Genomic DNA, 144,179 nt, shown 5'->3' with positions numbered 1-144,179 from the left:
TGTGTTCGCATCGTTACTGAACACCAAATGTCATATCTGCCCACGGGGGAAACAATTACCGCACAGATACAGCAATATCAATCAGTATGTCCATAGATCGCTACAGAAGTCAGAGATTTCGCGTATTGTGTGCTATTATAAGCATATAGAAAGTTGGACGTTAATATTTCTTAGGAAACTTGGCCACTGATTCTGTTTGGTGTGCACAAGCGAACTCTGAATCTGACATATTAGTATCACGAGTAGCGAACAGGTACTGCAAGTACTCGTAGTTGGTAGTAGTCGGACGCAGTCTGCCGTGAAGAGAAGCCGCACGACAGATGTCACTGAGACCATGCTAATAGCGCCGGAGGAGACTGGTGTTAACTGAGGATTTTTGGTAATTTGCCTTTTTGGTGCATGTAGTTGTTGCTTGCTTGTACACTGGAGGGATTTTGTCACATCTGTGTACGCAAACACTGAGAGTAATATTTGTAGCTCTGTTGTGAGCAGGTATGTGATAACCGGTTGTAAACACTGTGGAAAAAATAAAGTTTTTGCCAATCAATTTTTCAAAGAGAAGGAAAGAGCTGTGTAAAGTTTGTCAACGTTTAACTCTTTAATTTTCTGAAACAGTAAATTATAAGCTATTATTGTTTTTTTTTTCATTTTTTTACCCCGCTTAAGCCTAGTTCGCCAAACCCTTACTAACCATTCAATTTCTGTATAAAAAAGCACAGTAGTTGTAGTTGTGACCATGCATTGCACTCTGCATGGACCGCAGTATTTCTTTTGAATTAGTTTAGCATGTTGTTGGATGCAGAGTATTCACGCAGTTGCAGTGGCAAGACGAGGTAAGTTGTCTGTTGCATGCAAGAGCACTGTTGGTTGGTTGCTTGGTTTATTTTGGGGTGAAGGACCTAACCGCTAGGACATCGGTCCTATCAGGTTAGGGAACGATTCGAAAGGAAGTTAGCCGTGCCCTTTAAAAGGAACCATCTCTGTATTTGCCTGAAGCGATTTAGGGAAATCCTGGAAAACCTAAATAAGGATAGCTGGATGCGGGTTTGAACCGTCGTCCTGTCGAAACGAGTCCTGTGTGCCAATGACTGCGCCACCTCGCTCAGTGGAGAATTATTCTGTCAGGTTTTAGAAGATGTTAGAAAATATTTTTATAATCGTAGTAAGATACAAGAGAATTTTATTTTTCATAACCAATAAAAAAGTAATAAGTGTATGAATTTCTTTTGTTCTCAGTCAGAATACACATATTGTCAGAGATGGAGCTTTACACATTTCTGTACGTCTTTCCCCAGAACAATAATAATTACAAATACTCAAATAAACCATTTTCAGTATATGAAAAGGTCGACATTGTGCCAAGGCATCAAATGCGTCCGCAGGGTGTGCTGAAATCTAGGAAAGCAGGGAGAAAGAAGTCTTTATTAAATTTGGAACGAAAAGAACTTATGAATACCCTCTGTCAGAAGGTACATCGTTGGAAATATAACCTGTGATAACATAACTACACATGTATAACAAATAACGTTTACTGTAGCTAGAAAGTGACATTCATGACTGGCGATAGCTTACATTCGGAGTCAGAACAGTTATGTGATACATGGCACACTAGATGACGTACAAAATATTTTTTAAAGAAGAAAATACAAACGTAAAGAAATGTTTAAAAAAGTGACAAGAGTGTTGGCTGTAGCATAAGAATGAGAAGTTGAAAAGAAAAAAGAAAAAATAACGAGTTTACAATTTAGCATCATGACCTAAGGTCATCTTACGTAAAAGGGGCTACTTGCAAGAACAGAGACAGCAAAAATTAATTCCAGGGCAAGACACGTGACAGTAAAACGCGTAACCTGTGAGAATGGTACTTTACTCTCGTATTGTGGTTTAGGAACATCTTATATAAAGTGTTACTAGCGGTAAAAACAGCGAGAGGGAGTGATAGAGGTTAGTGGTAAATCTATTAAAAAGCATAGCAAGCAAAATCGTAAGGTTATAGACATTTCAATAGTAAATAAAATATGTTTGATGCAGCAGACGATCTGACATGAAAGTACAATGATACAATACACAATAAAACGACTAATACTTGAATTATAATCATTGTCTAATGTGAACTGTCCTATCAGTGTCAAAGCAAAAAGAGGACAGATACTCAGTCATCTTATAGTGCAAGTCAAAATGTAACATACTGGTGACATTATTAAATATACGAAAACATAACGATACCTTATTTAGCACATCGACATCGAACAATTTATGATATATAGAGCTAAGGAGCAGTAAAAAGCAAACACAGCCTAAGAGATCTCTGGAAATCTATATGTAAGTCACAAATACGATTTTCATCAGTTACAAGACGGCAGATCATGACAGGAGACATCCAACGCCCAGTCTCTGAACTGTTACTGCAATAAATGGCTTTGCCAGACGGCAGCCGAGTAACGAAGAGCAAACATAAAACTGTAGTATGAAAAGTGAAAAGAGAAGTTTGCTGTAGCAAACGAACGACATGCTGAAGAATACAATATAGCATAAGGTCGTGATCAGTTTATAATTTAGCACCATAGACCTAAGGGCAGCTTAAATAGAAGGTGGTGCTGGCAGAAAAAAATATGGCAAACCGTCCATCAAGTAAAATAAATATAACAGCCTAAAATGTAATTATATAAAATGTGAACTGGGGTAGGTTGGAACAGCAAAAATGTGTCACTAGGTGTGATGCTCAAGTAATGGTAAAATATACACTCCTGGAAACGGAAAAAAGAACACATTGACACCGGTGTGTCAGACCCACCATACTTGCTCCGGACACTGCGAGAGGGCTGTACAAGCAATGATCACACGCACGGCACAGCGGACACACCAGCAACCGCGGTGTTGGCCGTCGAATGGCGCTAGCTGCGCAGCATTTGTGCACCGCCGCCGTCAGTGTCAGCCAGTTTGCCGTGGCATACGGAGCTCCATCGCAGTCTTTAACACTGGTAGCATGCCGCGACAGCGTGGACGTGAACCGTATGTGCAGTTGACGGACTTTGAGCGAGGGCGTATAGTGGGCATGCGGGAGGCCGGGTGGACGTACCGCCGAATTGCTCAACACGTGGGGCGTGAGGTCTCCACAGTACATCGATGTTGTCGCCAGTGGTCGGCGGAAGGTGCACGTGCCCGTCGACCTGGGACCGGACCGCAGCGACGCACGGATGCACGCCAAGACCGTAGGATCCTACGCAGTGCCGTAGGGGACCGCACCGCCACTTCCCAGCAAATTAGGGACACTGTTGCTCCTGGGGTATCGGCGAGGACCATTCGCAACCGTCTCCATGAAGCTGGGCTACGGTCCCGCACACCGTTAGGCCGTCTTCCGCTCACGCCCCAACATCGTGCAGCCCGCCTCCAGTGGTGTCGCGACAGGCGTGAATGGAGGGACGAATGGAGACGTGTCGTCTTCAGCGATGAGAGTCGCTTCTGCCTTGGTGCCAATGATGGTCGTATGCGTGTTTGGCGCCGTGCAGGTGAGCGCCACAATCAGGACTGCATACGACCGAGGCACACAGGGCCAACACCCGGCATCATGGTGTGGGGAGCGATCTCCTACACTGGCCGTACACCACTGGTGATCGTCGAGGGGACACTGAATAGTGCACGGTACATCCAAACCGTCATCGAACCCATCGTTCTACCATTCCTAGACCGGCAAGGGAACTTGCTGTTCCAACAGGACAATGCACGTCCGCATGTATCCCGTGCCACCCAACGTGCTCTAGAAGGTGAATGTCAACTACCCTGGCCAGCAAGATCTCCGGATCTGTCCCCCATTGAGCATGTTTGGAACTGGATGAAGCGTCGTCTCACGCGGTCTGCACGTCCAGCACGAACGCTGGTCCAACTGAGGCGCCAGGTGGAAATGGCATGGCAAACCGTTCCACAGGACTACATCCAGCATCTCTACGATCGTCTCCATGGGAGAATAGCAGCCTGCATTGCTGCGAAAGGTGGATATACACTGTACTAGTGCCGACATTGTGGATGCTCTGTTGCCTGTGTCTATGTGCCTGTGGTTCTGTCAGTGTGATCATGTGATGTATCTGACTCTAGGAATGTGTCAATAAAGTTTCCCCTTCCTGAGACAATGAATTCACGGTGTTCTTATTTCAATTTCCAGGAGTGTATAATATATAACATTCCTGCATATATGACATATATAACATGACACTTATTCTCGTACTATGATTTGAGAAAATGTTACAAAAATTGCTTGATGTGAGCAAAAAGAGAGCACTGAGACAACGGTTAAAAGGTGTAACAGGCTAAGACATAGGGTTGGAATAAAGTAAAATGTTTGAAGCGTTTAAGAAAAGTGAACAATAATTGTTTGCTGCAGCAAAGGTAAGAATTAGGTGTGAGTCGCATAGCGTTAGAATACACAAAGTGTGTGCCAGTGACATTGAAGAAAGAGAATGAGGGACTAAGTAATGTTATAATCCCAGTATGAAGGGTAACATACAAGTGATGTTGTAAAATACTAAAAGTATAAAGATACATTATTTAACTTATAAACATAATAATATCTTAATGAACAAACTCATAAACGTTAAAAGCCACACATAGCATAACGGATCACTGAAAATTAGACTATCGCTAACATCTTTGAAAGTGGGCTAATTAAGATAGTAAGACAAGCATCGATTTATTAAGAGCATAGGTCTATAAAGCTGATGTTAAATATAAGATGTAAATGAATGTAATAACCAAAGAGGTAACAAGGGGAGGGAGCAGAGACTAAGAAACAAGTATATGTGTGAAAATAAGCTGAGGTCTTGCCGAAGTGTAATGATTGGTGCATGAGTACCTGGGGGTTCGCTTAACCTTATATTAATGAGACTGTGAATTACATTTCAATTTAACATTAATCTTTGTCAGATATGGCTGAAGTTACCCAATTTTTTGTTGTTGTTTCATAGATCAGTCTGTTCACTAATTATGTGTTCTTGTTGTGTTTAAAAGTGATTTCATATTTCAATTTCCTCTATTAAATTCTATTTCTTCACTTTCTTTCCACAGTTTAGAATTTTTAAAGAGTTGTGTGTACCTGAAACGGTATGTTTATTATTCCTGAGGTGAGAAACGAAACTACATTAATTGTTCTCATTAAGTTTTGCATGTTCGTTGAACCAAGTCCGAAAGTTCCTCCCTGTCCACCCTGTATACACATCTTCATAATGGTCATGATTTACGTAGCCTTGATCTTGTTAGTGGGTCTGTCCTGTTGGTATTCTTAAAAGTTTACCTGTCTGAAATCCTATCATGACTTTGGTATTTTTGAACAGGTGCACTATTTTGTTAGTGTATCTAGGTTTTTCTTTAATTAATTTCATTTTTGGTAATGTTTCGTTGGTCTTCAGATTGTGTTTATGTATGTGGATTACAGTGTCAGGATTCTAAGCGTCCACTGGGGCTAAATGGTGTAAAGTCGCGAGTTATTTATAAATTTCACCTTTGTCATCTTTAATAAACTAGGAAATCATGAAAATGATTGTTTAAGGGGGTTAGGCTGGCGAGATTCATCGTATATTAATGAGTCTGTAGTAGTTCGCTTCCAGTAGATGCCATATTTGTGCTTGTAATTATTGTTCATGAATGTAATATCTAAGCCGACCAGAGTGGCCAAGCGGTTCTAGGCGCTACAGTCTGGAACCGCGCGACCGCTATGGTTGCAGGTTCAACTCCTGCCTCGGGCGTGGATGTGTGTGAGGTCCTTAGGTTGGTTAGGTTTAAGTAGTTCTAAGTTCTAGGGGACTGATGACCCACATTATTCAGAGCCATTTTTTTGTAATATCTAAACATACTACACTGCTTTCAACCTCTAATTCACTAATGAAATTTGTGTTTGGGTGCAGAGAATTAAACTATGACTGCAGGAAGCCATTTAGTAGGACCAATCTGTCATCAACATTCTGCTTGTAGATGGTAACCTTGACTGAATTTTTTTACACTGCTTGAAAAATTCCCCTTCCAACTGACTTATGAATTTGTCTCGTGGTTCCCTGAAGGATCGCCAAATTCTAATGCTGTTTGTATATCTCACCATGAAAACGGCAAAAGTTGTATGACAAAGTTACCTGCAGAAACTCGACAAATTCGCTTATTTCACCAAAGCAAGCCTTTTTATGTCTAATTAGATTTTCTTTTATAATTTCACTGGTGTTGGTTACTGGTATATTGGTATATAGATCAGTAATATCAAGGTAACCAAATTTGCCCTCCTCTTGGATATGGATGTTTCTGCTTTGATCTACTAGTTTTCCTGAGTTATGAACTGTGAATTTTCCTTCATAAGTGTAACACTCACTTTTCACATATTCAACTTTTTCTTTAGTACAGATGCTGAACTATCCATACCGTTAACAATAGGATGAACAAGAATATCGTTCATGTGACATTTTGGTTGTAATCTAAGTGTATGGGTCCTAGGCTTCAAAACCATACATGCTATAGTCCCTTTCTCAGTGAAAATGAAGGTACACTTCATAAGTCTTTTGTTAATTTGGGTGTTAAATTTGTTAGTTGGATCGTAATTTAGTTTGGTAATGTTGTTACTGCTAAAACGCATGAATGTTCTGTTCATAGTTACTAATTGGAATAATAACTAGGGCGTTGGCCATCTTCCCTTACGATACTATGGCTGGGTTGGTTTTCAATTTATAGTTAATGTTACATAGAATACAACCATCATTCATTTAGTCTCTAACAGCTACAGTATCGCGCTTAATCTGCTCAGGAACCATTCTGGCGATTTTAGCTCTGAGTTCCTTTTGTTGTAATATACTGCATTACTGTCTTAGAATCGATGTATCTTAAACAAATGTATAGAAAAGTGGCACATATGATAGAGATTACTGGTGCTGCTAAAGTGAAAATTATTTGTAACACTTACATGGTTATGTCAACGACAGATAGTCGACCGATATACTGGGATTTGGAAACCCGTTAATACATCAGTGCATTTCGTTGGATATCTACTAAGTCACCAGAAGTTAATCTGTACCTAACAAACAGGCTCCATATTACATCACACTATGCATGCGACGGTAATGAGCATAGACACAGTTCATCAACATGTTTTCATCTTATCGAACGAACGTAGAGAGTTAAATGAATTCTGAAAGGGTTTGATGGCTGAAGCTCATAAGTTTGAACTTCCCGTCAGTCAGATATCTCCGTAACTGCAAGTGTTGAGAGCAGCTGTTGTAGTGACATTATTGTGAAGAGATATTCTGAGAGAAGCACTATCCCAAGCTATGTCCGAGATACTTTTGTATCAGTCTTTAAGCACGTGAATAACCCAATCAACAATTATCGTTTCGCATTTAGTACATTCGTAAATGCCAGTTCTTAGAATACATAAAGAGACCACAGCCGGTTGGAATTTAGTTCCATTTTTTATATTAAGAGAATCGCTTCAAACAAAATGCTTAATATAAAATGGCTTACCACAATTTTACATAACAAAAATTATAAAAATTATTCAAAAACCAAAATTGCCCAAAATATTTTTTTACTCAAGACAAGCGGTTTCAAAAGTCTGAGCTGTCATCTTGTGGTCGTAAACACTTTTTGTGGTAAAAGACGTTCATTTTACGCCGAACCTCGTGCACGAGATGCCAAGCGGATAAAATTTGGCACACTAAAAACGTTTGTCGTCGCTAAAATATTTAAAAAATTTAAAAACACGCAAAGCCTTGCCCAAAATGTTATGTCCATAATAAATATTGCACACACACTCTTGTTACATGATTCAACTATGGTATGTAACAGCACATCTGTTTACATATGCTGGACACATACTAAACAATGCATTCCACTATTCCAGTGGATTTGCAATTAAAGGAGTTCCTTCAACTGAATGACGGAAAGGCACTATATAAATCTTCAGAATAAAGCATATAAATAGCCAAAGACGCTAGCACACCTGCCTAATATCGTTAGGGCCTCCGCGAGAACGCAGAAGTGCCGCAATACGATGTGGCGTGGACTTTGCTAATATCTGAAGTAGTGCTGGAGGGAATTGCCGCCATGAATTCTGCAGGGTTGTCCACAAATCCGTAAGAAAACGAGATGGCGGAAATCTCTTGTGAACAGCACGTTGCAAGGCAACCAGATATACTCAATAATCTTCATGTCTGAGGAATTTGGTGGCCAGAGGAAGTGTTTAAACAGAGAAAAATTGTTTCTGGAGCTAGTATGTAGCAATTCTGGACGTGTGGGGTGTCGCATTGTCCTGCTGGAATTGCCCAAGTCCGTCGGAATGCACAATGTACATGAGTGGATGCAGGTGATCAGACTGTACCCTTACGTACCTGTCACCTGTCAGAGGCGTACCTAGATGTAACAGGGGTCCCATATCACTCCAACTGCACACGCCCCACACTTTTACAGAACCTCCAACAGCTTGAACAGTGCCCTGTTGACATGTAGGGCCGAAGGATTCGTGAGAGTGTCTCCATAACCGTACGCATCCATCCGATTGATACAATTTGAAACGATATTCGTCCGACAAGGCAACGTTTTTCGAGTCATGGACAGTTCAATAACGGTGATGACGGGCCCAGGCGAAGCGTAAAGCTTTTTGTCGGGCAGTTATCTAGGGTACACGAGTGGACCTTCGGATCCGAAAGCCCAAATCGATGATGTTTCGTTGAACGATTCGCACGCTGACACTTGTTGGTGGCACAGCATTGCAATATGCAGCAGTTTGCGGAAGGATTCACATCTGTCACGTTGAACATTTCTCTTCAGTCATCGTTCGACCTGTTCTTGCAAGATCTTTTTCCTGCCGCAGCGGTGTTTGATGTGTGATGTGTTACCGGATTCCTGATATTGACGGTACACTAGTGAAACTGTCGTACGGGAAAATCCCCACTTCATTGCTACCTCTGAGGTACCGTGTCCTATCGCTCGTGCGTCGACCAGAACACCTGGCACTGTAGCAGTAGTAACCGATATAACAAATGCGCCAGACACTTGTTGTCTATATAGGGGTTGCCGACTGCAGCGCCGTGTTTTGCCTGTTTACATATCCCTGTATTTGAATGCTCATGCCTATACCAGTTTCTTTGGCGCTTCAGTGTAGAAGGCGAAGACAACGAAGTGTTTGCAATTAATGGAAGACGCCAAGTCTGTGGATTTACTTCAACTGTATGAGAAAAGGCACTATGTAAGTCTTCAGAAAAACTCATACAGTTCCCATTCATTAGACATTTTGTTCTAGTAAATCTTTAGTATGGCGTTTAATTGTGTAGACGGAAAGCTTCTATTAGCAGGCATGGTTTGATGAAAATTCACTTACACATAGTGGCAAATTTACCCTACAGTACAGGATAATAAATATCACTCTAATGCTTGAATGATACTCGTTTATAGGCATACGTTTTCAACTTTTTTTTTTCTTTTGGAGAAAAGATGTTTGCGTCTGGGAATTCCTCCATTTTGGCCTTCCTCTTTCAGCCGGTAATTTCCTGCATCCTGTTTTACTGTTGCAGACAAAAAAAATTAAGTCCCAATTCCGCTTCCTCGCGGTCCCCGGAAGACTGCTTCAAAAAATTTCCACATGCCAAGAATCATCTTCGTTCTCTTCCAAAAATGTTATTTGTCGAAAATTGCCGTCTATGTTGAGGGAATAATCAGTAAACCTCACTATCTGAATAAGGACTATTTAGTAATGAACTTCCAACGTTATGAAACAGTATATAAAAGAGGTAAGACAACCACCCAGAAGCGTTACTTCCCGGGACAACTTCATGACTAGACTGCTGTTGAGTGTCTCTGTATCTTAGCATTTTACGTTTAAGTCCTTGCAGGACGCTCTTAGAAAAGTTACGTTGTGTGTAACGATTCTACTACGTTTAGTAAACCTGTTTTCTACTTCCCTGCGTCTGTTGCAAAGTTTGGCGTTATACAATCTGTGTGTAATCCCTATAGTCCGGATTGGTACCATATTTACAAAGGACTCATAACTGAAAAACAGGAACCTTACCAGTATTTGATTCATATATTCGGTTGTCAGTGACCGGAGAGGTGCAGAGTACACTGACAATAGTGAAGGAGGGATCGAAAAGAATTTTTAGTGTTTAATGTTGAATAGACTTCTGTGATCATGCATGTGAAACAGAATCGACTTTCAATTGAAGTAACAGAGATAGTAGTTGTTCGCAAGAGTTTTTTGGAAGCTCTATGTGTATCAAGCATACTAGGCCTGTACTGTGAAAATCACTGTAATATGTGGGAAATGGATACATTGTGTGATGACACTTATTGATGATCTTTTCCCTCCAATTCACAGAAGAGCCTGCGAAATTGTAAATTTCTTACATAGGCAGTATGAAAGCGATTCATACGAACTTAGTTCCTGAAATTGTGTAGGTACTTTTTGAATGAAATTAGATGCCGTTTTTTGTATGCTGTTAAAAGTGTTTTGGTTTTTATGTAACAGGCGCAAGCCAGTCAAACCAACATCCGTTCCAGTAGATGATTCTAATTTTAGGATTGACATATCACACATTTTAGCAGTTTTTTCAGTAAAAGTGGTGATTAATTATCACGTTCTTAGATAATCCGCGTTTCACAATGAAAGTTGATTGTTTTTACTTAATTTTTTAAACATAAGTATTAACATATTTATTCTTTAAGGGATAAGCTTTAAAGTTATTAACCTAAAATTTGCTTGTTTTGGAATATAATAGTATGCTTTAAACGAGCTATCTTTACAATTACATTTTGTTTCGTATTTTATATTTTGATTTTATAGTTATTTTAGGTTTTGTATTAAAAGTCTTGATTTAATTTAATAATCTTTGTAATAATGATAGAATTAGTATATTTATTTGTATAAAAATTTACCTTGTTAACTTATTATAAGGAACCAGGCAAATTGATTTGCGCCTGTTTATAAAATGAGAATTGAAAATGTTTTAAGGTCTGGCCTGCTCACTGAGTGAATTTTTAAAGAGTCCCATTATTTTGAACTTGCAGAGGTAGCACAATCTTTAGTCTCTTAATTAGTGCCTGAAATGAATGGCTTGATGAGAAATCAACCATCTCTTAATAAATTTTTGAATTTTGCTTTTAAGTCAAAAGGCTTAAATTTTTCTTTAGAACTAGAAGACCCTATAGCGCTTAACAGTTTACTTTCATATAGTGTGTTGTAGATCTTTCTATATTTAATGATAATATTTTGTTGGTTTGATATGAAGAATAAATAAACTGTTCATTATTATATCATTGATACGTTTTGTTGTTTTGATCCATAATTTATGATCACAAGATTAAGTTACCTTAGGGATAACAAAGTATTTGTATTCAAGAGCTCATATCGACAAAACAGATTGCGACCTCGATGTTGGATTAAGAAAAGTATTATGTGCAGGAGCCTAATAATTAGGTCTGTTTGACCATTAAATTCTTACATGATCTGAGTTAAGAGCAGCGTGAGTCAGGTCGGTTTCCATCCTAAGATTATTTACCTATATTAGTATGAAAGGACCATATGGTTAAAATATTTTTATATTATAATTTACATTAATTAGTTATTATATCAACAGACTAATCTGTTGAATTTAGAATTCATTTATGTAGATTTTTCTACAAATAGTATTGATACTTAATGAGTTATTTATGTTTGTTTTGCATTTTCTTTTATTGGTTATTTGTGTTTTATTTTGTGTGGCTTTTTTAACGTTATTTTAGCAAAAGGTTTTACATTATATTCAAATTCTTAAAGGTCCAAGTAAGGTAGGGTTTGGTGGGTTTCCTCAACCTTTTAGTAATGCTATTAGATTGATTTGTAAGGATGAGTCTACTCCTATTATATCTAATTATTTACTTTATCATTTTTTAATTTAATAACTTCTTTGGCTGTTTGAGTGATCTTTTCTTATTTAACTCACAGGTGTTCCTTTTCTTATGGTTTTCTGTATTTTTATGTTGTATTTGGTTAGGTGTCTATACTGTAATAATTGCTGGTTGTTTGTCTAAGTCAAATTCTTTTTTGTTAGGGTTTGCTCAAGCAATTGTGCTCATGAACAGGACTACACTTCCGTTTTTATTATTATCTGATTGTTTGAATTTATTTTCTTTAAATATCCGTATTTCTTCCTATCTTTTGAGATATTTAATTGTTTACACTTTATTATTTTTTCCCAGAAGCTTTATTCCTTCTTATTTATTCACTTTTTCTTTGTATTATATGCAAGTCTTGTTGAACTAAATGTTCTTTTTGCAGTAATTTTATTTAATTATCAAGTGATCTTGGACTTAGCAGTTGATTTAGTATCACCATAACTAGTGCCAGCAGCCAAGGTTATACGATTGATACAAGTGAATATTATTGGTTAAAACAATTATTTATATTATTTGGAATAAGATATAAACTTGTAACGTGATTTTTAAAAATTGATTTATAGCTCTTTTATGAATCTGTGTAATTTAAATAATAAACTAGGATTAGATACACTATTATTTTAATATTAATTATACTTCCCCTAGGGAAGTGTTAGTTAAGGTCTATAAACGAAAAGAATTTGGCGTTATCTCACTCCATTCTGAGGAACCTACCCCGTGATTGATAATACATGATTTACTTTATGTACATTACTTTTTTGTGTATCTCCATTGCCAGAGAATCTTTTTAGAGTTATAATTCTCAGGATTTATAATTATAATATATTTCAGGTCAAGGTGTAGCTTATAATTAAGAGGAGGTGGGTTACAATAGATTTTTGTTTACAGTGGCTTTGATGGTGAAATATTGTTGATTAAAGTGGATTTTACAGTAATTTAATTTATTTAATTTAACTGACATTGTGTCTGAGGTGCATACATGTCACCTGTCACTCTCATTATTGATTATTCGAGAGAAATTATTTTAAGGTAGCTTCACTTAAGATCAGAAGTTGTAACATATTAGATGCATTGGAAGGTGTGTCTAGGAAGAAGTTCAAGATATAACTTACTAGTAAAGTATTTCACTTACAGTGAAATTTTTCTGTGCAAATCAGGATGTCTTGATTATTAAGTATATTTTATTGGTTTTTTGTTTATTTAATTGTTTAATATTAATAATATTCCTACTCCTGTTTCCATATGTTTGCTTGGCATCGAGGACTCCAGTTCAAAGTCGTGAACCCTGTATTCAACCAACTTACATTAATGATTTATTACATTCTCTGTGTTTGAACTCGTCTTTGGTGTAACGTTAATGCCTAATAATATTTTCTTATTTTTTTGTATCGAAGGAATTACCAGCCATTACACCATGTAATACAAAGGAAACATATAGCTGCATGTTAATTAATTTTTAGTAAGTATTACTTTCTCATTAATAATGGTGCTTCTGTGGGAAGTCTCAGGTGTAGTTCATTAAACAGGTAATAAAAAACAGTAGTTTTATCATACTTATGTATGGAACACCGCGAAATCATTACCATGTGCCTAACTGTTCATTCATTCCTGTAGTAGTTGGCGTCTGTGCTGCACCTTTTTTTTTTATTGCGGTCAACTGCTAGGTATACCTGCTTGAAGGAGGTCCCTCTAGCTAATGAATGACCTTCAGAGGACGTATTGTTTCAAATTAGAGAACGAATTATCATATTTCATCAAAATATAAGAGATGTTAGAGGTAAAATTAGTGAACTGCTTATAGATATTGACTGTGAGATTATTGGTATATCGGAGCACCACTTAAATAATTCGACTATTCAGACGCTTCCTTTACCAGGATACAGATCAGCTGGCTGTTTTCCAGGGAGTTCCCTGTGGGTTGGGGGAGTGGCCATGAAAGTAAAAGACAGTATTACATTTTAGTCCATTAACGTATCACAGCACTGCATTCAAAAGATATTTGAATGTTGTGCAGGGGAAGTAGAAGTCAGTGAAACTAAACTTCTAATTTTGGTTGTTTATAGGTCCCCTAACTCTGACTTCAGAGCACTTCTGCTCAAGGTAGAGAGGGTTCTTGGTTCACTTTATGGGATGTACCAGAAATTAATTACATGTGGTGACTTCAATATTAATTTTGTATTTCATTGTGCAAGATAAAGGATGTTGGTAGATGTTCTAAATTCATATGATCTGATGCAGACTTTGTTTTTTCCAACTAGGGTGCACAGCCATAGACAAAATTTTTATTCATTCTTCATTACTAGAAGATCATTCTGTTAGCAAAAGTGCGAATGGTCTTTCACACCATGATGCACAAATTTTAACAATAAAAGGGTTATGTATTCAAACAAATCTCACATATAATTACAAACTATGTAGCAAAGTTAATCCAACAGCAATAGAGAGTTCTTAAAGCTCGTCAAGGAACAAGTGTGGGAGCATGTTATAGTGCCGATAACATAGATGACAAATATAATGCTTTCCATAACACATTTCTGATGCTCTTTGAGAGTTGCTTTCCATTAGAATGCTCTAAACGGGGTATTATCAGTGAAAGGCAGCCTGGGTGGATGACTGGTGGAACAAGGGTATCATGTTGAACAAACTGGGAATTATACCAAAATGTTAGGAATCACGATCAAGCTACAGTCCCCTATTACAAACGGTATTGTAAGGTGCTTGAACGCATTATTAGGAAGGCAAAGAGTATGTGGTATGCAAATAGAACAGCTAATTCACAGGATAAAATTAAAACTATATGGTCAGTTGGGAAAGAAGTTACTTGTTAGCAGCTCAAGGTCTACGATATGAAGTTAGTTTGTATTAAAAAATTTCTGTTAGTGATAAATCAGATATATGTACATTATTTAAGAATAGTTTTCTGAGCATTGCTGGTGAATTAATAAAAAATTTAATTTCTGCAGGGAATTATATAATTTTTTTGAAAATGCCTTTCTGTGAGCCGGCCGGAGTGGCCAAGCAGTTCTAGGCACTTCAGTCTGGAACCGTACAATTGCTATGGTTGCGGATTCGAATCGTGCCCTGGATGTGTGTGATGTCCTTAGATTAGTTAGGTTTAAATAGTTCTAAGTTCTAGGGGATTGATGACCTCAGATGTTAAGTCCCATAGTGCTCAGCGCCATTTGAACGATTTTGAATGTTTCTGTGATTGATGTCTGAAATACTCTTCTATGATACAGACAAGGGGGAGATTGAGTCAATAATTAAATAACTGAAGACTAAGGATTCTCATCGATATGATTGAGTGCCTAGCAGAGTATTAAAGTACTGTGCTGCACATGTTAGCCCTGTACTTAACCATATCTACAATTTCTTCTTTAAAAAGATCAGTTTCTTGAACGATTAACGTTCTCAGTAGTAAAGCCACTTTTCAAAAAAGGAGAAAGGGATAATGTAGACAATTTTAGACCTATTTCTATGCCATCAGATTTTGCTAAAGTTATTGAAAAGTCTGTGTACATAAGGATAATTGATCATTTTCTATCACATAATTTGCTATCAAATGTACAGTTCAGCTTTCAAAGTCGTTATATTCTCTTTTCTCTTTGAGGTACTGCATGGGTTAAACAAAAGGTTTCGAACGCTAGGCATATTTTTTGATTTAACGAAGTTGTTGTGTTGATCACAAAATATTGTTCCAGAAGATGGACCATTACAGAATACAGGGAGTAGCTCACAACTGGTTCACCTCATACTTCAACAACACACAGCAAAAGGTCATTATTCACAGTGTTGAGAATGGCTCTGAGGTGGGGTCTGAGTGGAGTACATTCAAATGAGGGGGCGGGGTGTTCCAGGGATCAGTGTTGGGGCCACGCCTGTTCCTTATTTATATAAATGATACGCCCTTTAGTATTACAGATGACCCTAAAATATTTCTGTTTGCTGATGACACTAACTTGGTAGTAAGGGATGTTGTGTGCAACATTGTCTTTGTTTCAAATAGTGCAGTTCATGACATAAGTTCATGGCATGTAGAAAATGAACTAACGTTAAATCACAGTAAGACTCAGGTTTTATAGTTTCTAATACACAATTCAACAAAACCCTACGTTTCAATTTCACAGAATGGGCATATGACTGGTGAAACTGAACAGTTCAAATAGATAGTTAACTGTTGTGGAAAGCCCATGTTCAGGATCATGTTCAAAGACTTAATGCTGCCATTTTTATTATTCGGACGGTATCTAAAGTAAGTGATTGTTCGACATGAAAATTAGTCTACTTTGCTTATTTTCATTAACTTATGTCGTATGGTATTATATTTTAGGGTCGTCTTCCCATTCTAAACAGATATTTTTCCGAGCGAGGTGGCACAGTGGTTAGACACTGGACTCGCATTCGGGAGGACGACGGTTCAATCCCGCGTCAGGCCATCATGATTTAGGTTTTCTGTGATTTCCCTAAATCCTCCAGGCAAATGCCGGGATGGTTCCTTTGAAAGGGCACGGCCGACTTCCTTCCCCATCCTTCCCTAATCTGATGAGACGGATGACCTCGCTGTCTGGTTTCTCCTTCCCCCAACAAACCAACCAACCAACAGATATTTTTGGCTCACAAACAAGAGGTTTGGGCAATAAGTGGTGTTAATTTGCGAACCTCTTGTCGACCCCTGTTCACTAGTCTGAGTATTTTGACATTGGCCTCTCAATTAATATATTCTTCATTGTCGTTTCTTGCTAACAATATCAGCATATTCCCAAGGATCAACATATTCCCAGTCAGAAATCCAACCTGCATTTGTATCGGGCTTCGTTAACCCTTATGCAGAAACATCTGCAGTATACTGCTGCATCCACTTTCAGTAAGCTACCACAAGAATTAAAAAACCTTAAAAGTAATCCACACGTTTTCAAATCGAAACTGAAGAGTTTTCTCGTGGGTCACTCCTCCTACTGTGTTCCTTGAAAAATTAAGCTAATTCTTATGTTATATTGTTGACTGTGTGTACTTACACTTACGGCTTGACTTTTTTGGTTTCATAAACATTTTATTTTTATCTGTTATTTCTTTTATGTTGTAATTTCATGTATTGATGTGTTCCATTACCTTGGAGATTTGGTCCTCAATTTAGTACTATGGAATTTGATACATGAAAAAATAAAGGAATAAATCATAACTTACTGCAATATGTCTTTTCGAATTCCCGCAGATCAGTGGTAAATTTGCTGACAATGTCCATAGCAGCGTATAATACTGGTAAGATTGGGTCTGACACTCATGTGGGAGTTTCCTGAAATACATAAATCCGAAAGCCTAGTGTTTTCATCTACAACGACAATAAGTACTTGAATTTTTTTCTTTTTGAGAGAGCTGAAGGGCGCTCTGGTTATTCGATAGCCAAGATAGCATAAAATATTCTTTTATTTAAGACAGCCGGTTTCAACAGACTACGCTGTCATCTTCAGGTCTTAAAATCTTTTTGTTGTAAGACTTTTTCATTTTACGCTGACATCACACACAAAAATTGTATAAAAACAGCACATTATAAAAGATTTGTCATGGCTAAAATACTTAAAAACATAAAGCACCTTATGTAACAGGCTATATACATATACAAATTTCTCACAGTTGCTTGTTGCATCACAAAAACACAGAACACTAAAACACAACTGTTACTGCTGCTGGACATATTCTAAACAGTGCAGATCCTCTTTAAATGGTGCATAAGGTACCTTACAGACCATTTAAAGTGGGCTGCTCTGTTTAGAATATGTCCAGCATATGTAGACAGTGTGATAAGGTACCTTATACACAATTTAAAGTTGGTTTGAACTGTTTACAATATGTCTAGCATATGCAAGCAGTTGTGATTTTAAGATCTCAAGATAACAGCATAGTCTGCTGAAATTCATTGTTTTGAATAAAAGAAAATATTTAATGCAATCTTGGCTGTTGAATGGTTTTCACGTAATAAATGCATCATGTTCGAACGGTTAGCTGGTATAATTCATGAAGGATACAGAAACAGAAAATAAAGGTAACACTGAAGATAAAAAACCTGAAAATGTTTTTTCCGTATGCTGTTTATCTGTGTTGGGAAATGACACTGGAGACAGTTTCAACAAGAAAAACATAGAAACGTTTAGAGTGATCCACAACAAGCGTGTTAATAATGACTGTTGCTTTCTCTTCTTTGACGAGGGTTACAGTGGATGGAAGATAATTTTCGACTAACGACGTTGAGTCCTATATCAAGATTAGGAAGAAGGTCCAACCATACTTTAGTGCCTCATATAAATATCGAGAATGTATACTTTGCTTACATTTGATAAGCGAAACCGGCTTTAGATTAAATGCACTAACGTAATTTCACTATACGCTAAGCCTTCATTCTTGAGAAGCAGAAAGACAGCTTTCCTACCACTAGAGCAGAGGTACACAAACTTTTCCCCTGACAGAACACTATGAGAATCCTGGTAGTTCGATGGAAAAGCTTATTTATTTTGAAAGTTAATAAAAATGAACAAAATTTTAAAACATCAGAAAACTTGTTTTTCATAGCCATTATTTCAATTTTAAATCATAACTAACAACATAGAAATCATCATAATATTTTTAAAAACTAATTATTTATTTCAAACTGCTAACTCCAAGTCGATAAATTAACCCCCACTCTATTGCAGCCGAAATATCTCTGATGCATCGTGAAACAGTATAGTTAGATATTTGTAACACTTCTATTTTTTGACAATCTGCTCATCAATAGCCCATGCCATTATATCTTTTACACATGGCTTAATAAGTTTTTATACATTTGAGTTAGCTTCACCATTAAGCGCAATATGGTAACTTACATGTTAAAATGCTTCGGTTACATATTCATTTTGAGTTTTTGTAGAAGTAGTTATCTGATGTTCAGATTTTTCTATTGAGTCCTGCTATCATTTAAAATAGTATCGTTTCATTTGTGATCAGCATGCATTGTTTCTTAAGTGGCTGGGGTAGAAGAACTGCGAGTTTTGTTTGACACAAAACACACTGCAGCAGAAGCATCTGATTCGGCAGTGCACATAAACCGAAATTTTAAATCGTACTCTCTTTTACGTCTATTTGTATGTGACACGTCTTCGTTAACGCTTCATTTTGAACAAATCGCTCTTGCCGTATCTTCTCTTCTTCAATAGTAGATGTAACAGCTGAATTACAACCTCTATCCATCAAAGTTACCTTTAGAAATATGAATACAGGGATGTAATTAATTTTAATCGCCGAAACAACAAGCATTTACTTGTGAATCAGTTATTACTCCCACAGATAATTTTCCTCCAGAATGTGGACGTATGTGTGCTAAACATTGAACAAGAAATTTACTGATTTATTTTAATGGAACAATATTTCGGTAATACTGTCAACAGTAGGACCTACTTATGCTGCCACGTGCCACACTAATTAGCTCTTTGCCATGTGTAACGCTGGCAACAGAAGAGAGAAAACCAAAGCGATTGTAATAAATTGTAGAGTGGATTGGACGTGCGGTGAATTGACTTTCCCCGATCTTCATCCTATGCCAACACAATCGCGCCGTACAGATCACCTGGATCCCGTGAAAGTGCATCACAGGTACGTTCTTGTTGAAATATGGTGCATATTTGTGGTAATTATTGTAAAATTAATTATATGGAGGCTGTTGTAACTGAATGATCCAACAAGTGAAAGAGGAACACATTTTGAACATCTATTCAACATGCAGACAGACAGGTAGGCAGAGCAAACGACTATGGTTACAATATTAGAATGCATAGTTTGGCAGTTACTTTCAGGAAGGATTAAACTTAAAGAAATATCTAATGTTACAAGAATATAATGTGTCAGCAGCGCTCAACTATGAAATTTACATCCGCAGTATATATATATATATATATATATATATATATATATATATATATATATATCCAGGTGATCATTTGCAAAAATGGACTTGACCTTGGTTTGAACTTCATGACCCATATATATATATATATATATGGTTTGAACTTCATGACCCATATATATATATATATATATATATATATATATATATATATGTATATATGGGTCATGAAGTTCAAACCAAGGTCAAATCCATTTTTGCAAATGATGACCTCTATTCTTTATTCCATAATCATATTCTACGTTAAAAAATACGCACTGTTTGTAGTAGAACATTTTTTTCGAAAAACCAATTGCTTATCTCCAGGGGCGCTTCATTGTAACTTTCCCAGGTTACCAGTATCTCGAGAACGAAGCGAGAGCGGGATAAATTTTCAGTGAAAACTTGTATGGTTTCTAAACTTTTTCCACTGGTGAAATTTTCGTTACTTTGAAATGGCCTTGAAATTCTTCAATAGTGACTGACCAGGAAGCAAATATCATCGGAATTAGCGGAACACAGTGAGCACCATGTGGAGGTTGCCCAGCAGACTTCGTACACTGTTAGGCCTGGAAAGGGCTGATTAACATGGTTTTCACTGGACATTTAGGATCTCAGATGCTCGATCATCTGCCCATTTTGCCTAATGCACATTTGCACTCTCTGTCGGAAACTGGTCTCGACATCATTCAGTGTTTGATGTGTGATTGCCTGCAAAACCGCCAAAATCATTTCTCTCGTATCTTCTTCTTCTGGCGTCGTCCGGGGAGTGGAGTACACCTTCTGCTCCAAAGCTCCCCATAACAAGAAGTCGAATGGTATTAAGTCTGGCGATCTTGGCGGGAATTCATGAAATGCGCTACCGATACCAATCCATCGATTCGGGTAAGTTGCATTGAAGTACCTTCTGACAGGTAAGGCCTGATGTGCAGGGGCGCAGTCACATTGAAACCACATACGTGCTCGTATGACTAGGAAGATATTAGTAAAGAAAGCACCAGATTTCGGAGCATATGAAAATGGCGCAAGCCGTTCAACGGTACACCATAAAAAACAGGACGTATCACGTAGTCTCCAACAATGACCTCCCAGACAGTGATTGATCACAGCCTCTGTGGAAGGTGATCTCGTATCTAGCGAGGAATTGCTTCCTCCCAGTAGTGTGCATTATGGAGATTGTCTCCTCTCATATTGTCGAAGTTCGCCTCGTCTATAAAGAGAATGGGTGCGAAGAGAAGGGGATCACAACGTATTTGCTTATCGACCCATCTACAAAATGCCAGGCGTCTCTCAGGATCCCCATGCTCAACTGCTTGCGTGATATGTTGGTGAAATTCGAAGTAACTTAAAACACGAGATACCGTCGATCGAGGCACGCCATGCATTCTCTGAATCTGACGAGTCGAAAGCTATCGATCTTCAGCGACGATAGCACGAACTCCCAGCGCAATCGACTCTCTTGGGCCCGTCTTCCGTCCGTGCCTTTTCAAAGTCTCTCGTTCAACTCGTCTTACCTAATTGTAACCTTCGTGGAATGACGGGCATCGGGATACCTTTCGGCATATAATCTTTGCGAGGTTGCATAATAATCGCGACACTCGCCAACAATTTTTATCATTCTCACTATTTGTTCAAATGGTTCAAATGGCTCTGAGCACTATGGGACTAAACTTCTGAGATCATCAGTTCCCTAGAACTCAGAACTACTTAAACCTAACTAACCTAAGGACATCACACACAGCCATGCCCGAAGCAGGATTCGAACCTGCGACCGCAGCGGTCGCGCGGTTCCAGACTGTAGCGCCCAGAACCGCTCGGCCCCCCTGCCGGCTAACTATTTATAACGGCGTGTAATCAGCCATTTCGGGCAGATTATAGTCGGAAAATGAATTACACTGCTCACTTTTACTATTATTGGTTTTCTTAGGTTTTTCCTTAAACGAAACATCCAGCATACTTGTTGCAGGACAACTGACTTATTACAGTGGACGCGACCCATTTGTTTACACATGCTCGCTGTTGTTTACGCCACAACGTGAAGCCAAAACATACAGTATTCAAGTCCGCTCTTTCAGAAAATGTGTCTTTCAAGAGGGCAAATTTACATATCTCGATACAGACGTTAAAAATAAAATAATGAAATACCTCACCTTAATCCGTCCTTTTCAAATATGGAGAGAAGCAGAAACGAAAGACGGTCCGAAAAGTTGGTTGCGAGACAAGGTGACTCAGATAAATTTTTCTCTTGTGGAGTCCAAATGTTCGTTGAGAATAATTTTGCTTGTACGAATTTGGAAAAATTTCACTTCGCAGGAACTCATTAATGCCTCGAGAGACGAGATTGTTGTGAGTCCCACGAGACGAAATTCATCAGAGTTTGAAGAGGTGGAATTTTTCTAAATCCCTTAGCACAAAGTCCATAAGAGAAAAATTTATGAGCCAAGCCAGTCAAGAATCGTTCTAAGTGAGCACAGCCGAGAAATTTTCAGTGTCTGCAAAGGTAAAATTTCTCTGAACCGCAGTCATGATGCCAAATTCCCCGACGGTGACACTTATTAATTATCCTCAAAGCTCCACCCGTCTCTTCTCTGATTGCGTCGGCAAAAGCACAATGCTGGTCCTAATTCTGAACCCTCCCAGCAGTGCACATTGGGTTCTGTTAATGCCTATGGTATTTGCTTTAGGTTAACTCCTACTGAAGAATTTCAAGGCCATTCCTAGTCCACGAGAATTTCACCAGTGGACGGATTTCATAAACCGTACGAGACTTTCACTGGAAGTTTTTCCCGATCTCACTTCACTCCCGAGATAATGGTAAGCTGCGAAAGTTACAATGAAGTGCCCCCTGGCGAAAAACCAGTGGTTTTTCGGAAAAAATGTTCCCTACAAACAATGCGTTTTTTTTTTTCAACTGAAAACTGAAGTTTCGTGCCCCGTTTCGTTAGATGTAATTTATACATGAATGTACTAAAAGTCAACTCTAAGACAATGTAAGTTCTGGGCTGAGATACAAGTTTGGACCTTCCTTTTTGGTCGGCAACCCTGAGTAAGCTAAGGTATAGCATTTGGGCACCTCTCACAGCTAGAATTAACGTACCTACGTACCTATACTTTGACAGTACTTGTCTGCTATCCAAACGCTTTAGGCGAGGCCTTCTTGGATACCTAAGCTAGCGTGGGGGTTCTCATAGAGATCAGTTCATTTTATAATCTGTCTGGAAGCTCCAGATTGTGTACTCAATCCTATCGAGGGAAACATTTCTATTGTGAACCTTAATTTAATTCGAAAATAAGGAACACTTTTCCTTTAAACATTATAGTCAGTATTAAAGTTCCTCTTCCACTATCCGTTTCCGAAACTGAATATCTATAATAGATCCTAGCACTGCAGTGGTAGACCCAAGTACTTGTGTACTGTGTATTGTGGACGTCGGACTGAGGCTGACAATGTAAGTAATGGAAGCCGAACACCAAAGACGTATTTTCAATGTATTTATTATTCGGACGACTATTTTCGACGCTGCATTTGCGTTGTCTTCAGGTCCTGTTTATCAAACTTGTACTTATATAGGTACAACACCTGCGTATAATAATTTAATTGATGTAAAATGTACGATACCACACTACTTCAAAATCACCCTATGAATGTACACATCAATACATGAAAGGTTTCAAAACATATAATTTTTTACAGAACCTTGAATCATAAAATGGATAAAAGTGCATAAACATAAAAACACGCAGTAGGAAAGTGTTTCACAATAATCATACGTATGGTAGTTACCTTGTGTGAAAAAGCTAGAATCTTATAAGGCAATTACTGGCTTATTTTAAACCCGTGACAGTGTAAAACAACAGTCTCAAACATATGTAAATTTTGAAAAGGGGGAAGTATCAGACAGGATGCAACTGAACATATGCAGTGCTGTACAACAAACATGATATATAAAACATATCTAAACGGTGTAATATAAGTAAAAAGGCAGCAAGGAACCCACATGGTGTAGGTCGCCCGCAAGTTAAATAAAAAGTAATAACATCTGTAAATACGGGGATACCTCCAAGGATCAGAAGTAGCTAACTACTTGACTACTGTAAAAGACCTGTAAATAGCTGTGAATGCCATCTCATCTATATATAATAAATGAAACATAATAATAAATAAAGATAATAAATAAAAGAAAAGTAAAATAAAAATAAACGTAGAAAAACCATCCATTTTTATCTAATCCAAATTTAATGAAACTCGTCCTAAGTAAAATGGGTTAAATAATGCCATTGTCAATTTACTTGCAGTAATACTAGAACAGAGTGTTACCATTATATCCGGCTGCCCATAGTCAACGTCGCATCAAAAGTAGATATCAAGTGTGGAACATTTGTCTGGTAGCACACTATACTCCTATCGTATAAGGTATACATATGATGTCATATGTATAACAGCATGTTGTCCAAGAAAGGTGTAAATGACAGTAAAAATTATAAGAATTTAGGAAGTACTGATGATGGAACAGACTGTCGTCTTTTCCGAAATGCGGCAGATATATGAGTAAATGTGCCGCTCCTGTGAACCATTTTTCTGGATTCGCATCTAAATTTCGCTGCAGGGGCGTTTCTATTGGAGTCATGTGTCGCTGTTGACAATGATCGGAGTTTGGATGGAGGTGCTAGTTCGGTAGCCTTCTTGTCGCCTAATCGTTAATTGTTTGAGCACCAAATTTAGTCCCTATCCATCAAAACGACACCGCCTTATACTATCCGAGATACAATTAACGGTTACACATAAAAATACAACACTCATGCAAAGATAGAGAATGATGTTAATGTACAGTTTGTCAAAGTAAAATCGTGGCCGGGTTAAACAGTAAAAAATTATACACACATCAACAAAAGTTTAGCATCACCCCGGATCCCAGAAATCCTGACGACGGACGCAGTCCCTTTGACAGTTCAGAGATGTCACTAAATCCACCCAAAGATGTAAACATTAATGCATGCGCAGTGCCTAGTAGACGGAGGGCGTCAGTCAGCCTATTAGTTCCAGTCATTCCACCAGGAAGGAGGTACACAACTCGTGTTGTCTGTAGTTCAACCATGTCTAGACGGTCAATACCGTTCGATCGAGTCCGCGTTGTTACTTTGTACCAGGAAGGGCTCTCAATAAGGGAAATGTCCAGGCGTCTGGGAGTGGACCAAAGGGAAGTTGTTCGGACACAGAGGAGATACAGAGAGACAGGAACTGTCGATCACATGCGTCGCTCAGGCCGCCCAAGGGCTACTATGGATTATGGCTCGGAGGAACCCGGACAGCAACGCCACCATGTTGAATAATGCTTTTCGTGCAGCCACAGGACGTCGTGTTACGACTCAAAGTGTGCACAATAGGCTGTATGATGCGCTACTTCATTCCCGACGTCCATGGCGAGGTCCATCTTTGCAACCACGACACCATGTAGCGCGGTACAAATGGGCCCAACAACATGCCGAATGGACCGCTCAGGATTGGCATCACATTCTCTTCACCGATGAGTGTCGCATATATCTTCAACCAGACAATCGTCGGAAACGTGTTTTCAGGCAACCCGGTCAGGCTGATCGCCTTAGACATACTGACCAGCGAATGCAGCAAGGTGGAGGCTCCCTGCTGCTTTGGGGTGGCATTATGTGGGGCCGACGTGCGCCCCTGGTGGTCATGGAAGGCGCCGTAACGGCTGTACGATGAGTGAATGCCATCCTCCGACCTATAGTGCAACAATATCGGCAGCAATTGGCGAGGCATTCGTCTTCATGGACTACAATTCGCGGCCCCATTGTGCACATCTTGCGAATGACTTCCTTCAGGATAACGACATCGCTCGACTAGAGTGGCCAGCATGTTCTCCAGACATGAATCCTATCGAACATGCCTGGGATAGACTGAAGAGGGCTGTTTATGTACGACGTGACTCACCAACCACTCTGAGGGATCTATGCCGAATCGCTTTTGAGGAGTGGGACAATGTGGACCAACAGTGCCTTGATGAACTTGTGGATAGTATGCAACGACGAATACAGCCATGCATCAATGCAAGAGGACGTGCTGCTGGGTACTAGAGGTACCGGTGTGTACAGCAGTCTGGACAGCCACCTCTGAAGGTCTCGCTGTTTGGTGGTACAACATGCAATGTGTGGTTTTCATGAGCAATAAAAATGATGTTTATGTTGGCCTCTGTTCAAATTTTCTGTACAGGTTCCAGAACTCTTGGAACCGAGGGATGAAAAACTTTTTTTGATGTGTATGTTTGACAACAAAATAAATTTTATAAATCTTGTACATACTTTATATAATCAAGTGTAGCGTCAATAATTGTTTGGAATCTCTGAGACATGCTCGAAACCAAGTTTTCCGCTTATTCACCTGAAAGAGACCTCCAAAGCGTCGAATCTGTGTTGACAGCGTTTTCAAAGTGAGTTTTGCTTTCACATGACGGAATGTTACGAATGGGTTGCCCAAAAAAAATTAAAATCTTTTTTCCGTATTTGGATTCACTTCACTGACTGAGCCACGTTTTAAACCAATTTATAGCGCGTTACCCTCTTTTTCAAAAATGAATTGGATTTCCCGGTACATTTAAACGTCGTGTTGTTACTCATTATCGGATGTTTGGCGTGACAACCCCAAAATGCTACGAGTATGCTGAACTCATATCTATTCGTGTGCCTCAGCCAAGAATTCAAAGTAACCTAATGCCTCTATGGATATCAAAGACAATAGTTCCCTCAATTTGGCTGGGAAAGAACTAAGGCCATATCTTTTTCCATCTGTGTGTAGTGCGGACCACGCTCATACTTAACAGACTGTAAAAAAAGAACGAAAATGTGTCTGCATACGCGGCGGATTTAATCTCTTGCGATCTCCATTCAATATATCCATATGTTATTTTTTGCCTTGTCCATAATGGAGATGATGTTTTGAATGTGTAACACCATTCACTTTCCCTAACTGATTGAGCCCCGTCACAAACTTCACACAATACTTGTACAACTGGAATTTTAATACCATCTGCTCTAGTTGATGTAGCCAAATTAAATATTTCATTTATAATTTATCCACACGTAATGTGTTAGAGGCGATGTTTTATCTTCCAGATCATAAATTTCAGTGTCCGCTAGCCTCAAGGAATTGGCTCACAATAGCGCATACCGGACGCGTCAGTGTCAATGGCTGCTTTTCCAGGAGACAATGAAACTCTTCTTTGACACCTGCTGCCTCCCGAAACCACGATGGCCAGGAAATTCCCGTTGAAGACGCGAAAACAGTCTTCCCCGTATAGTGTTTGGAAAACTAATATTTACTTAACAGCCACCAAGGTTACGATACTGTATATAAGCCACGTTCGGCTGCCAATCGCCACACGGTGCTGCCAGCTGCAGACCACGCCATGGCTAAACTGCTGGTGAGTGCCTCCATGTCTTCGCCAATCATATTCGAATAAGCTTCCGTTGCCGTGACTGTCAACACTTCATCTGGAGTTCCTTATTGACCATAGTGTACAGGTGCTAGTGGAGACGAATCTAGTATGGCTTTCCTCCTCGAGAGATGAAATTGTCACCATCTGACCATTTCAAGAGCGTTAAAACTATCGTTTCATTATGATGAACCCATTTTTAGATATGGTTTGTAGCTATTGATCATCAACTCAAAATAGTTAGTTCTAAACCACATCATATCTTACAACAAGAAAGATTTATCCTCTTAATACACTGAAAAAATTTCTACTTGCAAGAAGACAAATCATATTCTGTAACCAGTAGCTCACTGTTATAGGGTACATAAAGCCAAATCTGACATACGTTATACCTGTCGCGAGTAATTGGGTATTTCGTATATTTGCAACCGGAGGAATTTGATAAATTAAACGCTAACAGCATTCCATTGGTAAAAAGAAATTATTTAACATTTTTAATATACAGTGATACGATTTACATGATTAAAAATTATGATACAAGCTGGCATTTCAAATTATTGTATATTAAAAAAACATAACCGTATTCGTCGAATTCTTGGAATCAGTTTATTCTCTTGTTTAGACACAGACGAACCTTAGTTATACTTCCTGCATACGAATATTGTCTGTCCTTTACAATTTGGTCTTGTGGTGCTAATGTGAGGCCAATGATGTACTGCACTAGTTTGTACGGAACCGGTCTTGTTGGGCGCTGATGCTTCTCGCGTAGTAGTTCTGCTTCTGTACTGCTGAATGTGTCATGTCTTATCTCTACTTGTGAAGTGGCACTGCTATTCCGAATTTTAATTATAGCAGACAACTGTTTTTATTACGGTTAATTTTGGAACTCTTACAGTCCCTCTCCGTATGTGGCACTTAGCTTTAAAATTTCCATTTCGTGGAGCATATAATCTGGGGATCCGTCGCTACAAAAATTAAATTTTCAGAGTAATAGCCGTTCATTAGAATTTGCAACTCGCATAAAAAATGAAAATAATCAGTCAAAAGAGTGGTGAGGTTGCATGTTCATACCAGTTATTGGAAACTTGTAATAAATTGAAGTATGTGGTGCTACGAATAAACCAAGATATTTGATTGCACTTCTCATGATTTCATCTCTTTCACGCGCCGACGGAGGCACATAAACGCCCAGTGGTGCATGTTTTAAACAAACAGTTTTTCCTATCTACTTGCACGTGCAACTAGTTTGTTACATCAAAATGTGATTTACGTCTTGTCACAAACGCTTTTCAGAAATGAACTTACCTTTTTATCCAGCTGCAATTGCCCGAATAATGGCGATAACATATTTGTGTGTGTGTGTGTGTGTGTGTGTGTGTGTGTGTGTGTGTACGTGTGTGTGTGTGTGTGTGTGTGTGTGTGTGTGTGTAGCGAACAATGGTGCGAACAGCAAGTCGCTCTACGAGAATCCAAAACAAGCGGGAGAGGGTAACATGTATCACAGGCATTAGTAGCATCGTGTAGAATCCGTACCTACCGCCACTGGCACTCAAATACAATTAACCTTCCGTTCATTAGAGTAGCTTGGTCCGCAGCTCGTGGTCTAGTGGCTAGCGTTGCAGCCTCTGGATCACGGAGTCCCTGGTTCGATTCCCGGCCTGGTTGGTGATTTTTCTCTGCACGGGGACAGGGTCTTTGTGTTGTCGACATCATTTCATCATCATCATCATCATTCATGACAGTGGCAATTTTGGACTGTGTAAAAATAGAACTGTGTCAAAATTGGGAGTTTTTACGGGAGCTAATGACCACGCAGTTGAGTGCCCCACAAACTAAATATCATCATTATCGTTAGAATAGCTTTGGTATGACGCTGATTCGCGACGCATGGCATTTGGGTGTAAAGTATCATCAGCTACCGAAAAATGTAAGTGCACTAAAATGTATCTCCACATCAGTGAAAGTATTACTAATGACAAAAACCATAATTTGCGGAGAATAAGAAAGACATTTTGTCAATGCTTAGGATCGAAATATTTTGTGGCATTACGGAAAAAAATGCTGTTGCAGAGCTGAGAAAGACAGTTAACAGCTTAGAGTTTTGTTAGCTTTTTCTGGATGTTTGTTTGGAACAGATAGTGAATACATTTTGAGATATGGCTTTTACGCATTGGTGTATCAATGGGAAGAACTTCGATTGTCTCAGTAGTCTGATAATGGACTACTACAGCTTTGCTATGAAGTACAAGCGTGTGTGTGTGTGTGTGTGTGTGTGTGTGTGTGTCAGAATGTGTAGTAGACAGGGAGAAACAGAGAGAGAGAGAGAGAGAGAGAGAGAGAGAGAGAGAGAGAGAGAGGGGGTGGGAGTGGATAGAGTGCATGATATTTTGTAGCACCTTCATACCTCATTATTGGCTTGGTGAATAAAAGTCTGGAACCACAAATGCAGAGTGCGTAGAATATGTTTGATTATTTTTACGGTCAGTGGTCTTGGATGTTGTCTTTAATATTGCAGGCAACCTATATCTTGACTTCAGCACCACCCGGCAACCTGAAGATGTTCGGAGAAACGAAACGAATCACAAGACGTTTCGAGCGAGGTTGCGGAATGGTTAGCACATTGCACTCGCATGTGGAAAGAGTACGTTCAAGCCTGTGTCCAGTCATCCAGATTTAGGTTTTCCTTGATTTCTCTTATTCGCTCCAGGCAAATGCCGAGATGGATCTTTTGAAAGGGCACAGCCAATTTCATTCTGCTCCTTGATTCAATCCAACCATGCTTGTGCTCCGTCTCTAATGACCTCGATGTCGACGGGACGTTAAATACAATCTTCCTTCTTTATTTCCTTTGGTCATGACACAATAAGTGTGTTAAAATACAGCTGATATGGTTTTCCTTAGTCATTAACAAAATGTTTCGGATAAGGCGTTTTTCTCTGCAACTTACAAAATACTAAATGAAAGGAATATTTATTTAGATAGATAAAGGTTAAATGATTACTCAATCTGCAGAGTTAAAACGTAGTTTGTATAGTTATTTTCTATGGAGCTACAGCAATGAGCTCTAATTTTTTTTAAAAATAGAACATTACTATATTCCAAACTGCAGTTGGTGTTTTGAAAACGCATACACATTAACTTATTCCAATTTCTATCGATGTAAGTTATCGAGCAGGAAACGTTCAAAGTTTTAAGAGTGGATGCAATATGCTGTACGTAATTGCTGTTCAGAAGTATGCTCTGATGTTGAAATTTTCGTTTAACTGAGATGTCCACACGATTGCCTATTTTCCTTAATGTATAACTCACTACTCCTTCTAAATAACCGACGGACGAGATGCAAAACTGCTTGTGTCAGGAGCGACAAGTTTCCTCGATGTGCTTTCCGCAGTAAACTGGGGTTGATTATTCCACGTGGCTGACAGGACCTTGTTTATGCATGCCTTCCGACTTGTCCTACGTACATTAGTGTAAGGATACATTCTACAATCTAACCAACTTGAAACAGCTAATCGAGCTTATTATTTTGTAAGCTACACAGGAAAACACCTTGTCTGAAACTTGTTGGAGACATCGCGCACAACAAGAATTTCAGCCGGAGACCAGTGGCGCACTTAGCGATCTGTCACGGGATTATTACATGATGTAAGATACTTCCTGCTTTTGTTCACTGAAATCTTTCCCGATAATTCTAACAGAATGTCGTCCACTCCATGAGACTTTTTATGACTTTGGCCTCTCAGCGCTCTTTCAAATCCTTCTCCCACTACCACACCTCCCGCCTCATTTTCACTATTTCCTCTACCCTATCCATAATAGTGCCTTCATCTTCATTTCATATGTACAATCCTTCTACATACTCTTTCCACCTTTCAGTCTTACGTTATCTACTTGATACTGGGGTGCCATCTGAACTCCTTAATACCGGCGATGGTACAGCTGCTTCTCCTTCCTCTAAATGGCTCTGAGCACTATGGGACTTAACATCTGTGGTCATCAGTCCCCTAGAACTTAGAACTACTTAAACCTAACTAACCTAAGGACATCACACACATCCATGCCCGAGGCAGGATGCGAACCTGCGACCGTAGCGGTCACGCGGTTCCAGACTGAAGCGCCTAGAACCGCACGGCCACACCGGTCGGCCCTTCCTCTAAAGATATCTTGTATTTTCCTGTAGGCTCCATCCACCTTTCGCAAAGACATGCACTTTCTTCTACCCATTCCTGCTGTACAGCTTTGCAATTCCAGTCTCACATTTAAACGTTTGCATTCCCTTTTGCCAGCTTTACTTGATAGGTTTTTACATTTCCTTCTTTCGTCAATTAAATTAATTGTCTTGTGTGTTATCACAGGATTTCTGCTGGATCTTGTCTCTCTATAAAGTTGATTCTCTACTCTCTTCACTACCCATAGCTCAAAGCTACTCATTCGTCGTCCCCTGTATTCCTTTCCAAAGTTGCAGTCAGTTGTTTCCTAATACTTTCTTTGGAAATGTCAGTAGCACCTGGTTGTTTTGACGTACACGGCCCCTCTCCTTAACTTCCTATTCAATAATTTCTTCAGTTTCAAAGTTCATTTCGCAACCTGTAAAGCATGGTCAGATGTTTTGCAGTTTGAAATGTGGTTTCGAAATCTCTGTCTTACCGTTATACAGGGAGATATCTTGACCATGCTACGAACTTCCAGCTATTTCCATTCTGAAAACATCCCCAGGCTGTGACTAAGCCATGTCTCCGCAATATACCTTCTTCCATGGGTGCTAGTTCCGTAAGGTTCGCCGGAGAGCTTCTGTGAAGTTTGGAAGGTAGAAGACGTATTGACGGAATTGAAGCTGTGAGGACGGGTCCTGAGTCGTGCTTGGGTAGCTCAGTTGGTAGAGCCCTTGCCTGTGAAAGGTAAAGGTATCGCGTTCGACTCTCGGTCTGGCCCACAGCTTTAATCTGCTAGTTAGTTCCATATCAGCACACACTCCGTTACAGAGCGCAAATTTCATTCTGTGAACGACAAGTGAGTCTGCCGTCTGCTGAGTAGCTTTTGTTTAAGTTTGGTAATACACCATGTATCTGTTTGCTTCGAAATTATAGACTTCATATTCAGTGCACCGTCATAAGGGCTGAATTTCCTGTGTTGGAATAAACACTTCCAGAAATTCGCGATTGATATGCTCTGTGTCGCTTCACGTGGTGCCACTAGGAAAACTGCATTACAACTGGCATGTTCATAGTTGGTAAACAGTGTTTAACTACGTGCGTTTTGAAAAGAGTATATAACTGAAAATCAGTCAGTCCTGAAGCCAGTTTCAGTTACTTGCATAGCATCGTTTAGGTTGGGGCCCTTACCTGTTTACAGTATGGAGTCAGTTCGATATACATACCCGAATGTAGTGTGTCTGCAGGAGAACACCCTGCACGCTGCCAGTGCTCACACAAGCAAGGAACGTTGAAGCCGGCAGATGGTTTTGGTTCGATGTCTTCAGAAAGTCAAGAATAAAAGCCAATGGTGAACTGGGATGTTTACGCCAACGAATTATTTATTACGGCTTTCATTCGTTTCATTCAACACTAATAGCAGCCAATAAGAATTTGGTGAGAGATATGTAACTGCGACTACAGTTTGCAAATTGCAGCCGGCCGAAGTGGCCGTGCGGTTAAAGGCGCTGCAGTCTGGAACCGCAAGACCGCTACGGTCGCAGGTTCGAATCCTGCCTCGGGCATGGATGTTTGTGATGTCCTTAGGTTAGTTAGGTTTAACTAGTTCTAAGTTCTAGGGGACTAATGACCTCAGCAGTTGAGTCCCATAGTGCTCAGAGCCATTTTGCAAATTGCATGAACGAGCAAGAGACTGTATTACAGAAGAGATAATTTTCCGATGACTATTTTTATGTTAATGGTATAGCAATGAAATACCGCGCCCCATTCTGCACGGAGTACATCCGACACGAAAGAGATGAGCCAACCTAACGTAAGAATTTAGGTCGCGATGTTACATAATGGATTGTCTGGTCACTTTTCTGCAACGCAACTGTAACCACAATACAGAACTTTACCATATATATCTCCAAACCAGTAATGGTTTTACTCATTTGTGCACCAGCTGTTGCACTTAGTCGTGATCTTGGTTTAACGTCATGAAACTGGCCACATCTAAGCTATTTACCAATGTGAGAATTTACAGTGGGGTTTCGTCCAAGTAAGGTGGGGTGTACATCTCAGGATCACAGTTGTGTTATGATGTGAAACTACTGAAGACTGTTTCTGCGGTATCGTCAAAAATTGACAGGTGCTCCTAGAAGAAGTTAAGACAAAAATCCAAATATTTCTTTGTTGTAGTGATTTCTGCAGCTGTGGTCTTGAGTCCGAAGACTTGTTTGATGCAGCTCTCCACGCTAGTCTATCTATTCAATGCTAGTTATCTCTGTGTAACTACAGTCTGTACATTCTAATCTGTTAATTTTATTCGAGCCTTGTGGTCCTCCAAAGCCTACGTCCCCAAAACCTCCTCATATTACCAACATGAGTATTCCCTGACGCTTCAGGATCCGAACCACTCGTGTTAATAAAATTGTTGCATAATCTTAATTTTCCCCTATTTTGATTCGGTACCTCACCTTTACATGTTCGATCTACCTACCCAATCTTCATCATTCTTGTTAGGGCCTCATTACAAAATCTTGCAAATAGCTATTTGCTTGGAATTGTTGATGGAGTCCTAGGATGTCATCCTGACACATGTCGTGCCAAATTCTGTCCACTTGGCTCAGTGGGACTTCAGAATTCAGAGCTGATTGGCGGAACCTGCCCATAATGCTCCAAAAGTTTTCAGTCGGGGATAGATCCGCGGCGACCTCGCTGACAAAGTTGGGGTTTTCTAAGCACAAAAACAAGCAGTAGAGACTCTCACGTCGTGCAGGAGGACATTACCATGCTGAAACGTAAGCCCAGGATGGATTGCCATGAAGGGCAAGAAAACGGGATGTAGAATGTCACTGACATACTGTTGTGATGTTAGGGTGCAGTGGTGATGTTAGGGTGCAGTGGTGATGTTAGGGTGCAGTGGTGATGTTAGGGTGCAGTGGTGATTACCAAAAGGATTCCACCCCTGTCTGTGGCGTCTCCTGAAGACAACTATACTCCAATGGACGAGACTGGTAGCCGAGGAGGTGTCTGGAGACGCTCGGGACAACGGTAAGATACCAACCTGACCGTCGCTTGCCATACAGCCCAACAGCTAGGAGAGATGTCCTGAGGAGCCATTTTTTTCATAACAGGACAGTTTTGGTTATTATTCAAGGCATCCTTAAAGCACAGCGATACGTCGGCGATATTCTATGCCGAGTTTTTTTGCCCTTCATGGCAAACCTTATTAGGCTTACATTTCAGCAAGTTAATGGTGGTTCGCACAGGACGAGAGTTTCTACTGCGAGTCTTCACGTTTGTGAAACCCTAACTTAGCCATCAGGTTCGTAAGATCTCCCCCAACTGAGAAAATTTAAAGCATTATGGGCAGGGCTCTCCAATCGTATCAGGATTTTGATGATTTAACTCGATAACTGCAATCTTGTACGATATCCCTTGGGACGACTTCCAAGAACTCTATCAATCAATACCACACTGAATAACCAAGGGCCAGAGATGGACCACAGTCACCACTGTGTTACTGACTTGCACCATTTGTGGAGCTTTTCCTCTGGAATAAATGATGAAATTTTTCTGAAAGTTAATCGCTTGTTTGTCTGTACACCTAGATAACCTCTGCTGATTTCCATCCCATTGGGATATTTCCATCATGGTATGTAATGTTTTTTTGCCTTTGAGTGTCAAGTCACACATAAGTGCACGTTAGTATTATGTCATTATTACCACTACTGAAAACCGGATCTTGGAGCACCAGACCTGAAGATGATCGAAATCAGTAATCATTAATAAAAAGAGTAATCCAGACTATGTTTTTGATTCGTTTTGTCACAGTAGTCGATCGAATATACTTGATACGATGACGTTACTATTTCTCTGTCGGCAGACGCTGTTCACGCTGCTGCTGTGCGTTGCCGCCTTGGCGCATGCGCAGTTTGGCCAGGGCGGTTTCGGCCGTCCTGGGGGCGGTTTTGGCGGCCCTGGTTCCGGGAGGCCCGGCGCAGGCGGCGGCTTCGGCCCTGGAGGAGGCGGCGGCTTTCGCCCTGGAGGAGGTCGTCCTGGATTTGGCGGTGGCGGCTTCGGACCCGGAGGTGGCCGCGGCTTTGGCGGCTGAACGAAGTTTCCATCACAGAGCTCCTGCACCAGCGACAACTGTCCACAAACTACTTCACTTCTTGGTTTTAATTGACTTGTGCGCACTTTAACTGTGAATAAAGCGTAATAATCGTCATTGTATTAACGACGTTTCCAAATTTCATTAAAGCAATTGTTAACTGAGGACTGATCGATCCTAATTGATGGATCTGCAAGATGAGAATGGTAAGCCATTACACGTGACTTATTGTAGCCGAGTCTGTGACCAGAGATTCTACGTATCTGTCGAGCCAACGCCCAACGGCATTTCAAGAACTTTGGAGTGGTCTCTTCACTCCAGCACCGCCACAGAAACGCGAGAGAGACAGCAAAAGGGCTTTCTTCTCCCATAGTTGGTCAAGGCGTCGTTACAAACTTCAAATATCCTCCCTGCAGAGCAGTAGTACGAAAGTGTTGAGGTTTCAGTCCCCACTTGTCGATGTATTGAGATTTGGCTTTCGGTGCGGGATCGATATCTGTAGAAACTTTCAGAACATCACCTGACTAAGGAAAGAGATATGACCGGTACAGTCGTAATGTGCAGACGGCGAATATGTCAACTGCAACGCGTTACGTGCAAAACAAAACACCTAGAATGCGTCCTAGGGAACAATGTGTACTCCAGCAGGTATATGAAATGTGTCATGAAATCTAACACCGGACGAAGTGAGACGTCATACAGTCTTTCACTTAATTGCCATGCTGTGATTCCACACGAATTCTGATCTTACGTATTTTTGTCCATATTCAAAAGCAAGCCACAAATAAAAAAAGGCAGTTTTAAGTATATTCAATAGCTGTTATGGTCAGGAATGGCCATTAGAGCTTATTATAATTTAATCATTGCTACTGCTGTTCCATCTACTGCAGATAATTGATACAGTTGGTACCTCTTCAAGGATCAGGTCGTTGTCCCTTAGAGTCCCTCGGATTATGTGATTGTAAATGTGTTCTAATTTTTTTACTGATATTAGAACCAGGATTGCAACCTCAAATTTCTGTCACATAAACATTTTTTTCTCTGCCTTCGATAAATGATAATGTGTGTGAAATCTTATGATACTTAACTGCTAAGGTTATCAGTCCCTAAGCTTACACACTACTTAACCTTAATTATCCTAGGACAAACACACACACCCATGCCCTAGGGAGGACTCGAACCTCCACCGGAACCAGCCGCACAGTCCATAACTGCAGCGACTTAGACCGCTCGGCTAACCCCGCATGGCTCTGCCTTCGAATCTGTGTCTCTGCCGATGCAGATTCAATCTGTGCTAGGTTTGCTGCACCCTAAGAAAATGCTGCAGCAAAACAGTGACTGATAAATTACTGATATATTAGAAATTCTGCGGATGGAACTAGCAGTCAGTTAATGAAACAACCAGTGGTACAGCGACAATTCGAAAATGTGGGTCGAATAGCATCCAAGAATGGCAGTGCTCTATGGGGAAGTCACAGCTGTGTCCAAGAGTCATACAACAATGCAGCATGCAGCAATGCTCGACGACGTGCATTTTGAAGTCCTGGGGGAGACGTGGGACGACTATTACTTGCAAATCTTGTTAGAAGAAAATTTTTGAGGCGACTGTGTTTTGAAGCATGTGGAATGAGGACGTGAATAGTATCGGAAGTTGTTAATAAATAATTTGATTGGCAGAACTAGAAACCTAAGCTATCCAGTGAAAAGCAAGGACACAGAGTGTGAAATTTTGATGTACGTCAGTTGTGACAGGAGACGTCTGTATCTTGGTGTAATGCCTGAGATGAGACTCGTCTCTTTACTGTACGGTCGCTCAACATATTGGATATGAGTGTAAACGATGAGTACCAGAATCACTGCTGTTGGACGCTTGAGCCAGTCTGCCACGACTGTAAGCCACATGTAAGCAACAGCAGATACTGCTGCCTCGACTCCAGAATGCCACACATCCCTAAATGGTATCGCGAAGTACGCCCTGGTAGTGGTAAACAATAAGAAACGCCTGTAAGAATCCACTTGACAGTCAAGTAACGTTCAAGAAAGTGACATTGTGATTATCATCAACAGAAAGGCCGTCTTACTGTTTTTAAATCGTGACTTTAGGCGGAAAATTTTTGGTTGTTGCGGTTTAAGCACTTCAGAATGAGGGGTCATGTAACTCTGAAAAGGCTAACTGCAATCATTACAGTCGATGTCAAAACTGAATAATTCATGTAGTAACAAAAGCAATATGACCCATTTTAGTAATTAATCACTTTAGTGCATTACTTTAATTAGTCTCGATGGCAACAGTGTGCTACACTTTAAGTGCGCTACTTTTCAATTATTCGTCACCACATAAGAGGTTAGCCCATAGCCCTCAAGCAACGTCAACTGTTATAGAACTGGGATCTGAGAGTAGTAGGGTTCTGAACTATAATAAAATAATATTAGAAGTAAAATTATTATTTATCCCAGAGGAGGATTTTTTAATTATAACGAATGATACCAGTTCGCCAAAGAGACTAAGTCTGAAAACAAATATTTATGTTAGGAGAAACCAAAGTGAAGTGACAAAGGAAATAATATATATACATCTGTAAAGCAGACAAGATACATAATAGAGTAGCATGATTAAATGCCAAAAGATTTAAAAATTTTTACATATAGTTGATAAGACAAAGAGAAAGAAAGTATCATGTAACTAGTTTGGACAATCAGGGAAAGCAGAAATTTCAGTTAATGGACACGTTAGTAAAGAAGTCTCGTACACCAAGTAAAATCAGTCCTCAGATAGGAAAACCAGTATTAAAATTATAAATCTTTATTTACTCGACAGGGAAACTGCAAAAGGAATCCTATTTCGTTGATAAGCATATAAAATAATGTACATTTCTGTGAAGCAGACTTTAACACCACTAAACAGAATGTTTAAAAAATTCACACAAAAATTCGGCTGTTTTGAAAATCCGCCTTTTGCAAACACAATTACTTCATTTTTATGTATAAAAAATAAACTAATTGTGTTTGCATAATCGGATTTTGCAAAGAACCCAATTTTTAAATCGCAAACACGGAAGAACACCAAAAGACGCTTCAAATCTTGGGTAAAATGAGTAATTCATACAAAACTTATAATGCCATATTCACAGCAGCGAAACAGCCGTAGGGAAACATCTGTTTCACCAATAAGCATAATCATAGCAGCCAGAGAATTTTAACTAAGGTATATCTCTGCGAAGAAGGCTTTTGCCTTCCGACTTCATACACAGGGCTGTGAAAAAAAAGAAAAGGATGGGGACCCTCCACGCCCGCACCAACGTGGTGACCAAACCAAAAGTTCTACTGTCACCTCCGTATAACATGTTAGTTTTTTTAAATCAGGAGTCACAGGATGTGGGCTGTGATGTTATCCATGCGTCTGGGTAAGATTACTCATTAACATGGTCCATCAGGAGATAGAAAGTGGACGAAAGCGATCGAAGGGTAGCGGTTGTAAGTGCAGAGGAAAAAAAGTGCCAAGGCAAGTGCCAAGGGTAAAAAAACCTCTGCGACAGTAGGACGGGTAGTATGGGCAGTAGCAGCTTGCTATCTGCGACAGTGCATGCAAGGTGTGGTTATGTTAGTGCGAGGTATCGTCCATCGTTACCTTTGTCGTTGCTGGAGCTCGTTGCGGGGCTTGCTGCAGTTGCTGCGTCCCTGCAACAGTTCAAGGTCGTTGTACATTAGTGGGCGGTCGGTCATAGATCGGCTCACAGTGTAGGTGGTGTGTGTGGTAAATTTGCGTGCTGTGTACAGTACGGTTTCCCTGCGGTTGCCTGTTTTTCGGCTGGTCGAACATCTGGGGTTACCAGTAGTAGCTGTGTTGCAGGGGCTCGCCAGTACTGTCGTGTTAGCGTGCTATGGACCATAGATGTTAAGTTCCTAGCCAGTAGTGTCTTTGGTCTGTTATGCTTCCATCTATGGTTGTGGTCGTAGTTACCCAGAGAAAGGATAAACGGGTTGCGCGAGTGTCTCGTGTTATTGTACAGTCGTGTGGAGCAACTATTTTACTAATATACGAAATCATAGCAAGTGAAAAATTTAACATGTACTCATCTGTGAAGCAGACTGAGGGGTTGACGAAGTCCTTTTATGAGCAGGAATGTGGTGGTATAACGGTGGAGGACCAACATGTCGGACAGACGTGCTAACTGCATCCGTGGTCTAGGTATAGCGTGTTTGATTCACAATCAAAAGGTTCTTGGTCCTGGATTCGAACTCTGCCAGTGTTTAAAACTTTCTTAATAATCAGCAATGGCAGCCAAAAATTTCTGGCATAGGAAGTCACCCTCATTATGGCAACCGTATTGTCAAAGATCGCACAGGGGCAGGCGGAGGTTCAGGGCACTCTCTTGTCCTTGGGGTGGGAAACTGCCCTAATGGTGGAAGAATCAGCAATGATCAACGGCATGAGAATGCAGAAGGCAATGGAAACCACTGCATTAAAGACACATAACGTGTATCACAGAACATGTGGCCTGTAATTGAAAAAGTATTATGATGATCTCTCCATTGTCAAAAGAATTAGGAATAGACCCCCATTCTGATCTCCCAGAGTGTCTGTGAAGTGGGAGGTGAGCATGAGAAGAAGACTGAATAATAAACTAGAGGATAACGTTCTACGAGTCGGAGTGTGGAATGTCAGAAGTTTGAATGTGGTGGGGAAGCTAGAAAACCTGAAAAGAGAAATTCAAAGATTGAATATACATAGAGCATGGGTCAGCGAAGTGAAATTGGCAGAAGACAAGCATTTCTGGTAAAATAGTGTAATATCAACAGCAGAAGAAAATCGTATAACGGGAATAATATTTGTTATGAACAGTAGAGTGGAGAGTACGTTACTATGAACAGTTTAGTGATAGGGTTGATCTTATCAGAATTGACTGAAGACCAGCACTGACAACGATGCTTCAAGTATATATCCTGATGTTGCATGCTGAAGGTGAAGAGACAATGAAAGTATAGGAGGATACTGAAACAATGCACAGTACATAAAGGAACATAAAAATGTAATAGTCGTGGGAGACTGGAATGCAGTTGTATAGGAAGGAGAACAAGATAAGGTTACAGGAGAATGTGGGCTTCGGTCAAGGAACAAGAGAGGAGAAAGACTAATTGCGTTCTGTAACAAATTTCAGCTACTAATTGGAAATAATCTGTTCAAGAAACACAAGAGCAGGAGGTTTACTTGGAAAAGGCCAGGAGATGTGGGATTATTTCAGTTAGACTACATCATAGACAGACAGAGATCCCGAAATCAGATTCTGGATTTTAAGGCGTACCTAGGAGCAGATGTAGACTCTGATCGCAATGTAGTAGTAATGAAGAGTAGGCGGAAGTTTAAGAAAAATGTCAGGAAGAAGTAATACACAAAGAAGTGAGATACATAAAAATAAAGTGTGAAGAGATAGGCTTGAAATTCCCTAAGGCTGTAGATACAGCAACAAGGGATTCAGTTGAAGAGCAATGGACATGTCTAAAAGGGGCAGTCATAGAAGTTGGAAAGGAAGATATAAAGATGGTGACTCGAAGAAACCATGGGTAACAGAAGAAATACATCAATTGATTGATGAAAGAAGGAAGTACAAAAATGTTCAGGGGCATTCAGGAACACAAATATACAAGTCGCTGAGGAGTGAAATAAATAGGAAGCGCAGGGATGCTAAAACGAAATGGCTACATGAAAAATATGAAGAAATCGAAAACGAAATGATTGTCAGAAGGACTGAATCAACATGTAGGACAGTCAAACTATCCTTCGTTGAAATTAAAAGCAACAGTGGCAATATTAAGAGTACAATGGGGATTCTATTGTTAAATGCAGAGAAGAGAGCGATTAGGTGGAAGGGGTACACTGAAAGCAAAGGCGTTATTGTGGGGAGGGTGGGGGGAAAGTTGTGATGATGTGACAGAAGATGTGGCGAAGATGTGATAGAAGAAACAGAAGTCGATTTAGAAGAGATAGTGCACCCAGTATTAGAATCAGAATTTAAGAGAACTTTGGAGGACTTAATATCAAATAAAGCAGAAGGGATACATAACATTCCGTCAGGATTTCTACAATCATTGGGGGGAAGTGGCAACAAAACGTCATCAGTCCACTGACTGGTTTGGTGTGACCTACCACAAATTCCTCTCATGTGCCAACCTCTTCAACTCAGAGTAGCACTTGCAACCTTCGCCCTCAATTATTTGCTGGATGTATTCCAATCTCTGTCTTCTTCTATAGTTTTTGCCTTCTACAGCTCCATCTAGTAGCAAGGAAGTCATTCCCTGATATTCTGGCACTCTGACCCTTTTCCTTGTAGGTGTTTTCCATACTCCTTTCCTCTCCAATTCTGCTCAAAACCTCCTCATTCCTTACCTTATCAGTCCACCTAATTTTCAACATTCGCCTGTAGCACAACATCTCAAATGCTCCGATTCTCTTCTGTTCCGTTTTTCCCACAGACCATGTTTCATACTAACACTAAAAGGGCCTTCCTGGCGAAGAGGAGTCTAGCAGTATCAAACATATGCCATAATTTGACGTAGATATTTCTGAGAATTTGGAGCACAGCATTGTGTGGCAGTGAAACAACGACTATTGGAAAACCAGAATAGAAGAGAATCGAAGCATTTGAGATGTGGTGCTACAGACGAAAGTGGAAAAATAGGAGGACTGATAAATTAAGGATTGAGGAGGTTCCGTGCAGAATTGGAGAGGAAAGAAATATGTGGAAGACACAGACAAGAAGACTGGACATATTTATAGGATATATGTTAAGGCATCAGGCATTGACTGCTAGAAGGAGTTGTATAGGGAAAAAACTGAAGAGGAAGACAGAGTTTGGAATACATCCAGCAGATAATTGAGGACGTAGGTTGAAAGTATTACTCTGAGATGGAGAGTTTGACACAGGAAAGGGATTTGTGAGAGGACTGATGACTTAAAAAAAGGAGAGAGATGGAGTAGAGCAGGCTATTGGTAAAGGTGCGAAGGAAAATAAATGCAGATGGGGCGAAAGGGAGGCAAGGGAATGTGAGGAGGGGAGGGAGAGGAAGTTCGGATGTGGTAGAAGGAGTCAGGTGGAACTAGAGGTGGTAGGATGGGTAAATGTCGGGGCAGAATTCATGATCTGGGATGAGCAGATGGCTGAAGTCCCTTTGGGAGAGGATGCAGAGGGTGTGTAGTTTTTAGCGTTAGTGGGATGTGTTGGTAAAGTTGCAGCAGCATATGAAGATTGGAAAGTAGATTGGAAACTATTGGGTTGTTGGAGTCAAGTTTGCAGATGGTATTGATTGTTCAGGGGTGTACAGTGTGAGTGAAGAAACACGGGTATTTGATGAGTTGATAAAGCATCCTTTTGGGGGAAGTGAAGCATAATGTGTGGCATTCCAGAGTCTGGAGGGAGTTATAGGAATTGGGTGAGGTAAGGTTCATGCAATGCTCACGTAACAAAGGATGGTTCGAATCAACGTTTTGTGGGTGTGGAGGACAGTGGAGGGGTGCAGTCCCCAGGTCTGACCATTTAGTAGATTTACTACTGGTCTGAGATTTCTGTTGGATGGTTAGTAGGTGAGGTTTCCACGTTAGTTGCTGGGCGATGGTTAGTCCAACATACTTTAGTATGTTAGTTAGTGGGTAGTACAGCTGTAAATGGTAAGGCAGAAGTCATGGAGATGGAAGGTGTTGGTGGTGTGTCCTATAATTATTGCCTGTGTTCTGGAAGTGTTAATTTCGATGTGCTTTCGCTTACACCAGGAGGTAAACTAACCGTATTGGATGGAGAGGAATCGTTGAGATTCCTGGAGTGTAGTACAGAGAGTGAGGAAAGCAGTGTCATCAGCTTACTGGAGGAGGTGGACTGGTGAAGGTCATTTGGGTACGTCACCCTTGTAGAGGAGACAAAAAAGAGGAGAGAGAACAGATTCTTGCGACAAGCATGCAGTAGAATGGAAGATGTTGGAATTGATGTTGTTAATGGCGCCAAAGGATGGGAGAGTAGAGAGGAAGGACAGAATAAGGTGGACATAATTAATTGGAAGTGGGTAATTCTGGAGTCAGAAAATGAGACTGGAATGCCATACATGCACATAGGCTTTCTTTAGCAGATTTATGGATGTTGATCTGGTGGGATTGGATATGAGCATTATGCATGAACTAGTCATTGGACGAGAAGCAGGGACATATGCCACACTGGTTAGTCGAAAGGAGGTGGTGTTGGGTCAGGTTTTGATGGATGCGTTGGGAGAGGATGGATTAAGAGACCTTCATAAACGCTGATGTGAAACATATAGGACGGCAGGTGGAAGTTTTGGTAGGAAGTCTGTGCGATTTAAGGAAAAGTGGTATTCTGAAGGTTTTCCACAGTTTATGGTAGTAACCTGCAGAAAGTACATTGGTATAAATGCTTGCAAAGGTGACTAGAAAGGAGATGGGGCTTCCTTTAAGGTGTCAATACATAATGCAGTGAAGAGTAGGCGATGTAGTTCGTTTCCTGTGAAGCACTTGTTCTATATTTGGTGCTGTAATTGGGAGTTTGAATTTTGTTTGTATTGCATTGTCCAAATACTAGAAGCTGGGAGCCAAGGATGGGACAGTGGTGTCTGTGCATATATGGGTTGCAAGAAACAGAGAGTAATCAAAATGGGGGTCATCAGGGATGGATAAGAGGTTAGACAGATAGGATGCAGAATAGTCAGCTGAGCTCAGGTTGTCAGGAAAGCGTTGACTGTAAAGAAAGAGCAAGTAGTGAGGGGTGGAATGATAGCCAATGGGATGGTGGAATGCCTTCCAGTACTTTAAAGAGTTAAAGGGGAGCATAGAGTTTGTCTCCAGAATGAGATATTCACTCTGCAGCGGAGTGTGCGCTGATATGAAACGTCCTGGCAGATTAAAACTGTGTGCAGGACCGAGACCCGAACTCGGGACTTTTGCCTTTCGCGGGCAAGTTCTCTACCACTGAGCTACCCAATCACGACTCACGCCCCGTTCTCACAGCTTTACTTCCGCCAGTACCTCGTCTCCTGCCTTCCAAACTTTACAGAAGCTCTCCGGCGAACCAATCAGGACTAACACTCCTGAAAGGAAGGATCTTGCGGAGACATTGCTTCGGCACAGCTTAGGGGATGATTCGAGAATGAGATTTTCACTCTGCAGCGGAGTGTGCGCTGATATGAAACTTCCTGGCAGATTAAAACTGTGTGCCGGACCAAGACTCGAACTCTGGATCTTTGACATGTCTCCGCAATATCCTTTCTTTCAGGACTGTTAGTCCTGCTTGGTTCGCAGGAGAGCTTCTGTATAGTTTGGAAGGTAGGAGACAAGGTACTGGCGGAAGTAAAGTTGTGAGTACGGGGTGTGAGTCGTGTTGGGTAGCTCAGTGGTAGAGCACTTGCCCGCGAAAGGCAAAGGTCCCGAGATCGAGCCTCTGTCCGGCACACAGTTTTAATGTGCCAGGAAGTTTCATAGAGTTTGTCTGATACCAGCTGTATTTGTCAGTGACAAATGAGTGCATCCTAGTCACAAGTCCTTGGGAACGAGCTATACAAGCAATAGGATTCTTCAAGGGGGCCTTGTGGATGGAGAGTAGGTGATGGAACTATATGGCCTTGGTAGGGATTTGGGCGGATATTCCACCTGGCGAAGTCTTCTGCATGAAGGTCACAGTATGGGAGATATTGTCAGTTTGTTGGAAGGTTAAGGGTGGTTTCCAGTCTAGGTATCTTTGGTTTCCTGGTAGGTATGCCAGTTAGCAAAGGAGTATTTGTGCATAGTTTTTGGATGGAGACTGGGATGGGTTGTATGGATATGACGTTGTGTGTAGCAGATGGTGAGGAGAACAGGTAGTTAGTCACTTCAAATAATATCGAGGACTGCTGCAGTGTGGCGTCCAAGGTGTTTAGGAGATGCTCAGACGATCTCTGGAGTGGTGTAGCTTCCAGGACATGTGTGCTGTGGGATGGGGGCATTGTCACCCCTGGGAGAGAGTCTGCAGGCTGATGCCACCACCAGAGTTCCAGAGTTCCGCTGGGGATGTAATATGGATGCTAAGCTCAGTGGGAGTAGTATTGGTGGAAAAGGTACAGTCAGTGTGGTTGAGGAAATCATAGGAGATAGGACTATCAGGCAGGATGTAGATAGAAGGAAAGGTAACATTTAGGATTTTGAAGAAGAGGTTAGGGAGAAGACGTTCACTGGGATTACTGAGTAAGGATTGTGGCTCAGCAGGGATGTTCTTGTGGTGGCTGAATGCAACTCTGGCCAGTGGAAGAGGATTATCTCTGCAGTGGAGGATAAAGGGAGAAATGTGAAGCATGCGCTATGTTTCGAGCAATGTTTCATGAAAACTGAAAGCAACGACATTGTGGTGGGACAGGGTATGTTTGAAAATGGGCCTGTTGTTGGATAGGAAGCGGATGCAGTATAGAATTGCTCTCACACCATGATAGGATTGTGGGAATTGGTTGTGTAGATAAGAGGGGCGGAGAGGTTTTAAAAGAGGGCATTAAGACATATGAAAACGAAGCAGACGTCGTTTCAGAATATGTGACTTGATTATTGAGGTGGAAAATGGAGTGAAGGCAAGAGAAATTTGTTGTAGAATATGCAGTCACTGGAAACAATTGATATTTTGGTGTATGATGGAGAGGAAGCTGATGGTGCCTTCAGCTGTGGGAGGTTGGCAGACTGAGTCATTGGTATGAATAAGATGAGCAATGGGACAGACAGGGATAGTTAATTCTGACTTGATGGCTGGGGGTTTGGGTTTACATATGGCAAAGTAGGTCAGGCGGATATCATTGCAGGTGTTGCTGGTAGGAGGAGAGATGAGGCTTGGATGTTGGTTGAGGTAGTGGGAGACCTTACAGTCAGGTTAGGTGGATGGAGTTTTACTATTAAGAATGACATGGTCATTAAAAACAAGATATTTTTGTCAATGTTAGGATTGGGGGAGGGATTTGCGGTTTGAGTTCACCACAGCAGCTGTAAATCAGGGATCGCTTTACAAACAGGTGACTGAAGGAGGGAGCACTCTGTGAAGGTGGGACCTGAGTCATGGTAGATATGGCAGGGTGTGCAGGTCCATCTCATCTGTCATGATCTGAGCACCAGCCTTCATTATGATGGCAGGACACTAGGGTTAATTCTATTGGGGGGCCAGTGTTGAAGACAGTGAGGGAGGCAAGATGGTCAAAATTTATGTGACGGATTTTTAGGACGAGAACTGAGTTGAAGTTGAGATTTGAGGATTTGATAGAGATAGAATCGTTGTGGGGTTGGATTTGGGTGTTGGGAGTGTGAGGGATGTATTTGTGATTTCAGTAGTGAGGGAGTTGGCATTCAGGAACTTGGGGTCAGGGTGGGATAGGATGAAGGTGTGAACAATTGAGAGAAAAGGTGCAGAGCTGTGAGCAGTGTCCATATGCTAGGTGAGGTGCAGATTTGATTGGAATTTTTTAATTACAGTGCTGGGTATGGGATCTGTATTAGACCATGTTGTACATTTTTCTGGGGACAGTAGGCTGGAGGGAGGTTGAGGAATTGGGGAAGGTGGGAAATGTAACGGACCAGGTCCTTCTAGTAGGACTGAGTAGATGCAGTTACATGATGGTTGTAATGCAGTTTTAGGCATTCCAATGGAAGTCGCTGTTTAGGCTGGACTTGCAGGGGAGATTCTTGGTGTGGGGAACGCTGGAAGTGGGGTAAAGGACGTTGTAGAATACATGGAAAAGATTGTGAAAATGGCAGGGTGGCGACTGAAGATGGGGATAAAATTTAGGAAAATGGGGGTAAGCATACAGTGGTGGACCAGAGGATGTGATCTGTGTAGTGAGAGCTGCAGCAGGGAAAAGGGTGGTAGAAATTTATGTATGTCTGCATTGGGGGGGGGGGGGGGGGGGGAGGGATAGTCAGCAGCTAAATAATCATTAAAATTCAAGGTGAAACCTTCAGCTGTAATTTATTTTGCACAATTCACTCCTAGTTTCGGCCCATGACCATTATCATGCTTAGCTGGCTGGTATAATTTCCCTGCCATTTACGATAGCTAAGCTTGATAACGGTCTTTGACAGTAACTATAGCACATTGTGTAAAATAAATGACAGCTGAAGGTTTCACCATAAGTTTTATCAAGGTTGTATTAATGAAAGAGATGGTGGGAAGATTCATTCTGGCACAAGACGCAAGGGTCATGAGTTGATGCTTATCAGCGACGAAGATGGTAGAGGATGATGGCAGCGACTTGTGGTGTGATGTGGTGACGGCAGCTGAGGATAGCAGCAGCGGCAGTGAAGACAGAGGCAGGGAATAGACCGCGATGGTGGTAGTGGCAATAAGGCTAAAGCCACAGCAACGAAGAGGGCGATGACAGCAGGGGAGGCGGAGGCTGTGACGGCGGGAAGATGACTAAAGTGGCGGTAGCAGCGGTGGCGGTGGCGGCGGTTGTGCTACCAGGGTGCGGCCGCAACAGTGAACGATGATACGCAAAGAGACAATGTGGAACTCACATGCATACACAAACCAGGTTGGTAGGTACTCAGAGAGTGCACAGAATAAGGTTATGATTGTGGATGGGGCTGTAAACAATTACTGTGTTGCACAATCAAATGCACAACTTTATTTTTCTAAGAACCATTCATTTACACATTGCTTTATAAGATTACAGCTAAACAATACAGATGATGGCCTAGTTAAAGAACTTGAGATGCTTTCTGAGCTGAAGGCCCAAAACCCCACCAAAAACTAGAACGTCTGAAGACCTGGCTTAGAAATCAAAAGCATTTAAAAATATAAGGTAATTTTTTTCCTTAAAAAAAGATGTAATTGAAAACAATTAGCGGCGGAAGGCCTACAATACATGTCTGAAGAACGACTATAATTGAAACATATTAATAAACAATTTTTCCAATCTATAAATTTCTTTTTAAACTTACCACAGTACAGCTGAAAACCTAATTAAAGAAATATTAACTTATTGCACTGCTGAAGGCCACAATCAAATTTGAAACAACGGCTGAAGGTCTGAACAACAAGTCAGACAAACAATTTAGAACAAACCCCCTTCCTTCATATAAAAAAATTTTCCTTTAAAGAATACACATGGCTGAAGGCCTTATTAAAAGGGGTTCACGTTAATACTCGGCTGAAGGCCACACATAACGCATAGAACAACTAATGGCTTAGGGCCTGGATTAAAAATAATTTCAGATAGAATCAGTTTTAAGCAAAAAGTACTTTTTTCTGTTTTTAAAAAAATTAAATCAATGATCAAAATTTTAATTTAACACAGCTGAAGGCCTTTATGTAAAATTTCAAAGAACTGAATTAAAACACGGCTGAAGGCCTCACAAAATACTTCTAACTAAAATGAAAATCACAATCTAGAACAAACAGAACAAGTGGTTCTCAGAAGTGTTCCTAGGGTCAGTCTGAGAAGGTAGCTCCAACGTAAAGTAAGGTGAGACAGGCAGCCTAGAGTTGAAGTTAAACAATCGGATGGCAACCCAAACTAGGGACAGCCTAGGGACCGACCAATAATTTAACCAGTTCCCTTCAATCTGACCAATGGCACAACGATGGAAAATGTCGGCCAAAGACGAGAATACGAACAGCACTGTGTCTTCAGAAATTGGCGATTAGTAACAGCCAAGGGAACATAACCCCTCTACAGCAATCTGAATCAATATGTCTATAGATCGATACTGGAGTCAGAGATGTAACACATTGTGTGCTACTATAAGTATATTGAAAATTGGACATTAATATATCTTGGGAAAGTTGGCCACTGATTCTGTTTGGTGTGCATACATGAACCCTGAGTCTGAGATATTAGTATTGTGAGTAGTAGCGAGCGAACAGGGATTGCAAGTAGTTGGTGGTAGTCGGACACAGCCGGCCATGGGGAGAAGCATTGTGACACATGAGGTCGCAGCCCACTGTGACCATGCTAAGAGCGCTGGAGGGGACTTTGGTATTAACTGAGTATTACTGGTAATTAGCCCTTTTTATGCATGTAGTTGTTGCTTGCTTGCACACTGACGAGATTTTGTCAGATGTGTGTATGGATACGAGCTATACAAGCAATAGGATTCTTCGAGGGGGCCTTGCGGGTGTAGAGTAGGTGATGGAACTATCTGGCTTTGGCAGGGATTTGGGCGGTTATTCCACCTGACGAGGCCTTTTGCGTGAAGTTCACAGTATGGGAGATATTATCAGTTTGTTGGAAGGTTAAGGGTGGCTTCCAGCCTAGGTATCTATGGATTCTTGGTAGGTATGCCAGTTGGAAAGGGAGTAGTTGTGCATAGTTTCTAGTTGGAGACTGTGAGTAATATTCGTATCGTGGTTGTGACCAGATATGTGATTATTTATAGCAGACGCTGCGGAATAACTGAAGCTATAGCTAATCGATCGGTCGAAGAAAAGGAAGAGTTTGTGTAAAGTTTGTCAGTGTTTAAATCGTCAGCTACCTGAAACAGTAAATTAAAAATTTTTATCGGTTTCTTTCATTTTTTACAATGCTTAAGGCTAGTTGAACAAACCCCTACTGGTCATTCAGTCTCTGTATAGAAAAGCCCAGAAATTGTATCAGTAGTTGTGACCATGCATTGCACTCTGCATGGACCGCAGTATTTCTTTTGAATTAGTTTAGCATGTTGTTGGATGCAGAGTATTCACATGCAAGAGTATGCAACAAATAATTTGGTTGGTTGGCTGGTTCGCTGATTTTGGGGGCATAGTACCAAACTGTGAGGTCATTGGTGCAATCAGATCAGAGAATAATGGGGAAGGAAGTTAGCTGTGCCCTATAAAAGGGAACCATCCTTGTATTTGCCTGAAGCGATTTAGAAAAATCGTGGAAAACCTATAACATGATAGCTGGATGCGGGTTGCAACTGTCGTCCTGCTGAATATGAGTCCAGTGCGCTAATCTCTGTGCCACCTCGATCAGTGGAGCATTATTGTATCAGTTTTTAGGAGAAGTTAGAAAATATCTTTATAATCGTCATCAAAAACAAGCGCATTTGATTTTTCATAACTGATAGAAAAACTAACAAATTTATGTCTTTCTTTTGTACTCAGTCAGAATACTAAAATTGTCAGAGATTGAGCTTTAAACATGTCTGCACTTCTTTCACCAGAACAATAATAACTACAAATACTCAAATGAACAATTTTCAGTTATAAAAAACTCGAAATTGTGCCAAGGCATCAAATGCGTTATCAGGTTGCGATGAAATCCAGGAAAACAGGAGGACAGAGGTATTTATTAAATACCCTCTGCCAGATGATACAGCATTGGAAATATAACATGTGATGACATAACTATACATAAATAACAAATAATATTTACTTTAGCTAGAAAGTGACATTCATGACTGACGATAGCTTACATGCAGAGTCACAATAGTTATCGTAATATATGTCTGGCTAGATGACGTACAAAAGATTTTCTACGTAAGACAACACCAGAAGTAAGCAAAATGTTAAGAAAAAGTGACAAGAGTGTTTGCTGTAGCATAACAATGAGAAATTGAAAAAAAGAGAAAAATAACAAGTTTATAATTTAGCATCATACCCTAAGGTCATCATATGTAACAGGAGCTACTACCAGAAACAGAGGCAGCAAAAATTAATTCCACTGTATGACACGTGACAGTAATATGCATCACCTATAGGAAAGATATCTTACTCCCATATTGTGGGCCAGGAACATCTTATGTTAAATAAAGTGTTGCTAGCGGCAAAAACAACGAGAGGGAGTAATAGACGATAGTGGTAAATCCATCGCAAAGCATAGCAAGCAAATTCGTAAGGTTGTAAATAAAATAAAATCATATCATAAGTAAATAAAAAATGTTTGACGCAGCAGACGATGTGACCTCATAGCATAGTGATACAGTACACAATAAAGCAACTGATACTTGATCTATAATCATTGTCTAATGTGAACTGTTCCATCAATGTCAAACCAAAAAGAGGAGAGATACACAGTCATCTTATAATGCAAGTGAAAATGTAGCATACTGGAAATATTATTAATGTAAAAAATATAACGATACGTTATTTAGCGTATGGACATGGAACAGTTTTTGATATATAGCGCTAATGAGCAGTAAAAAGCAAGCATTACCTAATAGATCTCTGGAAATCAACAAGTAAGTCACAAATAATATTTGTATCAGCTAGAAGGCAGCAGTTCACGACTGGAGAAAGCCAACGCCCAGAATCTGAACAGTTAGTGCTATAAATCTCTTGGCCAGATGATAACCATTTAACGAAGGACAAACATAAAAATATATTATGAAAAGTGAAGAGAGATGATAGCTCTACAATAGGAATGGCACGCTGCAAACAAAGAATACAATATAAGGCCATAATCAGTTTATAATTCAGCACCATAGACCTAAGGGAAACTTACATGGAAGGTGGTGCTGGCAACGAAAATGTGGCAAATACTCCAGCAAGTAAATTATATGTAATAGCCTAAAATATAAGTTGTTAACATTTTAAATGTGAACTGGGTTAGGTAGGAACGGCAAAGATGAGTAACTGGGTGTGATGCTCACGTGATGGTAAAATATATAATATATAAGACTCCTGCATATCTGACAAACATAACATAACGTTTATTCTCGTACTATGATTTGAGAAAGTGTCACATAAAGTGTTTCAGGTGAGTAAAAACTGATCAATGAGGCACTGGTTAAAAATTCTAAAAGGCTAAGACACAGGATTGAAAGAAATTAAAATTTTCGAAGTGGTTAAGAATAGTAAACAAAAACTATTTGCTACAGCAAAGGTAAGCGCTTACGTGTGACTCACATAGCATTAGAATACACAATAAAACGATGCACAGTTACTCTTGCATCATAGTCTGGCGTAGTCTAACGTAAAAATGCGCCAGTGACAACCAAGAAAGGGGGGGGGGGAACTAAATGATCTTATAATGGCAAGATGAAGGGTAACAAACAAGTGATGTTATAAAATATTAAAAGTATAAGGTACATTATCCAACTTATTAACATAGTACTATTTTCATGGGCAAAGTTATAAACATTAATAGCCACAGATACCATAATGGGTCTCTGAAATTTAGCTATCGGTAACAGCCTTAAAAGAGGGCTAGTTAAAGTAGTAAGACCAGCATCGGTTATAAAGATGATATTAAAACGGGCGTAGGTCAATAAAGTTGATGTTAAACATAACATGTAAGTGAATCTAATACCGAATGTGGTAGCAAGGAGGAGGGGACAGAGATTAAGAAACATGGTATCTGTGAAAACAAGTTCAGTGCCTTCCTGGAGTGTAATGGCTGGTGCATGAGTACCTGGAGGTTCGCTTAGCGTTATGAGAATGACTTTGTAAATTATGTTTCAATTTAACTTTAATGTTTGTCAGACTTGGCTGAAGCTACCCAGCTTTTTATAGATCACTATGTTAATTAATTATGTGTTCTTGTTGTTGTTTGAAATGATTTCATATCTCAATTACTTCTAGTATATTCGATTTCTACCCTTTCTTTCGACAGTTAAGAATTTTTGAAGATTTATGAGCATATCAACCGGTATGTTTATTATTCCTGAAGTGATAAACGAAAGAAAATGGATTGTTTTCTTTAGGTTTTGCATCTTCATTGAAACAAGTCTGAAAGTTCCTCCCTGTCTACCCTATATACACATATTCACAACGGTCGAGATTTATATAGCCTTGATCTCCTTTGTTGGTCTGTCCTGTTGGTAATCTGTATGAAATCATATCCTGACTTTTAAAAAGCACCCTATTTCGTTAGGAAGATTCCCAGTGGACTGGAGAGCAGTGGATCTAAGCTTTTTTTAAAAATAATTTCGTTTTTGGTAATGTTTCGTTGTTCTTTCGGTTTGTAATAATGTATGTGGATTACAATGTCAGGATTCTAACCATCCACTGGGGCTAAATGGTGTAAAGTCACGAGTTCTTTATAAATTTAACCTTTGTCAAGTTCAATAAGCTGGGAAGTCTTGAAAATATGATTTCTTAAAGGGGTTATGTTGGCAAGATTCATTGTGTATTATTGAGTTTGTAGTAGTTCCAGTAAATGCCAAATTTGTGCTTGCAGTAATTGTTTATTAATGTAATGTCTAAACAAATGACGCTTCTTTTAACCTCTAATTCACCAATGAAATTTGTGTTTGGGTGCATAGAATTAAGCTATGACTGCGGGGATATATAGGACAAGTATGTCATCAACATTCTGGGTGTAGATGGTAACTTTGTTTGAAATTTGTTCACATCGCTTGAAATATTTGCTTTCCAGATGATTTGTGAATATGTCTGGTGGTCTCCTGCAGGACTGTTACCTGTCACTAAACCTTATGCTGTTTATATATCTCGCTGTGGAAACATCAATAGTTGTACGACAAAGTTACCTGTGAAAGTTCGACAAGTTCGCTTATTTCACCTAACCAGGACGTTTTTTATTTAATTAGATTTTATTTCATAATTTCAATGGATTTGGTTACTGGTATATTGGTATACAGACTGGTAATATAAAAGGAGACAAATTTACCTTCCTCTTGGAAATGGATATTTCTCGTTTGATCTACAAGTTTTTGTCAGTTATGAACTGTAAATTTTTCCTAATAAATGTAACACTATTTATCAAATGATTCAACTTTTTACTTAATACATATGCTGAACTATCCATACTGTTAACAATAGGATGAACCAGAATACGATTTTTGTGAGACATACACTCTCTAGTTTCTTTCTTAGCGAAAATTAAAGTGCACTACATAAGTCTTTAGTTGATTTGGGCATTAAAATTGTTAGTTGTATTGTAACTCAGTTATATTGTTACTGTTAAAAAAACTTATGAATTTCCTATTCCTAGTCACTAACTGGTATAATAACTAGGGTACTGGACATTTCCACTTTAATTCCTATGGCTGGGTTGGTTTTCAGTTTATAGTTAATGTCACAAAGAATACAAACATCATTCATTTAGTCTCTAACAGCTACAATATGGCGCTTAAACCTCTCGGCATCCATTACTGTCTTAGAGTCGATGTATGTTAAACAAATGCTTAGAAAACTGGCGCTGATGGTAGACAACATTGGTGCTGCTAGAGTAAACATTATTTGTTGCACATACATGGTAATGATAGCGACAGCCGGTCGAACGATATACTGATCTCTGGAAACCCATTAAAACATTAGTGCAGTTTCGTTGGATTCGTACCAAGTGACCAGAAGTTATACCTGATAAACAGGCTCTGTATTACATCACACAATGCATACGACGATAATTAGCATAGACGTAGTTCATCAACATCTTTTCATCTTATCGAACGAACGGAGAGAATTACGTGAATTCCGAAAGCGTTTGATAGTCGAAGCTCATAATTTTGAACATTCCGTCAGACAGATATCTCAATAGTTGCAGGTGTTCAGAATAGCTGTTATAGTGACGTTATCGTGAAGAGATATTCTCAGAGAAGCACTATCGCAAGCCATATCCCTGATTTTGCATCAGTCTTTAAGCATGTGAATAACCCAGTCGACAATTATCGTTTCTCATTTAGGAGTAGATTCGTAAATGCCAGTTCTTGGAAGACATAAACAGACCACAGCCATTTAGAGTTTAGTTCCATTTTTTATATTACGAGAATCGCTTCAAACAAAATGCTTAATATAAAATTGCTTACCACTATTTTGGATCAGACATTTTTTTAAAACCATTCAAAAGCCAAGATGGCAGAAAATATTTTTTTATGCAACACAAACGGTTTCAACAGTGTTAGCTGTCATCTTCCGGTCGTAAAAACATTTTGTGGTAAAACACGTTCATTTTCCGCTGAACCTCATGCACAAGATGTCAAGTGATCAAATTCAACATATTATAAACGTTTGTCATCACTAAAATAATTAAACAATTTAGAAACATGCAGTACCTTGCCCAAAAATTCATGTCCACTTACATATTGTTCAGAGATACTTATTACATGATACAAATACGATAGCTAATAGCACATCTGTTTACATGGGCTAGACACACACAAAACAGTTCAATTCCTTTTTCTCAGTAAATTTGCAACTAAAGGAAGACGTAAAAACGTTGAGTTAGTTCAACTGAATGAGGGTGATGCACTACGTAAGTCTGTAGAAAAACTCATATATATAGCCAAAGACACAGGTACACCTGCCTAATATCGTATAGGGACTCCGCGAGCACGGAAAAGTGACGTATAACACGATGTGGAATCAACGTGACTGGTGCTTGAAGTAGTGCTGGAGGAAATTGACACCACGAATCCTGCAGGTTTCCGTAAGTCCGTAAGAATACGAGAGGGTGGAGATCTCTTCCGAACAGCACATTGCAAGGCATCCATATATGCTTAATGTTGTTCTGTCTGGGGAGTTTGGCGACCAGAGGAAGTGTTTAAACTCAGAAGAGTATTCCTGGAGCACTCTGTAGCAATTCTGGACGTATGGGGTCGCATTTTCCTGCTGTAATTGTACAAGTCCGTCGGAAGCACAACTCTTTACATAAGGTGGACGTATTTTAAACTGTGCAAATCCACTTTAAATGGTCTTTAAGGTACCTTATAGCCATTTAAAGTGGAATTGGGGTGTTTAGAATATGTTCAGGACATGTAAACAGTTGCGCTCTTAGTGTACCGTGTTTTTGTGATGCAACAAGCAACTGTGAACAATAAGTATAAGGACATAGCCTGTTGCACAAGTTGCTTTATGTTTTTAAATATTTTAGCGACGACAAACCTTTTATAATGTGCTGTTTTTATCCACTTCACTTCTCGTGTGTGACGTCAGCGTAAAATGAACAGGTTTTACAACAAAAAGATTTAAGACCTGAAGAAGACAGTATGTTGAAACCGATTGCTTTAAATAAAAGAAATATTTTATGCCATCTTGGATGCTGAATGGTTTTTCACGATAATAAATACATCATATTCGAACGGTTTGATAGTATAACTGACGCAGCATACAGAAACAGAAAATAAAGGTAACACTGATGATAAAAAAAACCTCGAAGACCCCGTGCAAAATATTCCACTGACCATTACATGGTACAGAAAATTTTCTCTCTGGCCACTACGGGTGCTACTAGAACCACTGATGTGTGAAGAGTTAGAAGTTGTTTAAATGATCGTGACAAAGTAGAGAGTGCTTTAGATAGGTTCATATTAACTAATGGCACATTGTCTAACAAGTAAAATTTTTCACACTACAGTGTGGTACACCAAAGTAAATCTTTTAATTAAAAATGTACATTAAAAATTGAAATTAGATATTTCACTTTCAAACCAAGAATCGCAGGTAAGGATTGATAAAAGTCCTTCTAAACATAGTTTCTCACACTAGAAAGACTTCAGTTTCATTGCCTCATTTATTGCTAAACAGAAGAAAATTGCTTACCTTCAAGACATGTAGGGCAGTGTATGAAAACGTTTCTTCTGTTTGCTGTATATGTATGTTGGGAAATGACAACAAGTATCAGTGGAGACACAGTTTCAACAAGAAAAACATAGAAACGTTTTGAATGATTGGCAAGAAGCGTGTTAATAGTGACTGCTGCTTTCTCCTCGTTGAGAAGGGTTACAGTCGAAGGGGGATATTGAAACTGTGGATGACAGTCTTTATTTAGTTTAGATAAGTGAAACTGGCTTTACATTAAATGCACTAACGTAATTTCACTATACGCTAAGCCTTCGTTCTTAAAAAAGCAGAAAGACAGCTTTCCTATCTCTAGAGCAGGGATACCCAAACGTTTCCTGTGACGGAACACTACGATAACCCTGGTACTTCGATGGAAAACCCTGTTTATTTTGAAAGTTAATAAAAATCAACCAAATGTTAAAAAATTAGAAAACTTGTTTTACTTAGCCATTATATCAATTTAAAATCGTAACTAACAACATAGAAACTATCACAAAATTTTAAAAAAATAATTATTTATTTCAAAGAGCAAAACCCAAATCGATAAATTAAATCCCTCTCTCTGGCAGCAGAAATACACTCCTGGAAATTGAAATAAGAACACCGTGAATTCATTGTCCCAGGAAGGGGAAACTTTATTGACACATTCCTGGGGTCAGATACATCACATGATCACACTGACAGAACCACAGGCACATAGACACAGGCAACAGAGCATGCACAATGTCGGCACTAGTACAGTGTATATCCGCCTTTCGCAGCAATGCAGGCTGCTATTCTCCCATGGAGACGATCGTAGAGATGCTGGATGTAGTCCTGTGGAACGGCTTGCCATGCCATTTCCACCTGGCGCCTCAGTTGGACCAGCGTTCGTGCTGGACGTGCAGACCGCGTGAGACGACGCTTCATCCAGTCCCAAACATGCTCAATGGGGGACAGATCCGGAGATCTTGCTGGCCAGGGTAGTTGACTTACACCTTCTAGAGCACGTTGGGTGGCACGGGATACATGCGGACGTGCATTGTCCTGTTGGAACAGCAAGTTCCCTTGCCGGTCTAGGAATGGTAGAACGATGGGTTCGATGACGGTTTGGATGTACCGTGCACTATTCAGTGTCCCCTCGACGATCACCAGTGGTGTACGGCCAGTGTAGGAGATCGCTCCCCACACCATGATGCCGGGTGTTGGCCCTGTGTGCCTCGGTCGTATGCAGTCCTGATTGTGGCGCTCACCTGCACGGCGCCAAACACGCATACGACCATCATTGGCACCAAGGCAGAAGCGACTCTCATCGCTGAAGACGGCACGTCTCCATTCGTCCCTCCATTCACGCCTGTCGCGACACCACTGGAGGCGGGCTGCACGATGTTGGGGCGTGAGCGGAAGACGGCCTAACGGTGTGCGGGACCGTAGCCCAGCTTCATGGAGACGGTTGCGAATGGTCCTCGCCGATACCCCAGGAGCAACAGTGTCCCTAATTTGCTGGGAAGTGGCGATGCGGTCCCCTACGGCACTGCGTAGGATCCTACGGTCTTGGCGTCCATCCGTGCGTCGCAGCGGTCCGGTCCCAGGTCGACGGGCACGTGCACCTTCCGCCGACCACTGGCGACAACATCGATGTACTGTGGAGACCTCACGCCCCACGTGTTGAGCAATTCGGCGGTACGTCCACCCGGCCTCCCGCATGCCCACTATACGCCCTCGCTCAAAGTCCGTCAACTGCACATACGGTTCACGTCCACGCTGTCGCGGCATGCTACCAGTGTTAAAGACTGCGATGGAGCTCCGTATGCCACGGCAAACTGGCTGACACTGACGGCGGCGGTGCACAAATGCTGCGCAGCTAGCGCCATTCGACGGCCAACACCGCGGTTCCTGGTGTGTCCGCTGTGCCGTGCGTGTGATCATTGCTTGTACAGCCCTCTCGCAGTGTCCGGTGCAAGTATGGTGGGTCTGACACACCGGTGTCAATGTGTTCTTTTTTCCATTTCCAGGAGTGTATCTCTGATGCTTGGCGAAACAGTATTGTTAGATAATTGTAACATATCTATTTTTCGACAATCTGCTCATCAATAGCACATGACAGTATACCTTTTACACATGGTTTAATAAGTTTTTATCTATTTGAATTAGCTTCATTATTAAGTGCAATACGGTAAATTAAATGTTAAGATGATTCGGTTACATGTTCATTTTGAGTTTTTATGGAAGTAATTATCTGATGTTCAGATTTTTCTTCTGAGTCTAGCTATCTTTTAAAAAGGTGTATTTTTCTTTGTGATCACTATTCATTGTTCCTAAGTGGCTGCCGTGGAAGACATACGAGCGAGTTTTGTTTGACATAAAACACACTGCAGCAGTAGCATCTGACTTGTCAGTATACATAAAACGAAATTTTAAATAGCTTTTATCGTACTTTCTTTTATATGTGACATGTGTTCTTTAACACTTCATTTTGAATAAATAGCAGTCACTGTATGTTTTCTTCATCAATAGTAGTTGTAACAGCTGAATTACAACTTCCTTACATCAAAGTTCCCTCGAAGCTCAACTTACCAATACGAGTACAGGGAAGTAATTAATTTTAATTGATGAAACAACAAGTGCTTGGTTGTGCAGGGAAGTAATTAATTTTAATTGATGAAACAACAAGTACTTGGTTGCGAATCAGGTATTACTCCTACAGATTAGTTTCTTCCAGAATGTAGACGTATGCATGCTCAACACTGAACACTGATCTATTGTAATCGAACGTATGAATAATATTTCACCAATACTGTCAACAGTAGGGACTACTTGTGCTGCACCGTGGCGCGCTAATAAGCTCTTCACTGTGTGTAACGCTGGCAACGGAAGAAATAAAACCAAAGCGACTGTAATAAATTGTAGAGTGGATTGGAGGTGCAGTGAAATGACTTTCCCCGGTCTTCATACTCTGCCAACACAATCGCGCCGTACGGATCAGATGGATTTCGTGAAAGTATATGACAGGGACGTTCTTGTTGAAAGATGGTGCATATTTGAGGTAATGATGATGAAATGAATTATATGGAGGCTGTTGTAACTTAATGACTCAGTAAGTGAAAGGGGAATACATTTTGAACATCTATTCAACATGCAGGCAGGTAGGCAGCGCAAACCAGTGTGACTGCAATATTAGATCGCATAGTTTGGTAGTTGTTTCAATAACGACGACTTGCAACTTTTACTGATTATTATTAGTAAGAAGTAGGGACGAAGTTAATGGTGGCTGCACAGTATAAGCTAATATCATGAAGGATTAAACGAAAAGAAATCCCGAATGTTATTGGTAATTACAAGTGCATGACGTGTCAGCAGCGGTCATTTATGAAAGTTAGTCCGTTAAATTAGCATAATCAAATTATGGAGAAAAACGTGTTATTAATATAAGGGGCGATCAAAAACTTTCAGTTCGAAGACCATATATTCCAGAATCGGTAAGTCATGCAAGCAATCGGACCGAGAGCATGAGTTTGAAGATCCCCGTTTGATAAAACACCGTGGCCTACTGGTTGAAGAAGTCTGTAACTGACAGCTTTACTTGTACATCCTCGTAAGACAGAAATCGTCGACCCTTCACAGTCTACCATGAGAGACCTAAGGTGTGATAATCGCATGGGGACAACAGACCAGACTAAAGGGAAGATGTTCGAGAGTCTCCCATTTGAGTTGGCAAAACTTCTGCGTTACGACATTTGCGATATGGGGGCGTCTGTTATCATGAGGCAGCAGCGCTCCTTGTTGCAGTTTCGCTGACCAGGTTTTCGACAGACATGCAACCCTGTACACATTCTTCATTCTCAGGTGAAAATCTACCGGTATTTGTTTTTCGGCAGCCAAGAAAACAATAACAGCACCTTGGTCCTGTTTCGACGCATTTTTAATAACGTCGCCAGAGCTGATGTTCGCATATTTACCGCGCACACTTCTGAGAGATAGGAGAGCCACACTAATTCCTTCCCTACATATTGGTGCTTGTAGAGCCACGTCCGAGTCTCGACACGTGCAGTAGCGCCAGCAAACGGAAACTTTTTGGTCACCCCTCATAGTTTTTCGTGGAACACTTATTCACTTGCCACAGAGCACCAGTTTTCCGGGGAACATCGTCTGGGAAACCCTGCTTTAGAGACAATGTAATAACCCACCTCCACCCTTCCATAGGTGAATGACGTTACTCCAATTTAAGTGAAAGCGGAGAGAATAGCTCTCTTTCTGTTGCTTTACTTCCTTTCGAATTATTTTTTAAGTGTTCAAGAGACGTCACTTAATTACATAGGATCAACTATAATTTCGTACTATGCAACACCGCGTATGTAACTTGGTGATGTGCACGTGTACCACATGACGAAAATCATATCATAGTCGTGCAAGGAAAATAATAAATCAGTAACCACTGTGTAGGTAACGAAAATGTTTTTCGTTTACTGTGCAGCAACTAAGGAGCGTTTTATGGAAAAAATCACAAGATAATTGTGTTCCTGTATTGTAGGAGTGGCTTGGTGAAAGATAAGCCTCGAATACAGTCATTGACATCTCCAGCAGGTGTCACTAATTTATTCAGTTAAAAAAAAATAGTTCAAAAGGACGACTGCTCATTTGATGAATGGAACTTTATACGGAATTGATTACTGATACTGGAACATACATCCTTATTAAAATACGAGATATTCGGAAGTCTATGCTTCGTAATTCTAAAACAGCTGGCAGAAAACCGTACAACTGTCTTCGTCAATTGGGCGAACGTTGCGTCTTCAATCACTATTCATTATGAGTCCACATAATAGAGAAAATGGCTTGAGAGACAGTGAAATGTCTGCGAATATTGGTATGAAAACATGCCTGAGAAAAAACTAGAGAAGCTATTCAGATTGTATCGTGAGCGCTTGGAAATCAAGGGTAAGGACTACACAGCCAATTCAACGTCCAGAATTTTTGTTTATTTTTTTTTTACTATCACTCTCCTGACTGGTTTAATTCGGGCCAATACGAATCCCGCTCCTGTGCCAACCCCTTCATCTCAGAGTAGCACTTACAGCCTACGCCCTCAATTTTTCCCGAATCTATTCCAATTTCTGTCTTCCTCTACAGTTTTTATCCGGCACAACTCCGTCTGGTACCATGGAACTCGTTCCCTGATGTTTTAACAGACGTTCTACCATCCTGTCTCTTCTCCTTGTCACTGTATACCACATATGCCTTTCTGACTCTGCGCAGGGCTTCCTTGTTTCTTACCTTATCGGTACACCTGATTTTCAACATTCGTCTGTAGCATCACATCTCAAACGCTTCAATTCTGTTCTATTTCTCGTTTTCGCACAGTCCGTGCTTCAGAGAGTCAAATACATGATTTACTGCAGAAATCTGCCGCACGCCAAGATGTGCTGGAGATGTGACTTCGACCTGTGAAAACCTGCTTGCAGTCTCGTCATGGGAAAACGCACAACAGACTTTCCCCTTTTATAAGCCACCATTAAATGTATCGCATCAAGACAGGTTACTGGGAGTCGAACTTGCCCATGTTACGTCAGTTCCCAACTTCACGCGCGTGAAAGATTTCTGTAAAATCGGAACTGACTGTGTGTTTCATGTCAAACAAAGATTTATTCTGTTTGATATAGAGTGGTATCCGGCACTCGTTGATACTGAGCAGACAACTAAAAAGACATGAGGACTGACAAGTCCTTCACAATGTATCTCATTCGCAGTAAACATACGTTCTGAAACCTTTACGGTAAAGTGCATGCGAAGCTAGGGAAGAAAATGAATATTATAGAGGAAATCGAAATTTTTTGTCAGTTTGAAAATCAATCAGATACGCATATAAACAAACAAGCTGGTCTACAAAACAATAGGAGTCTCGACCATTTGACTGCTATTCTGCTTACAGCTAATCAAAACCAAAATAAAAATGACATTCGTTGTTCTTATACTAGCAGATAATATTCACAGCTAGAACGAGTCACTGTCACCTAATGCAGTGTTCACAAAGGTATCCGTTTGTCGCTAGTGAACTATTGAGACCAACATGACACATCTATGAGACACAAATCACTAAAGCACAGTTCACTTTGATCTGCTTATGAGGCAGACAGCCATAGAAACAGAGGCAGAAGAACATCAGGGGTGAACTTCATGATAACTTGAAATTTTGCAACATCAATCTTCACTCTGCACGTAGTGTGTGCTGACGAAACGTCCTGGCAGATAAAACTGTGTGCCGGAACATAACATGATACCGGGACCCAGAAGTAAGGAGATAAGGTACTGGCGGAAGTACAGCTGTGAAGGCAGTTCGTCAGTCATGCCTGGATTGCTCGGTCTATAGAAAACTTGCCCACGAACGCCAAAGGTCTCAGTTTCAAGTCCTAGTACGATACACAGTTTCAGTCTGCCAGGAAGCTTCACTTACAATTTGTTGCCGATGTAGTCACTTATGGTAACTCCCACACTAAGGAATCCAAAGAGGCTTCACCCAATTGGAATAGGAGATACGTACTGACAGACTGAATGTTGGGTCCAAACGTGAGAGGTGCTCAGTTGTCTTAGCTCGTCTGACGTTGGCGGCAAATAGGCAAGTGATTCCAAAACACCGCCTAGTTTCAGCTACTAGCATCTAAGTTTCACATCTGGCAGATCATTTCCTAAATTTTCCCCGTTTTGTTGTAATCGTTATCATTTCCACCAAGATAGGATGGTCGGTTTGAGTAATTAGCCATTGGAGACACAGGGATGTTTCTGTCAAATACGCGAAGAGCGGACAGTGAGGCAGAGGGAATCCCAGTTTAGAAAATTCTGAAGCGGTTTTTCAATCCTGGTGTATATCTTAATATCAAAGAAAACCTCCAGTAATCCTTGGTCAGGAGTGAAAAATATGAACCATTTTCATTGTAATTCTGGAACTAAACTTCCACATCAAAAAACGAAAGTGTAGTGTGTGCGGAAGTCTATTTGTTTATGTGTATAACAAATTAATTGATTGCTTGCTCAACATGAGCAGTGTTCCCAAGACTGTTCAACGAATCTGCTTTATTCTGTCCCTTTTTTTCTCCCCCTTTTCATTCTGCTCTCCACAAATGGGGGTTTCCAATCGGAAATAAACGGAGAGTCTGACCACTTCCGACATGCGCCTTACAACCAAGGGAAATTTCTCGAAAACCTTGGCCGAAACTGGGGGGTTGGAACTATATTAATTTATTTCATCAGCTATCATCCCTTGTTAATTTGTTGATGATGTTGTTCCAGCCTCAAAATAAAATTATATGTGAAGTGCGTATGTGTGTGTGTGTGTGTGTGTGTGTGTGTGTGTGTGTGTGTGTGTGTGTATTTTACTTAGAAGTGAAGTGATGTGTCGGGTTTCGTTTCGTTAGATGTAATTTATACAGGAATACACTAAAATTCAAGACGATGTAAGTTCTTGGCTGACACACAAGTTTGGACCTTCCTTTTTGGTCAGAAACACCGAATAGAGCTAAGGTAAGGCATTTGAGCACCTTTCACAGCTGGAATCTAGTCTGACAATACTTGTCTCCTAACCAAGCGCTTTCGACGAATGCTTCTTCGATACGTAAGCTAGCTTTGAAGTTCTCGTAGACGCCAAGAGTAGCTCAATTTATAATCCACCTGGAAGCTCCAGAATGTGTACAACACCCTGTCGAGGGAAATATTTTTTCTGGAAATCTTAATGTAGTTTGAAAATAGGGCAAAACGTTTTGTTTAAACATTATAGTCAGTGCTAAATTTACTCTTTCACTCTCTGCTTCCGAAACAGAATGTCTCTAGCACTCAGGTGGTAGACTCAACTATCTGTATAAGTCCTTCCTTATTGTGGACGTGGGGCAGCGGCTGATAATGTAAGTAATGGAAGTTCAGTTCCATAGCCGTATTTTCAACACTGCATTTGTGTTATCTTCGGGTCCTGTTTATCAAATTACTACTTATAAAGTTATAATGCCGTTCTCTAACAACTTAACTGATGTAAAATGTACGATACCATACTACTTCAACATCATAAAACGAACAAAACACATATAAAGCACACGACGAATGTACACATCAGCACATGGAAAGGCTCCATGTATATATACAGGGTGCGTTACTAACTATACCCACCAAGAATAACTCCGAAAGTATGGTTCAAATGGCTCTGAGCACTATGGGACTTAACAGCTGTGGTCATCAGTCCCCTAGAACTTAGAACTACTTAAACCTCACTAACCTAAGGACATCACACACATCCATGCCCGAGGCAGGATTCGAACCTGCGACCGTAGCAGTCGCGCGGTTCCGGACTGTGCGCCTAGAACCGCGAGACCACCGCGGCCGGCTCCGAAAGTATGATAGGAGCCGAAAAGTCTGTGGGACGAAAGTCGCATAGGACAACGGGGGCCACGATATGACGTTGGTTTTTTGTCGTTAGGTAGGGTCGCGTCAGAGATATGAAGGCCAGCTGTAGGGTGCTATAGTTTGGTACTTATTTTCTGACAGCTCCTATCGAGACGAATCCAATGATGTGTAGCAGTAAGGTCTTTGAAGGTCAACGAAGGTCACAACGGTGGCATGAACGTCCATTTACAGAGGGTGTTGGAAGTGATGACCATTGGTATCAATGCAGTGCTGCAATCTCCTTGTCATGGATTGAGTGGTATTCCATATCACATCGGCACTCATCGAAGCACATGCTCTGACAATTCTCTCCCGCATATCTTCAGGTGCAGTTGGAACGTCTTTGTAAACAATGTTTTTTACCAATCATCACAAGAACAAATCCAAAGGCTTCAAGTCCGGGGAACAAGTCGGCCACGACACATCTCCTCCGCGTCCAGTCCTACGATTTAGGAATTGTTTCTGCAACTCATTTCTAGCCATCAGCGAAAAATGTGCGGGACACCCATCATGTTGATACCATATTCATTTCCTTGTTTCTAAAGGTATTTCATCCAATAACAGACCTAATTTTCCTTGCAGAAATGTGGTGAACTTCCTGTCATTAAGATTTCCTTCGCTGAAATGGGGGTCTATAATTCAGTTATCCAGAATCCCACGCCATACATTCACCGAGCACCGTTTTTGGTGTGCAACTTGCCGCAGCCAACACGGATTTTCAGTTGCCTAACAATGCATGTTATGCAAATTAAAATGATATTTATGGCGATGCACAACACGAACAACACTTTTCTGTCTCGTTCCAGATTCCTTTGCGATTTGACACGAACTAACGCAAGGATCTCGAACCGCAGAGGCAAGAGTACCTATTTCCGTTTCCTCATTAGTAACTTTCATTTGCCGGATACGTTTCCGATGCGTTAAAGATCCGGTTGTTCTCAATTTAACATACACATATTTAAATGTACGACGTGTAGGTTGAGTACGTTGAGGATAGCTTTCAGCGTATAAGTCTCTACCTCTCACTGAATTTCCTTGGCATTCTCCGTAAATGAGAAGCATATCGACTTTTTATTCGAAGGAATACATCATTCTCATTCGCTTGGTTCGACGATACTAGCCTTACCGTTCCTATTAGTGTTTTATTGTGAAACTGTCGAATGGTGCTTACATTCCAATGGCACGTTAGATGGACGCGACGTATTCGGCGAATAATTACTATTTGCACGATATACGAGAGAGACTTGTCAGAGCATGTGCTTCAATAAGTGCGGAAGTGATAAGGAATACCACTCAATCCATGATAAGAAGACTGCAGCACTGCATTTATATCAATGGTCAGCCGAGCCGAGTGGCCGCGTGGTTTGAGGCGTCATGTCACGGATTGCGCAGCCCCTCCGACCGTCGGTTCGAGTCCTCCCTCGGGCGTGGTTGTGCGTGTTTTTCTCAGCATAAGTTAGTTTAACTTCGTTTAAGTAGTGTCTCAGTCTAGGGACCGATTACCCCAGCAGTTTCGTCCCTTAGGAACTCACACACATTTGAACCAATCGTCATTACTTCGAACACCTTCTGTAAATGGACGTTCATGCCACCTTTTTGACCTTGGTTGACCTTCAAAGACCTTACCATTACACATTATTGGATTCGGCTCTAGCAGCCACCAGAAAATAAGAACCAAACTATAGCATCCCATTTAAAAAAAAAAAAGAAAACAAGTTGACCTTCATATCTCTGGCAATAATTAGTGACTCAACCTGTATATATATATATATATATATATATATATATATATATATATATACATACCTGGAATAACACCGAAAGTATGGCAGTAGCTGAAACGATTGCGGTACAAATGTTGCATGGGACAACGGGGGCCATAACATGACGTTGGTTTTTCGTTGCCAGATGGGGTCGCGTCAGAGATATGAAGGTCAACTTGTTTTTTTTTTTTTAAATGGGATGCTATAGTTTGGTTCTTATTTTCTAATGGCTGCTAGAGCCGAATCCAATAATGTGTAATGGTAAGGTCTTTGAAGGTCAACCAAGGTCAAAAGGTGGCAAGAACGTCCGTTTACAGAAGATGTTCGAAGTAATGACGATTGGTTCAAATGTGTGTGAGTTCCTAAGGGACGAAACTGCTGGGGTAATCGGTCCCTAGACTGAGACACTACTTAAACGAAGTTAAAACTAGATGGAGATCGTTGTTCGGTAGCCTCCCTGTCGCTAATCGCTAGTTGTTTCAGCATCAAATTTCTCCCTATCCATCAAAACGATAGCACACTGTACTCTCAGAGGCACTATTAACGGTTTAACATAAAAACATAAAGATAGGAAAGGATGCTTTACACAATCGTGCATCATAAAATGGATAAAAGTACGTGAACATAAAAACACAGAGTAGGAAAATGTTTCACAGTAATCATAGTGTGGTTATTAGCATATGTGAGAAAGCTGGAATTTTCTATGGTAACTACTGGCTTACTTTCAATCTAAGACAGTATAAAACAACACAGTCTCACACTATTGTAAATTTTGAAAATGGGAAAATATCAGATATTATCCAACTGAAAATATGCAGTGATGTACCACAAACATAATATGTAAAGTGTTACAGGAACGGCGAAGATACGTAAAAGGGCAGCAAGGAGCCCACATGATGCAAGCTAAGTAAAAATCCGTAACAACATATGTAAATACGATATTTTGGATTGCTAAATATGGCTGGACGGCCGTGTTCATTAGAACTACGCATCATTGTTGACAGTGATCAGAGTATTAGATGGAGATCGTTGTTCGGTAGCCTCCCTGCCGCTAATCGCTAGTTGTTTCAGCATCAAATTTCTCCCTATCCATCAAAACGATAGCGCATTGTACTCTCAGAGGCACTATTAACGGTTTAACATAAAAACATAAAGATAGGAAAGGATGCTAATATACAGTCTCTCAAGTAAGATCGAGGTCGGATTAATCAGTAAAAAAATGTATTTGACTGCAAAAAAAATCATATACATACAACATATGAGAACTAAAGAAAAATTCTATGACAATTAATAATACGTCTTGTCATCCGCAGTATCGATAATTGCTTCGCATCTCTGAGGCATGCTTGAAACAAAGTTTTCCGCGAATTCAGCGGGAAGAGACCATAAAGCGCCGAATTTGCGTTGACAGCTTCTTCAAAATGAATCTTGCTTGCGCTTGACGCAGTGTTACAAATGTGTTTCCCGCAAAAAGGTTAAAAATCTTTTTTTCCCTTTTTGAATTCACTTAGCAGATTGAGCCACATTCTTCTAAATCGTCCACGATTTTATCCGATTTATAGCACGTTCCTTCTATTGTACAAATGATTTTGATTTCCTGACACATTTAGACGCCGAGGCATGACTCAATTTCGGATCTTTGCGGTGGCTGCAGAGCAATGCAGTCCCAAAACGCGAAGCGTAAGCTTTGTTCATGACTCTACTCTTCTTGTGTGTCTCAGCCAATAATTCAAAATAAACTAATGCTCTTATGGACAATGGGCTGGGAAGAAACTAAGGACATTACCATCTGTGTGTAATGGCGACCTCGCTCTTACTTAACAAACTGTTAAAGAAAAATGAAAATCTGTCTGCATTCGCGCCGGAATTAGTCTCTTGCCGTCTCCCAGTCAATATACCCAGACGTTATTTTTTGCGTTTTCCGTACTGGAGATCATCTTTTGAAACCGAGTGGACCCTGTCACAAACTTCATTCAATACTTGCACTACTCGAATTTTAATACCATCTGCTCTTGTTGTTGTACCCAAATTAAATACTTAATTACAATTTCTCCATACGTAATGTGTCAGAGACGATGGATTTCAGTGTCCACAGCCTTAAGGAATTAGCTCTCAATGGGGCTTACCGAATGCGTCAGTGGTAATGGCGGCTTTTCCACAAGGCAATGAAACTCTTCTTTGACACCTGCTGCCTCCCGAAACCACCACGGCCAGGAAATCCCCGCTGAAGTCGCGAAAACTAGTCGCCCCGCACACTGTTTGGACAGGCCGGCCGAAGTGGCCGTGCGGTTAAAGGCGCTGCAGTCTGGAACCGCAAGACCGCTACGGTCGCAGGTTCGAATCCTGCCTCGGGCATGGATGTTTGTGCTGTCCTTAGGTTAGTTAGGTTTAACTAGTTCTAAGTTCTAGGGGACTCATAACCTCAGCAGTTGAGTGCCATAGTGCTCAGAGCCATTTGAACCATTTGAACTGTTTGGACAGTTAATATTTACTAAACATCCTACAAGGTTACAATACTGTATATAAGCCACGCTCGGCCGCCAAACGCCACACGGTGTTGCTAGCTGCGGATCACGCTATGGCTAAACTGCTCGTGAGTACCTCCGCGTCTTCGCCACGCATATAAGAATAAGCTCTCGATGCCATGATTGTCAACACTTCACATAGCGTTAATTTCTGGACGTTGTATACAGGCGTTGGTGGAGACGAGTTTTGTGAGGCTTTCCGCGTCAAGAGATGACATCGTCACCATCTGACCTTTTCACGAGCGTTAAAATTATCATTTCATTATGATGAACTTAGTTTAAGAATTACTTTGTAGCTATCTGACGCTACTGACGAGCGATTTCGGCCGCTACATAGCAATTGATCACCAGCTCGCAATAGTTACTTCGTAAACCATGCCATAATCTACAAAGAGGTAGCTTGATCCTCTTAATACCTGAACAAATTTGTACTTTAAACAAAAAACAGGAAAATCACGTTTTTAACAAGTAACGAAGTGTTGTAGGGTACGCAAGGTGAAATCTATGTTATACCTGTCAGGTATAATTGGGTATTCCTCATGTTTGCAACTACAGGCATTTGAGAAATTAAACGCTGACAACATTCCATTTGGTAACAAACAAACTTATTTAACATGTTGATGATACGTTGATAGGATTTACTTTCTCAAAACAAAAAAAAAGTGGTGACCTACCTTTTAAATCATTACTTACAGCAAAATATAGCCCTATTCGTGAAATTCTTGGAAATAGTTTATTCTCTTGTTTAGACATAGACCAACGTTAGTTACGCTTACTGCACACGAATATTATCTGTCCTTTACAATTTGCTCTTGTGGCTGTGATATGAGGCCAATGACATACTGCATGAGTTTGAGTGGAATCGGATTTGTTGGATCCCGATAATTCTTGCGTAGAAATTCTGCTTTTGTACTGGCTGAACGCCTGTCTCCTCTTGTTACTCATATCATTTCCCTTCTTTCAAGGTGGCTCTGATATTCTGAATTTGAATTATAGTAGGCAATTGTTTTCCTTAATTTGAATTTTGGAAGTGTCAGCATCCCTTTCCGCATGTGGTACTTAACTCCGACACTTTCATTTGCATTTCGTTGAGCATACAATTCGGGGGATCCATCGCTAGTAAAATAGAAGCTTCAGAAAATTAGCAGTTCATTACAATTTCTGCATCACAATGAAACTGGAAAGTAATCAGTCAAAACTAGTGAGTTCGTACGTTCATACAAATTATTGAAAACTTGGGATAAAGTGAGGAAGATGGTGCTATAAATAAACCAAAGTATTTGATTTCACCTCGAATAATTTCCTCTATTTCATGCGCCGAACTCTTTCATGCGCCGTCGATGACACATATACGCCCAGTTGTGCTTATTTTAAACAAACATTTTTTTCGAATTCACTTGCACTTCCAGTTAGTTTATTACATCAAAATGTGATATACGTCTTGTTACGGATACTATAAGTAAACTAATAGTTTTCAGAACTGAACTTAGCTCTGTATCTAGCTTTAATGGCCCAAACAATGACGATAACTTCTACTTTGAGCGAGTGTGTATGTGTGTGTGTGTGTGTGTGAGTGGCGAACAACGGGGCTTCAATTCGATAAACTAGCTTCGGTACAATGCGGATCCACGACGCAAGTCATTAAGAGATTAAGTATCTTATGCGACTGAAAAATATGATAGTACTAAAATCTAACAGTCTAGAATTTTTCTGTGTGTTTGTTTGAAACAGGAGGGAATACATTTCGAGAATGCATTCTTACACATTGACCTATAAATGGAAAGCATTATTCGAAAGGCTGTCTGATAGTGTACTGCTAATACTTTGTTGAAAATTACAAGCGTATGTGTGCATGTAATAGGCAGTGAGTGAGTGAGTGAGTAAGAGAGAGAGAGAGAGAGAGAGAGAGAGAGAGAGAGAGAGAGAGAGAGATAAAGAAAGAGGGAGTTGCACATAGTGAGTGAACAAAAATCACATTGAATGTATATATTTTGTACCACCTTAATGCCTCATTACGACCATGCTGAATGCAACCTGTGTGGAACCACAAATGCTCAGTGTTTCGCATAACCTTGATAGTGTTTACGATCAGTGCTCTTAGATGTTGTCTTTAATAGTACAGACCATCTGTATCTTGACTTCAGCACCATTCGCCAACCTGAAGATGTTCAAAGAAACGAAGCTCGTCACAACATTTACCTAGCGAGGTGGCGCAGTGGTTAGCACGCTAGACTCGCACTCTGGATGACGACGGTTCAAACCTGCGTCCAGCCTTCCAGACTTAGCTTTCCGTGATTTCACTAAATCGCTCAGGCGAATGCCAGGATGGTTCCCTTGAAAGGGCACAGCCGAATCCCTTCCTCTCCTTGACAGAATCAGAGCTTGTACTCTGTCTCTAATGACCTTGACGTCGACGGAACGTTAAAGCCAGTCTTCCTTCCTTCTTTCCTTCGGTTGTAACACAATAAATGTGTAAAAATACAGCTGAGGTGGTTTTCACTGATCGTTAATAAAATGTTTCGCGTAAGGGGTTTTCTCTATAATTTACAAAATAATAAAATTATTTACAAATTAATAAAAATATTTAGATATGAAAGCGTAAGAAACGTTAGTATATCTGCAGAGTCAGGAACATAGCTTATGTAGTTATTTTATAGGGAGTTACAGCAATGAATTTTTTTTAGAGATAGAACAGTATTGTTTCCCTAATTGCAGTTGCTATATTGAAAACGCATACAGATTAATATAATTCAAATTTCTATCAATGTAAGTTATCGAGATAGAAACGTTCGAAGTTTTAAGAATGGATGCAACATGCTGTACATAATTGGCTGTTTCCAGAAGGAAGATGCGATTCGAAGTGTTCATTTAAGTAAGATGTCCAAAACGACGCCCATTTTCCTTAATGCATAACTCACTACTCCTTCTAAACGACCTACAGACGAGACGAAAAAGTGCTGGTGTCACGAGTGACAATCTTCCTCGATGCACTTTTCGAAGTAATCTGGGGCTGATTATTCCACGTGACAGACAGAACCTTGTTTGCTCATGCATTGCGCCGCGTGCCTTATGTACAGTAGTGTAAGGATACTTTCTAGAGTCTAACCGACTTCTAACAGCTCATCGAGCTTACTATTTCGTTATTACAGAGGTAAACACCTCTTCTGAAACATCTTGGAGACACGCACCGCACACAGCAAGAATTACAGCCGGAGACAGGTGGCGCACTTAGCGAACAGTCACAGGATTACTTCATGATGTAACACACTTCACGTTTTTCTTCACTGAAATCTTTCTCAATGGCTCTAAGAGAATGTCGTCCATTCGACTAGCCTTGTCACGACTCTGGTCTCACAGCGCTCTTTCAAATCCTTCTCGTAGTACCATATCTTCCACCTCAAATTCACTACTTCCTCTTCCCGTTCCCTAACACGAGGTCTGTTCAAAATATTCCGGAACTTTGTCCGCAAATTTTTCTACGCTTGCTTTTTAGCAGATGTTGAATATACCGCTTCAGCTGTAAATTTCTCTATTTTCACACTATCGGTTTCAGACTGTTATAAGCCCATCTTTAGGTGTCGTAGCTGTGCTGTGGTCCCTAGCGCCGCCTGTACCAGGCGCAGTGTGCTGCCTATGAGCGTTTTGTTTACTTACCTTTTACTTACTGTGCGTGGTCCCCTGCGAAACACTCTCCTCCACAATTGTTACTCCTCTTCCAACGCAGTTTCCACTTTCGGGAGTACTCTTGGTGCGCCTGTTTACTGGATGGCACTAAGCGCCGTCTGCGAAGTTTCTTTTATGGCGTCTGCCGTTGCATACATTCGTCCCTACAGCAGGGTTCTCGACTTTGAATATAAAAAGAAAAGTCCGCAGGGGCGAGGTCTTTAGAGTACGGAGGATGGGGCAGCACAGTGATTTCGTATTTGTGCGATAGTTACGCACCAACGGCGATGAATTTGCAAGTGCTTTACCGTCATGAAAGAACCATGAATTATTCCACCACATTTCAGGCCGTTTCCTTCTCACATTTCCTCACAGGCTTCGCAACTCGTGCCGATTCACAGTTTGTCTCTGTACCACGACTTTCACAGTCGAAGATAACCATCAGCATGGCTTTGACAGTTGATCTGATCTGACGACCTTTTTATGGCCATAGAGAACCTTTCCCGACGCATTATGAAGATCACACCTTGGTCTCAACATGATAACTATAGACCCAGGTCTCATCACCAGTTATGACTCTCTTAAGGAACATCTCCTTTTCATTTGCGTGACCGAAAAGCTCTTCACAGAAAGCGCGGAAAAGGCCTTTCTGGTCTCGACTCATGAGCTATAAGACATCCTTGGCGGCAACACGATGCGTTCCAAGAAGCTGTGTCATGATTTCATGACATGATCCACCTGAGATGTTACACTCTTCTGAAATCTCTTGCACAGTCTTCGATTGGCACGCACAATTTCGTTGACTTCCGTGGCGTGAGCGTCGTCGGCAGACATCGAAGGGCGATCTGAGCGAGGGTCACTTTTAACTTACACCAGGCCATTTTTCAACAGTGTGAAGCATTCATAACACCGAGTACGGCTTAAGCACCCATCACCGTAGGCTTCCTTCGTCATTTGGTGTGTCTCTGTAAAGGTTTTCTTGAGTCTTACGCAAAATCTGCCATATCGAAATTCGCAAACTGTGCGACACAACGTTCATACAGCACTGAGCAATGACTAACAGACATACAACAATGAAACTTCCGAAAGTTACACATTCAACAGAGCCATATGCTGGGCTGCCATCCGAATTTCGCTCCAACACACCATTGGCGCAAAATTACGAATGTTCCGGAATTTTTTCAGCTTACCTCGTATTGTCTTCTTATCGTTTTATTTGTATAGCCCTTCTGTATATTGTTTCCACCATTCACTCTTATATTATGTGCTTGATACTGGGTTGTCATCTGAATACTCCTTACACAAAAGGTTTCTTGAATTTCCCTATAGGCTTCATGTATCTTTCCCAAATATATACATTTTCTTATACCTATTCCTGCTGTGGCACTTTGAGTTGCCAATCGTTCCCTTTTGCCTGCTTTAGGTGATCGGTTTTTATATTTTCTCTTTTCACCAATTAAAATATGTGTCTCTTGAGTTGTTACAGGATTTCTACTGGGTCTTGTCTCCCTACAAAGGTGTTTCTGTGCTCTCTTCACTATCCATCGCTCAAAGTTACTCATTCGTCGTCAGCTGTGAGCCTTTCCAAAATTGCAGTCAGTTATTTTCTGATGGTCTCTTTGGAACACCTGCTTGTTCTGACATACACGGCTCATCTCGTTAATTTTCTACTCAGGAATTTATTTAGTTTTAAAGTTCATATCACATACAGATGTTTTGCAGGTTAAATATGGTTCCGAAATCTCTGTGTTAACGATAAACAAGGTGATTTTGTAATGATGGTACAAACGTTCAGGGATGATAGAAAAGTGTAAATCTATCAATTTGAGGTAAGGGACCCTCGTCTGGAAATGACCTTGTTGGAAGTTACAAGCGATAATCGCACTGATTACTCTAATAGTGGATTTCTTCTACTGCAAATTCTTTGGCTCATTGGTTGGAGGGAGGAAACCAAACAACGAGGTCATCGGTCCCATCGGATTAGGGAAGGATGGCGAAGGAAGTCGGCCGTGGCGTTCCAGAGGAAACATTCCGGCATTTGCCTGAAGCGATTTAGGGAAATCACGGAAAATCTAAATCAGGATGGTCGGCCGTGGGTTTGAACCGTCGTTCTCCCGAATGCGAATCCAGTATGGCAAACACTGCGCCACCTCGCTCGGTGCACGTTCTTTGCTTTCTATGGATCAAAACAAGGAAAAATTATCTATTGAATACGAGCTCTAAAATGAAAATCCTAAGAGCTGTGAACACATGTTAAGTACATGAAATAAGTTTCACAGTATTAAAGTTGAACTAGTGTCCTTAGCTCTTAAAATTATGCAGCCGGCCGGTGTGGCCGAGCGGTTCTAGGCGCGTCAGTCTGGAACCGCACGACCGCTACGGTTGCAGGTTCGAATCCTGCCTCGGGCATCGATGTGTGTGATGTCCTTAGGTTAGTCAGGTTTAAGTAGTTCTAAGTTCTAGGGGACTGATGACATTAGAAGTTAAGTCCCATAGTGCTCAGAGCCATTAGAGCAATTTTTTGGATATATTGCAATACCAAGAAATTTCACCAACGTAGGTAACTACGAAGACCCCAAACACGCGTGTATACTCACATGTAACAGCGACGTATTGGCTTATATACTCCATCTGCAGCTGGCACAATTTGATAACCTGCTTCATTCTTTTATTTCCTCTTCGTAGTTTCTCCTCAAGGAACATATCGAATTAATTAGGACACATTTGTCTGCAGCCTGTTAAGCAACTTAAAGTAGGTAGTAACTTAAAGTAGGTATTATACCACGTATCTGTTTGCGCTACGGTTATAGACTTCGAATGCGGCACACCGTCATCAAGGGTGAATTTCCTGTGTCGGAATAAACACTTACAGCAATTCACTATGATATGCTTTATGTCATACCACATGGTGTCATTGCATCACAACTGAGGAGTGGTAAGTTGATAAACAATGTTTAACTGTGTGTGTCTTTGTAACCGAAAATAGACCAGTCCTGTTGCGAGTCTCACTTACGTGCGGATCCTCGTTTATAAGTTGGGGGACCTACCTGTTGACCTGGAGAGGAACACCTGCAACCTCCTAGTGCTGGCACAAGCGGGAAACGTTAGAGCCGTGCGGAGAGTTTTGGTGCGATGTCTTCAGAAAGTCAAGAATATGAGCCACTGATGAAATGGGATGTTTGCATAGCTCTTTAGAACGCCAATGCATTATTTATTACGACTTCCATTCGTTTAATTTAGTACTAACTGGAGCCCATTAGAATTTGGTGAGAGATATGAAACTGAGACTACAGTTTGCAAATTGCACAAAGGAGTAAGAGATTCTGCTGCAAAAGGGATAGTTTTCCGATTATTACTACTTATATGTGAATGGTATAGCAGTGGAATACAACGCCCCATTCTGGACGAAGTGCATCCGACACGAAAGACATGTGCCAATTAAATGTAAGAGTTTAGGTCACAATGCTAAATAATGAATTGTCTAGTCACTTTGTTGCAATGGCACTGTAACCATGGAACGGAACTATGTCATGTTTACCTCCAAACTATTGGTGGTTTTACTCATTTGTGTACGAACTATTCAACTTAGTAGTGGCATTCGTGTAATGTCATGGAACTGGCCAATTGTTCAAGGCGCACATCCAAGTTATTAACCAGTGTGGGAACGTGCATCAGTATTTTGTCAGCGGAAGGTGAGCTCAGGATCACAGTTATGTTATGATGTGAAACTTCTGAAGACTTTTTCTGCGGAGTTGTTAAAATAGGCAGGTGAACCTAGAAGAAGTTGAGATAAAAATTCCAATCTCTGACGCACATTATTCAACGGGGAGCATTTCTGTGCTACATTGATTACTGTAGTTGTGGTATCCTGTCGAAAGACTTGTTTGATGCAGCTCTTCACGCTAGTCTATCCATTTCAATCCTGTTTCTCTCTGTGTAACTACCTGAACCTACATACGTTTGACTCTGCTCATTTTAATCAAGCCTTGTGTTCCCCCAAAGTTTTTGCCCCCAAACCTTCTTGTAATACCAATATTCCCTGATGCTTCAGAGTGTGGCCTAAAAGATCAATCTCCTCTCTTAGTAAAATTGTACCTTAATCTCAATTTATCCCCAGCTCGATTTGGAAGCTCTCCTTTATATGCTCGATCAACCTATGTAGTATTCAGCATTCTTGTGTAGAACCACAATACAAATGCTTGGTTTGTCTTCCTGTATAAACTTTTTATAGCCTACGTTTCACTTCTGTACAAGACTATACTGCAGGAAAATATATTTTCTAGTTCTTGTATTCCATTGTTTGAGGAAACTATTTTTGTTACCTGTGAAGTTATATGAGAGGCACTAAACTGTAATTCTATGTAGTGAATCGAAATTCAAGGAGCATCCACTTACCACGAATCATCTGATGACGTTTTCGAATATTTCCACCATTCTTTATGTACTGTATCCAAACTACACACAATAAAGAATTCTCTATAACGTTTATTGTTTTCGCTATGACCAGCAGTAGTGGGAAACCCTATTAAGAAGCAAATAATACACACTAACACAAAAAAAGACGCACCACGAAGAAATTATACGATTGGGACGGAATAGGTAGATGTGATATATATGTAGAGACAAACAAACGATTACAGGTTCAGAAAAACTGGATGATTTATGCAAGAGAAATAGCTTCACAAATTGATCAAGTCAATTTCACGATGGTCCACCTCTGGCCCTTATGCAAGCAGATATTCGGCTTGGTATTGATTGATGGAGTTGTGCCTGTCGTTCTGAGGGCAATCGTGCCAAATTCTCAACAGCTGAAACATTAGTTCGTCAAAATCACGGTGCCATTGGAGAGCCCTGCCCATAATCGTGTAAACTTTCTCACTTGGGGAGAGATGGCGTTTGGCAAACACGAAGGCTGGCAGTAAATACACACTCCGTATGCGTTATCTTGCTGAAATGTAGTCCCAGGATGGCTTTCCTTCAAGGGCAACAAAATGGGACGTAGAACATCGCTGACATACTGCTGTACTGTTAGGCTGCAGCAGATGATTACCAAAGGGCCCTCACCCCCCGTCTTGGCTTGTTATCGGCTCTGTTAGAAGGAGATTCATCTCTGAAGGCAGCTCCACTCCAATCAATGTGACTCCAGGCCGAGGAAGTGTCTGGAGACACTCTGCACAGCTGTGAGATACCAACTTAACTGTCACCTGCCTTATGGCCCAGCAATCAGGATCGATGGCCTGGGGCGCCATTTCTTTTCATAGCAGGACTCTACTCAGAATCTGGCACGATATCCCTCAGGACGACATACAACAACTCTACCAATCAATACAAAGCTCTTCGTCTTGAATAAATGATCCAATTTTTTTTAATGATAATCATTTGTTTGTCTGTACAAGTTAACATCTCCTGATTTCCGCCACATTCAGATGATTCATTCATTGTGCATATTTTTCTTTTATCGTAGAGTGTCAAATCACACATAAATGGATGTTAGTATTATGTTGTTCTTACGAGTAGTGATAAACCTCGCCTTGCAGCAGCAGATCCCAAGATTATCAGCTAGTCAGTTCGAAATCAGTAATCATTGGTAAAAGAGTAATCGAGACAATGTTTTTCATTCATTGTGACACACAAGTGGATCTAATGTACTTGATACGATGACGCATTCACTATTCCTCTGTCGGCAGGCACTGTTCACGCTGCTGCTGTGCGTTGCCGCCTTGGCGCATGCGCAGTTCAGCAGCCAGAGCGGTTCAAGCCGTCCCGGCGGAGGTTTCGGCGGCCCTGGTTCCAGGAGGCCCGGCGGAGGCGGCGGCTTCAGTCCTGGAGGAAGTGGCGCCTTCAGCCCTGGAGTAGCTACCGACTTCGGCCCTGGAGTAGCTGGCGGCTTCAGCCCTGGAGTAGCTAGCGGCTTGGGCCCTGGAGGAGGCCGTCCTGGCTTTGGCAGTGGCGGCTTTGGCGCTGGAGGCGGTCGAGGCATTGGCGGCTGAACGAAGTTTCTATAACGAATCACCTGCACCAGCGACAGCTGTCCCCAAACTACTTCACTTCTTGGTTTCATTTGACTTGTGCACACTTTAACTATGAATAAAGCATAATAATCATCACTGTGTTAATTACTTTTTCCAAATTTCATTAAAACGGTATTTCAGTGAGGATTGATCAAAGCTAACTGACAGGTTTGGAAGGTGAGAATGGTAAGCCATTGCTGGAAACTTATTCTTCTCGGTCCATGACCAGAGGTTATGTGAATCTGCCTAGCCCAATGCCCCGCACTTCTATGATAATGTAAGAGAGGACAGCAAATGGGGGTTTCTACTCTGTTAGTTGGTCAAGGTGTCGTCAGACACTTGAAATATCCACTCTGCAGAGCTGTAGCAGAAATACTGTTGAGGCTTCCGTGGCCACTTTTTTTATATATTGCCATTCGGCTTTCAGTGGGGGATCGACATCCGTACAAATTTGCGAAACGTCACCTGAATAAGGAAAGAGATATGATTAGTACATTCGTAACGCTCGATAGGCGAATATGTGAGCTGTGGTACATCGGATGCAAAACGAAACACCTGGCATGCATTCTGTGGAACAATTTGCACTCTAGCAGTTATGTAATATGTGCCACATGAATCCTAACACCAGATGAAGTGAGACGTCATATATTCTTTTACTTAATCTGTGTACTATGATTCCACACGCTTTCTGGGCTGATGCATTTCTTATCAGGTTCAGGAGCAAGTCGCAGAGAAAAGAAGATAGTTTTAATATATTCTGTACATGTCGCAGGCAAGAAAGGGCCATTATAACTGACTGTAATTTATTCACTGCTGCTGCTGTTCCATTAACTACAGGTAATTGTTACAGTTCGTACCTCATCAAGGAGCATGTCGTTGTCCTTTAGAGTCCCTCAGTTTATATGATGATAAATGTGTTCTAATTTTTTTCCTGAGATTAGAACTAAGATATCGACTCTAAGAAAATACTGTCGCAAAACAGTGAATGATAAATTACTCAGATATTCAAAATCATTTCCATTATAGCTAGTAGAGAAGTACGGATGCAACTAGCAAACATTTAATGAATCACCCAGTCTTACAGCGACAATTCGAAAATGGCATCCAACTACGATACTACTGGAGGTGTGTCCAGGAGCCACACAACATTGCAGCAACGGTTGACATGCATTTTTCGAGTCCTGACATGGAATGACTATTACTCGCAAATTTTATGACCAGAAATTTTTTAGGGCGACTGTGTTTTGAAGCATGCGGATAAAGGACGTTAATAGTAACGGAAGTTGTTATTGGCATAACTGGAAACCTGAGCTCTCCAATGAAAAGTAAGAACACACATATACACAGTATGATTTTTTGCTGTATGCCAGACGAGACAGTAGATTTCTGTAGAGTGCTACTGCAGGCCACCTTCTCGTCTGTTTGCTGGGAGGTCGCTCAAGACTTTGGATATGATGGAAGTGATGGCAATCAGAATCAGTGCTGTTGGACACTTGATCCAGTCTGCCACCAGTGCAATCCACATGCAAGCAAGAGCAGATTCCACTGTCTGCTGGGCTAAAGGCCACACATCCCTAAATGGAATCACGCACTCATCATTTACTGGTTGTGGTACACACTAATGAACGCTTGTAAAAATCCACTTCACAGGCAAGTAACGTTCAAGACAGTGGCCTTGAGATTATCATTAGCAGACTGGCCATCTTACTGTTTTTAAATCCTGGATTTAATTGGAAAATCTTTGGTTGTTGTGTTTTAAGTACTTTAGCGATTCAAGGAAAAAGCAATTTGGAAAAGCTAACTGCCATAATTACAGTCTATGTCAAAACTGAATAATTCATGTGGTAACAAAAGCAATATCTAGTCGTTTTGATAACATTCTTGATGTTCGTAGCTGTAACCTTTTAATATTATTTACTACAAATTAATCATTGTAGTCCATTACTTTAATTAGTCTCGCTGACTGCAGTGTGTTACATTCAATAGCGTTACCCTCGTATTATAATATGATTAACTGAAGTTAGCTACTAAAAAATAAGAAATTCGTCACCACATATGAAGTTAGCCGAAAGTTCTCAAGCAACGTCAACTGGTAGGGAACTGGGATCTAAGAGTGGTAAGGTGTTTAGTAAAACTAAATTAATATTAGGTGTAGAATTCTTTATTATTATCCCAGAGGCCGATTTTTTAAATTACATAGCAGGTGGTATCAGAACGCCACAGAGGTTAAGTTTGGAAACAAACTGTTAGGTCACGAGAAATCGAATTTAGGTGGCATGTTAGTGAAGCAGACTCTTACACCGAGTAAAATCAGTCCTCGAATAAGAAAGTTAGTACTAAAATTGTAAAACTTTACTTATGCGGATTGGAAGCAGCAAAAGGGATTACTGATTGGTTGAAATGCATATAAAAAAATGTACATATCTGTGAAGCATATTTTAATATCACCAAATAGAACATTAAAAAAGTTTACACACACACACAAAACTTACAACTTTACATTCACAGTAGCTAAACAACCAAAGGCAAACGTCTGTTTCACTAATACGCATAATCATACCAATCAGATAATTTTAACTAATGTTTAACTTTGCGAAGAAGACTTTTGCCTTTTGGCTTTTCACTCAGAGCTGTGAAGCAACCTATTTCACTAACATATGTAATCACAGAAAGTGAAAAATTTTACCTGTACACGTCTGTGAAGCAGACTGAGGGGTTTACTAAGTCCTTTTATGAGCAACGAAATCTCGGGCAGCCGAAAGACATACAAACTAGGCAAAGTAAGGAATCGATTTCGGTGGACCTTCTAGACACTTGCTCGACAAATTCTAAAACAAACACACAGAGTGCAAATGAAACTGACCCAGCAATTGAACACAATGTAGACATTAAGGCATGCAACTGTGTCCATTTGGTCTGATAGTATCAAAAGAAGACAAATATTAAGAGGCACTTAAAAAAAGCAGGAAGAAGACGGTAAAACTTTAATTTTAAGAGAGAGATACGCTTCCTGAAAGTGATACTCTCATACAATTATACGAGTATTTGTCTTTGACTTTTATCGCCAGGATGTTGATCAACATAATAGCATCGGCCAAACACGGCCAGGAGAATAAGAAGAATCAGTTTAACGTCAAAATAAACACAGGACAGTCAGAAGTGACAGTTCAGCGCGGGGGTGATGCCTTATAAATCCCGACCAACGTTAAAAAAAGAAAGAAACCAAAGCTGTACACCGTCGCTTTTGGATCAGACCGAAGCAAATGTGTGGACATGTACGAGGCCACAACCTCAGTTAAGGCAGCAGGAAACCGCCCAGAATCTAACTGCAGAATATGACCCATCGCCACACAGGCAGCGTAAAGCTACAACTTCCCAGCAAGCGACAGCTCGGGCCGCGTAGTAAATATCAACCGTGTGGACCGCCACATCTCCACGGAACCAGACAGTATACTGAGCGAGATTCCATCGAAACGGCCAAATCCCCATCCCCCGATCTTGACAGAGCTGCGTGCTTGCTCAAATCCCTTGTAGAACTGCCCGATTAGGAACGTAAAGAAAGCCATAGCTGAGCAATGATAGGCCAAGAGTGTACTGGAATAAGGAATCGATATCGCCTCTCGCACGGCTCGCAAAGAACAATATAATATGGTAATCAACGTGGGGCTAACAAATATTCGTAACAGCCTTGAGAATTAGTCTTCACTCTACATAATCATTTTCTTCATGTGGGGCACCACAGACATATATTTGTTGGAGGATATTTGAAGATTTCCATGTCAGCTGTGTTTCACAAGCATTCAGTCTGTGATACCTTCCACCATTGGCCAATTGCGGACTTACAGGTCGTTTTCAGGTGCACTCTGCAAAGAAAGAGATCAAAGATACAAATATAAGCTTGGCTTACTGACAAACAAAAATAATACTTTACAACAGACAGCATAAAACTGTAGTTACATGTGATGTTACTTCATACCAACTCGCCATATATGAGTGGGGAGGGGGGGGTGGGGGAGGAGACTGCCAGCAGTACAGTCAGCCCACTCTCCAACCAAATGGCAACAAATTGAGAAGAAAAACCACAAAGGTAAGGTATTTATTATTAACTTAAAACTTTTTAAAGTTGAAAATATAATGGCACTTTTTATATGTACAAGAGATATGACTTCTTGCAATTGTAATTAAAAACAGTAATAATATGAGGTAAAACGAAACGTAACTACAGCACATTTAAAAGCATTTAAAATGTTATTCTGAAACACTGAAAATTAAAAGAAGTACTTTCATGGCACTAAAAACTGGACGGACTTGCCCTGAAGTAGGGGATCTGTTGTTGAAGACGCGAAGTTTAGTCGGTGAGGAGAGTAGGAATGTGGTGGTATAACGATCGAGAACTGACACATACGATATATGGGCTACGACAGCACCCATGGCCTAGAAGTAGCACTCTTTGATTAGTAACTAAAATGTTTTTCGTCCTGGGTTCGAAACCTACCCCCACATACATTTAGCTTAATGATGAGCATTGACGACCAAAGACTTCCGGCATAAGAAGTCACCCTCTTTCTCCCAACCATCTTGTCATATAGGGTGGAGGAGTGGGCAGAGGTTCAGTTCACTCTCTTCTACTTGAGGTGAGAAAGTGCACCTAAAAGCGGAACAATCAGCTATGACCAGCGGCATGAGGTTGCAGAAGGCAATGGAAACCACTGCGTTAAAGACACATAATGTGTAACCACAGGACGTGTGGCCTGTAATTGAAAAAGTGTCATGATGATCTCTCCGTTGCCGGAAGATTCCGGAATAATCCCCTATTCGGATCTCCGGGAGTAGCTGTCAAGTGGGAGGTGATCATGAGAGAAACACTGAATAACCAATGAAACGATAACGTTCTACGAGTCGGAGTGTGGAGTGTCAAAAGTTTGAACGTGGTAAAGAAGCTAGAAAATCTGAAAAGGAAAACGCGAAGGCTCAATCTAGATACTACAGGGGTCAGTGAAGTGAAATGGAAAGAAGAAGAGGATTTCTGGTCAGATGACTTTAGTGTAATATCAAGAGCAGCAGTAAATGGTACAACGGGATTCGCTATGAATGGGAAGGTAGGGCGGACTGTATGTTGCTGTGAACAGTTCGCTGACAGCGTTGTTTTTATCGGAATTGGCAGCAGAGATAGGAAAAGGACATAGGAATATTGAAAGAGTTATACAGTACATAACGGAGACGAAAATCTAATAGTCATTGGGGACTGGATACAGTTGTCGAGAAAGCTGTAGAAGACAGTGTTGCCAAAAAGTTTGGGCTTGTGACAAAGAATGAGAGAGGAGAAAGACTAACTTAGTTGTGTAACAAATTTCAGCCAGTAATAGCGAATACTCTGTTCTATAATTACAAAAGGAGCACACATACTTGGAAAAGGCTGGGAGAAACGGGAAAATTTCAGTTGGATTATATCATGGTCAGACAGAGATTCCGAAATCAGATACTGGATTGTAAGGCGTACCCAGGAGCAGATATAGACTCAGATCACAATGTAGTAGTGGTGAAGAGTACTCAGAAGTTTAAGAGATTTGTCAGGAAGAAATTCTCTGAAACTATAGATATAGCAATAAGTGATACAGTTGAAGAAGAATGCACACGTCTTAAAAGGGCAATCATAGAGGTTGGAAAGGAAAACACGGGTACAAAGGAGGTAACTCGAAGAAACCATAGATAACAGAAGAAATACTTCAGTTGGTTGATGACAGAAGGAAGTACAAAAATGTTCAGGGAGATTTACGAGAGCAAAAATAGAAGTCATTGAGGAATGAAATAAATAGGAAGTGCACGGAAGCTAAGGCGAAATGGCTGCTCGCAAAATGTGAAGAAATCGAAAAACAAATGTTTGTCGGAAGGACTGACTCAGGGTATAAGAAAGTCGAAATAACCTTCGGTGAAATTAAAAGCAAGGGTGGTAATATTAAGAGTGCAAAGGGAGTCCCATTGTTAAATGTAGAGGAGAGAGCAGATGGATGGAAAGAGAACATTGAAGGGGTAAAATTTGAATGATGTGATAGAAGAAGAAACAGGAGTCGATTTAACAATAGAATCGAAATTTAAGAGAACTTTGGAGGACTTAAGATCAAAAAAGGCAAAAGGGATAGATAACATTCCGTCATAATTTCTAAAATTATTAGGTGAAGAGGCAACAAAACGACTTTTCACGTTGGCGTGTAGAATGTATGAGACTGGCGATATAGCAACTGACTTTCGGAACAATATCATCCACAGAATTCTGAAGACTGCAAGAGCACAATCATCTTAACAGCTCCTGCATCCTAGTTTATAACAAGAATAATACACAGAAGAATGAAAAGAAAATTAAGGATGTGTTAGATGAAGATCAGTTTAGCTTCAGGAAAGATAAAGGCACCAGAGAGGCAAATCTGACACTGCCGTTGATGATGGAAGCAAGACTAAAGAAAAATCAATACATGTTCGTAGGATTTATCGACCTGGTAGAAGCCTTTGAGGATGTAAAACGGTGCGATATGATTGAAATTCTAAGAAAAATAGTGATAAGTTAAGGGACAAAACGGTTAATGCATGATATGCACAACTAACAATCGGGAACATTAAAGAGTGGAAATCAGAGAAGAAAGTCCTCAGAATGAAATGGGCATTAGACAGCGATGTAGTCTTTCACCCCTACTGCTCAGTCTGCACACTGAAAAGCAATTATGAAAATAAAAAAAAGATTCAGAAGTGGGATTTAAGTTCAGTGTGAAAAGATATCAATGAGACGATTCGATGATGACATTGGTATCCTGAGTAAAAGTGAAGAAGAATTACAGGATCTGTTCAGTAGAATGAACACTCTAACGAGTGTAGAATATGGACCGAGAGTGAGTCAATGAAAGACGAAAGCCATGAGAAGTAGCAGAAATGAGAACAGCGAGAATCTTAACATCAGGATTGATGGTCACAAAGTAGATGAAGTTAAGGAATTCTACTACCTAGGCAGCAAAATAACCAATGACGGATGGGGCAAGGAGGACATCAAAAGCAAAAAGTGCATTCCTGGCAAAGAGGAGACTACTAATATGCAACATAGTCCTTAATTTGAGGAAGAGATTTCTCAGAATGTAAGTTTCGAGCACAACAATGTACGGCAGTTAAACATGCGCTGTGGGAAAACTGGAACAAAATCGAAGCATTTGAGCTGTGGTGCTACAGATGTGTGTTAAAAATCTGGTGGACTGATCAGATAAAGAATAAGGAGGTTCTACGGAGAATCGGTTAGGAAAGGAATACATGGAAAACACTGACAAGAAGAAGGGACAGGATGATAGGATATCAGTTAAGACATCAGGGAGTGACTATTAGAGGGAGTTGTAGAGGGCAAAAACTGTAGAGGTAAATAGAAATTGGAATACATCCAGCGAATAATTGAGGATGTAGGTTGCAAGTGCTACTCTGAGATGAAATGATTGCAGAAGAGGGATTCGTGGCAGGCTGTATCAAACCAGTGAGAAGACTGAGGACTGAAAAAAAAGGGGGTGGAGTAGAGTGGAGCATTGGTGAGGCTGAGAGTTGATGGGGAAAGTTGGGAAGGGAAAATGGCAGATGGGAATAAAAGGAGGCACAGGAATATGGGGAACGGAGGGAGAGGAAGCCCTAATGTGACAGAAGGAGTGGGGTGGACATAAAGCTGGTAGATCGGTTATGTTGGGCAAAATTCAGGATCTGGGAGGGTCAGGAAGTTTCTTTGAGAGAGTGTGTGAAGAATGTAGGTTTATCATTGGTTGGATGTGTTGGTAAAGTTGTAGTAATAGATGTAGATTTGAAAATAGAGTGGAAACATAGAAATATTGGAGACAAATCTGCAGATGTTGTAGGTTGTTCAGGGGTGTTCAGTGAGAGTGAGGAGAGGCGAGAATTTGATAAGTTTTGGGGAAGTAAACAGAAGTGGGGTGTATTGTGTGGTGCTCCAGGATCTGGAGGGAGTTATAGAAATTGCATGGGGTAGAGATGCATGCAATGCTCATGTAACAAAGGATAGGTTGGATCAACGTTTTGTGGGTGTGGAGGACGTGAGAGGGGTGCTGTCTCCAGGTTTGGCCATTTAGTAGACTTAGTAGTTTCGTTCTATTGAGGGCTTTTATTTGGATGGTTACAAATGCTTCCAATGGCTCTGAGCACTATGCGACTTAACTTCTGAGGTCATCAGTCGCCTAGAACTTAGAACTAATTAAACCTAACTAACCTAAGGACATCACACACATCCATGCCCGAGGCAGGATTCGAACCTGCGACCATAGCAGTCCCGCGGTTCCGGACTGAGCGTCTAGAAACGCTAGACTACCGCGGCCGGCCGATGGTTACAAGGGGAGGTTTGCAGATTTGTTACTGGTCGATGAATGGTACAAGATATTTTAGTCCATTAGTTAGCTGAAAGGGCAGTTGTAAATGGTAAGGCAAAAGTCATGGAGATGGAAGGTGTTTTTGATGTGTCCTGTAATTATTGCCTGGATTTTGGGGAGGTTGATTTCGTGGAGCTTTTGTCTATACGATAAGGTAATCTAATTGTGGTGGTTATGGAGCGATCGTTTAGATTTCGTGATTGTACGATAGAGAGTGAGGAAAGTGGTGTCATCAGCATACTAAAAGAAGTGGAATGTGGAGGTGGTTTGGGCATGTCACCCTTGTAGAGGAGAGGAGAGACAACAGAGCCTTGGGACAGACCTGAAATAGAATGTAAATAGCGTTTGTTAATGGTAACAAAGGATTGGCGATTACAGAGAAAGAATGCAGTAAGGTGGACATAATTATTTGGAAGTGGGTTAATCTGGAGTCTGAAAAGGATATCGGAATGTCATGCACGGACATAGTACTTCTCTAGATCGAAGGAGATAAAAATAGCGGATTTGTGGGTGTTGAGCTGGTGGGATAGGAGATGAGGAAGATGCACGAGCTGGCCATTGGAAGAGGAGGGGCAGAAAGCACACTGGTTAGTGGAAGGAGGTGTGTTGGTTCAAGTTTTGATGGATGCATTAGGAGAGGATGGATTCAAAGACCTTCATAAACGCCGAGGTGAAACATATGGGATGATAGGTGGAGGTACTGGCAGAGGGTTTGTGTGATTTGAGGAAAAGTAGGATTTTGGATGTTTTCCACAATTTACTGAAGTAACCAGTGTTACGAGGCGGTAGTATAAATGGTTGCAAGGGCGGCTAGAAACAATGCAGATTGTACATTAAGGTGTCTGTATGTAACACGGTCAAGACTAGCGGATGTGATTTGTTTTCGTGAAGTACTTGTTTTATATCATGTGCTGAGATTGGTGTGTCTAAATTTATTTGTAGTATATTGTCCTAGTACTGAAAGCTGGGTGGTAGGGATGGGACAGTGGTGTTTGTGCATCGTGGTCGGTATGAAACAGGGAGTAATCAAAACGAGGTTCATCGGATTGGAAGAGATGTCGGAGAGATAGGATGCTAAATAGTTAGCGTTGCTCACATTGCCAGGTAAGGGCTGACTGTTATGGAAGAGCAGGTTGAGAGGGTCGGAATGATGGCTAGTGGGAAGGTGGAATGCACTCCAGTACTTGGAAGAGTTAATGAGGAGCACAGAGTTTGTTTGGTACCAGCTCCATCGTTTCTACATCTACATCCATACTCCGCAAGCCACCTGACGGTGTGTGGCGGAGGATACCTTGAGTACCTCTGTCGGTTCTCCCTTCTGTTCCAGTCTCGTATTGTTCGTGGAAAGAAGGACTGTCGATATGCCTCCGTGTGACCTCTAATCTCTCTGATCCTCATGGTCTCTTCGCGAGATATACGTTGGAGGGAGCAATATACTGCTTGACTCCTCAGTGAAGGTATGTTCACGAAACTTCAACAAAAGCCCGTACCGAGCTACAGAGCGTCTCTCCCGCAGAGTCTTCCACTGGAGTTCGTCTATCATCTCCGTGACGCTTTCGCGATTACTAAATGATCCTGTAACGAAGCGCGCTGCTCTCCGTTGCATCTTCTCTATCTCTTCTATCAACCCTATCTGGTACGGGTCCCACACTGCTGAGCAGTATTCAAGCAGTGGGCGAACAAGCGTACTGTAACCTACTTCCTTTGTTTTCGGATTGCATTTCCTTAGGATTCTTCCAATGAATCTCTGTCTGGCATCTGCTTTACCGACGATCAACTTTATATGGTCATTCCATTTTAAATCACTCCTAATGCGTACTTCCAGATAATTTTTTGGCATTTGGTAAATTCCCGATGTCTCGCTGTATTTGTTGGTGGAAAATGAGTGCGTCATTGTCACTAGTCCTTAAGAAGTAGGTATACAAGCAATGGGATTTTCGGGGAAGGAGTAGGGCGTGTGGTTGGAGAGTGGGTGATGGGGCTATATGGTCTTGGTAGGGATTTGGACGGATATTGCGCCTGACGAGGTCTTCTGCATAAAGGTCGCAGCATGGGAGATATTGTCAGTGTACTGGAAGGTTAGCGGTGGCTTCCAGTCTGGGAAGAGAATAGTTGTGCGTAGCTTTTGGATGGAGAATGGGATGGATTGCATGGGTATGAGGTTGAGTGTAGGGGATGGTGAGGAGACTGGATAGGTGTTCACTTCGAATTATATCGAGGACTGCTTCAGTGAGGCCTTTAGGAGATACTAAGACGACATCTAGGGTGGTGTAGCCTTCAGAACTTATGTTCTGTGGGATGGGGACAGTGTCACTTTAGAGGGAGTCTGCAAACTGATGCCATCAACAGAATTCTGCAGGGTTGGAACATCTCAAAACTGTATTCTGCAGAAACGGGTACTTGGAATGACATATCAGACGTGCTCTCCGCCCCACCTCTACAGTACAGCGTATAGAGACAGAAGAAGTCGAAATGGTTCAAATGGCTCTAAGCACTATGGGACTTTACATCTGAGGTCAACAGTCCCCTAGACTTACAAATACTTAAACCTAACTAACCTGTGGACATCACACATATCCACGCCCGAGGCAGGATTCGAACCTGAGAACGTAGCAACAGCGCGGTTCCGGACTGAAGCGAATAGAAGCGCTCGGCCACAGCGGACGGCGGAAGAAGTCATGGAGGAAGAGACAACCTCTGCCTATATACCGTATACTCGGACACTACCGAGGAAAATAGGACGAATATTGAGGAAACACCGAGTAGGAACTGTCTTTTGCCCATCCAATGAAACACGAGCATTATTGGGAAGTCCGCCCTTGGTAGCTGAGTGGTCAGCGCAATGGGATGTCATACCCAACGGCCCGAGTTCGATTCCTGGCTGGGTCGGAGTTTTTCTCCACTCAGGGACTGGGTGTTGTGTTGTCCTTATCATCGTGATTACATCGCCATCGACGCGCAGGTCGCCGAAGTGGTGATGGGAGGCCCTAGCCACATGGCATTTCCATATTATTGGCAAGTGTCAAAGACGATCTCGGGTTGTAGAAGGCCGCCATATACCAGATTCCGTGTCAGTGTGGGAAGACTTATATTAGACAGACAGTGCGCACCATCGAAGATCATTGACAAGAACATCAGGGGCACACTCGACTTACATACCCCAACAAGTCGGCGATCGCAGAGCACTGTTTGTCCGGAAATCACAAAATGGGCTAACAACATACCAGGGTCTCGGCACAGACATCTAAGTACTATGACAGCGTCGTTAGAGAGGTTATCGAAATTCCTACCAGGGACGGACTCATCAACCGAGATTGCGGCTATTACCTCAGAAAGGCATGGGAACCAGCATTGAGTCTAATTAAAAAGACATTCAGCAGAGAATACGAACGGGCGACCAAGGTGAACGAGGCAATTACACCGACGCCACCACAGACGCCGACGCTTGCGTCTCAGCGACCACCGACGCGCGGCCGCGGGCGCGAACCGCGGAGAGAACGCCTCGCAGGGGGAGGGGATTTAAGACGGTCGCCGGCTCTCAGGAGTTCAGTTCGTCAGCGCACCTGACGATGGCGACATGTCTGATCGCCGAAATATTGTGCCTGTTGGACACTATGGACCGGCAGTACACCCGTGGACTGTTCGAGCAAGATATTTAACTAATCCGCACAGTCTATCTGAATTATTCCGCGTTTGTTTGACTAAATTACCTATCAGATTACGCAACGTAGTCTTGACAGGCCGTCGTAAAGATGACTTCACAAGCTCTTCTTGCAATAATATGACTGGTATACACATCTCAGTTACGCTCACTTAGGTGCTAAGAAATGTTTACAGAAATTACGTGATCTATGTTATTTCAACAATATGAAAAAGCGAATTCGTATTGTCTTGGCATAACGCAAACTCTGCAAAAAATAGAAAAAAAACCAATCACCTGCCGCTACGATCAGAACGATACTATTTTCGATCATCTCTGTGACAATAATTCCTGTAAAACTAAGATATTTTCGGTCCAGTAACGATATTTAAACGTCGTTATTCATCTGTTTTGTAGCTGTTGAGGTTACCTCTAAATTTGTGCCATTCACACTTTACAGAAAGCAATTGCAAAACCTGTTTCTGTAGCACTCTTAAAGAATTTTCTGAAAGTGGGGCATGTTGGCAAAGTAATTTCTGGTAATGGCCCACAATTCGTTCCAATACATGAGAACAAATTTTGAGGCGTAGTACAATTAAAACAGTATTTACATGAATTTTTATGCCATCTTTTAACCTTTCGGAACGTATTATGAAAGAATTAGATAAACTTTGCAGACTGTGTTGCTGTCGTTAGCACAGAAAATGGGATTTACACTTGTCGGGTTTTCAGAGTATCATTAACGAACTACCGAATGATTCTACAACTTCGCCTCCACTCCATTTAATAAGGAATAAATCAACATCAGGTAATATAAAACAATTAACAGCCTTCCCTACACAACGACGCTTAAGACTCCGTGAGGTAATCAATTTAGCACTGGAAAACGTCAACAAAGCCGCAGAGAAAAGGAAGAAGCTACAGAACCCACGAGTGAACACCAAGAGCTTACCAGTAGATCAGAAAGAGTTGCTTAATAGTCCAGGCAAATTAGGAAAAATGGGGGAAAAAAGTTTTGAAACTAGGAAAACACTCTTACTTAGGTGATGAAGGAGTGAAAACAGAAAATTTCCCTGCCCTGTCAGGGGAGCTTCCCCCTTAACGCAATTTACTTTTCTTTTTGCAATCTTTACGGAATACGGTTCATTTAATAATGTTATCTTTTGATAGAAAATATTTCTGGTGAAATTCAACTCCGAGAAGGTCAAATACATGTTTAAGCAAGGTAATTAGTTTATGAGTGACAAAATTTGTAGGTAAAAAAAGTGAAATTTATTTTAAAACAGACTTTTCTTTATATAGAACAATTTTGCTTTATAGTTTTTCACTTTAGATTTATGCAACTTAAATTATTGGAATGAAAATCATTTTTCATGAAAATTAAGAATCAGTGTAAAAGTAATCAACAATTACTTTTCTTGAAATATGTTTACAACATGTGGACAATGAAAATACCATAATATCTATCGAACAAATAAATTCCTGTAATTTTTTTTTTACATAAAACCATAATCCAAATCTGTGGAATCACTGCGAGGCACAATAGTGCAGCTTTGTCCACGACAGTATTTGCTCTTTATAGTGCAAGGTAGGTCAGCCGTCACACGTACATACTTTCATCTGCTGCAGCAGTATTTTCTTTGGAGCAGGTGGGCGTTTCGTGTGAATCATGGAGAGGGATGATTTTGATTCCCTCCAGCCCAAGTTTCTGGGATCCAACTTGTTCCCCAGCCATAGCTGGATTTTTAGGTAAACTCGGTAAGAGTGGAGGCGTCCTGCATCACTAGGGAGTATGACAGCATTGTTTGCCTGACCCACATGTACGTTAAAACATTTGAATCGAATGGCATTTAAGTTATTATCAGTAGCCTCTACTGTTTCTGTGTAGACAGAGAGAGAGATCATAAATTTCTCTTCTGCTTTTGCAGTGGTATCAGGAGAAAAAGCAGGTTCGTTGAATATCTGTGGAATATTATGAAGTTGGGGATACCGATTGAATAGTTGGAAATCTTGCAGCTTTGCCTTCCCAAACAAGGCTGAAGTGCTTTCGCAGCCACTTACTGCATGAAGAAACAGTACTGAATTCTTGCATCCATGAACGAGTGGGGAGTTACGCATATCTTTAGAATTGTAACATCTTGACCTGATGCTACCTTTAACTTCCTTCATCAGGATTATGTCTTTGTCGTCTGGAGCAAGAGCGATAAGTAGCACAAGGAGATCTACATCTCGAACCACTATAATTACTTGCTGGTAAAATTTTGAGGCATTTATTGCTTTTTCAATAATTTCAACATCTCATCATCATCCGCAATCCTGGTTTCAGTACCAAAACTGTCCAGTTTTGGCACAAGCTGTGTAATAAACATTTCATTATTGTTGATGTTACTAAGAAAGGCAGACTGTGATTCAACTCATAACATCTCGTCATTAAGGAAAATTTCTCGTGAGGTCCGTTACACCGTTCACCTTTGGCGTTTAATAGTTCTTATGTTCAGGGAGCTTTCTGAATATCCGTCAAATACAACAGCAACATCATCTTTATAATTTCTCTGAATACAGTCTATTAAGGTTTATAAATGTCACCAAAAGTTCCATTCTCGGGCCACACAACGTGGTGGATAAGAAAGCCTCCATCTATAACAAAGAACGTCGATTCATTGGCAATATTCCTTTCAGGTACTTGATTGAAAAGATTTTACAACGACGACTTTTTTGTTTTCATTATCAATCCACTGCTGTCAAACACAGACATTGGTACACTCGATAATTCGTACGCGAAGCAATGCTTTAAATCATTATGTGAATGAAATGTGTACAGTATTCTCTGAAATAACTGAGTTGTATCTACTTCAGTTATATTTTTTTAAGCATAACTTTTGAAATTCACATTGTCCTTACCATGATGGATCGCTGAAGCTTCAGAGAACCAAATTTGGCAAGACAGTAGCTGTTGTTCGAAGAGCTTCTTCACCAACAGACACAGCTTTGTAGCAGTTTACTTCCTGAGAAGTTGCTAAACCAGATCGTAATGAATACAATTGCTCCTTATAAGCAAACGGAGTGTGTTGTTGCAACCATAGCTGAAATCTTCTGCGAATTTTCTCGTCAATTTCTATCCTCTCACTCCACAGTTCAACATGTTGATCACTCAAAACCGAATGTAAATTGCAGAACTGTTCCATAGCTTCACATATGTGATGGGCTATTGGTGTACCGCAAGTCCATCAGTTCAATACACAATCGGTGAAACCTCTTCCGTGTGAAACACCTCCAACACCCTTCAGGTTCTTCAGAAGCGTTTGTTCTATCGTCATGTCTGTCCATACTACGTACCAATAAGAAGCTGTCCTTGGTGAATTTATCTAACTCCACGAGTTTCATGGTTTCTTTCAGTTTTTCCATGTCTTGGAGGCACAAATGACATACCTTAGCATAAGGAAAGTGTCCAGTTGCATTCTATATGGAGCTCCCAATTCCCCACACACTCTGCTTGGATGAAATGCAATGTCAAGATGGCAAGCTGAATGTATTGTATCCATAACAGGGAAGTTTTCCCTCTTTGTTTAATATCACCCATTGTGTTGACAAATTTATTTTTCAGCTTTTCAATCACTTAATCTTTTTACAAATCGCCGAAAGATTCACCATTTCCATTCATATCAGACATACAGTCTTTAACATGTTGTTTCTCCGCCTCCATGCCTGCCATTTCCATCAGTATCGTGATGCAAAGAGCTCACATGACTGCAGAGTGAGCTTGAATTGCCCTCGTGTATGCACGACCAGACAGTATATGGGGAATAGAAGCTGCAGCATATACAGCCTCCAAAAGTTGAGACAGTCCTCTGTCTCTCATTAAGAATCCTATACCTCCTAGAAAAGACATTATCAAGTGAAAGCCTCCTAATCAAATAACTATGTTAGTGAATAGTTCATTACCTCCATTAGCCTCCACTGCAACTATACCTTTAGCTTTTATGTAGAGTGGTTTATAGTACGTCACGATACGTGTTTACTGTGTGATCTTCTTACTCTCCGTGATGGCACAAGTTAAAGCAGTTATAATAGTGCTGTAATCTGTGGCAAGGTTGTTGATGAATGGAAGCACTAATACATTTAATTCTGTATAAGATTCTCCAGTTGTGATTTTCTGCATAAAACCTGCCATGCAGGAATAGAAAGCTGTAAGACCTTTCCCATCATCCAAGTAAAATCGTGATTGCTAGGCACTGTTGCTCTGAAATGTTAGCAGACTAATTTTTTGGGCACTTGCTTTTTCAGTAGAGCTCGGCATCACAGAGAGTTTCATTATTTTCTGATGTTCTATCACTCTCCCTGGAGTCACACACCTGATTCCACCCATAGCGCGGAATGTACCTTTGCCTGTCATTGTTGCAATATTGCAATATTGCAGTCAGCCTTATCGGAAACGAACTGTGAGAACAAATGATTTGAAATATTTGGTTTCCACTACTGAACGGCTATAGGGAGAGACGGGTCATATACAATACGTACAACAACCAAGAGGGAATAATAAGAGTGGACGATCAAGAACGAAGTGCTCGTATTAAGAAGGGTGTAAGACAAGGCTGTAGCCTTCAATCTGTACATCGAGGAAGCAATGATGGAAATAAAAGAAAGGTTCAGGAGTGGAATTAAAATACAAGGTGAAAGGATATCAGTGATACGATTCGCTGATGACATTGCTATCGTGAGTGAAAGTGAAGAAGAATTAAATGATCTGCTGAACGGAATGAACAGTCAATGAGTACACAGTATGGTTTGAGAGTAAATCGGAGAAAGACGAAGGTAATGAGAAGTAGTAGAAATGAGAACAGCGAGAAACTTAACATCAGGATTGAGGGTCACGAAGTCAATGAAGTTCAGGAATTCTGCTACCTAGGCAGTAAAATAACCAATGACGGACGGAGCAAGGAGGACATCAAAAACTGACTCGCTATGGCAAAAAAGGCATTTCTGGCCAAGAGAAGTCTACTAATATCAAATACCGGCCTTAATTTGAGGAACAAATTTCTGAGGATGTACGTCTGGAGTACAGCATGAAACATGGACTGTGGGAAAACCGGAACAGAAGAGAATCGAAGAATTTGAGATGTGGTGCTATAGACGAATGTTGAAAATTAGGTGGACTGATAAGGTAAGGAATGAGGAGGTTCTACGCAGAATCGGAGAGGAAAGGAATATGTGGAAAACACTGATAAGGAGAAGGGACAGGATGATAGGACATCTGCTAAGACATGAGGGAATGACTTCCATGGTACTAGGGGGAGCTGTAGAGGGCAAAAACTGCAGAGGAAGACAGAGATTGGAATACGTCAAGCAAATAATTGAGGACGTAGGTTGCAAGATGACCAAAAAAAAAACTGAACGGCAGAAGCCTCAAATAAAGCCACAGTGCTATGTGAAGAGCAGAAACCCATATTCGAGACAATTTCAAGAATGATTTTTGGTCCCACTTCACGAAAAAACAACACTGCAAGACCAAGTTGCAGTCGGGAGATACATGAACCAGGCCTGGTAGCTAACACAATCGCATGGGATACTGCTGTACATTTTTTACAGGGGACAGTTCACTACTTTTCTTTTTTGACGAAACCACGTCCTTCACAAATTCGTGTAAAGTGACAGGAACCATAACTTCAGCATTCTCTGTCAAGTCATTGATATCTGGATAATCGGCAATACTCTAAGGAGCCATTCTTACATCTTCACAGATGATAGCTGCTGCTGCTTCTAGTATTCTCTTTCTCTCATCTTTTCCATTAACAGCTCGTTCATTGTACCATTGATTCAAAGGTTTGAGGAAACTGCCACGAAAACATACAACTGGGAGATTTTTTGCCATTGTGGTAACAAGACCCCATTACCAAAGCGTTCAGTCAGTTTATTTTTCAGTGTTTTTATAGTCATTGTCTTTCCTTGTGAGAGAGATTCATTAACCTTATGCAACAAATCGAGCAGTGAAAATTGACATTCCTCTGAACCATCTATAAATTTGTATAGCTCTTGAAAAGCGGCGTCGAAGTTGGTATCTTGAGGGCGGCATCTTTTTCGGACAGAGGAGGGGTTTGACACTAATTTAGCAATGCAACCTTGATGATAACGGGCTTCTGTAGCTGCTAAACACAAAACACTGTTGATGCTTTCGGCACCCTTTCTACCGAAATCATCAACGCGTTTCTCTGCTTTCTCAAGCAGCGTATGTTTCACACTTAAAGAGCGAACTTCAAACACTCCACGGAGTTTGTGGAGCGAGTTTTTCGTTTTCACCTCTGTGTCACACTTTTCAGCAGACATGAAACAGTCTTTTTTGAAACTGAATGGATAAGAGGAAGAGGATCTCAAACTTTTATCATCTGCTCATGCAACATTCTGATTAATTAGTGTCCTTATATTACGTTTCTTAATATGTTCACGTCGACATACCTTATGCACTTCAACCAGTCCAGCGTTCAGTAGAAGATTATGAGCCCCATCCTTCCGTTCCTTGCTGACGTGTATCAGAGTTCGCAAGCTCTTCGTCACTATTGATATCTCTCCTTCCGAAGCAGATTTACCACAAAAAAAAAGAAAAAAAACAGGTAGTACGGTCCAGCGTTATTGTTTCCCCAGTCCAGACAAAAGAAATGAAAGTAAGAAGAAGCACTTCATAACACCACAAACTGATGAATACTGTCACAAAGCAGAACTCTCTGCCACTAGTTTGACAGTTCACAATATTAACCCAGCTGAAATGGACACTGGGTAGGAAGAAACGACAGCGACAATAGTGGTAGGGGAGAGCTGAGTGAATGGGAAGGGGTACTTGACGTTTTCATTGTTGGAACGAACTCCCGATTTCAACAATACTGATCGCAAAAGAAATATCGTCAAGTCTATATAGAATATAGAAGAAATATCGTCAAGTTTATATAGGCTACGAAATATTTTCACACACTTAATTACGCTTTTCATTTAAATGTTTTGCTAATTTTGTTTTCCAAGCAAGACACAGGAGGCATTGTATATGCTTTAATTAGGAAACATTTTATTTGCAGCTATTTATGGAACAGGACAAGATAAGGAATGTCGATATTTGTCGAGAAATGAGCGTGAAGAGTTTTACAAAGATTTTGTTTCTCTACTTATTACCGTTTACACTTGTTGTACTTTACTTTTTGCGGGTGATGTGATAATAATTGAATTTTTCTCTATTGCAGAGGTGCTAAAAAGCACAGAACTGTATGCGTTTGTGTGTAGTAAATAATATTTTCCGATCGGGGTGTAACGTAGATAGCGAGCAAGTTACATTATAACAAGTTTCAGTGGTCTGGGAGAACTACACATTCCAGAAGTACCTGCTCATGTTAAAAACGTTGATCCATGACTTTTATATAAATATCTTATGCAGTTTCCAGCTTGATAAATATGTTATGCAATAAAAGAAAAGCACCAGTTTGCTTTTCTTCTACAATATATATATTCTAAATATTGTAGAACAAAAGCAAATTGGTGCTTTTCATTTATTATAATGTGGTTCTACCAAGAACCGACGGAAGATTCTGTTAACATGTTATGCAATTTGGCCACTTTTTCTTTTCAGCTTGTAGTATTTGTATGCCTTGACACAAATTGATCTGTTACATTTTTATGGATGTTGTTAATAATTGTGTAAAATAAGTTCCTTCTGTACCTTAGTGTTTTTCTGTTTAAACAATGTTATTTCAGAATTTCTCTTATGGTGATGAATAAAGATGTCGATTCTGCTACAGCAGTGACGCAATGCTGATTATAGCATGTTAATGACTGTAAGATGACGGTTTCTACTCTTATCATTAAGCAATACAGACGCTCAGAAGAAGCAATTTATTTCATTTTCGATTAGAAAATAATTTCTTTTAGCTAATACTGAAAACTTTGAGGATAAATCTTTTTTGTGTTACATCTTAGAGTAAGTTATGCCATTACTAGCTGCTTTATAAGATATGTATTTTGAATTTTGTATCTTTTTTACTGTTGTGATCGATTACATATAGCTCTACAGTTCTGACTCCACACACAGACAAGTTGACATTTGGCATGTGACGATACTGACCTTGTGATGCTACCTCTGCTATTTGTTATTTGTACTGTAATAAAAATGGAGTACTTGTGATAGTCAGTGACACAATACTCCATGGATCAAAATGGTTCAAATGGCACTGAGCACTATGGGACTTAAATTCTGAGGTCATCAGTCCCCTAAAACTTAGAACTACTAAAACCTAACTAACCTAAGGTCATCGCAAACACCCATACCCGAGGCAGGATTCGAACCTGCGACCGTAGCGGTCGCGCGGTTCCGGACTGTAGCGCCTAGAACCGCTCGGTCACCCCTGCCGGCTAATACTCAATGACTGAATGTGTGATATGTTTATAAAACTGAACTAACTACGTGAACTTGAGCTCATGTCCCTTCTAATCTGTAAGAACAAACCGCTTGTATACTCACATATATTTTTTGTTAAATATCCACCACAGAAATTGGATTGTACGAGCTTCATATTTTCATTAATTACCTGTAATCTTATCGTATACTTGAATGCATCTTCGATCAATGCAAATTTTCTGTTGTATGACAATTTAAATCATCTGTAATTACTACGTTTATATCAGCTCTGGAATCTATCTTTAATTGTAACATTTTTTTAAAATATGGCACCATTAATGTGTTTAGGCAAATCTGTATGGCATTCAGTGGAACATCACACATTTTGCATGTTCTGAATCAAAACATGTACTTCATGGTACACTGTGTACTGTACCATCAGAAAGTGAATTTGTATAGAACAAGTGTACAACCTTGTGGTGGTGGGCCTGGACTTAATATTTACCACTGTACTTCAAGAAACTTGTCACACTTATGCAATTATCTGTGGCTGTACATATTTTGAGTTTTCAACAAGCGCTGAGCTGATGTGCCTATTCACATGATGTAGATTTTATATTCAGGTATTTATAACTTACTGTTATTCATTTATTCACTAAAATTTGTTTCTGTTTAAGAGTCATGTATAAGACTTTTGATCCCCTAAGTCAATTACTAGAACTTGTTTTCTCAAAGGAATTTAACTTCAATGCATTTATGATTTTATCATGAATTTTTGATACGCAACACGGTATACTTGTGCATTATACAGTCAGTATGGATTCTGCAGAGTCTGTTTATCTCAACATGAAAAGGAGGGAGACACTTTATAACGAATCCCTGAGCCTGCTTACACCTTAAACTACTTATTCTCAAATGAATATACTAATATTTTGGTGCAGTTGTCAGTAAACAAAATGTATGTTGCTAGTCCCTGAGTTTTCTTACATCTCAAACTTGTGCGTCCTCAAATGAATATATTAACACTTCGCTGTGGTTGTCAGTGGACAGTGTGTGATTTGTCACTGAGTGTGCTACACTTGAAACACCTGGTTTTCTATTGCCAGATGATATTTTACTCTCTTGAAGAACTGTAAATACCATTTTGTTATCTTCTGAAATGAACTACTGCTAAATATAAAATGACTTACCACAATTTTAGATAAAAAAGTTATAAAATGGACTCAAAACCCAATATCGCACAAATTTTTTTTACTCAAGACAAGCGGTTTCAACGGTCTGAGCTGTCATCTTCCAGTCGTAAACTCTTGCTGTGGTAAAACGTGTTCATCTTACGCTGAACCTCATTCACATGATGTCAAGAGGATAAAAGTCAGCACACTATAATCGTTTGTTAGCACTAAACTAATTTAAAAATTTAAAAACGCGCAGCAACTAGCCCAAAATGTCACGTCCGCATAAATGTTGCACACAGACGCGTTTTACATGATACAAATACGGTGCCCAATAGCATACTTGTTACATATGCTGGGCACATGCTAAACAGTGCAATTCCTTTTTTTCAGTCGTTTTCCAATTAAAGGAAGACGTCAAATCGTTGGAGTTGCTTCAACTAAATGAGGGTAAGGCACTATGTAAGTCTTCAGAAAAACGCATATAAACAGCCAAAGACGCCGACTGACCTGCCTAATATCGTTAGGTCCTCCGCGACTCGCAGAAGTGCCGCAACACGAGGTAGCATGGACTTGACTAATTTCTGAGGTAGTGCTGGAGGAAACTGACACCATGAATCCCGCAGGGCTTTCCACAAATCCATAAGAATTCGAGAGGGCGGAGATGCCTTCTTAACAGCACGTGCAAGGCATCTCAGATATTCTCAATAATGTTTATGTCTGAGGAGTGTGGTGGCCAGCGGAAGTCTTCAAACTCCGGAGAGTGCTCCTAGAGCCTCTCTGTAGCAATTCTGGACATACGGGGTCGCACTGTCCAGCTGTAATTGTCCAAGCACGTCGGAATGCACAATGGACATGAATGGATGCAGGTGATCAGGCAGGATACTTACGTACGTGTCACCTGTCAGAATTTAGACGTATCAAGGGTCCCAAATCACCGCAACTGCACACGCCCCACACCATTACAGAGACTTCACCGCCTTGTACAGTCCTCTGCTGACATGCAGGGCCCATGAATTCATGACGTTGCCTCCATACCTGTACACATCCATCCGATTCACACAATAGGCACCATTTTTCCAGCCATCAACAACCCTATGTCGGTGTTGACAGGCCCAGGCGAGGCGTAAAGATTTGTGTCGTGCAGTCATCAAGGGTACACAAGATGGGCCTTCGGCTCCGAATGCCCATACTGGGGATGTTTCATTGAATGGTTATCACGCTGACATTTGTTGGTGACCCAGCGTTGAAATCTGCAGCAATTTGCGGAAGGGTTCACATCTATCACGTTGAACGATTCTCTTCAGTCATCGTTCGTCCGGTTCTTGCAGTATCTTTTTCCTGCGTCAGTGATGTTGGGCATTTCATGTTTTACCGGACTCGTGACATTGATGGTACACTCTTGAAATGGCCATACGGGAAAATCCCCACTTCCTCGCTAACTCGGCAATGCTGTGTCCCACCGCTCGTGCACCGACTGTAACACAACGATCAAGCTCATTTAAATCTTGATAACCTGCTATTGTAGCAGCAGTAACCGATATAACAACTGCACCAGACACTTGTTGTCTTATATGGGCGTTACCGACTGCATAGCCGTATTCTGCCTGTTTACGTATATCTGTATTTGAATACGCATGCCTATACGTGTTTCTTTGGTGCTTCAGTGTAGAAGGCCAAGCACAGCAAATTGTTGCAATTGAAGGAAGACGTCAAGTCGCTGAAGTTACTTCAACTGAATGAGAGTAAGCCACTATGTAAGTCTTCAGAAAAAATCATACAGCTCCCATTCATGAGACATTTTGTTCTGGTAAATCTTTAGCACAGCACTTATATGTCTAGACGGAGAGCTTCTATTAGCAGCAACGGTTTGATGAAAATTTAGTTTCCCATATTGGCAAATTTACTTACTCCCTATATTACAGGATAATAAATATTACTCTAATGCGTGAACAATACACGTTTATAGCTATGCGTTTTCAAGTTTTCGGAGAAAAGCAATTCGCGTCTGGTGATTGCTTCATCTTGGCCTTCGCCTTTCAGCCACTAATTTCCTGCATCCTATTTTACTGTTGTAAAGAAAAAAAATTAATTCCAAATTCCGCTTCCTCGCGTTCCCCGGCAAGGCTACTTAACCAACAAATTTCCACATGCCTCTTCGTTCCTCTTCTGAAAATGCTACTTGTCGAAAATTGCCGTCGATGTTACGGAAATAATCATTACGCCTCACTATCTGAGTAAGGAGTATTTAGAAATAATTTCCAAGGTTACGAAACAGTATATAAACGAGGTAAGACTACCACGCAGAAGCGTTGCTTCCCGGGACAAAGTCATGACTAGACTGCTGGTGAGTGTCTCTGTATCTTAACATTTTATGTTTAAGACCTTGCCGGTACGCTCTCAGAAAAGCTATGCTGTGTGCAGTGATTCTAGTAGATTTAGTACACCTATTTTTACTTCCCTGTTTCTGTTGCGCCGGCCGAAGTGGCCGAGCGGTTCTAGGCGCTACAGTCTGGAACCGCGCGACCGCTGCGGTCGCAGGTTCGAATCCTGCCTCGGGCATGGATATGTGTGATGTCGTTAGGTTAGTTAGGTTTAAGTAGTTCTAAGTTCTAGGGGACTGATGACCTCAGCAGTTAAGTCCCATAGTGCTCTGAGCCATTTGAACCATTTTTCTGTTGCACAATTTGGCGCAATAGAGTCTGTGTAAAATCTCTATAGTCCGGATTGGTACCGTATTTACGAAGGACTCAAAACTGAAAAAAGGAAACCTTACTAGTATTTGATTCATACATTCGGTCGTCAGTGACGGGAGCGGTGTAGAGAATAATGACATTAGTGAAGGATGTTTCTAAAGTGATTTTTAGTGTTTAATGTTGAATAGACTTTTGTGATCATGCATGTGAAACAGAATTGACTTTCAATTGAAGTAACAGTGAAAATAGTTGTACGCAAGAGTTTTGCTTAAGCTCTATGTGTAGCACGCAAACTGTACTGTGAAAATCACTGTAATATATAGGAAAGGGTAAATTTTATGGCGAAATTTATTTATGGTCTTTTCCCTCCGAGTCACAGAAGAGCTTGCGAAACTGTAAACTACTTTGATAGTCATTAGTCATTATGAAAGCGATTAATACGAGCTATTGAATATTATTCGTTACACGCAACAAACAAGTTCCTGCAATTGCCTAGGTACTTTTCGACTGATATTAGATGCCGTTTTTCATGTATTTTCTGTGAGAGGCGAAGCCAGTCCAACCAATATCCATTCCGATTGTATTTTAGGATTAACATGTCACACATTTTAGCAAATTTTTCCGTAAAAATGGTGCTTAATTACCACTTTCTGAGATAATTTGCGATTTTGCAAGATCTCAGCTATGAATTAAGATCCCTGTTGAGTACATGTACTCAGGCCTTCTTACTCCTGTTTCCATATGTTTGCTCGGCGTAGAGGACTCCAGTTAAAAGATGGAAACCCTGTATTTAACAAACTTAGGTTACAGAGTCGTTAAGTAACAGAGTTGTTATATTTCTCTGTGTTTGAGCACGTCTTTGGTGTAACGTTAATCCCAAATCATATATTCTTCTTTTTTCATCGAAAAAGTTGCCAGCCGTTACACCAGGTGATACAAAGGGAGGTTCTTGCTGCATGTTAAATATTAAGTATCACTTTCTCATGAATAATGGTGTTTCTACGGGAAGTCTCAGGCATAGTTCTTTAAATAGGTAATGAAAATTAGTAGTCCTATCATACTTATTTATGGAACAAGCCGCAATCATCCATGATAACTTGCTGCAATACGTCTTTTTGAATTCCAGCAGATCAGTGGTAAATTTGCTAACAATATCCATAGGAGCAAATAATACTGGTAAGATTCGGTCTGACACTCATGTTGGAGTTTGCCGAAAGGCGTACATCCGAAATCCTAGTGTTTTGCATGTGGAATGGTAATTAGTACTTGAATTTTCTCATTTTGAGAGAGCTCAAGGGTGATCTGTTTAATTGTAAAAAATCATTTGACAGCCAAGATGTGTGTGTGTATATGTGTGTGCGTGTGTGTTTGTGTGTGTGTGTGTGTGTGTGTGTGTGTGTGTGTGTGTGTCAGTGTGTGTGTCAGTGTGTGCGTGTGTGTCAGTGTGTGCGCGCTACTGAAAAGTGAAGTGTTATGTACAGTTTACAGTTTCGTAGATGTAAATTCTACAGGAATGTGCTAAAAGTCACCTCCAAGACATTGTAAGTTCTGGGCTGAGGCAAAAGTTTGGACCTTCCTTTTTTGGCCGGCAACATCGAGTAGAGGTAAGGTGAGGCATTTGAGCATGTCTCACAGCTGGAATCAACCTACAGTCTGACAGTATTTATCACCTACCCAAACGCTTTAGACGAAACCTTGTTGGATACGTAAGTTGGCTTGGGAGTTCTCATAGACACCAAGATCATCTCAATTTGTAATCTATTTGGAAGCTCCAGAATGCGTACTCCACCCTGTAAAGGTAAGCATTTGTTTTGGAAACTTTAATTTAATTCAAAAATCGGGGAACAATCTTTCTTTGAACATTACCGACAATGTTAAATTTGCTGTTTCGGTATCTGTTTCCGAAACCTAATGTTTCTGAGAGACTCTAGCATTGTGGTGGTATACTCAAGTACTTGCGTTAGTCCATCCATGTTGTGGATGTGGGACAGCGGCTGACAATATAAGTAATGGAAGTTGAACACCAGAGCCGTATTTTCAGAGTATTTATTATTCAGATGACTAGTTTCAACGCTGAATTTGCGTTATCTTCAGGTCCTGTTTATCGGAATGCCTCTGTCTAATAACTTAATTGATGTAAAATATACAATACTACAGTACTTCAACATTATTTATTGATGTACACGTTAATATATATATATATATATATATATATATATATATATATATATATACCTTAAATCATAAAATGTATAAAAGTACATGAACATGAAAACAAACAGTAGGAAAATGTTTCACAGCAAATCATATGTGTGATTATTAGTATATGTGAGAAAGCTGGAATCTTCTACGGTAACCACTGATATACTTTAAACCTATGACAGCATAAAACAACACAATCTCAAACAAATGTAAATTCTGAAAAAGAGGAAAATATGAAACAGTGCCCAACTTAAAATAACTGGCATGTACAACAAACGTGATAGGTAAAAAATTGTAGAAACGGTGTAAGAGACTTAAAAAGGTAACAACGAACCCACGTGGTGCAGGTCACCAGCAAGCAAAGTAGAAATCCGTAACAACATACATAAATACGGTATTTTAGACAAACGGCCTCCAAGGAACAAAAGTAGCGAGCTGATTTGAACGCGTTGATTAATGTAAAAGACCCTAAATAATTGTGAATGCTGAAATCTCAGGTTTCACGTGCTCCATCTTATCAATACACAGTAAACAAAAAATCGTGAATGGTAAGAAAACTAAAACAAAAATAAATGTCCAAAACCATACTTTTGTGTCTAATCCAAATTTAATAAAAATCATTCTACGTAAAATGTGTTAAATATTGCCCAAATCAACGTACCAGCAGCAGTACTAGGACAGAGTGATACCGTTATATCCGGCTGCCCGTAGCTGTATCAAAAGTGGAGACCAAGTACGGAACACTATCTGGTACCCCACTAAACTCTTATGATATACGGCATACACAAAAATGCTGAGTCATATGTATAAGAGCGCATTTCCTAAGAAAGGTGTAGATGACAATAAAACGTCAAAGAATTTGGGAAGTAGTGATGGTGGAATAGACTGTCGTCATTGTCCGAAATGCAGCAGGTATCAATGTGCCTTTTCGTGTACCAGTTTTGTGGATTAATATCTAAATTTCGCTGCAGGGCCGTATCGATTGCAACCATGTGTCGCAGTTGACAATGATCAGAGACTCGGTAGCCTTCTTGTCACTAATCGTGAGTTTTTTCAGCACCAGATTCCTCCCTGTACATCAAAACGACACCGCCTTGTACTTACAGAGAAACAATAAACGGTTACACATAAAAACACAACACTCAAGCAAAGATAGAGAAGTATGCTAATATACAGTCTGTTAAGTAAGATCGTGGTCGGGTTAATCAGTAGAAAAATGTTTTTGACAAAAAACTAAAACATATACGTACACCAGATATATGAACGATAGGAAAATGCAGTTACAATTAATAATACGTCCAGCCACCCTTAGCATCGATAATTGCTTGGCATCTCCGAGGCATGCTTGAAACCAAGTTTTCCTGCAAGAGACTTCCAAGCCGTCTAATTAGCGTTGACAGCTTTTTCAAATCGAATTTTGGTTGCACTTGACGTAGTGTTACGAACGGGTTTCCCGAAAAAAGGTTAAAATTCTTTTTCCCGTTTTTCGATTCACTTAACAGACTGAGCCACGTTCTTCAAAATTCTCCACGTTTTTAAGCAATTTATAGCTCGTTACCCTTTTTAATACAAATGACTTTGATTTCCCAATACATTTAGACGCCGCGGCATGACTCATTTTCCGATCTTGGAGGTGGCTGCAGAGCAATGTAGCCCCAAAACGCGATGCGTAAGCTATACTCATGTCTCTTCTTGTGTATCTCAGCCAACAATTGAAAGTAAATTAATGCATGAGGGACAAAAGTTCACTCTATTGGGCTGTGAAAGAACTAGGGCCATGTCTTGTACCATCTGAGTGTAATGCCGGCCACGGCTAGACTTAACAGACCGTAAAAGTGGAATGAAATTCTGTCTGCATTCGCGGTGGATTAACCTCTTGCGATCTCTCAGTCAAAATATCCAGACGTTATTTTTTATGTTCTCCGTATTGGAGGTGACGTCTTGAATGTGGAGCACCATTCACTTTCCCAAACTGGGTGAATCATGTCACAAACGTCATACATCGCTTGTACAACTACAATTTTATGATTATCTGCTCTTGTTGTTAGAGCCAAATGAAATGTTTCATTATAATTTCTCCACACGTAATGCGTTAGAGACAATGTCTTATCTCATAGATGATAAATTTCAGCGTCCGCTACCATCAAGGAATTAGCTCACAATAGCGCATACTGAATGAGTCAGTAGTAAAGGCTGCTTTTCGACAGGGCAATGAAACTCTTGTTTGATACCTGCTGCCGAAACCACCACGGCCATGAAATTCCCGCTGAAGTCGCGAAAACAATCCGCCCGGTACACTGTTTGGACAGTTAATATTTACTAAACAGCGTACAAGGTTACGATTGTATATATAAGCCACGTTCGGCCGCCAAACGCCACACGGTGTTGCTAGCTGCGGACCACACCATGGCTAAACTGCTGGTGAGTGCCTCCGCGTCTTCGCCACGCATATAAGAATAAGATTTCGTTGCCATCATTGTCAACACTTCGCGTGGATTTACTTACTGGGCACTGAGTAGAGGCTGTAATGGAGACGAATCTCGAGTGGCTTGTGGCGTCGGGAGATGATATCGTCATCATCTTATCGTTTCAAGAGCGTTAAAATTATCGTTTCATTCCGATGAACTTATTTTTAGATTTACTTTGTAACTGTCTGACGCTACTTATGAGCGTCTTCTGCTGCTGATGCATAGCTACTGATCATCAGCTTACAATAATTATTGGTCTAAACCACACCTTAACTTACAAAAAGAAAGCTTTATCCTCTTAATATCTGAACAAAATTCTGTTTGGAAGAAAATTGGAAAAATCATATTGGGTAACTAGTAACGAAGTATTTAAGGGTACGTATGGTCAATTCTAACATGTGTTATACCTCTCAGGTGTAATTGGGTATGCCTCACGTTTGCAACCAGAGGCATTTGAGAAATAAAAAGCTGACAACATTCAATTTGAAAATGAAAATTATTTAACATATCGGTGATGCATTGATAGGATTTACATTGTTAAAAATAAAAAAAGTGATGGGATACAATTCAAATAACTGTATATTACAAAATATAGCCGTATTCGCGAAATTCTTGGGATGAATTTATTCTCTTTTATACACACAGAAGATCGTTAGTTACAGTTACAGCACAAGAATATTGTCTCTTCCCTAAAATTTGGTCTTGCGGCTGTAATGTCCGGATAATGACGTACTGCATCAGTTCAAGCGGAACCGGTCTAGTTGGGCCCTAATGCTTCTTGCGTAGTTGTTCTGTCTCTGCACTGACCGAATGCCTACTTCTCCTTATTTCTCATGCCTTTTTCCTACTTACAAAGTGGTACTGCTGTTCTAAACTTCAATTATGGTAGACAACTATTTTTATTATCGCTAATTTTGGAACTGTCACTGTCCTTCTCCGCAAGATGTACTTAACTTTCAAATTGTCATTTTCATTTCGTGGAGCATATATTTTGGATGATGCATCGCTAATAAAATAAAACCTTCAAAGTATTAACAGTGAAAAGTAATCAGCCAAAAATGCTAAGTTCGACTGTTCATTTGAATTATTGGAAACTTGTAATAAATTGAAGTATATGGTGCTTTGAAAAAAACGGAATATTTTATTTCATTTCACATAATTTCATCTCTTTCATGTGCCTATGAAGACACATAAATGCCCGCTTGTGATTACTTTAAACAAATAATTTTTTTGGAATTAACTTTCACGTGCAATTAGTTTATTACATCAATATGTGATTTACTTCATGTCATAGGTATTATAAGTAAATAAATATTTTTCAGAACTGAACTTCGCTCTGTATCTAGCAATAATCGTCCAAACAATTACGATAACTCCTCGTTTGCATGTGTGTGTTTGTGTTTGTGTGTGTGTGCGTGTGTGTGTGTGTGTGTGTGTGTGTGTGTGTGTGTTCGTAGCAAGCAACTGCGCGAACGGCAAGTCGCTCTAGGAGTACCCAAAACACTCAGGAGACAGTAAAATGTATCATAAGCGCTGGTAACATCGCGTAGAAACTGCACCCACACTCACTGGCACTGAAAACCAATTAACCTTCCATCCGTTAGAGTCGCTTCGGTATGATGCGGATTCTCAACGAACGTCATTAAGGGATTAAGTATCAGCTGATACTGAAAAATGTAAGCGCACTAAAACATACCTCCGCGTCAGTACAAGTTTTAGTAATGACACAAAGCATCATTTGCGGAATATAAGAGGGACATTTTGTCAGTGCTTAGGAAGGAAAGCATTTGGAGTACTATGGGAAAAAGAATGCTGTTGCAGAGGTGAATAAGACTGACAGTTAACGGCCTAGAATTTATTCCGTGTGTCTGTTTGGGACAGGTAGGGAATACATTTTAAGACCACGTTCCCACACATTGACCTCTCAATGAGAAGCACTTTTCGAATTGCTGTCTCAGTAGTTTGTCAGTGTACTACTAAAGTTTTGATGAAAAGTACAAATGTGTGTATGTGTGTGTGTGTCTGTTTGTAATACACAGTGTGTGTGTGTGTGTGTGTGTGTGTGTGAGAGAGAGAGAGAGAGAGAGAGAGAGAGGGCAGGGATAAAGAGAGAAAGTGGAAGCTGCATATTGCGAGTAAAAAAAATTCACATTGAATCTATATATTTTGTAGCACTAGTTTTACGATCACTGATCTTGGATGTTGTCTATAATATTACACACCATCTGTATCTAAACTTCAACATAACTCGGCAAACCTGAAGATGATCAGAGAAACGAAACCGGTCGTAACACGTACCGAGCGAGGCGGCGCAGTGGTTAGCACGCTGGACTCGCATTCTGGAGGACGACTGTTCAAACCTGAGTCCACATTCAGGATTTCCGTGATTTTTCTAAATCGCTCCAGGCAAATGCCCCGATGGTTCATTTGAAAGAATACGGCCAGTTTCTCTCCTCTTATTAACCCAATCCGAGATTGTGCTCCGTCTCTAATGACCTCAATGTCGACGCGGCGTTAAACCCTATCTTTTTTCTTTCCTTCAGTCATACCACAATACCTGTCCAAAAGTAAAGCTGACAAGGTTTTCATACTCATTAAAAAGTGTTTCGGATAAGGAGTTTTCCTCTGTAACTTACTAGTTAATAAATGAAAGGAATATTTATTTAGACAGGTAACATAAGAAATGTTGCTCTATCTCCCGAGTGACGAAATTGTTTATTTCGTTATTTTCCAGGGAGTTGCTGCAAGAAACTTTAATTTTTGTTACATAAAACATTATTGTTTCGCAAAATGCAGTTGCTGTATTGAAAACGCATACAGATTAACTTAATTCTAATTTCCACCAATCTACGTTATCGAGGTAGAAACGTTCATAGTTTTAAGAGGGGATGCAACATGTTGCACTTTATTGGCTGCTTTCAGAAGGATGCTTTGATATCGAAATGTTCATTTAAGTGAAATGTCAAAACGAGTGCCCATTTTCCTTGCATCATAAGTCGCTACTCTTTCTAAATGACCTACAGACGAGAAGCAAAATTTATGATATCAAGAACGAAAATCTTCCTCGATGCATTTTTCAAAGTAATCTAGGATTAATTATTCCACGTTGCAGACAGAACCTTTTTTTTCATGCATGCCATTGGGCGACGTGCGTTATGTACAGTAGTGTAAGGATATGTTCTACAATCTAACCGACTTCCAACAGCTCATCGAGCTTATTATTTAGTAAGTTGCAGAGGTAAACACCTTATCTGAAACATCTTGGAGATACGTACCGCGCACAACAAGAATTACTGTCGGAGACTCTTACCGAGCATTCACGGGGTTATTATTTGATGTAAGACACTTACTGTTTTTCTTCAATGAAATCTTTCTCGATAATTCTATGAGAATTTCGTCCACTCCACGAGCCGTGTTGTGACTTTGGCCTCTCGGTACCCTTTCAAATACGATATCTTCAGCCTCAAATTGATATTTCCTCTCCCCTCTCCATAATATTGTCTTAATGTTTGCTTCATTTGTATAACCCTTCTATATATTCTTTCCACCTTTCAGACTTACATTATCTGATTGATACTGCGTTGCCATCTGAACTCTTTAGTACCGGTGTTGGTACAGCTGCTTCTTCTTTCTCTAAAGATTTCTTGTATTTCCCTATAGGCTTCATCTATCGTTCCCGAAGACATGCATTTTCTTATGTCTATTCCCGCTCTGCACCTTTGCATTGCCAGTCTCATATTTAAACGTCTGTATTTCGTTTTGCATGATTTACTGGATAGGTTTTTACATTTTCTCCTTTCGCCGATTAAAATATATGTCTCGGGACTTAACATCTGAGGTCATGAGTCCCCTAGAACTTAGAACAACGTAACTCTAACTGACCTAAGGACATCACACTTATTCATGCCCGAGGCAGGATTCGAACCTGCGACCGTAGCAGTCGCGCGGTTCCGAACTGAAGCGCCTAGAACCGCTCGGCCACCGCGGCAGGATTTGTACTTCGTTCTTGCCTCTCTTGCCTCTCTATAAAGGTGCTTCTATGCTCTCTTCACAATCCGTCGCTCAAAGTTACTCATTCGTCGTTTGCTTTAAGCCTTTTCAAAGATGCAGTCCGTTCATTATAATGCTTTCTTTGGAAATCTCAGCTACACCCGGCTGTTGTGACTTACACGTCAAGTCTCTCTAGTTTTCTGCTCAGAAATTTCTTCCGATTTAAAGTGAATTTCACAACCAATAAAGGATTGTCATATGTTTCTCAGTTTCAAATATTGTTTCGAAATCTCTGCCTTACCGTTATGCCGGGTGATTCCGTGAAGATGTTACAAACTTTCAGGGATGATAGTAAAAGGTAAATGTACCAGTTTGTGGTAAGGAGCCCTGGTCTGGAAACGACCTTGTCGAAAGTTACAATCGATAATCGTAATGATAACTCTGATAGTGGACCTCTTCTACTGCAAATTCTTTGGTTAATTGGTTGATCTGGGAGGGGGGGGGGATGGGTGCAGGGTGGAGGAGGACCAAACAGGGTGGCTATCGACCCCTTCGGACTAGGGAAGTATGGGGAAGGGAGTCTGCCGTGCCCTTTCGAAGGAACTATCCCGGCATTTGCCTGAAGCGATTTAGGGAAGTCACGGAAAACCTAAATCAGGATGACCAGACGGGGGTTTGAATTTTCGTCCTACCGAATGGGAATCCAATATGGTAATCACTGTGCCACCTTGCTCGGAGCAACTGCTTTGCTTTTCATGTTTTGGGACGAGGTGTTACGGAACAAAACAAGGAAGAATTATCTATTGAACATGGGATCTAAATGAATTCCCTAAGAGCTGTTGATGATGATGATGTTTGGTTTATGGGGCGCTGAACTGTGCGGTCATTAGCGGCCGTACAAAATCCAAATTTTTACACTGTCCAGTTTTTTCCCACAGCCCAATCTAGCCACTGTGACAAACGATGATCATGAGGATAAAATGATGGGGACAACACAAACACCCAGTCCGCGGGCAGAGAGAATCCCTAACCCGGCCAGGAATCGAACCCAGGGGTCCCGTGACCCAGGGGCAGCAATGCTAGCCACTAGACCACGAGCTGCGGACCCTAAGAGCTGTGAACACTTGTTCAGTAGTAGAGATAAGTTTCACATTAGTGAAGATGAACTAGTGCTCTTAGATCTTAACTTATGCACTTTAGAGGCCATGTTTACTGGACTCTTTTGTTTTGATCCATAATTCCTCCTCCCAAAATTGGAAAAGTAAAGAGCTTGCAGTAGAGAAGATGTACTATCAAATGCATTAGGACGACTCTTGCTTGTAACTTTCGATTCGGTCGTATTTGGACCTGGTCCCTTATCCCAGGTTCATAATTTTACCCTACTGCATCATCGCCGAAATAATGTAACGTCATCACGGAATCATACTGTGCAATTTATTAAAAGCTTCCGGTGTCCCCAGGTGTTAAACTTGTATATGGCTCATTTGGTGATTCTAAAATGATCAGTAGTGATTTAACTGTTCTCCGTGAAGAGTTCTACTAGACTGCTTCCCCTTTCATTACCAGCCCATGTATTCCTACTATTTCAACTTGTCTTCCTTTTCCTACAATTAATTTACACTCCTCCATCACTATCATAATTTCATCTCCCTTAACAATCCAAATAATTTATTCTACCTCATCTATTATTTCAGCCTCTTCATGATCTGCGGACCTGGTAGAGAAATAAACTTGTGCTATAAGGAAGGGCCGGTCGGTGTGGCCGAGCGGTTCTTGGCGCTTCAGTCTGGAACCGCGCAACCACTACGGTCGCAGGTTCGAATCATGGGCATGGATGTGTGTGATGTCCTTAGGTTAGTTAGGTTTAAGTAGGTCTAAGTTCTAGGGGAGTGATGACCTCAGCTGTTAAGTCCCATAGTGCTCCGAGCCATTTTTTTTATAAGGAAGGGTGTTGCCTTTTTCCTTATTTTGGCTGCGGTAATCCATTAAATATGCTGTTTACTCACATTCCTATTTTCTTATTCATTAATAATCCGCTCCTGCAGTACCCTGTACGGGACATATAATATCGTACTGTTAGGCTGCAGCGGATGTCTGTCATAGGAGCCCCCTCCACACCCCCACACCCCGCGTCTTGGCTGGTCATGGGGCTCAGTTCAGAGGAGATTCACCACTGAAGGCAAGTGTACTCCAATCAATGAGACTCCAGGCCGAGAACGTGTCTGGAGACACTCCGTACGGCAGTGAGATACCAACCTGACTGTCGCCTGCCATATGGACCAGCAACCAGGATTGATGGCCAAGGAATTTGGCATGATATCCCCCAGCAAATCTGACATTGCTGTTGATGATGGAAGGATGACTAATGAAAAATCAAGACTTTTCGTAGGATTTATTGACCAGTTAAAAGCCTCTTAGAATGTAAAATGGTGCGATATGATTGAAATTCTAAGAAAAATAGGGTTAAGTTATGGGGAAAAACGGTTAATGCATAATATGCCCAACTACCAAGCGGGAACATTACAGAGTGGAAATCCAAGAACAGATTGAAAAGGGCATTAGACAGCGATGTAGTCTTTCACCCCTACTGTTCAATCTGCACACTGAGGAAGCAATTATGAAAATAAAAGAAAGGTTCAGAAGTGGAATAAAGGTGAAAGGATATCAATGAGACGATTCGATGATGACGTTGGTATCGTGAGTAAAAGTGAAGATGAATTACATGATCTGCAGAACGGATTTAACTGTCTAATGAGTTCATACTATGGATTGAGAGGAAACCCAAGAAAGACGAAGGTAGTGAGAATAGTAGAAATGAGAACAGCGAGAAACTTTCCATCAGGATTGATGGTCACAAATCAGATGGAGTTAAGGAATTCTGATACATAGGCTGCAAAATAACCAATGACGGACAGAGCAAGGAGGACATCAAAAGGAGACTAGCAATGGCAAAAAGAGCAATCCTGGTCAAGAGAAATCAACTAATATCAAATATCGGCCTTAATTTGAGATAGCTATTTCTGACAATGTACGTCTGCAACTTCGAAATTTGTCATGAGGTCTTAAGCGACCAAACTGCTGATGTCATCGGTCCTTAAACTTACACACTACTTAATCTAACTTAAACAAACTTATGCTAAGGACGACACACACACGCCCATGCCCGAGGGAGGACTCGAAACTCCGACTGGGGAAGCCGCGCGGAGCGTGACAAGACGCTCTAGACCGCGCGGCCACCCCATGTTACTGTACATCTAGAGTACAGCATTCTATGATAGTGAAACATGGACTGTGGGAAAACTGGAACGGAAGAGAATCGAAGCACTTGAGATGTGGTGCTACAGACGAATGTTGAAAATTAGGTGGACTGATAAGGTAAGGAATGAGGAGGTTCTGCGCAGAATCGGAGAGGAAAGGAATATGTGGAAAACACTGATAAGGAGAAGGGGCAGGATGATAGGACATCTCTTAAGACATGAGGGAACGACTTTCATGGACTAGAGGGAGCTGTAGCGGGCAAAAAACGTAGAGAAGATTGGAATACATCTAGCAACTAATTGAGGACATAGGTTGCAAGTGCTACTCTGAGACGAAGAGGTTAGCACAGGAGAGGAATTCGTGGTGAGCCACATCAAACCAATCAGAAGAAAGAAGAAAAAGAAATCCCCCAGGACCACATGGAACAAATATATCAATCAATACCAAGCAGAATAAATGCCTGCATAAGGCCCAGTGTTGGAGCACCGTGTTATTGACTTCTTCAGTTTGTGCAGCACTTCCTCTTGAATAGATCATCCAGTTTTTCTGAAAGTTAATCATTGTTTGTCTGTACAAGTCAATAACATCTGCCAATTAACGTCCCATTCGGATGACTCCTTCATGGTGTGTATTTTTCTTTTGTCTTAAAGTGTCAAATCACACATAAGTGGACCCTAGTAAAGATGATCGGCTAGTCAGATCAAAATCAGTAATCAGTAATAAAACAGTAATGAAGACAATGTTTCTTATTCATTGTGACACGCAAGTGGATCTCATGTACTTCATACATTGACATAGTCACTATTCCTCTGTTGGCAGACACTGTTCACACTTCTCCTGTGTGTTGCCACCTTGGCTCATGCGCAGTTTGGCCAGGGCGGTTTCGGCCGTCCTGGCGGAGGTTTCGGGAGGCCCGGTGGTGGTGGCGGCTTTGGCCCTGGAGGAGGTGGCGGCTTTGGCCCTGGAGGAGGTGGCGGCTTCGGCCCTGGAGGAGGTGGCGGCTTCGGCCCTGGAGGAGGTGGCGGCTTCGGCCCTGGAGGAGGCGGCGGCTTTGGCCCTGGAGGAGGTGGTGGCTTCGGCCCTGGAGGAGGCCGTCCTGGTTTCGGCGGTGGCGGCTTCGGACCCGGACGCTGACGCGGTTTTGGCGGCTGAACGATGCACCTGCACCAGCTACAGCTCTCCACAAACTACTTCACTTCTTCATTTCAGCTGACTTGTGCGCAATTTAACTGTGAATAAAGCATAATAATCATCATTGTGTAAATTACTTTGTCCAAATTTCATTAAAATCAGTGTATAAGTGAGGACTGATAGTAGCTAATTGACGAGTTTGCGAGGTGGGAATGGTAAGCCATTTGTGGCAACGTATTGTAGTCAGTCCATGACCAGAAATTATATGTCTCTGTTGGTCCATTACGGCTAGGGGACATCAGCACGTACAGACTTAAAGATATTTTGTTTTATTATGAATTGACGAAACTGGTTGCTTTGAGAATAAAATAAAATATCTTAAAGTGTGCGGCTGTTGGTAAAATTTATTGATTTGAAAAGAGATTATATGTATCAGCCTAGCCAACGCCCAAAGGAGTGATCTCTTCACCACCACACTTCTATGAAATGCGGGAGAGGAGAGCTAGTAGGCTTTCCTCTCCCACCTGAGTAAGACAAGAGATATGATTGGTACGTTCACAATGCACGAAATGCGAATATGTGAGCTGCAGCACCTCGGATCCAAAACGAAACACCTGGCATGCGTTCTGCTGAACAATGTGTACTCTAGCAGTTATATGGTATGTTTAATGAATCCTAACACCAAACCAAGTGAGACTTCATATAGTCCTTCAATTAATCAATGTACTATGATTCCACATGCGTTCGTGACAATGTTCAAGAGCAAGTCACAGAGAAAAGAAGGCAGTTTTAATATATGTCTGTACCTGTTACGGGTAGGGAATGGCCATTATAACTTATCATAATTTATTCACTGCTGCTGCTGTTGCATTTACTGCAGGTAATTGTTACAGTTAGTACCTCTTCAAGGAGCAAGTCGTTGTCCTTTAGAGTCCATCGGGTTATGTGATGATAAATGTATTCTATTTTTTTTTTTTTTTACTGAGGTTAGAACCAGGATTTCAACCTCAAATCCCTGTCCCATAGGCATTTTTTTCTCTGCCTTCGAATCTGTCTCTGCCGATGCCGGTTGAGTCCTTGCCAGCTTTGCACCACTCTAAGAAAAATGCTGTCGCCAAACAGTGAATGATAAATTACTCAGATATTCGAAATCCTTTCCATCATAGCTAGTAGAAAGAAAGAACTGCGGATGGAACTAGCAAACATTTCATGAAACATCCAGTCGTATGGCGGAAATTTGGAAATGAGTGTTAAATGACAGTCACGAACGATACTGCACTATAGACTTGTAACAGGTGTGTCCAGGAGCCACACAATATTGCAGCAATGCTCGACATGGATTTTTCAAGTCCTGGGGGAGACATGGGGCAACTATAACTCACAAATTTTGTTACAAGAAAACTTTTAGGACGACTGTGTTTTGAAGCATGAAGGGAAGGACGTTAATAGTAACGGAAGTTGTTAATAAATAATGTGATTGGCAGAACTAAAAACCTGGGCTATCCAATGAAAAGTAAGAACGTACACACAGACACACAGCATAAATTTTTGCTGTATGTCAGACGAGAGAGGAGATTTCTGTACAATGTTACTGCAGGTAATGAATCCAGTCTGCCACGACAGTAACCCACACACAAGCAACAGCAGATACTACTGTCTCGACTGCTGAATGTCAGACATCCCTAAATGGTATAACGCACTCATCATTAGGTGGTAGTGGCACACACTATGGAACGCCTGTAAAAATCCACCTCACAGTCAAGTAACGTTCAAGAAAGTGACCTTGACATTATCATTAACAGAACGGCCATCTTACTGTTTTTAAATTCTGGCTTTAATTGGAAAGTTTTTGTTTGTTGTGGTTTTAAGCGCTTCAGAGTGAGGGATCAGGTAATTTGAAAAGGCTAACTGTAGTCATTATAGTCGATGTTATAACTGAATAATTTATGTTGTAGTAGCAAAAGCAATGACGGTAGATAGTAATAACACTCCAGCAGCTGGTAGCCGTAACCTTTTAATATTACCAATTACAAATTAAACACTTTATATTACCAATTACAAATTAAACACTTTAATGCATAACTCTGATTGGTATCGGTGACTGCACTGTGTTACACTTAAGTGCACTACTTTAGATTAACTGAAATTAGGTTTCCAAAACAATAAGATGTGACCCCAAAGTCCTCAAACAAAGTGAACTGGTAGGGAACTGGCATCTGGGAGTAGTAAGGTGCTGAGCAAAAACAGAACAATATTAAAAGTGAAATTCTTTATTGTTTATCCCAGAGGGCGATTTTTGAATTACAAAACAAATGATATCACTTCGTCAGAGGAGCTAAGTTTGAAAAAATCGTTGAATAAGAGGAACCAAAATTAAGTGATACGTTAATGAAGCAATCTCTTACACCAAGTAAAATCAGTCCTCAGATAGGAAAATTAGCATTAAAATTTTAAAACTTTACTTACTCGGATGGGAATCAGCAAAAGGAATTACTATTTCGTTGATATGCATATAAAATAAGGTACTTGTCTGTGAAGCATACTTTAACACCACCAAACAGAATTTCAAAAAAGTTCACACACACACACACACACACACACACACACACACACACACAAAGCATATAACATTACATTAACAGCAACGAAACAACATAAGGGAAACGTCGGTTTCACTAATATGCATAATCAAAGCAATCAGAGAATTTTAACTAATGTATACCTCTGCGAAGGAGACTTTTGCCTTTTCACTCTTTCGCACAGAGCTGTGAAGCAACCAGTTTCACTAATATACATAATCATACAAAGAGAAAAATGTAACATGTACGCATCTGTGAACCAGACTGAGGGGTTTGCCACGTCCTTTTATGAGCAACGAAATCTCAGGCAATCGAAAGGCCTGACGAATACAAAATAGGGATATAAGGTAACGAATCGGTTTCGGCTGAGCTCCTAGACACACCATTCAGTGTATGATACCTGGCACTATTGGCAAATTTCGGATTTATAGACCGTTTTCGATTGCTCTCTGGAAAGAAACAACTGCAAGTTGGGATTACTGACAAACAGAAATAATACTTTAGAAGAGGCAGCGTAAAATTGTACCTACATGTGCCAACGTGTCTTTTTTTTTTGTGTGTTATTTCATACCACCACATTTCACATGAGGGGGGATGGAGGGAGATTGTTCGTGGTACAACCAACCCACTCTCGAACCAAATGGCAAAAAAATTAGATGAAGAAAACCGGAAGGCGAGGTATTTATAAGTAATTTAAAACTGTATAAAGCTGAAAATAAAATGGAAGTTTTCATATATACAATAAATGTGATTTCTTACACTCGTAGTTAAGAACAGCAATAATAAAAGGTAAAACGAAACACAATAAGAGCACATTCAAAAACACTGAGAATTAAAAGCAGTATTTTCCTGGCTCTCAAAACTGGAAGTGCCTGCCCTGGGGAAGGGAAGCGGGGGTCTGTTGTTGAAGAGGAAAACGTTGGTCGGTGAGGACAGTCGGAATGTGGTGGTATAAGGATGGAGGACTGGTGGATAGTATCAATGGGGTAGGAGTGGCCATTGGGACAGAAGATGGGGTGGAGCAGAGGGGGTATTGGTGAGGTTGAAAGTTGATAGGGAAAGGTCAGGAGGGTAAGAAAGGCAGTTGGGGAAAAAGGAAGTAAGGGAATATGGGGAATTGGTGTTGTTAGTGGTGACAAAGGATGGGTGATTAGAGAGGAAGGTCGCAATAAGGTGGACATAATTAATTGGAAGTGTGTATGTCCGGAGTTTGAAATGGAGATCGGAATGTCACAAACGATCATAAGCTTTCTATAGTTCGAGGGAGACAAAAATAGCGTATTTACTCTTGTTGAGGTGGCGAGATAGGAGATGAGTGAGGTGCAGGAGCTGGTCATCAGAAGAGAAAAAACGGGTGGAAGCCACACTGGTTAATGGGAAGTAAGTGCTGTGGGTTTAGTTTTTGATGGAGGCATCAGAAGAGGATGGATTTAAAGAGCTTGTTAAACGCTGAGGAGAGGCATTGGGATGGTAGGATGAGGTATTGGTAGATGATTTCTGTAGTTTGAGAAGTAGGATTTTGGTCGCTTTTAACAGTTCAGGGTAGTAACCATTGTGAAAGTTTGTGAAGGACGTTGGTATAAATGGTTGCAAGAGTGACTAGAAAGGAGACAGTACGTACTTAGGTATGTCAATATGTAATGCAGTTGTGACTTGGGAATGTGTCGCATTTTCTGTGAAGTACTTGTTTTATGTCATGTGCTGTGATTAGGTTGTTTAGTTCTGTTTCTAATATACTGTCCAAGTACTGGAAGCTGGAAGCCAAGGGTGGGACAGAGATGTTTCTCCATTAATGGATGGAAGGGAACAGGGAGTAATCAAAATGACGTCATCAGGGATGGAGAAGAAGTCAGAGAGATAGGATGAAAAGTAGTCAGCTTTGCTCAGGTTGTCAGGAAAGGGCAGATTGTCATGGAACAGCAGGTACTGCGGGGTAGAAGACGGACAACGAGATGGTGGAATGCTTTCCAGTACTTAGAAGAATTAATGGAGAGTGTAGAGTTGAGCCTGATGCATGTTTGGCGCCTGTCCTGTCGTTTATTAGCATTTAGTGAAGTCCTGATATTTGTCTGTATTTGTCAGTGGTGAATGAGTGCATCCTAGTCACGAGTACTTAGGGAGGAGCAGTACAGGTGAGAGGCTACTCAGAGGAGTAGGGCTTGTGGTGGAGAGTGGGCAAAAGTTAGAGGTTGGCTTCCAATCTGCGTGTCTATGGAGTCCCAGTAGATACTCCAGTTAGCACAGAGGTAGTTGTACATGTCTTTGGGGTGGAGATTGGGAGGATGAGGTTGTGTATAGGAGATGGTGAGGAGGACAGATAGGTGTTCACTTGGAATAGTATCGAAGACTTCTGCAGTGTGACATCCAAAAAGGTTTGGAGATGCTATGATGACATCTGGGGTAGTGTTATTTTTAGGAAAAGTGTGCTTTGGGATAGGGACAAAGTCACCCTGGAAGGAGTCTGTAAACCGACGCCACCACCAGCGTTCTGCAGGGAATGTTGAGGTCAGCGGCAGTAATATAGGTGAAATTGTACAATCAGTGTGGTTGAGGAAATCATAAACATTATTTGTTACATATAAATGATTATGTTATCACAGGTTATATTTCTAATGACATACCGCCTGGCAGAGTTTTTTACTTCCAAAATTTAATGAAGACTTTCTTCCCTCCCCCTTTTACTGGATGTCACCACACTCCCCAGGCTCAGTTGATGCTTTGGCACACTGTTGATCCTAGGTTTGGTTTCTTACAACTTTAGCCTTTTAATATATGCTTATAGTAGCGCACAATACTTGACGTCTCTGACTCATGTATCGACGTGTGGTAACACTGATTTAAATTGCTCTGTCTTCGCTGTAAGTACCGTGTAGACGGAGGTGACAGTTGGTGTTCGACGATGAAGGCGAGCACATAGAGTGTCCTATAACGTGGTGTTAGAAAACATGACTATTACTGCATGCACTAAGAATTCTGGTTTAAATTATGACGTTCGCACTTTATGTGCTCGCCTTCAAATTGGTAATACGAGGTTTATTAACAGGATGATTGTACGACGTATTGATATCTGTAAGTGTAATTTTAGGCTGTTCACTGTAAAATATTATTTTTGTATATGAGTTAGTTATACACTCCTGGAAATTGAAATAAGAACACCGTGAATTCATTGTCCCAGGTAGGGGAAACTTTATTGACACATTCCTGGGGTCAGATACATCACATGATCACACTGACAGAACCACAGGCACATAGACACAGGCAACAGAGCATGCACAATGTCGGCACTAGTACAGTGTATATCCACCTTTCGCAGCAATGCAGGCTGCTATTCTCCCATGGAGACGATCGTAGAGATGCTGGATGTAGTCCTGTGGAACGGCTTGCCATGCCATTTCCACCTGGCGCCTCAGTTGGACCAGCGTTCGTGCTGGACGTGCAGACCGCGTGAGACGACGCTTCATCCAGTCCCAAACATGCTCAATGGGGGACAGATCCGGAGATCTTGCTGGCCAGGGTAGTTGACTTACACCTTCTAGAGCACGTTGGGTGGCACGGGATACATGCGGACGTGCATTGTCCTGTTGGAACATCAAGTTCCCTTGCCGGTCTAGGAATGGTAGAACGATGGGTTCGATGACGGTTTGGATGTACCGTGCACTATTCAGTGTCCCCTCGACGATCACCAGTGGTGTACGGCCAGTGTAGGAGATCGCTCCCCACACCATGATGCCGGGTGTTGGCCCTGTGTGCCTCGGTCGTATGCAGTCCTGATTGTGGCGCTCACCTGCACGGCACCAAACACGCATACGACCATCATTGGCACCAAGGCAGAAGCGACTCTCATCGCTGAAGACGACACGTCTCCATTCGTCCCTCCATTCACGCCTGTCGCGACACCACTGGAGGCGGGCTGCACGATGTTGGGGCGTGAGCGGAAGACGGCCTAACGGTGTGCGGGACCGTAGCCCAGCTTCATGGAGACGGTTGCGAATGGTCCTCGCCGATACCCCAGGAGCAACAGTGTCCCTAATTTGCTGGGAAGTGGCGGTGCGGTCCCCTACGGCACTGCGTAGGATCCTACGGTCTTGGCGTGCATCCGTGCGTCGCTGCGGTCCGGTCCCAGGTCGACGGGCACGTGCACCTTCCGCCGACCACTGGCGACAACATCGATGTACTGTGGAGACCTCACGCCCCACGTGTTGAGCAATTCGGCGGTACGTCCACCCGGCCTCTCGCATGCCCACTATACGCCCTCGCTCAAAGTCCGTCAACTGCACATACGGTTCACGTCCACGCTGTCGCGGCATGCTACCAGTGTTAAAGACTGCGATGGAGCTCCGTATGCCACGGCAAACTGGCTGACACTGACGGCGGCGGTGCAGAAATGCTGCGCAGCTAGCGCCATTCGACGGCCAACACCGCGGTTCCTGGTGTGTCCGCTGTGCCGTGCGTGTGATCATTGCTTGTACAGCCCTCTCGCAGTGTCCGGAGCAAGTATGGTGGGTCTGACACACCGGTGTCAATGTGTTCTTTTTTCCATTTCCAGGAGTGTACTTAAAACTGTTGTATGTGTGATCTGTTTCTTCGTAGAGCGCATTTGAAAATGGCATTTAAGGCCGAAATTGACCGATCATGGGAGGTATAATAAACTGGGAAACGGCAGAGGTGGAAAATTTCAAAATTTCATTGGTATACATAATGATAGCTATGTAAGCTACGAGTACAATTCCTTCCGTTAAACTTTAGGATGTTACCTTGTAATTAATTCCTTGTCTCAATAAAGGAATTAACGCTTTTGTAATAACATTTTCACCTTGCTTCGTTCAGTAGTTCTTAAATTACTATAAATTTTCTCATCTTTCGGCAGATAAGCTTTCGAAGTTACCCTCATCCGCTCTGGACGTTTCTGGACAATCTAACCGCAAGTAGATGTTTCAGGTCCCAAATCCCTATGGCAAACTAATCTAATGAAGCAACGTATATAGTTTGACAATGAGAGAGCTGTTGTTCAAGCTCCATGTACCCCTTGTCTATAAAATAAAAATCGTTTAAATTCTAGCAGACCACCTCATCTGTCGGTGTAGAGGAATCAGTCTGACATTCACTGTATTCCTATGAAAATAAATATGGAAGCAAATTCTATCAGCCCCATCTTTTATTCACAATTTTAAAAGAATTATACTCTGACTTTTTTGAATAAAACAGACGTTATTAACATTATGCATCTTTACTATTCATGCCTGCATATTTGCAGGCCTCTGTCGCTAGAGGGATCGGAATTGGAACGTGTAACATGATGGCGCGTAACCTAACAATGTCGGTGCGTAAGTAGAGAGTGCTGTAATCGAGTTGCTTTGAGGAAATCGTCCGCACACAGAGCATCCTCATCTTCAATATGATAATGTGATAATGTCATATACGATAATGTGATAATGTCATACACGAGCACTGCGACATTTGCAATAATCCGAAGTCTTGGATCCACTGTCATCAATTATTCCCCATACAGTCCCGAGTTGGGCCCATCCGCTTTTGATCTGTTACCAAAAGTTAAAGATCGCCTTCGAGAACTTCAGTTTGACAGTGATGAAGAGGTGTAAGCAGATGAAAGATTGTGCCTCCGTCAACAATGTGAATCATTAAACAGCGACAGTGTCAACAAATTGGTCTCTCGTCGCGAGAAACGTGTTTGACCTCAGGGTGACTATGTAGAGAAATAACTATGAAGACATGAAAAACAAAGATGTAGAATTTTAATAACGTTTCTCTTATTTAAAAAGCTTTAATAGTTTTCACATTACCAATCAGGAGGCATTGCTTTTCAGCACGCCCTCGTATATACACAGCTTGTGAACAATTTTGAAAGCCTTAATGGATGACTATTTTCGTGGAGGGCACACTGAAGTTGACAATGAATTAATGGATCATGTGTAATTTTACCTCTTTGAAGAGGCGGACGTATTCTCGCCAGGTACCAATGACGGAAAATCAATCAATTCGTCTCCTTTTTCTCCTACTGCTAGGAAGTATGGAACGTCACGTCTGTCTATTGTGAAGGGTGCTTTATTCAAGTGGTCTGTACTTCACTTGTAATGCGCGTTCTGACGCAAGTTTGTTACGTCAGAATCCAGGCAGATGGGACAGCACATAAGCGAGAAGCAACGAGGGCTCAGCTCAGTTGGTTTGGCGGATACAGTACCACCCAGTCATTGCAGTATGGTGATTCGGGCGGAAAAGCTAGTGTCGTGTCCGAGACTTAACACTCTTTGGCATCTGTTGCGTGCGACAGTAAAAATCGAAGGTTATTTTGAGCAGCAAACGGAATCTATGAAGGATAAAATTAGTTTGCTGGAACTTTGTCAATATTTCTTTAAACGAACAGTGCAATTTTGCTAGGTGGACTTAAGTAGGAACCTTAGTGTTCAGGGGAACTGATCATTGGTGTTTTATTGTGCTCCTGCTTATAGCTAGTCGATGCTCCCTGGTTTCGATTAATCACGCTAATGTGAATTCATGTGTAGTGCAATAAACTCTGTTTAAAATCTACGTCGATCCAGCTGCTACCTAACATATTCAAGCTGATCCACCTATTTACTCAACGCTATAAACTTTTAAACTCGCGACTGTAATTTTAGGATCAGATAATTATGACGGTGTCCCAGTAGCCTTTGTTGACGCAGAAAAATTTATCCGCATACTCAGCTGTTCGAGTTGGTTACGATCAAGTGGTAAGCTAGAGAGCAGTACTCATTCATTATCTGCGTGCCTCTGTGAAATTGTACAGTGACTGGCATAAAATTATCACGCAGGTAAAAGAGAAAATTGACGTCTGGGACACGCAATCATCTTAATATCTGTTTTCCTTGTAACAGGATACCTATTAGTGCATTAGTTCCACGCCACAATTCGAGATGTACGCTGCACAGCAATAGGGGCAAACCGTAAAAATAACGATTATGTCATAATGATTACTTAAGTGAAACTGAAGTTTTGAATTAATTAAAATTTAATAAGAAATATTCTGTGAGTTTAACATAGTTTTCACTTAGCTTCTATCTGCAAAGCATTGAGAAATGATTTTAAAATTACGAAATAAAACAAGGAAAAAAGCAGGGCACAAAGTATTGGTCTGGATCATAACGAGATATATTCAACAGAAAATAGGAAAAATACAGGTAGCTATTGAGGAAATTAAAATATATGTTGCATGAGATGAAAGTGGGAAGAGGAAAATTATGACAAAGTGCAATGTACTTCTCAAAGAGTTGAAGCAATACTGCAGAAAATTGCTAGATGGGTAGAAATGTTTCTAGGTTTTTGTAGCAGACTGAACAATTTGTAGCATATACTCTAGGTTCAAAGACATAATTACTTTCAGCTAAAAGCAAAACAAAAATAAAAATCGGAGCGAAACTTACGCTTAAACAAGTATGAAACTCAGGAAGATACGTTGCCGCATAGCATAATTACATGTTTGATACGAGATAATGAAGCGCATATAAACTCATGTATTGACTGGTCATAATAGTAAACAAGTATAATATGAAATTCAAAGAACTAAGAGCAGGCATCACCCCACAAAACTTCATAAGAAATCATAAGTTGCAATAGTAAGTACATAGGTAAAAAATTCATTGTTCAAATGGTTCAAATGGCTCTAAGCACTATGGGACTTGACATCTGACGTCATCAGTCCTCTAGAATTGGAAATACTTAAGCCTAATTAACCTAAGCACATCACACACATCCATGCCCGAGGCAGGATTTGAACCTGCGACCGTAGCAGCAGCGCAGTTCGGGATTGAACCGCCTAGAACCACTCGGCCACAACGGCAGGCAAAATTAATTGTATTCAGCGGCAGATGAGGGGAAGGTAAGAAAGAATCAGATAATTTAGACTGAATTGCAGGTAGGAGAAAGGCAGACATCCAAGTGTAATGGTCAGCTTAGATCTAGTGATTACATTTGAAAGAGATACATGAATAAGTAGGATGTGATACCAGCCGAGGAAAATATGGAACATAGAAACCACATTAAATAGCAAGGAATAGGAAAAAGGCTAAAAGAAAAATATGAAGAGGATGAAGTAGGAAAGAAATTTTTGAGGTTGTTGCGTACAAGAAGATCTTAAACTATTTTAAGGAAAAGTTGGAAATGTCTTCTCATATATGCTGTCGGAAAGTGCGGTGGAAATAGCAGACAGAATCAGTGCATAAAAAGCTTGCATAAATTGTGTGTGTAAAAGAGAGAAAATGTGGTATTCTCAAATATAACTTATGCTTAAAATACACGATTTAGTTCTGTGTTTCACAAGTAAAGGGAGATTTGAATTAAGGCAAGACAGCGAATGTCCACCCGTATCTGAAAGTGGTAATGGGCTGCAAACCTTCCCAAGCTATACATTCTCTTCTTCAACACATACAACGTATCAAATTAACAAATAAAATTACATTTAAGTATCTATTTTTGTCTATAAGGAAATTCGCTGTTCAGAAGAGGTTCTTTTCAGCCATTTGTATACTGCTTTGCCGTCTCCCTTCCGTGAGACGGAATCGAGAGTGACAATTAATGTTAGAGACGTCCTGATAATATATTTAGGTTAAGAAATAAAACTACTTAAACGTTTTCTGTACTTATTTCATCTCTCTGCAGACGTAGATAACATTAGAACGGTGATGAATAGCGGACAAACGATGAAACTATCAATGTAGTTGTACGGATAACACTTACGCGAGCTAGGAGTCATCATCATCATGCACAAATGATTTGGCAGAAACGTATCCACGGCCATACGTTACGTAACTGGACATGTTTCCACAGTGATTAGTTGCTCCACTACGCCAAGGGAGACATCGTGAAGAGTTTGGGTACGAAATCGTAAGTCCTGTACGTATCCATGGAGCAAAGTAACAGTTATTTCAGTCCTCATTTACTCTAGAAGCTTGTGGTTCCTGTCTATTTTTTAGATTACTAAAGCGTACCTCGTTTTTCCCCAGTTATTTCATCTCGTATGACAGCCAGTCAAACGATATGCTGGAATTCGGAAACCCATATAAACATGAGTGCAGTTTCGTTGGATAGATACTAGGTGATCCGAAGTGAGCCTATACCTGACAAACAGGCTCCGTATTACATCATACTATGCATGCTACGGTATATGAGCACAGACACTGTCTTAACGAACGAACGTAGAGAACTAAGTGAATTCTAAAAGCGTTTAACAGTGGAAGTTCATAAGTTTAAACATACCATCAGATAGATATCTCAATAGCTGGAGGTGTTCAGAGCCGCTGTTAGAGTGACGTTATTGTGAGGAGATATTGTCAGAGAAGTACTATCCCAAGATATATCTCAAATACTTTCTGCATCAGTGTTTAAGCATGTGAATAACCCAATCGATAATTATCGTTTCTCGTTTAGAAGTAAATTTGTAAATGCCAGTTCTTAGAAGACGTAAATAGACCACCGCTGCTTGGAATTTAGTTCCATTTCTGACTTTACGAGAAGTGCTTCAAACAAAGTGCTTAATCTAAAATGGCTTACCACAATTTTATATTAGGAAAATTAATTATAGCTTTAAAACATTAAGTGTTTCTGACAAATTAATAGGTATATATTTTTCAAAGTTCGATTTAGCTGCCTTGAGTTAAGGTAATTCATTTTTATTCAGATATTCTAGAATGTTAACTGCAGTTAACATATGATACACACGATAATTTTGTTAGTTTGTATCGCAGATTTGATCTATTTCCGAATCAGCGATTTTATACGAAGCGTGTTTCAGACTAAGAAGTACTTCTTTACAGACGATCGTTGACTTTCCTGATATATATAGTTCTCAATTTTTTTTTCGAGTATACCAGTAAACAATTTATTCTTTAAAGAATCGGGCTCGTGTCTATTAAATACTTGAAAAAGCGTGATTACTTTATAAATGAGATACGTTGCTAAATACTTGATTTAAGCATGTTAGAGAGAAAAAAGTGTAGATAAAAGTTTGAAAGTATGCTTGAAGGTTGTTGGAAGTCACAAGGTGCTCACTTTATCGAACACAGGATAAGTATAGTTTGGATAATTTGAGGTCTCTTCTAGGCAAACAATTTTTTTTCACGGGTCGCAATGTTTATGACGATATATCTCCTTAACTATATGTCGTACAGTGAAATAATTTTGTAAGTTCATCCAGTAGTAAATGTGGCTACTGTCAGCAAAATGTGTTGGAAATAGGAGTTAGTAGGAAGGCCTTGCCTGAAGCGGCAATTTGACTGCGTGAACGGAGAAAATGTAGTGAGCGATTTTGCCTTACATCACTTTGAGTGGGCGGGGGGGGATATTGGGGGTGAGGGGTCAGCAGGGTGAAGTTTTGTGTGTCAAGTTCGTTGCAAGTGCCCTCACTCTCAAATACTGGCTGGATGTATTCTGGATATTTAGCGGACTGTGAGTTACGCTGCCGTTAGATATAATAGATATAATCACAGTTTGCAACAGTAATGCTTGCCTTACTGCGTTAAACGTTTAACTTAATATCATACCTCTTAATGGGTAGTTTGTGACAGCATTTATATTTTTAAATTCGATCAACTACGAAATACTGAAAATCAAATTTTTGTTGCCCCTAGAAGCCATTAGGTACGTAGTTTGCAACTGGAGCCTGTGCTATGAACCGAGTTAGTCATTTATAATATAGATGAATTCTAAAATAACTGGAGCTGTAGGCCCTAATCAGCATTAGGAACTGTTCTTCGAAAGTATCCTTCCTGGGTTAGCAATGTAGGAGAAGGTATGGTAAACTGGCAAGGACGCGAAAAGTGGCCATTGCATATTCTTTGTACGTTAACAGTGCTCCCGCTTGTTGAGAAGTGTCAAACTAGTTCCAATATTCACATCAGTGTTGTCAGTGAGTTTGACAGAGGAAGCGAGTTCCATTATTTTTAGTAAACATTTATCTGATTTTCATAATAGTTGCTACGTTCTGCTCTGGCGCGGTGCTGCAACAGCGGTTCCATGTTCCGAATGAAATAGAGACTCTGTTGAAACGTTTTTTAATTAATGACGCGTTTCACACTCTTAGGGCATCATCAGATTAACTTAAAAAGGCAGCGGAGGCGGCGTTAGAATCAAAAGCCGAGATCACAAACACCTTAGTCAATATGGTTTTTTCCATGTTTTTAATACTGACTAACGTGATTGTAACCTCGGCTTTAGTTCTGAAACAGCCTCCACTGCCTGATGGAAAACTAAGAGTACGAACGCATTATTAATCAATAGACACTGCAACATAGAGTCTTTTATTTGGAACTTTCTAATTGTTAGTCATCTGATGTGAGTGAAAACTACTTTATTATTCTTTTTACCTCACTTAAAAGTATACTAATAGCTTTTATGTCTTACAAATGTAATTACTTGTTGTTTCTTGCACTTCGGCAGTTTCCTCTGTGAACCATTAATGGCGAACAGGCGTCTGATCCGAAAAATGGCCACACTACTTGTTGGGAAAAGTGAGCAACGCGGCCACTCTTTTCCAACAGACGATTTACCCCATTAAAAATTAGTTACTTCTGCATATCACTCCGAATACTACAGATTGGCTACTAAATTCTTTTACATACAAAGCTAAAATCCGTAATTTTATCACTTTGGGACGATTTTTAATTAATTAATCAATATTATATGAGACCAACCTGTTCTGTTGTATTTCATCTAACGTGAAGTTTCGACGGAACGTGGTCTGCCCCAGGCATCAATATGCCTGGAAAATACGTCCAGAAATCCAGAGTAACAAACATAGGCCCTCTTCCCATGGAAATTCCAACTGAGGCAGTAAACAACGGTACGACGTCTTCTTCTATAGCAGCAAAGCAATCCCAGGATCCACGTAATAGGCTGAAAAGAAGATCACTAAGAAAAAATAAAGATGTGGTAGGTGGTAAAACTATTATGGGAAGCTTATGATGTGTGTTTAATAGAGAACAAAAACCTGAAGGAGAAGCAAAACAAAGTGTTTGCAATTAAAAGAAGATGCCAAGTCTTGGCAGTTACTGCAACTGAATGAGAGTAAGCCACTACCTAAGTCTTCAGAAAAACTCAGAGAGCTCCCATTCGTTACACATTTTGCATCAGTAAATCTTCAGTATGACCCTTTATAATAGGTAAATTTGAAATACGTAAGCGGAAACCGTCTATCAGTAGCCTTGGTTTGGTGGAAATTCAGTTTTCCATCGCGGCCAATTCACCCACCGCTCTCCTTCTGTATTACAATATAATAAATATTACTCTAATGCTTGAATAATACACTTTTATAGCTACACGTAATCAACATTTTTTTCGACAAAAAACAATTCACGCCTGGGGATTTCTCCATCTTGGCCTTCGTCTTTCAGCCGGTAATTTCCTGCATCCTGTTTTACTGTTGCACAGATAAAAAATTAATTCCCAATTCCGCTTCCTCGCGTTCCCCAGCAAGACAGCTTCACCACAAAATTTCCACATGACTACGAAACCTCTTCGTTCTCTTCCGAAAATGATACCTGTCGGAAATTCCCGTCGATCTTACGGAAACAATCATTACGCCTCACTATCTGAATAAGGAGTATTTAGAAATAATTTCCAAGGTTACGAAACAGTATATAAACGAGGTAAGACTACCACGCAGAAGCGTTGCTTCCCGGGACATAGTCATGACCAGACTGCTGGTGAGTGTCTGTGTATCTTAGCATTTTATGTAAAAGACCTTGCCGAAACGCTCTTACAAAAGCTATGTTGTGTGTAGTGATTCTAGTAGATTTATCACACCTGTTTTCTACTTCCCAGTGTCTGTTACACAGTTTCGCGCAATAGAATCTGTTTCAAATCTCTATTTTCCGGACGGGTACCGTATTTACAAAGACTCATAATTGAAAAAAAGAAACCTTACTAGTATCTGATTCATACATTCGGTCGTCAATGATGGGAGAGATGTAGATTTAGCCGACATTAGTGAAGAGGAGTTCGAAAACGATTTCAGTGTTGAGTTGTTAATTGTGATCATGCAGGTGAAACAGAATTGGCTTTCGACTGAGGTAACAGTGAAAATAATTGTTCACAAGAGTTTTCCTGAATCTTAATGCGTAGCACGTATTCTAAATCTAAGCCTGTACTGTGAAAATCACTGTAATGTGTGTGAAAGGGGTAAACTTTATGTTGACATTTATAAACGATCTTTCCCCTCTGATTTACAGAAGAGGTTGCGAAATTGTAAATTACTTTCACAATCGTTGTGAAAGCGATACATACGAGGTATAAAATGTTGTTCGTTACACGCTACAAACTAGTTCCTGGAACTCTACGAGTATACGTGCTTATCGGTTGATATTAGATGCCGTTTTTGTTGTTAAAATTGTTTCACCGTTTCTGTGACACTCAGACTCAAGCCAGCCAAACAAACTTCCCTTCCGGTTGATCATTCCAATTTTGGGATTAACGAAACAAATTTTAGCAAATTTTTCAGCGAAAGTGGTGCTTAGTTAACACTTTCTTAGATAATCTGCCGTTTCCCAATCTCAGACATGAATGAATATCCATGTACTTATGCCTTCTTACTCCTGTTTCCATATGTTTTACATGACGTGAAAGACTCCTGCTGCTGCCCGCATCTCGTGGTCGTGCGGTAGCGTTCTCGCTTCCCACGCCCGGGTTCCCGGGTTCGATTCCCGGCGGGGTCAGGGATTTTCTCTGCCTCGTGATGGCTGGGTGTTGTGTGCTGTCCTTAGGTTAGTTAGGTTTAAGTAGTTCTAAGTTCTAGGGGACTTATGACCACAGCAGTTGAGTCCCATAGTGCTCAGAGCCATTTGAACCATTTTATTTGAAAGACTCCTGCTCAAAGTCGAAAACTGTGTATCTAACGAACTTATTACATTTATCTGTGTCTCAGCTCGTTTTTGACGTAACGTTAATCATGTTTCCTTCGTTTCTTACCGCACTAGTGTTACATTTATCTATGTATCAGCTCGTTTTTGGGCTATCGTTAATCATGGTTCCTTCTTTTCTTATCGTACAAGTTGGCAGCCATTACACCAGGTGATACAAAGGGAAAATTTGGCTGCTTGTTAATTAATATTTAATAGGTATCATTTTCTCATAAATGATAGTGCTTCTGCGGGAAGTCTTAGACGTAGTTCGTTAAACAGGTAATGAACAACAGTACTACTATCACACTTATTTAGTGAACACAACGAAATCATTACCGCGTGGCTAACTGTTCGTCTATTATAACTTGCTGAAAAATCAGTGGTAAATTTACTCGTAGTATTCACAGCAACGCACAATATTGGTAGGCTAGGTTCTGGCACTTTTTTGGGAGTTTTCCGAAGGTCGTGCATTCCGAGGTCCTAATATTTTCATCTAGAATCATAATAAATACTGACGCAGCATATAGAACAGAAAATAAACGTAACACTGAAGAGAAAAAGCCTATAAGATGCCGTACAGCATGTACCACCGACCCTTGTATGCTACAGACTACTTTGTCATTGGCCAGTGTGGGGCGCAACTAGAACTAATGTTGTGTGTCGAGTTAGAAGTTGATTATATTGTAATAACAAAGTAAAGAATTGATTTAGAAGGTTTCATATCAACTACTCGCCCATTGTCTTACAAGTAAAATTTTTCACCCTGGAGTGTGATAAACCAAAGTAAATCTTTTAATAAAAAAAAATATAAATAATAATTCGATATTTCACCTACATCTCAAAAACCGCAGCGAAGGAATGATAAAATTCTTCTAAATATAATTTCTTGCACTACAAAGACTTCAATTTTACTGCCTCACATATTTCTAAACAGAAGAAAATTGCTTACCCTTTAGACATGCAGTGCAATGTATGAAAATATTCCTTCTTTTTGCTGTTCAAGTGTGTTTAGAAATAACAACAAATGCAGCTGAACACAAGTTTATCATGAAAAACATAAAAACATTCAGAGTGCTCCACAACAAGCGAGTGGATATTTGTTGATAGCCGGCCGGTGTGGCCGTGCGGTTAAAGGCGCTTCAGTCTGGAACCGTGTGGCCGCTACAGTCGCAGGTTCGAATCCTGCCTCGGGCATGGATGTGTGTGATGTCCTTAGGTTAGTTAGGTTTAATTAGTTCTAAGTTCTAGGGGACTGATGACCACAGATGTTAAGTCCCATAGTGCTCAGAGCCATTTGAACCATTTATTGATAATTTTTGACTAAGTGCGATGCGTCTTAAATCGAAATTAGGAAGACGGTCCTACCACCCATTAGCTTATCACATAGATATCATTAGATAAGCGAAACTGGCTTTACGGCTACGTTAGGCATCCGTTCTTCAAAAGCCGAGATACAACTTTCCTACCTCTAGAAAAATGGTTCACAAACTTTTCATCTGACGGAACACTACGAGAATCCTGGTACTGTGATGGAAAATCTTGTTTATTTTGGAGGTTAATAAAAATCACAAAATTTTGAGAAACTGAGAAAACTTGTTTTATTTAGGAATTTCTTCAAGTTAAATCATTACTAACAACATACAAATCACAATAAAACTTTAATAAATTAATTATTTATTTCAAACTTATTTAGTAATTGTTTTATATTTTTTCCTTAACACTAAACAACAAATATGAGTAAGGTTTCCAGTGGCTAATGTGATTATGGGTGCTTAAATTACAAATTAAACTTTGCAGTGCCTTCAATGATTTTGGGTCCTTAAACTAGACATCTTCTCGACACCCAAATATAGGAAGATAAATTCCAATATTTGGTGCGGTGTCAAGCCCGTCAGTGAATTCAGACTTGGTTACAGCACAATGAAAAATCTTGCTTCACATAAATATGTAGTGGAAAACAGAAGTAAAAAGTTGCAACACGTCTTAATAAATTTCAATATTCGTCTGACAAATTCGTCCAGAAATTACATAATGGCTGATCTTTGTGCTTTTGCTTTAAATGAGAGTCATTTACTATGTCAAATAGTTGTTCATACTATCTTGCATTTAAGCCTGTTGGCTTAGTTGTTATAGAAAATTGATTGCCAACACAGAAATTACGCTCACCAATCTTTGGATAATATGGTAGAAGAGTTTTCTTCAAGTCGTAAATATTTTGGAAACTTCTTCATCTATTTTAAAATTGTTTTCAGTGGAACATTCGTGGAACGCGGGAAAGCAGTAGAAACTGTTTTCTTGAACTGAAGAAATAAGTAATTTTAGTTTTCTCTAAAAAAAACGCAATTTTATCTCGTTTATTAAAAACTGTAATGTCCTTGCCGTACAATGACAAGTTCATTCCGTTGCGCATTGTAAAAAGTCTTCCAGATAGACCGGTTTATAGACGATAAATGTAATGTGATATCACAATTTTACAACAACTTCCAAGAGATGAAATAATGGCAGCGTAAGATTGTTGAAACCTGTCATCTTGGAACAATAAAATTTTCTGCACTGTGATCGCGACGTCCGATGTATGCTATTCACATCCAAGCTTGTTGTTATTGTTGTGGTCTTTAGTCCTGATACTGGTTTGATGCAGCTCTCCATGCTACTCTATCCTGTGCAAGCTTCTTCATCTCCCAGTACTTACTGCAACCTACATCCTTCTGAATCTGCTTAGTGTATTCATCTCTTGGTCTCCCTCTACGATTTTTACCCTCCACGCTGCCCTCCAGTGCTAAATTTGTGATCCCTTGTTGCCTCAGAACATGCCCCACCAACCGGTCCCTTCTTCTTGTCAAGTTGTTCCTCAAACTCCTCTTTTCCACTATTCTATTCAATACCTCCTCATTAGTTACGTGATCTACCCATTTAATCTTCAGCATTGTTCTGCAGCACCACATTTCGAAAGCTTCTATTCTTTTCTTGTCCAAACTATTTATCGTCCATGTTTCACTTCCATACATGGCTACACTCCATACAAATACTTTCAGAAGCGACGTCCTGACACTTAAATCTATACTCGATGTTAACAAATTTGTCTTCTTCAGAAACGCTTTCCTTGCCATTGCTAGTCTACATTTTATATCCACTCTACTTCGACCATCATAAGTTATTTTGCTCCCCAAATAGCAAAACCCCTTTACTACTTTAAGTGTCTCATTTCCTAATCTAATTCCCTCAGCATCACCCGACTTCATTCCACTACATTCCATGATCCTCGATTTGCTTTTGTTGATGTTCATCTTATAGCCTCCTTTCAAGACACTTCCAAGTCCTTTGCTGTCTCTGACAGAATTACAATGTCATCAGCGAACCTCACAGTTCTTATTTCTTCTCCACGGATTTTAATATGTACTCCGAATTTTTCTTTCGTTTCCTTTAATGCTTGCTCAGTATACAGATTGAATGACATCAGGGAGAGGCTACAACAGTGTCTCACTCCCTTCCCAACAACTGCTCCCCTTTCATGCCCCTCGACTCTTATAACTGCCATCTGGTTTCTGTTTCAAATTGTAAATAGCCTTTCGCTTCCTGTGTTTTACCCCTGCCACCATTAGAATTTGAAAGAGAGTATTCCAGTCAACATTGTCAAAAGCTTTCTCTAAGTCTACAAATGCTAGAAACGTAGGTTTGCCTATCCTTAATCTTCCTTCTAAAATAAGGCGTAAGGTCAGTATAGCCTCACGTGTTCCAATATTTCTACGGAATCCAAACTGATCTTCCCCGAGGTCGACTTCTACCAGTTTTTCCATTCGTCTGTAAAGAATTCGCGTTAGTATTTTGCAGCTGTGACTTATTAAACTGATAGTTCGGTAATTTTCACATCTGTCAACACCTGCTTTCTTTGGGATTGGAATTATTATATTCTTCTTGAAGTCTGAGGGTACTTCGCCTGTCTCATACATCTTGCTCACCAGATGGTAAAGTTTTGTCATGATTGGCTCTCCCAAGGCCGTCAGTAGTTCTAATGGAATGTTGTCTGCTCCTGGGCCCTTGTTTCGACTCAGGTCTTTCAGTGCTTTGTCAAACTCTTCACGCAGTATCGTATCTCCCATTTCATCTCCATCTACATCCTCTTCCATGTCCATAATATTGTCCTCAAGTACATTGCCCTTGTATAGACCATCTATATACTCCTTCCACCTTTCTGCTTTCCCTTCTTTGCTTAGAAATGGGTATTAATCTGAGCTCTTGATATTCATACAAGTGGTTCTCTTTTCTCCAAAGGTCTCTTTAATTTTCCTGTAGGCAGTATCTATCTTACCCCTAGTGAGATAAGCCTCTACATCCTTACATTTGTCCTCTAGCCATCCCTGCTTAGCAGTTTTGCACTTCCTGTCGATCTCATTTTTGAGACATTTGTATTCCTTTTTGCCTGCTTCATTTACTGCATTTTTATATTTTCTCCTTTCATCAATTAAATTCAATATTTCTTCTCGTCTTTTTACCTACTTGATCGTCTGCTGCCTTCACTGTTTCATCCCTCAGAGCTACCCATTCTTCTTCTACTGAATTTCTTCCCCTCATTCCTGTTAATTGTTCCCTTATGCACTCCCTGAAACTCTCCACAACCTCTGGTTTAGTCAGTTTATCCAGGTCCCATTTCCTTAAATTCCTACCTTTTAGCAGTTTCTTCAGTTTTAATCTACAGTTCATAACCAATGGATTGTGGTCAGAGTCCACATGTGCCCCTGGAAATGTCTTAAAATTTAAAACCTGGTTCCTAAATCTCTGTCTTACCAATCCAAGCTTAGAGGAATTTTTAAAAATTTAATAAAATTTTTTACTGAATTATTTTTCAGATTAAATAAGGCCATTAACTCGTTACGAAGTTCATGAAGCCCCAATAGCGTTTTTGCTCTGGACAGCCGTCTAACTTTTGCAACTTATACAAGTAATAAAAGAGCGTTATGTTCCACCACCCAGTTTGTCACACAACATTTTAAACAATCTGGACTGCAGTGGTCAAGATTTTACGTACTTTATCATTTCGACGGCTTCATTCATAAGATGTTTTAAACCAGTAGACACTTTTTTGTTACTAGAGCTTGCTTCTGCAAAATACAATGACTACTGGTGGTTCATGTAAGCACCTACGATGTAGACGATACAGCTGCTTTGGTTTTTCATAGAACGGCTGTTGAATCATTTGTGCATATATCAATACACTTCTCCCAACTGATATTTTATAATGTAATCATTAATACGACTGAATGTACCCGCTATTTTTTTTTCACGTAAATATGAGCTCATGAGTAGATCTTCAATACTGTTATCAAAAGTGTAATGAACTAATATTAGCAGTACAGCCTGTACTGCAACATCTGTGGATTCATACATTTATAGTGCATACATACTCACTGCAAAAGCCCAAGCCGATGAATTAGCCCTCTCCCTATGACAGCAGAAATATCTCTGATGGGTCATGAAACAGCATTGTCAGATAATTTTACCACATCTATTTTTTGACAATCTGCTTATTAATAACACATGACCCTACATCTTTTACACATGGCTTAATAAGTTTTTATCCATTTGAATGAGCTTCACCAGTAAGTGCAAATACGGTAAGTTAAGTAACTTACACTTCGAGATATTTCGGGTACATGTTCATTTTGAATTTTTGTAAAAGTAATTATTTGATGTTCAGATTTTTACATTGAGTCCTGCTGTGTTTTAAAAAAGTATCTTATCCTTCGTGATCAGTAAGCATTGTTCCTAAGTGACTGGGGTGAAAAAAGTGCTTGCGAGTTTTGTTTGACATAAGACGCACTGCACCAGTCCACATAAATCATAATTTTAAATAGTTGTCGTACTACCATTTACGTCTATTTGTTGATGACACGTATTCTTTAATATTTTATTTTGAAGAAATCCCGGTTTATGTACCATTTCTTCTTCAGTAGTAGATGTAACAATTGAATTACATCTGCCTTCCATCAAAGCTCCCTCGAAGCTCAACTTAGCAATACGAGTACAGGGGTGTGATTCATTTTAATCGATGAAACAACTCATACTTGTGAATGAGGTAGGCTCTATTACTTCCGCAGATTAGTTTCCTCCAGAATTTAAATGCATGCATGCTGAACACTGAACAAGAATTTTACTGATGAATTTTAATCAAATTTATGAAGAATATTTCAGCAACACCGTCAACATCGTTATGCTGGCACGTGCCGCGCTAATTAGCTTTTTTCTGTGTACACTGATAGCTACAGAGGAAAGGAAACCAAAGCGATCGCAATGAATTGTAGAGCGGATTGAAGGTGCCGTGAAATGACTTTCCCCAGTATTCATCCTGTGCCAACAACACAATTGCGCCATACAGATCAGCTGAGTGTCATGAACGTGCATCACTTTGTTGAAAGATGGTGCTTATTTGTGGTAATGATTATTAAGTGAGTGATACTGAGGCTGTTGTAACTGAATAACTCAGTGGATAGAAGAGAATATATTTTGAATGTATAGTCAACATACAGGCACGCAGGTGGGGAGCGTAAACTAGTGTGATTACAATATTAGATCGCATAGTTCGGCAGTTGTTGCAATAACGACGACTTCATACTTCCACCGACTGTTATTAATAAGAAGCAGGAACTAAGTTAATGGATGCAGCACAATATAAGCCACTTTTATCAAGGATGAAACTGAAGGAAATGCCTAATGCAATTGGCTATCACACGCACATATGTTTTGCTGTGTCAGCAACGGTCATTTATGAAATTTACACCAATTAAATTAGCATAAAGAAAATATCGAAAAAAACACAAAGGATGATCAAAAAGTTTCCTGTCGAAGGCCGCACATTCCAGTATCGGTATGTCAAGCAAGCAAATGCGCCGTGAGCACTGACGCAATAATCCCACTGACGCATCAGTTTGAAGATCCCTGTTTGGTAAAACACCGTGGCCTGCTGGTTGAAGAAGCCTGTAGCTGCCAGCTGTACTTGTACATCCTCGTCCGACACGAATCGTCGACCCATCACAGTCTACCATGAGAGACCGAAGGCGTGATAATTGCATGGGGACAACAGATCAGACTATAGGGTGGGTGTTCGAGAATCTCCCACTTGAGCTGGGAAAACTTCTGCGTTACGACATTTGTGATATGGGGGCGTCTGTTATCGTGAGGCAGCAGCGCCCCTTGTTGCAGGGACGCGGACTTGGTTTTAGACAGACACGCAGCCCTGTACACATTCTTCATTCTCCGGTGAATATCTACCGGTGTTTGTTTGTCGGCAGCCAAGAAGACAGTAACAGTACGTTGGTCCTGTTTCGACACATTTTTAATAATGTCGACAGAGCTGATGTTCGCGTTCCACCTGATGAAAATGAAAGATCGCAATTAGTGGCGCAAGAAAAAGAATACAATTAGTGACAGCTGTGTAAGTCACGAATATATTTTTCGTACAGTGTGTAACAGCTATGTAGCATTTTATACAAAAAACCGCAAGAGAATTGTGATTCTGTATTCTAGGAGTGACTTAGGTGTAGGATAAATCTCGAATACAGTCACGGACTTCTCCAGTAGGTGTAACTAATTAATTCAGTTAAAGACACACATTTAGTTCAAAAGGTTGATTACGAATCTGCTGACTTTGGCTTTAAACGGACTTGATGTAGAGCTACTGATATTGGAAAACACATCCTCAGAGCAATATGAAGTATTTTCCAGTGCTAATAATTATTCTGGCACAATTTTTTAACACTATTGTTTAACGATGTATGTAAACGTGAGGTGTTATAGGAACGATCTTGTTATGGCTTGACTTACAGTATTCTGATGTTGAATCTGGGTGTAATATTATTTCAGGTGTTATTCGGAAAAAGTAATTCTAACATCCAATTTTGGCCAGGATAGGCAGTACAAGCATTTACAGATAAACATTAATGTTAGCGACGCGTTTGCACTGTCTGTTTCTTTTGATCAAACTGACGTATGTTTGAATGGGATTGGAAATTTTGACCTCGTGTACTTGACGGATTTTCTTATTCGTGAGAGGCATATCTGTGAAATACGTGATCCGCTATTAGGATAACTAATTAGCTACACTCAGATTGTCGTTACTGGATAGCGATCCTAATGTTCTGTACTAAATATTCTGATTTTTGCCATTTTTGGCAAACAACGAACACGTCTATTGCTTCAACCTCATGGTGATTTGCACTATATTTCATCAAAATCAGCACAAATTGTGTTCTTAAAGCCATCTTTAACAGTTAAGGTACATATTACAGTCTCGTATGGACTGTAATTCGGAATCGAATGCCTTACGTCCGAATTGTTAGGCTAGCGATCAAACGGTAATTGTGATTAGACAGATCGGGATGTGCGGTTTAAACCGTGCATGGATTGTTGGCAGCAAGCAAACTGCGTCGAACAAATTCACTCGGGTACTTATCCAGAGTCTACTGATTCTGTACAGTGATAGTTAAATACCCTGATTGCAGCATGTACGGGTTTTCACTATACTACAGAGACTACGTATAACTGAGTGGCTCTAGTCAATTTCATACTGCCACGTTCATTTTGTTTTTATATCTGTCCTCAGTCTCCTCTCACCACGACTTCGTCGCTTGTAACAAGCTCTTCATTTGATAGATGCATTTATAACTAACGTCCTCAATTATTTATTAGACACATTCATATCTCTGTCTTTCACTACTGTTTTATGCTCTACAGCTTCCTTACGTAACATGGAAGTTATTCCTTGACGATTTAACACATGTCCTATAATCCTTTCTCTTCTCAGTGTTTTCCATATGTTCCTCTTTTCGCGGATTCTGTGCAGAACCTCGTTTCTTACCAGTCCACCTAATTTTCAACATCCTTTCATACTATTTACTCTTTTTCTGCTTTTCCCACAGTTCATGATTCACTTCCATACAATGCTGTGTTGCAAACGCATATTCTCAGAAGTCTCTTGCTGAAATTAAGGCATATGTCGGCTACCAGTAGACTTCTTTTGACCAAGTATATCCCCTTTGCCTTGCCGGGCTGCTTTTATGCTCCCTTCCTTTAGGCGTCAATTTCTGCAGCATAATTTCATTATTTTGTCTCCTTGTTACTACCGAATTTTGATGTTAAAATTATTGCTAATCTCATTTCAGCTATACCCCATTACATTTCTCTTTCTTCGGTTTACTCTCAATTTAGATTGTGAGCTGACCAATTGTTCATTCCATTCAACAGGACCTGTAAATATTGCTCAGTTTCACTGAGGATAACAGTGTGATCAACAAATGCTGCCGCTATGGTCTAGCGGTTCTAGGTGCTTCAGTCCGGAACCGCGCTGCTGCTACGGTCGCAGATTCGAATCCTGCCTCGGGCATGGATGTGTGTGATGTCCTTAGGTTAGTTAGGTTCAAGTAGCTCTAAGTCTAGGGGACTGATGACCTGAGATTTTAAGTCCCACAGTGCTTGGAGCCATTTTTAATAAATGTTGTTATTCATACCACTTCACACAAAATTTTATTCCACTCTTGAACATTTAGTTGATTCTTCGGTGTATAAATAAACAACCCAACAAGCCTACAAGCCTGTCTTATGGTCTCTCTAAACATGTGAACTTCAGTTCTTGTCTTTCACTCTAGTTTCTTAGGCATATTGTGTAGTTCGCGATTTCCCTACAGCTTACACCTGTTTACCTGCTCACTTCGAACATTTTTCGACAAGCTACATTACTGAATGCTGTATCAACGTCTATGAATGCTATGAAAATGTCTTGATTTTCATTAAGTCTTACCTCCACTACCAAGTGCAACGTCAGAACTATCTCTCTGGTGTCGTTACCTTTTCTAAAGCCAGATTGATCGTCGTATCCAACACATCTTCAGTTTTCTTTTCCATTTTTCTGTATGTAATTTTTGTCAGTATCTTCCACGCATGAGTTGTTAAGCTGGTTGTACGATAGTTATCACATTGTTATCTTTTGGACTGTGTGAATGATTCTTTTCTGAAAGCTTGATGGTCTGTCTCCAGTTCCACACCAAGCGGGGTGGCGCAGTGGTTAGCACAATGGACTTGCATTCGGGAGGACGACGGTTCAACCCCGTGTCCGGCCATCCTGACTTAGGTTTTCCTTGATTTCTCTAAATCGCTCCAGGCAGTTGCCGGAATAGTTCCTCTGAAAGGGCACGGCCGACTTCCTTCCCCGTCCTTCCCTAATCCGATGAGACCGATGACCTCGCAGTTTGGTCTCTTCCCCCAATCAACCCAACCTCAGTTTCACAGATTCTACAATCCAATTCGCATAGCCATTTTGTTGCCACTTGCACCAAGGATTCTAGAAATTCGGAAGGACTGTAATCTGTACCTACTGCCTTACTTGATCGCAAGTCTACCAGTGCTCCACTGAAATGATACCGGATGCCCTACATCTTCCACATTGAGTCCATTTCTTCTCCTATCACGTCGTCAGCGGTCTCTCTCTCCCCCAATCCCCCCTCCCCCACTTCCCTCTCCCAGCTCGAAGAGGCCTAACGCTCTCGCCACCGCGTTTACCAGTGGAATTTCCCGAAGAGTACTCATACACGCATTTGCTTTTAATTTCATCGAAGGTTGCTTTCACGTTTTCCTGCAGCCATTTCACTTTGCCCCCCCCCCCCCTCCCCCTGTTCTTCCTATTTATTTCATTCGCGAGTGACTTATATTGCTGTATTCCTGTCTTAGACTGAACATTTTTGTACTTTTACCTTCCGTAGACCAGTTTACGTCTTTCTTCACTTAATCATATCTATATCTGTCTGTCGAACTTCTTTCCGTTTTAGGAATGTCCAATCCTCTTCCACCGAACTGCGTAGTGTGATATCCATTATCGCATTATCTGCAGCCTTACAAATCGTCAAACATATTTCCTCATTCCTCAGTACCTACATCAGAATCCCACTTTTTCCAGAATGATTGCTCCCTTCTTCTCTCTCAAACGTCTACTGTTCATCATTACTGAATTGTGGTCCGAGTCTGTATCTACTGCTGAGTACGTCTAAAACCATACGCACACTGAATCCGCCGCTCCGCGCAAGGATAGGGA

General features: G+C 40.6%; 2 protein-coding genes across 4 annotated transcripts in view; both read left to right on the top strand.

Annotated features, from left to right (window-relative positions):
- The first annotated feature begins 27,215 nt into the window (after positions 1-27,215).
- Positions 27,216-116,761, top strand: LOC124613893 (glycine-rich protein 23-like). Of its 3 annotated transcripts, none has more exons than XM_047142634.1 (2): positions 27,216-27,240; positions 116,326-116,761. In XM_047142634.1, the coding sequence occupies exons 1-2, from the start codon at positions 27,226-27,228 to the stop codon at positions 116,638-116,640; spliced, it is 330 nt and encodes a 109-aa protein (XP_046998590.1). In that variant the 5' UTR covers positions 27,216-27,225; the 3' UTR covers positions 116,641-116,761. The 3 variants fall into 3 exon arrangements, with proteins under 3 accessions (XP_046998590.1, XP_046998589.1, XP_046998591.1); XM_047142633.1 differs by lacking the exon at positions 27,216-27,240 and adding an exon at positions 103,217-103,239; XM_047142635.1 differs by lacking the exon at positions 27,216-27,240 and adding an exon at positions 108,184-108,211.
- A 15,132-nt stretch (positions 116,762-131,893) lies between these two features.
- LOC124613382 (glycine-rich cell wall structural protein-like) overlaps positions 131,894-144,179 on the top strand; it is a 13,932-nt gene continuing 1,646 nt past the window's right edge. The window contains exon 1 of the mRNA XM_047142084.1: positions 131,894-131,908. Coding sequence (XP_046998040.1) covers positions 131,894-131,908 — 15 coding nt within the window. The remainder of the gene's footprint in view (positions 131,909-144,179) is intronic.

The sequence above is a fragment of the Schistocerca americana genome, chromosome 4 (genome assembly GCF_021461395.2).
Source record: "Schistocerca americana isolate TAMUIC-IGC-003095 chromosome 4, iqSchAmer2.1, whole genome shotgun sequence".
In the NCBI taxonomy this organism is placed as follows: domain Eukaryota; kingdom Metazoa; phylum Arthropoda; class Insecta; order Orthoptera; family Acrididae; genus Schistocerca; species Schistocerca americana.
The sequence above is the reverse complement of the archived record's forward strand: the minus strand, read 5'-3'. Positions and strand labels throughout refer to the sequence as shown.